A 130,340-nucleotide genomic window follows, 5' to 3' on the forward strand; every position below is an offset into this window, starting at 1 on the left:
GAGAGTTAACCGTGACTCCGTATATGCGTATAGGTGATCGTCAAGGTAGTAAATCAATAAAAACAATAGAGTCGAAGAGGTGTAAATACGTCAACATGAAAAGGCTAGAGGAGGGCAAGGAGTAACAACAGATTAGCCAGGTGGCTATTACTAGCCTTGTAGCCGTGATATTGCTGTTGCGACCAGTTGCCTGATCTGGAGCCATCTGTCTGTGAGGCATCCTCTCATTTCCTCCTCACCAGCGGAGCTACTGCTCAGCTGCTCCAGGGAGTTGGTGATGTCGTTATCATATTTAACGAGTGCTTTCAAGAGCGCAGCGTCTATGAGGTGACGATCCGCATCTTCATCTCTTACGCCGTCCAAGACAGCTTGCCATTGTCGAAGGGGCAGGCAGAGCATTCTCAGCGCAACGTGCGTACGATAGCATGCCGTCTGAGAGTCCAGCATATATTTCTCCCAAAAGCCCGCGTCTTCGAGATGTTCCCGCTGAGTGGCGTTTAGTAAGGGGCAGATGTAAGGATCAAGGCAAGTTTCGTCCCAAGAATTGATAGATGACGGTAGTGTGAAGCCATACTCCACAAGTAGCATGTCGTTGGCATGAGGCCCGTAGCGGATGAACACTTCCTCGCCAGGCTCGTGCGTACGAGTAGTAGTAAACGTGAAGAATTTATCGTTGAAGGCTGCCATACAATAGCCCTCGGGTGTGTGGTTGAAAAGATCTGCCACGGGCTGGAGTGCCATGTGATCCTCCTTTGGTAGCTTCTCTGTCTTTCGATTTGTGTGATAGAATGTTCGCGTGTTTACCAAGAGCCAGTTGTAGAGATACTCATCCTTCTGAAGCTGTGGATACGCTGCCGCCACAATAGCCCAGTCTTTGCTAAACTTTTCTTGCTGCGCTGCGAGCAAAGACTTGGATCCCGGAGGTAGTAACGCACGTAGCTTGGCTGGCCAGCAGATGGGCATACTGATGGCAATATCTCGCCGAGAAGGGAGGACAGGGCGCCATTTTTCCAAATCAGGGTTGGAATCAAGGCACAGTGAAGCAGCAAGAATGGCGTGAACAGTGGCACCGCGGAGAGTCTTGGAGATATCTTTGGGAGTGTTGCTGAGAGTACGCAAAGCAGATATAGGAACTTGAAGAATGACTTGGTTGGCCTAGTCATGGTGTCAGCATATAATATCGAACTTGACCCAAGCTTAGCGGCTCGAGGACTATGAAAAGAGAAGATTGAATTACAATACCTCTAGATGGCGGGATGCGACAATACCAATACCTCTTCCATGCAGAGCTTTTGGATGAATCCCATTTAATTTAACACCTATGGAGGTTGTCCATTCTAACAGCTGTTCGATGGCTGCTTCCATTGCTGCGACTTGTGCTATAATTGAGTTGATCAGATTGGAAAAAGTCGTCCATGGACGGTAAAATTATGCGATATGGCGATACTATGGGGCGAGATGGTGAGTCATTAGCTCTTAAGCTATGGCGAGGTAGCGCTGTTGCAGCGCCTACAGTGCCAAAGCACAGGCAGCTGGTCTACTGCGAAACGCCAGGTCAGTACACTATTGATTTCTTCCAGGCAATATTATCAAGCCGCTTATCCAGTTTTTGCCGTTATGCTGCATCATGGCCGTGGTATTCGGTGACGCGCGGTGGATACGATCTCCATTGTTGGCAAGTTTGTGTATGTGGCTATTGTTGGATGTCGATAACGGCCCTGTTTTCGAATCGACGGTGCCTTGCACGCTTGAACGAAAATGTCATGGGGTGGTAATGCCACCGCTATTGTAGGCCTTGGATGCAGTGGAATTGGCTATGAGTTGTTAGTAACTCTACCGAAGTATCGACAGTAATTCTTTCGTCTGCGTCAATAGCCCGAGCATCAGCATTGGCTGAAAGCTAAAAGAGCATAGTCGCAGTTCTGTGCTGAGATTCCTGTCAAGTGATATGATCAAGGCCGAGGTGGGTTGAACAATGGGTGGTTGGCTCAGGAGTAGAGAATCGATAAGATGTTTCTCAAAATGAATGGCACTCTATGCTCTTTGGGGTACAATATCTCAACTATATGAGAAAGCTGATGAGTAGGCCATTCCTAGAATCGAGTTAGAACTTCTCGGGATTGCTTCAAAGAAAGCACTGAAAGCAATGTTAGATGTCTATCAAGCGGCTATCCTCGAGAGAAATATAGTACCAGTCTGGGAACCTGTGACAACGGACCAACCAGTTGGTCTTTTGTCATGCTGTACGTTAGTGGATTATAGAAAACGCCCAGGGTCAATTACCTTAAGAAATACCTACGTGTAGATACTCAAGATAATTCCACAAAACCCGCACGAGACATATTCTCGTGATGAGGACACACTTCTATTTGGCAAAACAGGCGGAGATCTGGGAAATTGATGTCTCAGTTTGCCATAAGAGAGCTAGATATTGTATCTGCAACATTCGAGATATCTGGCTGGATGCTCGAGAATATGTTCGTCACGGTTCTTCTAAACTGCGCTGTGGCATCTTCACGTCTCGAATACCAGCGGCTGCGTGTTCATGGCAAGCAACATCGTGTCTGACGATACATATCTTCGCTGATCTATTCGAGACTCAAGATTTTGATTATTAGAACTCAGTAGAGAAATGCGTTAAACAGAAGATTAGACCGAGGAACACTTGGTTGAACGAACCAGAGGTGCTGTTGGCCCAGTATTTCTCCATCCAGTGGCTAGAGACAGCACTGTGAAGCGCACTATTGAAGCTCTTAGCTCTAAGAGTAGCTTAGATAGCAAAAGCGTTATGGATTATTGCTCTGCAATCGTCGGCTTCTCAATAAGGAAAAAGGAGCGTATTTGAGCCACTGGTAAAAGAATATGATCGAAAGAAAAAGGAAGAAGTGTCTTCTGTCCACGCGGGGAGGAAGCAGCACCTTCCCTGAATGATTTTACGAATGGGCAATCACACATCTTATCGATTCACTTATCTATGATGATACAAACCACGTGCAGCATTGTCAATGAGAAATAACGTGACAACAAACCACTTACGTTTCTGATAATGATACATACTCTCTGCTCTTCTACACCATCAAGACAACGATGATGCATTCATACTATCCATCTTCTCCAAAGTGGATCGTATTCCTATTCCACGGGCAAGTGACGCGCAATTGGAGTACAGACTCATAAGTTGGAAGAATGTTTCTTCGACCAATTCCTGTATTCAGACACAAAAGAAACAGCGAGATCATCCCAACAGCTTTCAACAACAGCGCCAGCACGCAAAGAGCGCACGAGACACAATCGTGGTATCTTTACGTGTCCCCGAGAACGCTTTCATCTGAGTTTATTTGTATGTATCCCTGTTCTATACATTGATATTCTATGTACTGATCGCTGAGAGCTCATAATAGGAAGAACGCAAAACTCCTTACACTCCTCACGATGACGACGGCGGCGGCGACGATAAACCAATATGACTATAGTCATCATGCATATCAGCCCTGGCGTTAGTAAAACCGCTTGGAGATTTTGCTGCTGGGTTCTCTAATAAACGGCTTTGGAGAAAAGATCTTTTTCGAGTCAAGCAGGCATGTATACCCATCTACCATGGTGATGAAACGGTAGCTAATGCAGTCTTCGCCAGTATGACGGCAGCCGTTGGGAAACTGACAGTTGGTTTGCACAAGCTGGTAGCCAGTCCTACTGTATTGATCAAATCCTGCCTTATTCAAGCTTCTAGAAAGCCAACCAAAGGCTCTGCCTCGCGCCTTCATCAAGCTCAATGACATACTTTTCGCCGCACACCCTTCTTGTTCACAATCCGGGCCGAGCCGTGACCCTTAGATCCGCAGGCCCACTAATCCGGCGCCGCTGATACAGGTACAGTTCGACGCCTGCTTTGATAAAACAAGTTGGCTCTGCTATTGCTCTAGTCTTCGGCACGAATGACTGTCCAGCACCGGCCTAACGACGCTGACCATCTTTACTGGTGCCACGCTGCAACTGAGATGTAGCTGTACCCAATCTAAGCTTGACATCTCACAGGCTTTTGCGCCCTGAAAGCGGGTCGTTTGGAAGCTTACACCTCTCTTCAGAGCCATCAGCCCGCCGTTTAGCGGCCGAAGCATCTCGACGGCGCAAGGCGGGGTCCACCCCTCCAACGGAAGAATGTATCGCTAGCTGGGCCATTAGAAGATTTTCTCCTTCTGAGATAGCACTAGCAGCTGGCGGAACAGGGAAAGGGAGCACCCCTGAACGGATGCCCAACGGCGATGAGCTCCATTTTGCGCACCCGCCACCTCGAGCCTTTTTCTTTCTTCCTCTTCTCTTCATTGTGAAGCTCTCAGCAGCCACAGGTATTCGATTCTTCTTTGCGAGAGCTCCCTACACGACAAGAGGGAGACGGGCGTCAAAATGGAGGCATACGGCCCAGGCAGTGGCCGCCCGGGAAACAATGTATGCGTTGTTGGTACTGGGGTAACCGGGCTGTTGGCGGTGAAAAACCTGGTCGAACAAGGCTTAAGCGTCAGAGCTCTGGAGCAAAGCGAAAATCTCGGCGGCAATTGGTACCATTCGATGGCTACGGAGCAGGTGTCGGCGTTGCCAGAGATGAAGGTGAACATGTCGAAAGAAACAGTGAGTGGCAGCGACCTAAGAACCAACATTGGTCATGTGGCACGTGAGACTTACCAGGAGATATAAACGACAGAACTGCTTTACAGATTTTCCAATGCCGGATGGTGAGTTTTGAACAAGATGAGCTCTATTAGCTACTGAGGTTGGCAAGCGTTCTTGAAGAAGTGTTGCTAACAGGTGTGTCGAATGTGTACAGACTATCCGTCATTTCCTTCCGCAAAACAGATCGGTGACTACTTGGAGGCCTACGCAGACAAATTCGAACTGATCAAACATATCGAACTGTCAACGACCGTGACAAGTATTCGACGAGACGAAGAGGACGGCGTCTGGATCGTATCCACGAGACACACAAGAACCGGCGAGGAAGATGAGCGAGAGTATGACAGAGTAGTGATGGCGACGGGAGGGCTGAATGTCAGAAACATGCCCGAAATCAAGGGCATTGAAAAATTCGCTGGCGATGCCATACACTCTCGCGATTTCAAAGATCCCACAAAATATGCCGGAAAGAATGTCCTGGTCGTGGGCCTAGGCTCTACGGGAGCCGATACATTGAGTTTTTTGAAGCAGGCCGGTGCAAATAAGTTATATCTCAGCAGTAGAAGCCGATGTTCGCTGGTGATTAATCCCAAACACGCCTTCTCGCCCACTATCGTCCAAGAACTCGCTGACAAGTACACCTTTAGATCCCTAGAACTATCAGAGGACGACCGTGGGACCACTATATGACCCGCCGTGCAGATTCAATGATTCGACGCTCAATGGCATGGTCCCCTCAAGCTTCGAACTATGTTGCCGGCAAAGCAATTGGCCTCATCCAAAGTTATGCGTTTCCGACTCTGAGGGGGCATCCTTGCTTCAGCGGCGCAGTCAGCGGTCCACTGTACCGCAGTCCGTTTGTCTGCGATGAACTGCCAAGTCTTCTAGACAGTGGTGATGTGAAAGTTTATGGTGGCATTATGGGAGTCGCCGGCCCCCGTACTGTGGTGTTCAAGGACGGCAGCGAGATTACAGATGTAGACGCAATCATTTTTTGCTGCGGCTATTATCACGATCTCTCTCTGATCAAAGGAGAAGGGAACCCTGCCGATGTTGAATACTCTACAGATTCATTTGAGCAGTTGAAGCAGGCGAAACACCACAACATCCATAGCGAATATCAAAGACTCTATCACGGAATTCTATCAGAACGATACCCGGAATCATTAGCCGTACTGGGCGGCCTCACAACAGTGCGACCTACTTTTGTGCTCTACGACCTTGCCACCATGGCGCTCGCTAGCCTTTGGTCTGGGAGCTATCCACTTCCCTCGCCGCGAGCAATGAAAAGAGAGATTGACTCTCATTACAACTCCGTGGTACGAGCGCTTGAAAATGGCCCGATGTCATTCCTTGGCCTCCGTATAGATGTGCGAGGGACCTACAAATGGCTGAATGCGACTGCCGGAACTGGAGTTATAGAACGGCTCGAAGGATGGGGCTGGGAGGCGTGGAAGTTTTGGTGGAAGAACAAGACACTGTTCAAGTACATCATGAATGGACCCAACGTTCCGGCCGTATACAGACTCTTCGATATGGGGAGAGGAAGAAGGTCATGGGATGGAGCCCGAGCAGCCATTGAAAAGGTCAATGAGAAGCCCATATTGATGGCTGCTGAACAGACCAAGCTATCGGCCAAGGACGAGACGGAAAACAAAAAGGAAGACGAAGCGAAGGTCGAAATGAAGGACGAAACAAAGGACGAGGCTCGATATGAAACTGGGAGCGAGACTGAAAGCGAGACTGAGCACGATACCGAAGAAGATGTCGAAAACGCCATTGGCGAGGCCACCGAGGAGGTTTACGCAGCAGATATGATGAAAGTGGAAGCAATGGACTATCTTGAAGCTGAAGACGAATCAAGCCTGTGATTCGTACTTCCGTATAAGACGGATGAGTGAGGAACAACAGAGAGCAACGGCCGCCACAACGGCAAAGGCCAAAGTTCAGATGCAGGCAACAAAGGGTACAAGGCAGAAAGTACAGAGCAGAGGTCAGAGGGCAGAGAGACCGAGGGAGCCCAAAAAGAAAATTGTCGGGGCATGGCGACAGGACACTAGAACGAACATCCCACAAAGCATCCCGCACAAGGCAAACGATGCATGATAATGATATAATGATAATGAGACATGAATGCAAACATGCATACAAATATTGAGTGCACGGTCGTTGGTGGCGTCTCATGCGGACTGCCTACAGCAATCTATCATGGTCCACGAGAAGGCTTTCACCCGCTGTCAGGAGTCGCAACTACGGCGGGAATTTGCTATCATCGGTCTTTACAACTCTCATCGCCGATTTTCTCGTACACAAGCTTTTCTTTTTCCAAGCCACAGGTCTAGCCCTTTCTCCCTCTCTCTCTTATCAATGGTTCAGGTTGCATTACGCCACCAATTTTGACTCTTCTTTTCTTTTTCTTCACCGGTCTTGATCCTTCGGTGAATGGTGAGCCATATAAGAGGAGAAGTATAGCACACCACCCACTGAGATAGTCTAACTTCATGGGGAGGCTGGGAGAGCTCCGCGGCGTACGCAGCCTGATTTTTTGTCATGTACTTGTACAGATACCATCATCCGAGCCTTACACCGGGCACATTTGAATGTTCGAAAAGCTGAAGAGGGTGTGAACAGGAGAAATTGGCTTGGCGTAGTGCCAGGGCCTCGAAAAAGTGACTAGACATCCTTGCAGTACAGGGGACGTACGGCTGATACCAAGGGGGGCGTGTGGCCGATGTACTCTTACTTGCGAGCAGTACAGTACATTGGAGAGTAATGGTCATGGCTGCTGGAGCAAGACAACCGCAGGGGCAATCACGTTGGAGAACCCTCGTTCTACTTAGCAAAAGGTCTATGTCAGAAAGTTTCAGCTTACTTACTACAAACAGACAGCTGGCATACGAACAGTGCATATAGTTTGGGCATCGAGCGAACAAAACAAAGCTATCGCATAAAACTCAGCGGAACAAAATTTCTCCCTCCTGTACAGGAGTTAACCTGGGAATAGCACTCCAATGAGGCAGCGAGCTCCCGAGGAAGGAAGCTTCGTAGTAACAGACGACCGAGTAATACAGCACTTGGCCGTAATAACGTAGTCAGGCAGGATGAGACATCGAGTCCAGGCGCTTCTCTCTGGATACCGGGTTACCGGTGCTGATCGCCGTCTCTCCCGTTGTCAGGCCGAGAAAGAAAATAATACATGGTTGCATAATTCAGAGACAATGAATGCAGGGGGGGGGGGCCTTTCACCCCACGAGAGCTGGTAGCTCTTGTTACTAGTAAAGAGAGTCACGATATTATCCCGCTGTAGCAAACAAACGGCTGATGGCAAACGCTGATGGGATGTGCTTGGATTGTTGTCGTTTAATTATATATATCTGGGCAAATGTTCCAGAGTCTCTCTTCTCGATATATTGTGTAGACTTCTTCCTTTGCGAATTTTGTAAAGGTCTTTCTTTACAGATTTGCAAGACTTCTTCATAGCTCTTGCGAGTTCTCCCACACACCCTCGCCTCACTCTTCTGCTTACAGCTATGCCTATTTGATCAAGAGTAGAGAAGCTCCCTGTTGTTAGTCTTCATATCACTATCTACTTTTGAGCATTTGGCTACCGAGAATGGACTGTCTAGACGAGCCACTTCTGGTCCTATCAGGGCCCACGTCCTCTGAAGATGTCACGCCGCTAAATGAAATGGCCTCGTGCGGATTCAGCACTGCTACTGATATTTCTCCACACCCGGTGGCAAAGGCACCTTGGAGGATCGTGGCGGCCTCTGACAAGGACAAATCCCCAGAGGCACCGGCAAACTTGTCCACACCTTCGTCTGCCTCCGAACCCAAGGTAAATTGTTGTTGCTTTCGACTTATAAATGCAGGGAACTAACTCATGAAGCAGGAAGCAAAGAGAGTATCATTTGTTCTCCCCGTCAAACCGACAGAGGAGCTTGCGGAGCCTGAATGTTGGCCTTTCGGTCGAAAATCCGGAGATGCAGAGCACCGTTCTCTCACTGAGGAGGAGCTCTGTCGCCTGCTGCCTTCCTCGTTTCGAAATGGCATAGCCTGGGTTGGGATTCCAGAAAAGCGTGTCGAGCACTTTTTGACGAACGATCTCAGCGTAAATCGCTTAATGGAAGTGTTCGATTGCTTTTTCATGCTTGGTAAGAATGCACCACCACGCGCTCTCAGCTACCAAAAGGCTCTTGGTCTCGAAATTACCGTCATTGAAAAAATGGATATGCATTTGCTCCGCTCAAAGGGACAGATTCTTATCAAGCCCCTCCCAAAGTATCTCTTTGAACCCAAGTTTTGGGAGGAATACCTTGAATGCCCGGAAGAATGCCCGTATAACGACATGTTCACGGCTTTTCGAAGAGGAGGGCAGTTGCATAACAGCCACAGACTCACCGAACTCAAACCTTGCAATCACAGCATCATTTGGATGCGCGCCTTGGGATTCGCTTTCTCCTACGTTGCCCTAGTGTGCACCAAGAGCGATTTTGAGATTGCAAAGGCGAAAAAATTGATCCCAGACGACGTCAATTTTGAAGGCTGGAAGTACTTTGTGTCTCGGATTCTCAGCGACAGCGCCGGCGGCAAGATCCTGAGGCAAATCGACAAGCGATTCACGTATGGCGAACTGGATCTGGCACGCCTCAACCAGGTTTTCATGATTCGCAGCCCTTTTAAGTGGCTCTTCCAAGGGAATGAACACCGAGAGTTGGTCCAGAGTCACTTCTTTCTGCCTCCCTTGTCCATCTATGTGGCTGTCGTTCTGGGATACAGGTTCGCCAGGATTGCCTACACAAAGATGAAGGAAAACCAGCCGTTGGCAGTAGTGGTGTAAGTAGCAGCTTTTCTCCCTTCTTTGCAATCTTCTCAAGGCTAATGTTTGTACAGTTTCATTACTTGCTTCTGGCTTGTCCTTTGCTTGCTCTCTTTGGTCAGGAGCGAGTCACCAATGCTTTGAGTTTAAGGGGCTGAAGAAGCGGCTAGAGACGAGCGGTCTCGAGTTCAGCCTGCGCGGCTAGAGGTGGAAAAAGTGTGTTTCTGGAATTCGGCTGGTTTTGGTAGAGATAGATGTTTATTGCATCGAGTGAGCAGATCGTAACATTGATTGATTTTAATGGATATTACCTATTTGGTAGATAGTTTTTGCACAAGCAGTTAGCTTTTACACAACACAGAAAGAAAGAAAAAGATTCATTCCCTTTTAATGGCAAGAAGAAATTTAATTGCGTGGTATCTTCTTAATTATTATCTAGTATATGAGTTAGCAGTCTTCGGGCAAGATCTGGGAGAAGAGTGGCTGGTCTGTGACGATGCTGAGGCGCGGCGTTACCCGGCGATGCAGATTTCCACCGAGCTGTCAACTTTCCGTCATCGTCATTATCGTAAGCGTAGAGTGTTGCAGCCTTCCTCAGGGTTGATCAAGTTTGTTATTTGTTCGCGGTAGGCCGTGCTGAATATACTCGTCGGACGTGCGCTCTTACACAGAGCATGGAGATTTTGGATAATGGCGGCGCAAGAGATTGACAGACGAATTAGCGAGTGGATCTAGGCTAAGATATTAGTTGTACTTACAGTATAGATTGAATGGCCATACATGGGTAAGGTATGTCAAATATTGGATCCATCAATCGAAAAAAGGCCAGATCGAGCTGCAGCTGCGTATTATTCGCAACATAGACGTGTGAGGGCTGATGGCTAAGTAACGTCACGCTACTCGAGGTTTGCCGGCTCGAAAAGGAAAAAATGACAACATGGGTAGGTTATGGTAGCTTTTTTTGTCAAATAAGGTGATTCATCATACTATATCATCTATTAGAGGAACATCCATGGATGGTGTTTCTTTCTGCCATTGGCGGTGTATTGGGATTAGAATCCGTAGTAGGCGCCACGGTGTATTATTGCTGCGTACTCCAGATTCAATGACTGCTTGTCTTGAATGCTGCCTCGCTATGCTCAGCTTCGCTATACTCAGCCTTGACTTGCATTACCTTCATCCTCTGTGTCGTGCATCTCTTTGTTTATTCTCTTTCGAAGCATTGAATCCAAACTCCCACCATATCCATGGAAGTTACAGATTAACTGATTCTACCAACATGCAGCCTGCAGTAGGATATGATGCCAACAGTTTTAACCGACTATCTCTCCAGCATGAATTAATACATGTTCTATATAACTTGATTGAATTTCTCCAGCTGTATTCGATAGTTTCCCAAGACTCATACTCGATACTAACGCTATTGGCTACTAGAGGGACCGCAACTCTATGGATCATACCGCGATCATCACACAATGTGCTTGGAGAAGACCGATGAACGAAACAATCCAAGATAATTTACACGTCGAAACAACCCAGAACCTCAAACAGACTGGATTGTTGAGATGTATCAGTTAGCGAAAGGCTTGGTAAATGGGATACCACCGCGGTTGATATCGACAACCATGACCCTTCTGCGAGAAAAGCGCACACAGCTACTAGCAAACGAGATTCTCTCCTCTACATTTGAGCCACTTATATTACTTTTACCTTCTGGTGAAGCCACGTTTACACAGAAGCTGCATGTTTCGTTGATGTGCGACAAACAACTTGTTTCCGTGGCTTTACAATGGCGGCTAATGCATTGTCCGCCAATGTCAACCGCCAATGCCTATAAGAATACCGAGACCTAGGAGCAGACCGTAAAGCCTCATGAAAGGAATGAAGTTGGATTAGAACTTTCTGCTTTTAGATAAAGAAATCTGGGGGGAACTAAGTAGATTTCCTGATGCAGATGCTCATATTACCAGAAAACCTCTAGCGGAGGATCGCGCATGGAATCGCGGCACGCGCATTCCGTGCGAGGGATTCCCATTTCGAAGAGAGAAATGAAAAGATGGCGGCTACTGGAGTGGAAACGTGCAGACTTGCCCCCCTTCCTGGCGTAACGCCAAGCTACGTCAAAGTTTGGTGGGATGCGGCGATTTGTTTCAGATGGCAACAAAGCCGTTACAGGTGATATCTAGAGCAGCGGATGTCGCGCGAGAGTCGAAAGCTTTGCACCATGCGCTTAGCACGCTGGTTAAGCGCACAGGACAAGCAAGGTAGATAGTGGTCTAGCATTAGAACTGAGCGAAAACATGTTGCTGTTGCTGCTCGTGCGCAAATGGTGTCAAGGTCTGGAAAACTTGCCGTCTCTCCCAAAGCGTTTACCTGTGGATGCCATCTTGTGACGACTCAGTAGACGCCTAGCACTTTTGCTAGTGACTGGAGATAATGTGGAAGCTTCCTCATTCCCAGGGCAACGTCGAACTTGGTGGTGGCAGCAGGTTGCCGCCTTCGAGAAGCACTGTCATCCCTAACAAGAAGAAAAGGAGGATAGAAGCAGCGGCAAGAGGCAGCGCTGCTGCTCTCCATCGCCATGGCGGTGTCGCTGCCTCGTGCACTCGCCCGCATGTCAGCAGCTACAGCACTTCGTATTGTCGGGAAGCTGCTGTTGCTAAACCCTACGGTGGGAGCTAGGACTGAATGCTACAGTAGCAAGCAACTCCATCTCCATCCGCCTATTCTTAGGCCCAGGACGTTGAATGAGTCGAGTTCAAGAGCCAGTTTTGGCACAGAGCGCCTTGACCGGTTTCGACACTAGGCAGACGCCGGGCTTTGTTCCAGATTGGACACCCGTTTGCAGAGGCCAGCCACCTCTAGTGTGGTATGTAGCAGGATCAATTGAATTTCAATCAGCAATATCGAGCTCGTGGCAGTCCTACTAGAGCTCTTCTGCTGCCACTGACATCCATGCGCAAGCAGAACAAAGCCTCACAGCCTGGCAGTCTCCATTTACACAAAAGAGCTGCAATACAGGCCCTTGCCTCTGCCCTTGCCAATGTGCATCTCGGGTCAGGCGACTTGACCTGGACTTTTGCCGTGAGCGAGAAGTGAGCAGGGTACGTACCGTGCATGGGGTGGTGCCTTTTTCGGCCCTCGCCTCCTCCCTCGCCTTTCTCTCCTCCCCCCACATCCAGCCACAGCACGCATGAACCTCATCTTTTGTCACCAAAACCGAGCCAGCAACAAGCAGTAAGCAGCCAGAGTCTGCCAGACGGAACTTTGCATCTTCCAGCTCAGTGCTGAATTCCCCAAAATCAACCAAAACCAAGTCTGGGCTCGACCAGCCCCAATTAGACGGTGAGCCCGCCTCCTCTCTCTCTCTTCTCTCTTTTCTGTCTCTCTATCAGCAATCAAATGAAATCACATCAAATCTCCTTTGACCACCCAAACAAGGCGCGGGCGGCTCCTTGCGCCTCGCCTCACAGCTACACGGCACAAGGAAGCCTTGATTCTGTTTCCCCTTCCCCTCTTCATTGCCGTCTTTTGCTTTCATCATCATCACCATCGTCTTCCTTATATCCATCCGAATCTGCATCTGCATCTGCATCTACAGCCTCTGATTCGTCTCCCGCCATCCACACTCTCTGGTCCGGTATCACAACGCCTTACGAGCCTTCCCTTGCATCTCGTGTAGGTGCCGCCATCTGATTTGTGCTGCTTAAAAGCCCCCCAAAATCCCTTGCAGACGAAACGCGTTCATCCATAGAGACGGGGCCTATCAAGTCGTCGCCTCCCCCTCGATTCTGTCTCCACCAGCTCCAGCGGCGCTAGCAGATACATCATCCAACAGGGTACGTGTAACGCAAGTGGCAGGTATCTTTCTATCTTTGCCTCCTAAGCCTCTCCTAGCAAGCTCCTACAGTAGCAAGCCCCGAGCCACGGACTAGCACAGGATCGAGTTAGCCGGCGGGTGTCTCTTTTGCCTGCTGCGAAGCTGCTTGATATCCATCGCCCTTTTGATTGCCCGGCCTCTTGCAGCTTCACCTCCTGCGGCTGAACCCCGTTTCCTCTGACGTTGATGCAGCCTTGAAACCCTCTCCAGACCGAGGCGCCGCCATCACCATCTCCCATCTCCGATTTCCGCTTCTCATCTGCAGCCATTCGTCCATCTCCCTTTTGTCGTCGTGATTCTCTCTCCTGTCTGTTTCTCCTCGCTATCTTCCAAGCGCAAAGCCCCTCGTTCGCTCCGTCCTCCACCGACTTGTCGCCTCTCGATTGCAACCAACCCCTCCGCCGCATCAGATATCATACCATTACCGCCGTCGCTAACCATTCAGGATTCATCACAGAACCGTTATCGAACATACTGCTTAATCTTTAGACGCAATGGCGCAAGCTGGAGTTCAGTCGTTGAAGGTAACCGCGCTTTCTCCTTTTCCCCTCCGCCGTTGGATTTTTTCTTCTTTTACTGACGTCTCCTATCTCCTTTAGTGTGTCGTGACTGGTGACGGTGCCGTTGGCAAGGTTTGTACCATCCTCAGATTTCCATTTCTTCAGCTGGATCTGTATCGGCTAACTTTCGACTTTTCAGACCTGTCTGCTCATCTCGTACACGACCAATGCCTTCCCCGGAGAGTATATCCCGACAGTGTCAGTCTCTCATTCCGCGTCGGAAAAGAAGGGGAGGAATCACTATGATTGGAATCAGCTGTTGACTTTTGTTTATTAGGTTTGACAACTACTCTGCTAGCGTCATTGTTGATGGCAAACCCATCAGTCTGGGTCTTTGGGATACGGCAGGCCAGGAAGATTATGACAGACTCCGGCCCTTGTCCTATCCCCAGACTGATGTCTTCCTCATCTGCTTCTCCGTCGTGAGCCCGCCATCGTACGACAACGTTGCCGCAAAGGTACGAGTCGCGCTCTCTCTTTTGAATCATCGCCGTTTAGATAAGAAACACGAAGCATCTGACCTTTTGAATAGTGGCTTCCTGAGATCACTCATCACTCTTCCGGAACTCCCATCATCCTGGTTGGCACCAAGATCGATCTTCGAGACGACCCTGGCACCCGCGCTGCCCTGACCAAGCAGCACATGGAGCCTGTCCGATACGAGAACGTGCTCAACTACGTCAAGGATGTCAACAAGGCGAACAAGATTATTTACAAATACATTGAGTGCTCTGCCCTGACGCAGCGAAATCTCAAGAGTGTCTTTGACGAGGCTATTCGGTAAGCATTGCCAGTCCTGCCTTAGCTTTTCACCATTCCTTCCCCCCCCCCCCCTCTATTGTTACTTTTAGCATCGGCCTGTCTCTTCTTATCTTCTACCGGCTGCTGACTTTTGATCTCTTCTCTCCTCCAGTGCGGTCCTGAACCCAACCCCTCAGGCCTCCAAGGCCAAGAAGTCCAAGTGTTCTATCCTTTAAATGAATCTACGATGTCAGTTCGTTTGCCATCTTTAGCATCTCGTGCAGCGAAGACGTCTTAGCATTTGTTTCCAACGAACGATTTACAATCTCGAGCCGCCGCCGCCTCACGAATCTTTTTCTTTTCCATTTTGAGTCACCTAGAATGGTGTGCATTACAGAAGCTTCCTCACTGGGCCATTTTTCGATGAATTTAGACCGAAAGTGCATTTAATGGAGGATGGAGGAGCAGATTACGAGGATGGAGAAGAGGACCGGGGCTCTAAAAAGGAGATTTCTTTTTCTTTGTTTTTGTGTTTTTTAATGAACATGGCTGTCCTGTGTCTTGAGATTCCCCCCATTTTCTCGGTACTGTTGATAGAGTTTGCAGCAAGCCAGAAAATGACATTTGTTAACAGGACGGCGACGATTCTGATGCCATCTTGATGGTTCTAGAAGCTGGAGGATGAAAAGCAGCAAGAGAGAAAAAAAGAGCAAAGAACAAAAAAACAGTACAAACCCCATGGCGTCTGGTAAATTCTTAACGATTGTTTCTGTCTGCATTGCTTCTGTCATTCCCTCCATAGACTTGAAAACGCAATCTTAAAAGCCTTTCTTTTCGCCCCTTTAAACTGTCTTGAATGTTCTTTACCATGTTGGCTTGCTCTAGCATGGGGTAGACGATATGTGCATAATATATTGTGCCGATACGTGTAATGCTGGTATATGAAGATGGCTTTGGCGAATTATACAAGTGTTTCAAAGAGTATGAGGAGCATTATGGATGTGAAGAACCAAGCTCCGTCCCATTCTATTGAGGGGTATCTCTCTTCTTGCTATTTTTGTTTTCTATCTCCTGTCCACGCTGCATACCATATCCCTATATCCAGCTGTTTTGTGGTTATGCATAACAATTCCCATCCCCCACCCCCCTCTCCAATGTGTTCAAAATCCAGCATATATCAATGACAGATTCTCCACAGATATGTTGTGTTTAGATTGCTTGCCGTCTGCCCGATTTCTTCTGCATGTGCGGGTAAAGGACAAACAGCCAAGTAAAGATATTATTGACAGAAAGACAAGTTTATATGATCAAATCCCAATATAAAAAAGGAACAAAGAAAAAGAAGAAGTAAACGCGCAAGAAAATCGCCTGGAGAATAAATGGCCGGGCTGAGGGTAATGTCCATAAATGATTTCAGCAAGAACGAATTCTTATTAACTTCGGAAACCAGGGAGACGGGCAAGACGGCTAGGATGGATGTCCATTCGGGCGTTTCCTCCATTGCCCTGGTTCTCTTCCTTGGCAACCTTTTCCTTCTCGATGCGCTTCGCTCGGTTCTCATCGAGTTTCTTGTTCTTCTCCATGATCTTGCCCTGACGGCCTTGGCTCTTTCCACCACCTCCGGCGCTGTAGGTGTGACTGTTAGCATTTATCCCTTTTCATACGCTTCGCAATTCATCTTTTTTTTTTTTCCGGTCAAGACTTACGTCAACTCGACATTGATTCTTCTCGGTTCAGACACGCCATCCTCAAACATGGAGTGGTGGAACTTGTCCAGGCAGGTCCTCTGATGCGCGGGCGATGAAAACTCGACAAAGGCAATGCCTCGGCACATCTTAGGATCTTCCTTCTTGGTCAAGCAGCGCACGGCAACCGGCTTCAGGGAGGCAAAATGCGCGGTGATGGTTGCGGCGGTGGCAGTGTAAGGCAGGTTGCCGACGAAGACAATGTTACGGCCCGGCTTGGTTGCTGTCGAGGCGTCGAGGTCGATGGCATCTTCGCCTTGTGGTACGTCTTTGGAAGCCGAGGTTTCGGGCTGAGGCTGGGCTTCTTTTTCAGCCTTCTTTTTCTCTTTCTTCTCTTTCTTCTCCTTCTTCTCCTTCTTCTCCTTCTTTGCATCGCCATTTGTCTTGGCTTCGGGCTGGGTCACAGTAGGCTCAGCAACCTGCGCACCACCCTCGCCGCTTTCATCGGTGTCCACGTCTTCAGGAAGATCCTGAATGTTCTTGCGCTCGTCCTTCTTCTCTTTTCGAGTCTTGTTGTTGTACTTTGACTTGTCCTTTTTGGGCTTCTTCGCCTCTCGCTCTTCCTTTGCCTCCTTCTTCTTCTCCTTCTTCTCCTTCTTTTCTCTCTTCTCCTTAACGTCCTCTTTATGCTTCTTCAAGCTGCTCGATGATGCGGCATCGTCGTCAGTGCGCTTGCGCTTCTTGTCGATAGACACGTCGACGGGATTGGAGTCCTCGGCTGAGGAGGCGGCGGTGGCTCGCTTGGACTTCATTGTGATGGAATTTTTCTTTTTCTTTTTCTTTTTCAAGTCAAAAGACTGAATGAAACTGCAGAAATAATTCGCTATTTGTGATTATGCGGAATGGACAAGAAAAAGCAGCCAGAAATCTGCGTAGTTTTGTTAGATTGCGACGCTCAAACTGCCACTGATAAGATTGGGAAAAAAAAAATCTCCAATGGCTCTTATCGCGCCTACTCAGGCCGCTCCCATTTTTTTCAGAGGTGGGGCAAGACACTTCGCGTTTGCATCGGCGCTAGTGCTAGCATCTTGTATTTTCCGCTTTGGTGCCGCCCGCCACAAACGTTATTGCAAGTTTAAAAGCAGTATTGGCTCCGTTGGCATTTGGCTGTTCGGTATAAGTGAGGATGAGACAATGGTGGTGAAGTTTGGATCGTATTAGTTTCTAGTCAAAGCGCCTTGGCATGAACTGAATGAAATACGTGATCAGAAAAAGAGTAAGCACTGGTTTGCTCTTTTTTTAGTTGCGTACTCTTAAGCGAGCAGCGCATTAGGTAATGGGCATGAGCCGCATAATGCTTTCTCACGTCCCTAGAATCATCTGCACCTTATGGAGGCTCATATTACCCAACATGCGCTGTAATTGGCCCTTGGCTTCGCTTCTCTGTTACACCGCATCGATCGACGCATCCCGCTTGCCCTGTTTGTCTCTCAGAAGCAGGAACAGCTTTACGCCATGCACGTAAGCCTACAATGGGCGGTTTAAGAGATCTTGCCCAAGAAGAGGGACGAAAATATCTTGGGGGAGAAAAATATCTTGTGGTGCCCCAACTACTGGATATTTTCTAGTTCAGTTACTCTCAAATGTACGGATATGGCTGTTTTGATTTTCTTGGGCTATTCATCCTGCTACTCGAGCCCAATTCCACAGCGAAGTGTGCAAATCAATGCAGGCATCTGCTAGAGGCATAGAATCGGAATGCTCTGGATCAACAGATAAGGTTTATCGATCTCCAGAAGTAGCCACATCGTAGTATCTACTACTACTACTAGTTATACGTGATAAAGGAAAAACGTAGGTACTACTGCAGCTGCTCTTGAGGCAAGATATACCCTACAAGTTGGCAACTGCCATCGGACGCTTCAATGTATACTCCCCTGCTCGGCAAACCGGTTGAACCATCTCCTGCATCGGAAGGAGCATCTCGAAAGAGACGGTCACGCAGATACAGCCCCTCACTGGCTCTATTGGCCGAATTGCCGAGCCTGGTCACGTCATCATCAGGCTGCCCATCACATCTTCCTCCACAGAAAGTGATGAGAACAAGACACGCTCGCTTCTTTCCGTGCCGGCATGCGGGGAAACTGTTATCTTTCCATTCTTGGAGCAACAAGCAGGAAGCAGCGCCGCAATCGCAGAGCCATAGCCGAGATCTGGACGGAACTTGCCATGTCAGTAGTGTTGAGAGGCTGCCTGTGGCTTCCTTAGCATCATCACCACAAGTAGGTAAGGCGCGTCCAGCTCTTACCCCGCAAATTACAGGGAGGGGCGCCAAAAAAGCCAATCCACTGCCCTGAATTGGGGGCGGCCTAGGCCCTAGATTGAATTTAGAACCAAGATCCTCTCTGCTCACGCCATGTGATGGGCCAGCTTTCGTGTGGAGAAGATGGGGAAAACGGGGAGATGGTTAATCGCATTGTCTCTTCCTCCCTCTCCCAGCCCACGGTTAATCTTGGGTGATTCTTATTCGTCATGCCATCGGGTCAATTCTCTGGCCATCGCTGGCATAACCTTCTGCGCGCCCAGTCTCTCTTTGGTTACGAGTCAGTTGCTGGGCTAGCTAGTCATTCCATCGGTAGTTTTTTTTGATATCACCTCTGGAGGCTGTCCTAACTAGCCTTATAGCTGCGAACCCCAAACTTGGAGAGATGATCGGCATCGTTTACGTACTGCCTAGTGGCACTGCAATTCCCGGTTGATAACCTATTCCCGGCTCTGGTCGGCTCCAAAATGCAAAAGCAAGAGAAAGAAGATGGTCGCTCCACCGAACAAAGATCGAGCAAGAAGCTTGACGCCAGCAGATTGCAAAATGTTGGGCAAATACCGAGACCAGGTGCCAGGCGAACCAGGATTGTCGCTCCACGCAAGGTCAAAAGTAATCATTCGGTTCATACCTACTTCTGCATCCGTACTAACCTGCCCATCTTGTGGAGAAGACTGTGAATAGAATGCATCATCGTGGGTCTTTCTCCAGAGTAGCGAGACCCTCCCCCAGCTTCCCCCAGCTTGCTAAGTATATGCCAGCCACAAGTATCGCCATTCATGACCATGGCAGAATGCAGCAAGGAGAGCCACGGCAACAACGCAGCACAAGGGTCAGCTCGAAAAGCATGGGCCCTTGACCGGAATCTTCTTTTTGGGGCCTTGTACAGGTGCTACTCTGGCCATTTATCTTCTAACTGTCCCCCCCTCATCTGAGACAAGGTCTCATTATCTTCCTTCGGATGTAACCTTCTTACCTACCACCAATTTTCGTCTTCTATTCTTCTTCTCCAACCTTTTTTTCTGCAAGAAAACGCAACATCTGCGTTCTTGACTACTAGGAGCCTTTGCATCCTTCCTTTCCCCTTATTTCCTTGGTTTAGTCTTCAGGGTTACACCTGGACGCGCGACGCGCAATGGAGGTCAACAACCCTACCTCTGAAAAAGTCGAGGTTGAGCAGCTTCAAGATGTGGCAAAGAATGATCTCGAGACCTCGGGGGTAGAGACGGGATCTGACCGTGCTGTTGGGTCTTTCGTTGATGTTGACGAGAAGAAAGTCTTGCGCAAGGTACCCATCTTCTAATCCCCGGCAGCAGACATCAAGCTAACTCAAAACTTTGTAGATGGACATGAGACTCATCCCCATGCTCGCGGCGTTGTATCTCCTTTCGTTCCTCGATCGTAAGTATCCATTCTCCAGTGCAGTTCACATTCTCTTCTACAATTGTAGTTCAATATGTCCCATCTAACTCGTTGTACCCAGGGGGAAATATTGGCAATGCCAAGATCGAAGGCCTTCAAGAAGACCTCAACATGACGCCGGGCCAATACAACTGGTGTCTCACTGTCTTCTTTTTCACCTACGCAGCCTTTGAGGTTCCTAGCAATCTGCTGCTAAAAAAGTTGCGCCCCAGCCGGTGGCTGCCATTAATAATGGTTTGCTGGGGGATTGTAATGACGCTCATGGGCCTTGTCCAGAGTTTCCAAGGCCTGGTAGTGGCTCGGTTATTTCTAGGAGTAACAGAAGCTGGTTTGTTTCCAGGAGTTGCTGTATGTCCTCTTGTCTTTAACCGTCTTCCCATTGCTTACAGTATAACCATGCCATTTTCTTCTTTCTGAGCTGACACACGCCCTCGTGTAGTACTATCTTACCTTGTGGTATTGCCGCCATGAGATCCAGTTTCGTCAAGCACTCTTCTTCTCTGCCGCATCTGTAGCCGGCGCCTTTAGCGGCCTTCTCGCCTTCGGTATCAGCAAAATGGACGGCGTTGGCGGCCTTGCTGGATGGCGTTGGATCTTCATCCTTGAAGGAATCGCAACCGTGCTTGTTGCCGCCTCGGCCTTTTTCTTGCTGTTCGATTTTCCCGAGACAGCCTCGTTTCTCACCGAAGAAGAACGTGCCTTTGTCATCCATCGGCTCAAGTACCAGGGCCAGGTCCAACTATTGGCTGATGGCACGGCGAATCAGGCCCAAGTTGCACAGGCTGAAGAGTTTCAATGGAAGTACGTTTGGCAGGCTTTTACAGATTGGCAAATCTGGGTCAACATTTTCGTCTACTGGAGCGTAAGTCTATCTCTGCTCGTATTTTTCCTCCGTGTCACCCCCTTGTGCGTATACCGTTGAATTTTTACTACGCTTTGCGCAATGCCAAGCTCTTCATTGAGTATATATGCTTGGTGCTAATACCTTCAATTGAACAATCTAGATCGTCTGTCCTCTCTACGGCATCTCTCTCTTCCTTCCCAGCATTATCAAATCTCTCCACTATACCTCAAGCACTGCCCAATTAATGACTGTGCCCATCTACGTCGTCGCCGCCATCCTCGCCGTCATCACCGCATGGTTCTCCGATAGAGTCGGCAAGCGCAGCCCCTTCATCATTGGCTTCTTGTTCATGATGATACTCGGCTACGGCATGTAAGTCTACGTCTCTCTAGCTTTCGCCCCCCATAACTATTGCCAAGAAAACATCAAGCTAATATCATCGAACTAGGTGTATCGGTTCATCCAATCCCAAAGTCGTCTACGGAGGCATCTTCCTTGTCGCCTGTGCTATTTACCCTTCATTCCCCGGTAACATCACCTGGTTGTGCAACAACTTGTCCGGATCCTACAAGCGCAGCGCCGGCATGGCCATTCAAATTGGAGTTGGAAACCTTGGAGGGGTAAGTCGGCACGCGAGAGATATTCTGTATACGCATTGCTAATTCTTCTTTCAACCAAGCCATGGCATCCAACTTCTACCGTCAAGTCGATAACCCTCGGTACATACTGGGGCATGGCTTGGAGCTGGGATTCATCTCCATAGGCATCGTCGCAAGCGTCATCTTGATCGTTAGCTACCACACCATCAACAAGAAGCGCGAACAGAAGCTTGCCAATGGAGAGGCGGCTCACTATACACCGCAAGAGCTATCAGAGATGGGAGACAGGGCTGTCACGTTCCGTTACATGTTTTAGGCTTCAACCATGATGAATCATATGCGAACAGTAGCTAGCTTAGACGCAAACAAGGGGATTGCAATAATCTAAATCAGCCTTGTATTTTCTATCATGACCCATTCGACGAGTCTTCCATGCATGAGGACTAGAATTATAAATGATGAACTAACAAACAAGATAATGACCACACTATTTCATCATGCCTGTAATAAAATAACAAATTAAGATGGTGGCTCCTGCAATGTACACCCACAGTCTTGTAAGCCGCCCAGTACCATGGCTAAATTCAACTCATCAGGGCCTAGCTGGTGAGAGCGACGAGCAAAGTCATCACACAAAGGTACGGTGTCAGCTTTGAATCACTGCTGACGAGTGCGACTCTAGGGGGCGATGGCTCCATTTCTGTACTATTGGGTTGCATAGAGGAGTGGTCTGGCTTGGGCCTCGAAGTGGTAAGCCCTGTATGTGTCACAGAGGTGCTTGATCCGACGTGGTGATGTCCTGCATTGGCCGTAGACTTCGCTGTCGAGTTGCTGCCAGCACTCGATTGAGTGGCGGAAGCATGACCGCTCTCTTTGCTCACCAAGCCCTCCGTGAGGATCCTAGACAGTGTGACAGCGGGCGGAGCATTTTCCCAGAGAGTTGTGAGTATCGTTTCCGCGCTCTGACCACCAGGGCGAATGATTTTGATCATGGCAGAACCCAGTGGCTCATTTTGTTGATTATCACCAATGGGCAACGCGTCTTTCACCATATTAAAAGGTATTGTCCTTGGAGGATGTACTGTGGTCCGCTTGCCATCAATTTTGCATGAGGTGGTCGGTGATCCATTCTCTTTCGCTGGACCAGTCGTACATGAAGTGTGGTTGCTTGTGGCAGTTGGCCAGAGGGTTATCTCAGAAGGCTCAGTCGTCTTGCCAGTGGGTTTGCCAGTGGGTTTCCCATCTGCATCTTGTACAGCTAGATCGTTTGCCTGGCTAACCGGTACTGGCACTGGTACCGGTGCTATCTGACTCTCTTGCCCGTATGATGATGGGTCGTCTACCTTTGTTCCCTGATTTTCCTGTGGAGGTGGCTCTGTATTTGATTCGGGCAGGCTGGCTTCAGAGCCGGAAGTTTCGCCGGCTGGAGACTGCCCACTTCCTCCCGATGATGCATACTTTGGAGGAGCACTACCCGAATCATCATTTAAATCATCACCCGATGCCTCGCCAGTTTGGTATGACGGAGGTGAAGGTGAGGGCAGAGGCAAGGGCTTATGGTGAATGGTGGATAGAGGCTCTGGCTCCATCAAACTGGTGGGTGTTGGGGAAGTTGAGCAAGACGGAGACGATGCCTGAGCAGCATGTGTAGGTCCCGTAGGCTGAGGTACTTGGGATCCTAGGATTGGATCGACTGACACATCAGCAACGTATGTGGTTGAGCAAGGGCTTGATGCGGGAGCTGGCGTTGGGGTTGCAGGCACGGGTGCAGGTGCAGGTATGCCATCAACATCGGAGGTAGCCGAGACATCAGGTTTGTCATCATCGTTTGGTTGACCGGAAGCCTCCTGAGTAGGGCTGGGAGATGGAAGAGGTTGGCTGTGATCTTCAGTGTCTTCGGGATCAGAGCCTCCAGCATCACCGGAAGCGGTGGAGCATGGGGTTTCAGACGACGGAGAGCTTGGGTCATCTCCATTTGGAGGTGTTGGTGAAGGCGCAGGATTTCCATGCTCCCCAAGTTCTGTTGATTGTGGAGGAGCGTGCTCATCGCCAGTGTGCTCATCGCCAGGAGCCTGAGCATCACCAGGAGCGTGGTCATCACCAGCAGCCTGGATGTTTGATGGAATCGAGCCAGGCGGACATGAAGATGTAGCACTTGGGTCAGCAGACGGAGAGTTCGGGTCGCCTCCGTTCAGAGGTGTTGCCGAAGGCGTAGAGGTTGCTGCAGGATCGCCATGCTCTCCAAATTCTGTTGATTGTGGAGGAGCGTGCTCATCACCAGTGTGTTCATCGCCAGGAGCTTGAACGTCTGATGGTGTTGAGTCAGGAGGACATGATGATGTAGCATTTGGATCAGCAGGCTCCGGCGTGGTCGGTGTCTGCTCAGCGGGAGAAGATGAAATAGTGGGTTTCTCATTGCCGTTGGCGCTGCCATTGCTACCGTCGCCTTCTCCTTCACCTTCTCCATTCTCAGGATCAGGGGTTGGTGGCGATGGCGATGGCGGAGTAGGAGACGGAGTATCAGGGGGAGATGAAGCAGGAGATGAAGAGGAAGAGAGAGATGGAGACGAGGTAGGCGGGGGAAGTGATACGGTGACGAGACCATCAGACCCAGAGTTGCATTTCAGGTCCAGGGAGATGTCAAAGGAGAGAGTCAAATGCTCAGTGTTTTTCAGAGAGGTGTCATCACTTGGCGTGCTGTATGCAGCAGGCAGTGACGGGGTAGGATGATATGGAGGCTTCTCCAGGTCAATGTGCTGGACTTCAACGGGAAACAATGGTCCAATGCCCAAGCCCAGGTTGGAACATGCCAGGACAACGTGGGATACGGCCGGACCGTAGGTATCTTGGGGGCATGAGCTGATGAGGCATTGGAAGAGAGACTGCAACAGATAGACGTTAGTGAATGCCGAGACAGATGTGCAGAGAGCTGGGATTTGGGATTGGGCAAACCGACATTGGTCCGGAGCTTGTCTGCACAAATGGTCTTAAGGTTGAGAGATCCGTTTGCGTTTCTGATGCTTGAAGCACAGTCGACGGCGCACTCTGTCCATAACTTCAGGTCAGTAACAAGGAGATGCCAGGAATCCCAAAGTACTGCAAGCATGAATCGTCACTTACGAGGTGCTGCATCCTCGGCCGCTGCGATGCCAATAGAGAGGCAAGCGATCGAGACAACGGCAACCGAAGAGGCTCGCATGTTGACAGATGAACAAACTGAGACGAAAGGCAGCGCGGAAGAGAGGAAAAAATGGTTTGTCGCAATTAACGATAGTCACCAAAAAGGGGGATCCAAAAAAGGGCTTGAGAATGCGTTCCAAAAAAGAGCGTTGTGGCGAGGCTTTGGTAGCAAACGATGGAAGATGAAGAGGAGAAAAGAAGAGAGAGGGGGGAGAGGAAAGAAAAGGAAAACAAGACTGGCAAATCGCTTGCCGAGAGACGAGCGGCGAAGGAAAGAAAGAGCGTCGCTTGTTAGTGTTTTGATGACGCAACAAGAGGAACTGGAGGAAGGAGCAGAGATGGGGGAACTTTTGGTATTAGCTGCTGATTACGGTCACGACCAAGATGAATGAGCGACGGGAATAATTAGCATCTCAGCGAAGAATCCAATTGGCGAATGCAAATCCATTTGTCTAGATGTCTAAGTAACTCCATTACACCTGGGTTGAAAAAAAAGGCAGCTATTAGGTAGGTAGAAATTAGGGCGTGATGCAAATGAAAGCGAGCTGAGCTAAAGGCAAGGATATCAGCGCGTCCCATTAGTAGAAGAGCAAGTCAAGCGGCTTCTTCTCGTCGCCATATCGGTCCTTGAACTCCTTCCTCGCAAGAAATCGTGCAAGAGGCATCACGGTGTCCTTCATGTCCATGACGCCCCTCTTCTTCTGGTCAATGTGCGAGGCATCGACGACCAGGCGCTGTAGTTTATCCAGCGATAATGAGCCTGCCCAACCCATTGATGTCAGCACATTTTGTTGAACAAGTTAAAGTGATTGTCATTGGCGTTGCATGCGCCATGGGCAGACGGGTAGAAAACTCACCATTGTCGATAAGCTCCATGAGACGCGCAGGTGTGCCGACGCCGACGCCAATCTTTTTGTTCTTGAGCAGAGTGACTTGTTCCTCGACTTTCATGTGTTTTGCAAACTGAGCGAAGGGAAAAAAAGGAGAATCAGTATATAAAAAGCATTAAAATAGATATTCAGAGAGATCCCAAATATACTCACCAGCTTCGCAACTAAACTGTCCTTGCCTGAAAATTTTCGTAGAGCTCTATAACATTCATGTTAGAAGAGATGATTCCATTGATGCAAAAGAGAGAGAAAAAGAAAGGCATAATCGGTTGACAAGATTATTGCCTCCTTACCTGGTAAGATCCGCGGCTCTCAGGCCGGCACCAGCAACAACGATGGTGTGAGGCATGCCATTCTTCTTCTGCGCCCTACTCAAGCTCTCAGGGTGCTCTGAAAATTCCTCCAGGAAAGCTGGCAAGTTGTCTAATGATCTGGTTTTCTGCCATGAGGTGGTGTCCTTGATAGAAGCGGCTACAGCCCATCTCAGTTAGCAGTCGAAAGAATAACATGTGAATGAAACGCCATTTCCCCTTCTTCTTTCAAGGTGAATATTTGTATGACGGGTGTGAATTACCTGACAAGGCCAAATCCGATAGCTCAACAGGGCTCAAATCAGTGCCGAATCTCGCCAATTTCTGCACGTGGTAGTCGGCCAGCAACTGGCTGTCCATCTTGGCGAAGAGAGTGTTGAGGCCAAGCTCAGCGTCAAGATTTTCATCTTCTACGGCGTGCTTGGATTTTCTCTTCTTGGTCTTTTTGGCTGGAGCCGGATCTTCCGCGGCTCTCTTCTTTGAAATCGACATTTTTGCTTTCTCCTCTGACATTTTGTAATAACAGCGGAGCGGATAGAGGTCTGCTTGTGATGTTTTTTTCTGGGCTTATAGTGGAACTTGGCCAAGGTGAGAATTTTTGCAGGACGGTTTGTACAGTATTTTAGATGTGGCTTGCACGGTAGATTCGCCGGCGAGGTTGCAGGAGACGTACTGTGCGCATACTGTATGTCACCGAGCGCCATCTGATGCATCCGACGCGCATTGCATTCATTTGGTATGCCGTTTTTGATAGGCAAAGTATTTCCTCCCCTTGAATAAACGAAGTCTTCTTGCATGCGCGTAAAGTAATTGACTGCATCACAAACAAGGCAATAATAATACATCTGCTTGTTTTAATCGCAATCGTTCAGTTTGGCAGGCAAAACATCTCAACAGTCAATTCAAGTCCATCGAGATAGTGTATAAAGATTTCATTCAGTCTTTTGGATATATGAACTAGATAAAAAGATGACCTATTGGCATTCTCTCACTAGGTATGGGCGAGAAATGATATTCCCCAGCTTCAAAGACAACGTATGTAAGTATAACCACAACCCCAACCCGAACGCCATACTCTACCGGTTGGATAAATGAAAGAAAAAAAAGTCATTTGAGAAATGAGAAATGGCAGAATGAAAAATCAATGATCAATGACACTTTATGTGTCCCTCGGATATAGGTAACCACATCCCTCTCCATTAGAAGATGCTGTTGACGATGTTGCTACCAATCGAAGCACCTGCACCAAAGATGGCAGCGTTACCCAGCTTCTTTCCAAACTTCTTTCCGTACTCTCCAACTTTGCCGCTGCCGTCGCCGCCTTGCTGCTGAGAAGGCTGGCCGCCCTCAGCTATAGCCATGGGTGGGACGTTGGCGTTGTATGGGTTCTGCTGCGCGGGCGGTCCTGAGGGAGCCGGGTAGCCGTAGACGGGCTGCTGAGGATAGGCTACGGGAGCGGGAGCTGGGGCCTTCTGCTCCTGTTCCACGAAGACATAGTTCTGGGGGAAGATGCCCTCCAGGCCAGTACGGTGGTTGCGGCCCATCCACCAGTCCTGGTTCATGTACTCGTACACGTCGATCTTGTCGTCCTTCTCCAGGCTCAGGTCGCGAGCGTCGCTGGCATCGTAGCGGTAAAGGGCCCTAGCATGGGCCAAGACGGGCCTGCCTGGAGCTGGCGAGCGCGTAGGGACACCAGGCGCGGGAGTGTCGTCGTATGATGGAGGCGCTGGGGAGGGACCCTTGACGTTGAGGTTCTGGAAGGCTTGGACGGGAGGCGTCACAACAGCCGCGGCCGGGGCGGGTGTCTGGCTGGCAGAATGGCCTGCACTTCCAGGAGCAGCGCCTCGAAGGGGGGTTTCGGCAGGGAGAACTGAGTGGATGGTGTCGAAGGCGGCTTCGTTGATGACACCTTTCTCGAGAAGGCTTTCGAGCTCCTGTGTCCTTGGGTTAGCGGATCAGCTCCGTTGGATAAGGAGAAGAGAAGGAGAAAGGCAGTATTTCGTCGCTGCGGGCGTGCTAACATTCTTGATGTTTCGAAGAGACCGATTGGTCTCCATGATGGTTTGGCGATCCATTGTACTGGTTTGTGGGAGAGATCGTCGCTAACAAAGATGTCCGATTCGCAGATTTCAACAGCCACTATCGTAGGTAGGCTTAGAAAGAAAAGAAAAAGACCCCTGCAGCCCTTTGTTTAAAGATCAAAGCTCTCAAAGAAAAAGAAAGCTTGAGTGTGAGTCTGGGAGAAAAGAAGAAATAAAGTGGCCTGAGGAGGACATGCAGATGCGAGATCTAGAACTCGCAGGGGAGTCGGAATGGCGTTCCTGGTAAAGGCCGCGAGTCTTGGGGGAGGTTAGTGGGCTATGCTGGCTCTTGGCCCCGCTACTTGGCGCGGATTCCAGAAGGCGAGCAAATGTCCGCATATGGATTTCGGAGTCTGGTGGCTGGCCGAAATGACGGGCTTATAGCATGTTGATTTACGAGCAGAGATGGAATCACTGGATTAAGCAGAATCTGTGTATTCAAAAGATGCAGATGATAATATTGATATTTATTTATTACTAGCTTTCCGAGGAAGACTGCTTCAGCGTATTCCATACTCCGAGTCGAGCTCCATGGAGGCCACCACATATCGCTCCGGTACCTGCAGCGTTCCAGTACTCGAGCTCCAGTAAAACCCGTGCTACGGATTGCGCGTCTAGCCGCTCGAGCCGCTGTGGCTGGCTCCTGGAAGTCTCCCAGAAGCCATTATAGGCTGCTCTTGGCGAGATCGCCCCCTAAACATCGCCACTGTCCGGAGGCAGCCCAGTGCCACGGGTTTCTCAGCCCAGTATCGATACGCTCTGGTACGTTGTTCAGGATCTCGATGAACGAGGTGCTATAGAGAAAGTGATATTGGTGATTACATACGCTGTTCCGCCAAGAGCAGTAGGAAATATCAACACTGTTATGCAAGACTTTTTTTACTCTTTGTTGTTTTGAATTGGTATCATTATTATTTTTTGCTAGTCTTTTGTTATATCTAGTTGGCCCTTGAAAGCCAATTCATCATTGTATCATTTATTTGTACCCCATTTTTTGACGCCACCCCCTCATGTCTAAACAACAAACTTGCTCTCCTTGACAGCATACTTGTCAACGTACTCATCCACAGTCATGGCCTCCAGCCTCTTGCTGTCCAAGCTCAGCTCGACAAGCTCGTTGACGGTGGCCTCGGGGAAGTGAGGGCCCAGGTGGCGCTTGTACTTGGCCAGGATGACGGGCTTGGCCTCCTCACGGCGGAGACGGTGGCCCAGAGGAGCCTCAACGGCAACCTCATCGAGGACGGTGCCGTCGTTGAGCTCGACAGTCAGGGCGTTGGAGATGGTTCGCTGGGCAGGGTCATGGTAGTCCTGAGTGTATTTGGGATCCTCGACACACTTGATCTTCTGGCGCAGAGACTCAACCAGCTCAGAAGTAGCAGCCTCAGAGCCGTCAACGTAGTCGGTGGCCTCGAGGCGGCCGAAGACGAGCATGACGGAGCACATGTACTGGATGCAGTGGTCACGGTCGGCGAAGTTGTCCATGGGCTTGAACTGCTTGTCAATGATGCGGATGCAGGCCTCGTGGGTTCGGCAGGTGATGTTCTTGATGTCAGCGGCGGTCTTGCCCATGGCCTTGAGCTGATGGTGGATCTTCTCAGAAGCCTCGACGGCGGTCTGGGAGTGGAACTCGGCTGAGATGCGTGTTAGTCGTCTGAAATACAACCATGATTCTCTTCATGGATATTCACGGAGGGGAGAGCTTCAACTTACCAGGGTAGGAGACCTTGAACAGAACATTCTCCATCACGTAGCTGCCGTAGGGGCGCTGGAACTCAAACTTCTTGCCCTTGAACAGGACATCGTAGAAACCCCAGGTGGGAGCAGACAGGACGGTGGGAATGCCGCTCTCGCCCTTCATGACCTTGAGGGCCAGGTTGACAGCGCGCTGGCAGGCATCACCAGCAGCCCAAGATTTGCGGGACATGGTGTTGGGGCTGTGGCGGTAGGTTCGCAGACTCTGGCCATCGACCCAGGCCTGGGTGACGGCGTCGGCGATCTGCTTCTCGCTGAGGCCGAGCATCTTGGAGACGACGGCGGTGGAGGCAACCTTGACCAGGACGACGTGGTCGAGGCCGACCTTGTTGTACGAGTTGAGCAGAGCCAGGCAGCCCTGGATCTCGTGGGCCTTGATCATGCCCTCGAGCACGTCGCGGATGGTGAAGATCTTGCCGCCAGCCAGGTTGCCGCCGGCCTTGTTGGTGCGGTTGATCCAGTCAGCGACGGCCAGGATAGCGCCCAGGTTGTCCGAGGGGTGGCCCCATTCAGCGGCCAGCCAGCAGTCGTTGAAGTCGAGCCATCGGATCATGGCACCAATGTTGAAGGCTCCGTTGATGGGGTCCAGCACAAAGGGAGTGCCGGGAACCTTGGTGCCGTTGGGCACGACGGTGCCGGGAACGGTAGGACCGAGCAGCTTGGCGCACTCCTTGAAGCGAAGGCCCTCAAGACCGCAGCCCAGAGTGTCGAGGAGAATCCATCGAGCGGTGTCAAACTACGCGGTAACGGACAGTTAGTGATTGACTCCTACTCAAAGGCTGGCGAATTGAATTGAATTCATCCCGTTCAGTGGTGATGGTGGGGTTGTTTGATTTTTGTGTTTCGGCAAATGAGGGGCATCAGCAGCCACGGGCACAAGAAACTCACAGCTAATTCGGAGTCAATTGCCTTGTTGGCGACATAGTCGGCAATGTCCTTGATCTCAGGATCGTACTCGCGCGAAGAAGAAGACATGGCGGGCGCTCCAGACAGTTTGAACGACGAGGTTGAGAAGTTGGTGCGCGCGGCAGGAGTGGCAGCTTTGGCAGCAGCAAAGCCGGACGAGGCAAGGCGACTGGCGCCGATGGAGGCCGAGCAGAGACCGCGGGACGACTGGACTCGCAGCTTGGATGCTGATCTGATGCTCCGTGAGATGGCGGACATTGTATAATTGCAAACACACACAGAGTAGCTATGGAGACAACTCTTCTGCAGCGGTGGAAAGAAGAGAAGAAGGAAGACAAAAAAGAAGACGGGGGACAGCCGAATAAAAAGAAAGCACGAAAAAAAGCTTCAATGCCGCTATCCCCCAGAATCCGCTCCCGAATCTTGGAGAGCCGAGCCAAATCTCTCCTCCCCCCTTGCTAAGCTCCGCCAATCTCTTCCTCGTTCAGCCGCGGCATGCCGCCCGCGCCATCTTCGGCTAAACCCAGTCCCCAGCAAAAGCTGCCAGAGTTGCTCGAGAAAATGATAGCGAGTTGCGAGTGTAAGAAATCAAGGCCCCGGCGCCGGAGCCATCGGCCGCTCTTCACCTCGGCCATGGCAGCCAGCAGCCTCCGTCAGACGGAGCGCGTGTAGCTCGGATGCGGCTATCACGACCTGCGGAGATCGGCCCTTGCATCCGTTTATCTCGGCCTGTGACAGGCGTTTGTAATACATTCAGTTCTTTGTATGCATGTGGCGATATATGAATTACTCGGTGCGCTGCAGGGGAGACGTTGTACAGAACATGATGCAGAGTCTTACCACCACTATGTTACTACAAGAGGAGAATTTGAAGATGCAGCAGGCACTAAATATGGGTGCACTAAGCATATTCGATCTGGAATCTAGTCAATGGATTTTCAAAATCCCATAATTTTCTTCTCCCTTCCTTTAGTTGTACGTATTTCATATTGATCAGCACGAAATGTAGGTGATTGGCGTCCTATCTTGCTGAGTATTCTCATCATCTCCTGTTAGATGACGTGAAAGCTATGTCTAAGAGTACTAGGCCAGCTATACATCATCAAGCAACGCCAGATTCTCTGTCTATCCAATTCCCCATAGCCAACAAATTTATTCTCCAACCCAATCATAGTATCTTTGATTCACAGGAATCGCCGCGCAGCCCATTCTACCCTATATTTACCACATCGCAGCAGCCGCTCCAGTGCAAGTACAAAGAGTGCGGTTCGTATGATAGCGATCGGTCCATCGAATGCTGCATTGCTTCATATAAACCAGTGGAACTCAGGCATTCTACGTAAAAGAGATAATCTTTATAACGAACGCAATCTTGTATTCACCAAGCCAGATCAAGCGACGCTGACTACCTACACGTAGATCTATGTATAAACTATGCCGGCCTCCGAGCGGACCACAGCCAAAACATATCGACTAGAAAACAGAAACCAAAGAACAATAGCTCAAATTATTTCCACCCCAGATTTAATCTCCATATCGCTCGCAATGCAGAGGAGATGCAGTCCCACTGTTTATTGCCCTATGCCCTCTACAACCCCCATCATACGTCTACCCAGTAAAGAAGCAAGTAGTATCTGCATCTCGTATCGCCAAAGACGTGCAGTAGAACTAACCATAACTGGTCAGCGTTATATGAACGGCATCATCAATATACCAGAAGGAGAGAGTGGCCTTACCATATGTTTAATTGTCCTCCTCAAAGTCAGTTTTCTCAGACGAAAAAGAACGCTCGCTCCTCGGAGAGTCCGGGAGCACAACATATCTACCACGAATGGCAATAGTGAACTTGGGGCAGATGGGGCATTTTCCGTCCTTGATGTGCTTCTTGAGAACGGCTCCGGGCTTTCTGACGGCTGGATGCGGACAGACATCTCTCGAATCCTCTTTGAGCAGGCATTTCTCAAAGATGATACATTTCACCATGTGCGACGGGTTAGGCACGCAATCTTCGTGGACTGCTTCGGCAAGTGTATAGTAACACATACTGGCGTTGGAGATGATCGGGGTTGGTGACAATGGAATATCAAGGTTGGTCTTGTTAAAGCGGTGGGATACTCGAGAAAGAAGAACGAGATGTGCAAAAAGAGAAATGAGAATTGTCGATGGTATTTGGACGTCTCCTGCTTTTAAATATGCAGATGAATAACAGATACTAGTAGCTCGGCTGCTATTTAAAAAGTGCGCAGGCAAAATGCTTGAGGTTGTATGCTATGTGCTACCTCAGGAAAAAGCAAAGACGCCAATTTCGGTACGTATTACCCCAGACCAGTGCTCCCTTTGGCTGACAGTCGTACCGTAATACTAGCAGTCATTGCACGAGTACGGATTCGTGATGGACTCCATCTCCCTGCATTCAGAGAGAGGGGAAACCCCCGGTAATAGTGGCTTGATCTGATTAGCAGTCGAATATTGTCTCATGAAAAATTATTCAGTACTACTACTAGCAGCATAAAGCAGCATGCAACATACTAGGAAATGACGAATCGGTTATTGTGATCTCAGCTTGGAATGGGCCTGTCCGTTACTTCCCTTTGATCTTCGGCATCCTAGCCTTAGCTGAAAGGCAGCAATCTGATCAGAATAGCGCAGAGTTTTCGCCTTATGAGGATCAATTCAACAGATGAACCTTCCACGACGGCATTGTGCCCCCTCCTACTGCTTCGCCTCTGAGCACAGACGAAGATCGTCGGGGTGTGTGTACAGTACGCATATCAGGATTCCAACGACCCGTAATCAGGCAGGAAACCGGGGAACAGGCATTCGCACCAATGGTCTTCTAGCACGCTCCGCGGGCTGTATCAGACGGGGCGTATGCTTAAGTAGTCGCCGACCAGGCTTTACTCCAGCCAGAGAGGTCTGTATTAAGGCCTGTTGTTGTCTTGAAAAGGTCGGTATTAGCTATTATACGAGTGGTAAAGAGCGTCTACCTGTAGGATACATTGGGTCAAAGTGAGTTTGGCAGGCTGGTCGAAGCGAAAATAGTCCACACTTGTTGCAGCCTTGAGATGTGAGATATCACCAGTTAGCACTAATACAATGGGGCGAAACGCTCTCAACCAGTCACCGCTGTGAGAGGCTGCCAAGGACAAGCCTCAGTGACTTGACTATTTGGAAACTGTCTGGTAGTTTTTGAGAAGATTTCGTGGACGCATAGATCACTTACTCTCTCTGGATGCTGCCCAATTATTGCGTCAATTATCAACTATTGCGTCCATTGTGATTCTGTCTTGTCAAATCTGCTGGTATATGCTGTGAAACAGCGCCACATACGAAATGAACTCGGCAATAAGGTGCTAGTAGATAAAGCAGGTCTCAGTTGAACTGAGTAAACCGAGAGGCGCGTGATGGCCAAGATGGTCAGTGCAGAGAGTGATGGCTCCGAATCAAAGAGCTTGAATACAGAAGCCTTGATAGCGGCAAATATGACCGGGAAACTTGTAGTTACTAGTCCTGTAGGGAGGAGAGGGTACAATATTCGCATTTGCGCCTCTCAGTTTGCTCTGGTGAAACTAGCGCAAGTGGTCAACCTGAAAGGCTGTGTGACGTAGAATCAAAACAACCCCTTTGACGAAGACAGGCGGCAGGCTTCTCCACACTAAGAGAGAGAGAGAGAGAGAGAGCATCTTTCTCTTTGTCCCGGTTTTCTTGCCAGGCCCTTCTCGTCACATCCCTCCATCTTTCTCCCGCAACAGCACCGAAGTGGCTTGAGAGATATTGGACTCCGAACAAATCGTAGCAATCTCACAAAGGAAGAAGCAATATAAGCTCTGATCACTCTTTTCAATACTAGTAGTAGCTTCTCCTAAATCTTTGCTGTGGTCTCAAAGGACAGCGTGCTCTTGTTACGTGTATGCTCGTACACTCAAGGAGCATGCTGTCCGTAGAAACTGGAACTATTTCGACTAGTATGCGGCGTGGCTTTTTGGCCTATCGCGGAAAGAGAGTTTGAATCCTCGAAGAAAGCTAGACAAACGAGAGCCAGCGGCTATGGCTGCGGTCAGGGTACGTAGATAAGGGCTGGCTCTTGTCCTTGGGCTACTTCAACTGCTAGCCATGAAATGGTCCTTGCAGCTCTGCACCAAACGGACCAGAGAGGAGTTGCCAGGACATGCATTTGGGACAAGTCTCATCGCCTGACGCTCGACCACAGGCGTACCACTAAGTGCTTGGCCGGCCCCACGACGGATCGCTCTGGAAGAAAAAAGAAATGCGCGGTCCAGGCCATCTGCGGCTGAAAAAAGCTGCCAGCGGAGAGACTTGCGGCATCTGCACATATGATGGATTGCGAAGAAGAGAAAAATCTCGGGTTGTGTCTGTTATCACGGTTCTTGGTAAATGGCATATACGCTTGTAGAAGAGCTCGGAGCAAACTGGAGCAAACTATTTGATAAGTTTGTAGTGGACTGTTGGTTCATTTCACCTAAACAAGACCTGCCTCGGTGAGTAATAACAGCGCACTTTGCCTTCAAGCTCACATATCTAGGTATGCTGTTCGGCTCGGTTCGATCTCCGCGTAGGTACCTAGCCTATGATATGACGAGAATAATGGGCAGCGAGCAGGAGAGTAACCAGAACAGCCAGATCAATTTCGGTGAGAAGGAGGGGCGAATGGTTGAAACATGGTGGAGTCTGGAAAGCTAGGCTGCCTTGCCAGCTACCCATCCAATGCACGGGAGATGAGCTATTGCTGCAAGCAGCAACACGAGCAGCAGCAGCTGGCATAGCTTCACACCCTTATCAGCCTCATGTGCCGGGGGAGGGTGCGAGGATGAAATCCCGAACGAGTTTCGGAGGTCGGCTGTCCGCATACTCGATCGGTCGGCTCGGATAGGACGAGAAAACAAAGCTTTTGTCTTTAGTCGACGTATTGGTCTAAAGGCTTGAAATGGAAGTAGTGTTAGCAATGCTGGATAGAGGAGAAGCGGAAGTCATAGGAAGAAAGCCGGTCTATGATGGGGCGGAAACAGGCTTGCAACTCCATATCCCTTGTCATTTCTTGTCCTCACTTGGCCGCTTGATCACCTCCCACAACTTCTCCCCTGCGAGGTCTTTGTCATGAAGAAAAGAGAGGTAAAGAAGAAAAGGCCACAAACGAGACACGCAGATCAAAGTTTGCCTTTTTCCCTTGGGAAAGGGTTTCCGAGTGGTCAAAGGGTGCCTAGAGAAAGAGATACGCCGTCTTCGTGTCTGACGTGGTGTTGAGAGCAAAACGAGTGAGTACTGTATGAGGAGAGAGGGTTGACGAAAAGGTATTAGACTGCATGTGAGAATAAGCAGAGCTGCAGCTTGTGGAAGGGTGCATCGGGGCGGCTCGAATTGGACTGCTAAAGCGATGCGGCCTGGCGTCAGGTACCGCTACAAGGCACTGCGGGGGCGCTGCGGGGGATGGGCGTGTGGTTTTTTGGCCCGGCTTGGCGCCGCTACCAGGTACCGGTACCTGTGCTGCGACCCGACTTGCAATCGCTACAGTACATGCATGTTGCTGTCTCGCCGGCTTCACTCTCTGTCCCTGTCCGGCTGCATCTGCCCGGCGGCTTTGCTCTGCGCCTGCGCTAAATCGGGGGTGTGTGCTTGACGTAGCAGCTCAATAGTGCTAAATTACGAAACGAATAAAGGCGTTGAAGTGTCGAGCAAGTACCAAATTGTGAAGCGGTGAAGTGGAGGGAGATGCTCTAGGCGTGGATAGGCGAGCTGTTGCAAGTACCCCGAGCCTGATTTACGGCACGCGTTGGACCCGGAAAGTACTTCTGGCCAATTCGTACTGGATGCAGCAAGCACACAGTGGAGATCGGAGTAGACTCTCCTGCCCCGTGGATGTATCTTCTTTTTCTCTCCTTTTTTTCCTATTGCCAATGGCACATACTAGTAGACCAGCAGTCTCGAGATATTACTCAGATATTTGGATTGCGTCAAGTAAAGCCCCGCTGCTATCTTGCGCTAATAGCGGCAAGTGGGCGCGCCAGAGATCTCTCGAGGTGGTGGATTTGCGGGCACTCCCGACCAGCAGCCAGCCTAGTACAAACCAAGATTATGGTTCTTACGACGGAACTCGGGTACCTTGCGCTTATGGCAAAAACCAGACGTTGGCCCTACAAGGCGCTACCTATACCAGCTTGCCGGGAGATCATTGTTAGGAGCAAGAGATCAATATGATATGATACAGCATCTAGTGGCAGGTGGCAGATGGCAGATGGCAGATGGCCGCGAAAAGCTACATGTAGCTGCTGACACAGTTCCGCTCTCCACCCATCGATATCTGACGATCATCTCTCGTTGAGCTCGACAGTGTTTCATTAGCTCGCACCTAAATATGGACTGCCCCATATCTACTATTCACGAAGCTCTTTCTTGGTTTCCTTTTTGCCGCTCCTATCACTACTAAAGCCTGCCTACGCTGACGTCTACGCCACCCAAACATTGAACTTACATGTACGCCATGAGCAACTAGTAGATTGTAGTGAAACAGAGTCCAAAGCTGCTGCCGGGCTAATCACTCTCAGGTGCGCGACGAGACATCCCCGCCCATTTCCCATTTCCCGGATTCCCCGCCTATGGGCATCTCTCGATCGAGATAGTCCTCACGGGGCTTTCAGGATCGGGACAAGGGGGAACTTTGGCAACTTCCTTCGAATGACAGATTGCTCGGCTGGGTGCTTACTCGCGCCATTCGCCTCATTCTCAGACCCCACGGCGCTTGGGCAGCCCATACCGCAGTGCTGTGCTCCTTTCTGCCTAGTCAAGAAGGCCAAAGCCCAGCTTTGATGCAAGGGGGAAGAGGTGGAAAACCAATGTCGCAAAATCAAGGGCACGCGGAGGGCATTTCACTCGGTGAAGGAAGCTTGGTGCAGTCAACCTGCCATCAGCTCCTCTACCAGGGGCCTCTACCCGGATACGACTAACAAACTCCGCGGATGGGCTAGTATTTGTCTCCGTTTACAATGATACCTAGAGTGAGGTAAGTGGACGTTATTCTGACTGTACGGTATATAGGCTTAGCGGATGTTCTTCTGGTTATTACGTACGCCGTTGTAAACGCGACGAGCTGATCGTTTTAGCTGCATGATAGCTTTCGCGTTTTTGGCGTCTCGTCTCAGCCAATGGCAGCTAATTTGGCAGTTGAGCGTGACTCTGGCAGGTAATAGCGTGAATAAGTGCACGAAGCAACGATACTATTGCCATTCTAAAGAAGAGACATGGGAATAGACGAGAAAGTGATAAAGGAAAGAAAGAAAGGAAAGGAAAGGAAGAAGAAGAGGAGAAAAATGGGTAGAGACAAAGTAGAAACAACTCGTGCGCACTACTCGTCTGCGTAAAAGTTGGGTATGAGTAAGTCTATCTCTACCTACCTTAGTACATACCTAGGTAGTACCTACGCATTGCACTGCATCTACCGCCTTGATGCATGCAGAAAGCATGTACCTGTCAGGTTCGGATACATTTTCGGGTACACAACAGCAAATATGCCTGGGCATGCTTGTAGCTCAACGAGATGATCATTATCACTCTCGCTTGACCTGGCTTGACCTGGCTTGATAGCAAACAATCAGAATCATATCAAGTATAGCTTCTTCAGAGCACTAAAGCCCTTGAGGCTCTGTAAATTAGCGCAGTATTTTCAAGAGACATCTCTTGTAATTTCTAATTTTGACTTATCTTATTCTTCAGTTCAAGTTCAATTTCAGAAGCCTTTATTGATTTTCGCTCAACTCGCTGTCTGCCTGCTTATCCCATCTTATCCAGGTTCAAAGCCAACAAAAAATAATTATTCACAAAGCAGCCATCTATTTCTGGTTTGATTCTGTTCCCATTGCATCTCTGGTAACTTGGCTGCTATTCACTTGGTTAGTCATGCTCATCGCTGTCTACTAGTGGTTTGTCTGGCTGCCGCACCTCTGCCTTCTTCACGACTACCACACTGCTCCGCAAGGCGTCTCTGCATTCAATTCAACAGCCGCCAGCACTAGCCATCTGCTGACTTATACCTATTTTTTTTTTTTTTCCAAGTAATGATACTATGCTGCTATGGCTTTGCTGTTCTTACAATTGATACTGACCTCAAATTTACTACAGACATCATTGACCAGACGAATTCGTCACCGAACCTTTTCTTTGGACCTCCCGAGTACTTCCTTCCAAGCTTGGAGATATTCGATCTTGACTGCATTTTTCTCCGCGAACCTAATCTCTTCATTATTTGAGCGCATTTCCCCCACTATGCCTGGCGGATCTATCTTGATTTATCTGATGAGGCGAGACCTCAGAACCGCCGACAACCCCATCTTGTACAAGTTATCCAGTACCGAGCATGGTTTCACCCACCTGCTGCCAGTTTATATCCTGCCGCCCGATCAGATTGAAGTTTCTGGTCTCGTCAAAGATGGCAAAATGAGCCCATACCCCCCCGCCAGGTATGATCTCTCGCAGCGTTGGAAGTGCGGCCATCTCCGCGCAAAATATATCGCAGAGTCCCTCTGGGACTTGAAGAGAAATCTGGAGAATCTGGGAAGCGGACTTGTCATCCGTGTTGGTAGTTTTGACGATATTCTAAACGGCATGATCCAGCACTACGCCGCCAATCAACATGGCCCCCAGGTTACGGCTGTGTGGATGACGGAGGACTATGCGCCCGACCAACGGAGGGAGGAGCAAGCTGTGTCTGCAATATGTGAGGCACGCGGTATCAGATTCGATCGCCTGTATGATGTAAAGTATTTCATGCACGAGTAAGTTTACCAAATTTGATTTACGATGGACTTTTCTAACTCGAGATGATGAATAGTCTCCAACTACCCGAGCCCAAGACTAGTATCGACTGCTTGCCTGATGCCTTTCATCTCTTCTGGCGAGCCCTGAATACCGAAGCTGAAAAACCTCTCGATCCTTTCCCTGTCCCTGCACGCTTTTCTCTGCCTTCTTTCCCGGATCACGCATCGCTTCCTCCCCAAGAATCCCCATTTGAGATTCCCGGTACACTCGAGGAACTCATTCAGAAGATGCAGAGTCCTGTGCACCTCCCGATGGTCCATCTGGATAGACCCGAGCTTCGTGATACTGCAATACCGCAAGCGTTACTCGGTGGGGAAACACGTGGCCAGCAGCGAGTTGGCTACATCATCAAGAAAGGGATTGTATCGTCTTATCATCTCTTGTCGGACGATGTCCATGTGGGCGATGCCTATCACGGCCTTCTCTCCTATCTAAGCCTTGGATGCATTACGGCGCGGCAAGTCCACCAAGAGCTTTTGAAGCTCGAATGCGGCACGGACCCTGGTTTGGCTCAAACTCTGGGTTTCGGTAGAGGCTGTAGCGCTGGAACAGAAAGCATCCGATACCATCTACTGGTGTTGAACTTTATTCGCCTTAGCATCGTCAAGCATGGCAGCGAGTTGTATAACCTCGAGGGTGCTGGGATGGGCAAAAACCCACTCAAGACGTGGAAGTCATCAGTCATCCGAGACCTTGATAGACCGGGTCAAGCTGTCGACAATGTCGTCAGCATGACCCAGTTCCTGATGGGACTCACGGGCTTTGGCCTCGTCGACGCCATTATGCGACAGCTTTACATTACAGGCCAAGTAACCGCTCGTGGTGAAGAGATTGCAATAGGTTTCTTCGCCTTGTATGCGGGCTTCGACTGGCGCTACGGCGCAGAGTACGTGTCGTCGCTGTCCACTGTCCACGATCCATTTTTTTACTTCTATAGCTCGCAAAACTATGCGGGTGTTGGCCCCAGCTGTGAGGCCAAAGATTCTAATATCTCTCTCGCCGAAATATCCCAGCAAGTCGACCCCGACGGCACCTTCATTCGGGTGTGGATGCCAGAGCTGCGAAACTTCCCGAGAACGAAGAACGTTTATCGAGTGAGCACCACCGCATCTTCGCTGTTGCAGCGGTATAGACTGGCATCCAGCATCATGGTAACTCATGAAGTGCCATCCGCTGCGGAAACTGGCCCTTTCACGGAGACCACCAATGCGAGGAGAGATCCGATAGAGAATATTGCGGCTTTAGCTCGAAGAGAGGATAGATCTATTCCAACGGAGTCTATCAGAGGGCCCGGCGGGCTCGAAGAACTTGGGCCCAGACTCGGGTTTGGAGATCGAATTCATCTTGAGGCGCCACTCGGGCTTGAAGAGCCAAACGAACTGCCTCAAGGACCACCTCCTAGCTCACGGGGCCCATCTTTACCTTCTCGTTCGGGCCGTGGCGCGGCTAAGGCCCAGGTGGCTTCGACGACGGGTACACCTGCGCCACCAGCAGAAGCAACTGTCCGTTGGAACAGCATGGCTCTTGAACAGATCAATCCGTTGGCCCTTCATCCAGTAACGGCGCCGCCTCCTCCAGTACGGCTTCCACAGATACTTCCAACTCAGTATTCATTTCGTCCAGTGCATATGTCGGTCTCCCAGCTAAGCAATCAAAGCTACTATACAACTTCGTTACCACCCCTACGTCCACAATCTCGACTTTCTCTTCTGCCAGCTCCTGTTGATGCATACTTTCCGCCATATCGGCAGCAGACCCTAAGTGGGCGTTCGAGTCCAGCTCGTCAATTGCCCTTTCTACCAGCAGCGCCATCGCCGCCGCCGCCGCCAACTCTATCTTCTGCAGTTCCCCACCTCTCCAATACACCTCAGGTTCCACTCCCACAAGAGGATACTCCGAGAGCTTCTATTGAAGATCATCTGCCCCCGGCGACTATGGTCCCACTTCGCCGAAGTCCTCGCAGGCTTCGACCAAGAATTGCTGTGATACCACATCCGGCACTTGCAGGGTTTCTACCCGTTGTTGCCGAGCCGGAAATTATACGGTATTATACAGGACAGTTGAGGCAAACCAGGTTTCGGGGGAGTTCGAATTATACGTTTATTGATCTCCCTTTCCTCGACAGCAACCGGATACATATTATACCTTGTCCTCGTGGAGTTGTGCCGCTCCGAGGCGATCCTGACCTTGGCATCTTCCGCGAACCACTTGCTTCTGTCCCGGAGGATGTTGATTTGGAAGCCCTCGATGAGCTCATAGACGAGGTAGATGACGATGAAGTTGCTGTTCACGGTCCTCGTATTTGGCATAGCCGTAGAGGCTCGCTAAATTTGCGCCCCTATCGTGGGCGGCGTCAACCTTCTCGGTTCAACTCTCGTTATCGTTGAATCTAGTTTGTAACTTAGTTTGTTTGACTGTAATAAGGTTGCTACAATTTATCCAATTTTAAAACTTTCGTTCTCTTCCGTTTCCAGCTCTTGTATCCCTCCCATCTCCTCTCAGACTTTTCAGCCTCTTCAGACTTCAATCTTGAGCTCTATCATGCACGCTTAGACCAGCTGATGTTTTACTACCCTCAAACGCGTTATCACAAAACTGTCTCAGACTATGCAATTCTCTCCTTCAGAATGGGTCCAAAGCCTTTATACAGCGAAATAGTTATTCGGGGACTATCCTCTCTGACTGCTAGCAGTTTTGAATCTGCCAGCTTTCCTAGCAATCCTAGATCCTCTAGATCTACTACTCCTGCAAGCATACCCGAGGCTCCTCTATCTACCCCAAAAAGGCCCAGCACTCCTCCAATCGACGTTGCAGCTACTTCTTCTCTATACTGGAAACTTTCAATTTCGCGTCCATTCTACGAACCCCGAATCGGTGAGCCACAACGAGAAGACGCTCTGAGCTGGGATACATATTCCGAAATATGCCACGATGGTCCTCTTCGGCTGACAGACGAGATGACGTACTACCGTGTGCTGCAACACTTCCACCAATGGCGCAACGCGGCAGATATATGTCCATGGACTCTTAGTCGTAACCCGTTTTCCCAAGAGGTCGTGAGGTACGGTCTCATGCACAGGTTCCTAAACAGCCTGGGCCCACCACCTCTAGATTGGGTTTGCCCGCCCTTGGTTGCAAACAGTCTTCGCCGTATCCGTCGCCGTCGCCGTCGCTGCCGCAAGAGACTTGAATGGTATAATTTCAAACCCGCTGATTCAGATTGAGAAATGGCCCAAGCGTGGGAGGTATTGTGGATAAAGACATGGTAGGAGGGGTGAAGCGGACAAGAGGTTTGAGGGAGGAACAGAGCCTGCGGTTGATAGATTTTGCGGCAGTTCTTGGCTGCTTTTAAAAAAGGGTGCTTTTGAAACTCGGTGGTTTGCCTCTATCAAGCTTGCTATAGATGAAGCCAGTTGGGATTTGTAGACGGTGGCATATGGAAAAGAAAGGAATAGAATGTCTGTTAATCATAAGCCGTATTCATCCTAAACAGATTCAGAATCTACATCTACTACGTCTACTACGTCTTTCCAATTAGGTTCAAGTGTCCAGTGGCATCCATGTTGGTTAAGCGATACCTGAAGTCTTTGAATTCGAATCGAGTTTTCCATCTAGCGAATCCATGAGTGGATAGATGGTTTGCATTGCTAAAGACCATCTAATTCCGTAATAGTATTTGCGTCGGCAACCATATACAGATCCTATCCCTTTGAATTTCTATTCTTCTTTCACCTCTCCAACATCCATAAAAAGCACAAAGCAGTTGGTTGAAAATCCCAAAAATTGGTCGCTACACCTGTGCAACCCATCGCTGTTCATGCATCTCTTGCGGATGCTCCCTCATGTCCACCTCCAAGTCATCGTTTATTCATCTGCAGCCAATTCCATTGAAGGGATATATTTGTCATCTTCCCAAAAGGACCTCCTCGTCTTATCGCATCGTATGCAATAAGCCTTTGGGTATTCGAGCTCTGGTGGTAGGTGGCTCCGCTGCATTCAGCTCCTTGCTCGTCTCGGGAATTGCTCTTCTGGCTCGACTGCCTCTATCGATTTGTGATGTTTCTCGCACGTCACTTGAGTTACTTACCATTTGCGAGCTGTGAAGTCGCCATTCTCGGCTTCACGTACTGCGGGTTTGGATTTGTCTACGGCGAGGCTGGTAATGTTGGATCTGACAGCGATGACGGGAGAGGTTCAAAGGTTCGAGTCGACTGCGAAAATGTAGGAGTAGAAAAAGACATGGTCGTTTGAGCAGCTGAGAGATTCGTTATGCCGTTGATGGAAGAAGATGCGACTTAGTAGTTAGTAGAGTTGATAAAGGTGTGCTACCTGGCAGTATCGACCAGCAAGCTATGGCCCTGGGCAGCCCCAGGAAACTTTGGCACCCACGTACCTTAGGTAATTACCCTCGCGAGAAAGTCAATAAAATCGATGGCTTCAAAGCGCGCCAGGCAATTTCCACAAAAGTCTTTGGTTAATGGACACCGAAACTGGGGAAAAGGCGTGCGATTTTTGGACAGCCTAAGGATGGCCTGCCTGGCAAGTGTGTCCAGGCATAACTCGGCTGGCCGTAGAACAGGGCAACTGGGGAACTTGATTTGCTGAAAATGTAGTCTCTCGGGTTTTGTCTTTGATATTCTTACGCAGAATTTTACAAACTCTGCTGAACTTACTGATAGAGACAGTGGAGATGTGAAAAGGTAACAGTGGGTGGACAAAAAGACGGGTCCATCCTGGGAGGGCGTCGCAATATTCGCATACTCAATACGGATGCCACTATATAGAATTCTGTGGTACGAAGCGAGAGAAACTACATATTACTTCCCAGGCAGTAGACAACTGCCCGATACTCTGTAAGTTTATACTTTTCTCTGTCAGCTGCGGCCGTGGTAGCGATGAAATTGTTCCAGGCACTACTATGAGCAATTCTGGCGATGGAGCAGAATGAAGATGCGCTTAGGATAGAGGAACCTGAACGGCGTAGCATGATGATGCAGAGTATTGCTTCTTCTGTAGATATCTCTGTTGTTTTTGACAAGGCTTCTTTCTATTGATTTTTTCAATGCTGTCTAGTGCCCATGACATCGCAAACGCGTAAAACATACACGCAGAAAGTACTGGATCACTCTCGTCCAGGCACTTATCGAACCGCCGCTCAATATTACTACTACCTGCCAAGTACACCATAATGGCCCAGAGAGCTCCCAAGGCTCTGGGACTTTTACCCAGCCACAGAATTTCCTATGCCCTCCGTCATCGTCTAATCGAGATGGCATCATGCCCCCATCCCGTATGCGACGGTATGCGCACTGACTGGATCCGCAGCCTGGTCGTCTCTGGCGGATGCTTACACCAGGCACATGTCCCTTATTAGCGGCGAGAGCTGAAACAAGCAAACAAATACTAAGCCAATAGATGGGCGCGGAAGCGGCTGAACCTAAGCTTATCACGGCGACGTTTTATCATTTTTATTTTTCCTTTTTTTCCTCGCAGAAAGGTATCTAATGTGATATGTTATCTGCACAAGCTGGGCGAGCTCTGGTACAAGTACTACTCTGGAGACCGGGAACTTTGGAGACACGCCCCCTCCTCTACGTGCCTCTTTCGGCTGCAGAGACATGTGCAAAGTATCGATACTTCCATCGGATGCGACTCAAAATTAACCAAGTCATGGATGTTGTCTGTCTCATGCCGGCCTTATCCATGTAAGTGCCCGTGTACAAGGCATGATTACCTTGCTTGTAGTGTTTTGCTGGCAGCTTTGCTGCGTGGCTACCTGCAAGAGCGAGCACCCGCAGCCGACAATTTGCCCAATAACGATCGATACCACCTGGGTAGTAAATTGATATATGCCGTGTTATTTTGTGTATAATAATACGTCTTGCGCGCCTTGTTAGAACATTGGGGAAGCGCTCCTGTATGCTACTGAGGCCAAGTACCTGGGATATCCCTGTATTAGCGAACCCCCTCCTCCAGCTCCTTCAGGTCGAATGCAAGGGAGCAGCTCTTGTACGCCGAAGCCGTGCTTGGTGAGCTTTCATTCGTGAGCTTTTCTTTTTCTTATACCACTAGACTCATGTACGGAGCAGCACATTGCCTGCTAGCACCTGTACTAGATGCATCCCCCCTCCACGGCAGCAAAGAGCGGTAGGGAGAGCTGGCACAGCGCCTGGGCAGCTTCAGCAGAGGGCAGGAGTGCTGCTGCATTACTTGTACGGTTGACCAAGTGGCAATGTAGGTCTCAGGTAGACGGAGAGGCTGACAAGTACTTGCAGCAGATGTCGCTGGGACCAGCTGGCACCTCTTCTGATCGTCAGCTGCTTTTCCAACGTCTTCCTGCTTCTTCTCCCCCTCACTTCTTCCCATGGATCAATGACTGGCTATTTAATGCATCATCATCCCCCGAAATCTGCTTCTGACAATTTCTTTCCTTAGAGAACTGTTTCTATATCTCGGCCTACATCTTTCTCGACCACCTTTCTCCCCTCTCTATTCTCTCTCTCTCTCTTCTTCTTCTTGTTCTTCTCTCTCTCTGCGTGATCCGATCTTCTCTCTCTATATCCTTCTTTCTTTGGGTGAGTTACTCTTTCATCTTTATATCATTCTCTTTGGCTAATTCTTCTCTGGTAGCATATATCGGCGGCGGCTCAGCATGTCTGGCAACATATCAGATGGGCCGGCCCTGCCCAACGCCAATGGCACTGCCCAAGCCCACGCAGATGGAAGTCAAGAAGCCCAGCGCGCGTTGCCTGGTGCGATGCAGTCCGAATTCAGGAGCCGACGGAACAATGACAATTACACCCCGACCCCCCAGAACCTAAAGAACTTTCTTGTAACCTGTCACACCCTGAATCAAGCCACTGTGGTTTTTCTCGACACTCCTCCCCAACAGCAAGATACATCCACTCCCGATCTTCAGGAGAAAGATGATGCTCGAAAAATCGTCAAATCGCCAGATTTCATGGGAAAGCAGAAAGAAGTCTGGCAGATTTTGTTAGAGAGCGAAGAATCTAGCTTTCATCAAACTGTTTTCCCGTCCGCGGATCAAGTCCACGATAAGTTCTTCGTCATTGAGAGAGTCGACGGCGAAACCAAGCTTTGCCCCTTTGATCGACTGGGTGTCTCGGCCACTGTTTTGGCTCTCGTGCGCCAGGTTCTGGGCGACCCAGCGCTTAGCCAGGCTGCTGGCATTAGAGGAAACATTCTCTATAGCTCTGCGGGAGGAAGCACTCAATTGGGGATTCCTGCTGAGCCACAGTTTCATGATAATGCCTTTGAAGACGGACAATATCGCGGGCTCAGCCTTTTCTTCAATATCAACAATAATCGCCCTCTTTGCCTTGTGACAATCGAGTATAGGCCAAAGCATTTTGCTCTGGATTCAAGCATGATTGCAGCTTTGGAGAGTGGAATTGTCTTGAACAGGGGTATCAATGGCGATGATTCTTCTCCGACGGGAATCATCACGAGCTTGATAACTCAGTTGCTCGACTTCATGGTCCAGTCAGGAGTGCGTTATGGCTATCTTTACTCGGTGGAAGGCATTGTTTTTCTGGAAATCCAAAATGACCCATCAGTCGTTCACTACTTTGTTAGCCTCCCCAAAGAGGAAGTGGACCACCACGTCGAATCGACAATGCCTTACTCGGCAGTTTCACAGATTTTTGCCTTTGTCATTCGGGCGATGCGGACATCGCTAAGCTCTATGCATTATTTGAATCAGCCTAATGAGCTTGCTCCTTGGAGCAACCAAGCCGATGAAAGTGCTATTCGGAATAAACAGGCCGATGAGCGTGCTGCATGGAACTACAAAGTCGACGAGCATGTTGCTTGGGGCGGGCCGGTCGTTGCTCAAGAGAACAACATCGAAGAGATAGCCATGCAACTGCAGCAATGGGGAAAAACAAAAGTCTCATCTGCCCAATGCGAAGAGGGCCAGGATATGGCCATGGATACCGACGCTGACAGCAGCGCAAATGAATTTGATGGCGAGCCATATGACAAGTGCGAAGTGGACATTGGCGAAGAGACCTCTGTGAGAATTGAAATCAAGATGGACTCTGATATTACCGCTGTTTCTACCCCGAGTGGTCAGATGCAATGCCTGACGCTACAACGCGAACAATCCGTTCAAAATGACGAGACGGCAAACAAAGAAACCCAAATGAAGAACCGCCAAGAGATTGCGCAGGCCAGTGATGACCATGATGATGAGATGCATGATGATGGCCTCTACATGAACGACTTTCAAAAGATCATAAGTCGCCCGGTCAAACTTCGTAAAGCAAAAGAGGTCGAGAACTCGTACTGCACACAGCAATGCCTCTTGGGGGTAGCACACAGTACGCCCCTGGACAAGGCATGTCCCAATGTCCATTTGCACGGAAACAAGCACATCAGCAAAAAGGAGTTTCTCGAGCGACTTAAAGACCAGCTTTCTCAGTCAGGAGAGTCAAACGATTATTGTACCCCTTTGGAACAATTCGGCGCTATCGGCAAGATGTTCAAGGTGGCTCTTGTCGGCCATGGCTATACTTTTGTAGCCAAAGCTACCTTGCGTGCGGACTGGGTCTTTCTGCACCGCGAAGGCGAAATGTACGAACTGCTCAAGGATCTTCAAGGCTCTGTCATACCAGTCTGTCTCGGCATTGTAAGAGTAGATCCCGAGTTCTACCATGAAGACAGACTTCTTAGCCAGTTTATGGTGCTTAGCTGGGCTGGGCTGCCATTCCAGGGAAACTTTGACGAAGGGGTTGAAAGTTTGCTCACCGACACCGTCATTGGAGCTTATAGACAACTACACATGGCAGGGATGCAGCATCGTGATCCCGATCTTTCGAACATGCTGTACAACCCTCTGACGAGCCAAGTCATGCTTGTCGATTTTCATGGGTCCCGCCTCCATCCTGATCGCGTCGCCGCTATTGAGGCTGCCGAAAAGGAGGCAAAGGAGGCAAGGAAAAATGATCCAGACTATGAATCTGAAGACGAAGGAATTCCATACGAGGCTGATGGCAGCCTCCGTACCACCCCCAAACCTCCCCCAACGGCTGAAGAACTTGAGGCCTTGCGCAGGAAGTTTGAAGAGGAGTGCAGGCAAGAACTTGAATACGCAGTCGAATCCATGAAGTGGTTCGTGTCGGGCCAGCATGACCGAAGAAACTAAACGATTGGCATTTGCATATGGCTTTTTCATGTAAACAGGATACCTACCTAGGGTACGAAAAAAAGCGTATTTGGGAGACGATGAATTTGGTAAAGTGACTTTGGGCGAAGGGCGAAGACAAAAGGAAAGGAGAATTAAAAAAAAAAAAAAAAAAAAAAGCTGAAAATTGAAGAAACTCTCGAGAAAAAAAAATTGAAAAGAAAAAGAAACAATGAAGAAAAAAAAAAAAATTGACTGAATTTGGGAAAAGATTGGGAAAGATTGGGAAAGATTGGGAAACTTAATGGGTCGCATGCACGTTACGGGGTGGAACTGGATAATTTGGCATATACATGCATAAAGGATATCTTGTTGTTTCTTTTCTATCATTCTTTTCTCATGAAGCTGTCTTTATTAGGTAGGCTTCTTTACCTTTGGATTGTTCTATGAGCCGATGGGCCTTGGGGTACTGCTAGCAGATAACGCATGAAAGCCATCATCGGCTCTTTTTATAAACTCTTTTTGGTGTTTTGACCAGCGCTGGCGGCCTCGTGACTGCCAGGAGATGCTAATATTCCATGTCGTGCTTCGTAAAATTTCGCAAATATCACTGCCTGCGCTCGTTGTATCTCCATTTTTTTCCTGCTTGTCCCTCTCATCCCACTCTTACGCAGTACCACTTGTCTCCGCACGTCCACTCTCTCGTTCAGCTGCGTGCCTCTCGTGGTTCTTAAAGACTGCCAGTATGCCCAGATCGTACCCAACCTTGAGACATCCGGCTGTGACGAACGCTACCCAGAACAAGCCGTGGTCGGCCAGTGTGCCTGTCAAAAAGGGACCCAAGCTGGTGCCAACCGTCTTGCACACATTGATGATGCCCATGATGGCCGTCCGTTCGCTTGGCTTGATGATAGCGGCCAGGAAAGCCGCCCGGGGAGCGACATCCATGCTGGCGGTGGAGGAACGAAGCCATAGGAAAAGCAGGGAGAGGCGCACGTCGGAAAAGGCGGGAATGAGACTAAGGAATATCGACGAAGGAAGGTGGGTGAAGACCATGGTCTTGGTTGGACACATTAGCGACTAGTCGGTGCAAGCAAGTAGGCATATTATAGCATAGAAGATCGGAATGCGTTCGTACCTTGATGTTGCCAAATCGCTTGGCTAAGGAAGAGGCGACCAGCATGGAACAAGCTGAAGTGAGGCTCGTCACGAAAAAGATGGATCCTAGGGTGCCCTCCTTGATGCCATAGCGCCAGCGGAAGAAGTACGTGATCCAAGACCTGCAAGTACGAAGATGTGTTAGTGCCTACCTAGTCATCGTAATACAGCCAGCGACGACAACGTCACACTGCCTTTTGAACGAGGGGGCGCTCACATGCTTATGATACCAGAAGCCAAACAATCTATGGCAAAGAAGAAACATAGACTCGTCATTATGGCATAACCTTCCTTGCTGATGTCGGGAAGAAGGCTCGAAAGCCGGCCGCGGCCGTTTTGTTGTTCGGTTGCTTGCAAGGATCCATTGGCATTGGCACTGCCCAAAAGGGGCGATGTTTCTGTCTCTGTGTCGCCAACCTGGTTGGATATAGCCGTCGTCTTAGCGGCAGACGCTTTCCCATCGGCCTCGACAGCGCTGCTCAGGAGCAGAGTCAGCGTCATCTTGAGGAGGCCAGTAGCAGCATAGCCGAGAAAAGCGAGTCGATAGGCGTCCACATGCTCCCACTGGAGGCTGGTGGAAACGTATTGAATAACCCATCCGCAAGTCATGAGCCCACAGGCTACTCCAGCCTGGCCAAGCAGGCTATACCATGCATAGACATCGCTTCTGGAAGCCGGCTCCGTCAGATGCGCAACCACGCTCTCTTCTATGGCTCGGAAGGGGCCAATCTCATTGCCACTACAGACCATGGATATGGTTAGCGACAAATATGCGATATATGGAGAATATAATGTCTCCAGTTACTTGTTTTGATCGGATACCAATCAGAAGAAATGATGCACATTCACATACCTCGGACTGATAACGCCAAAGATGGCTGCTGCAAGTAATATCCAATAGTTCTGGCAGAGGGCAAAGGCGATGCCGCTACCCACCATCATCAAAGCGCCCATGGACAAAACGGCTTTCCTGCCCAGTCCGTCTGCCACAATCGTGAGGATGAAGCTGATGCAGACATCGCCAACCAAGGTCAGGGTCATGAACAAGCCAATGTTGGTCTTGGAGATGCCCAGAGCCTGCAGGTACGGCACCAAGACGAGCGTAGATCCTCCATAGGCAAAAAGGCGCACAAAACGCTGCAGACAGAGCAGCTTGACGTCGACAGGGCTGTGGAAGAGAGACACGAGGCCCAATTCTGAGAGGATGCGGAATAGGATGCCAGGCCTGGCGAGCGGATCGAGAGACGAGCTCTCCATGGCGAATTTTCTCTCTCCGTGTCCTCTTCTTTTTTGCGTATCCTGTTTCTCGGCGTCCTCTGATCTTTATCCTCTTATCATTCTTCCTTCGTTTGCCAAATGTGCTTCCTATTTTGCTTTCCTTTTTCCGACAGAAAAGAATCTCTTTGAACGGGCCGATCTGTTCTACTTATAGCAATGCACGACGGCAGACCGAATCAACACCCCACTGAAGAAATGGTACCTCACCGACTCACCTAATCGCAGTGTCGATGGAAGTACCTCGGTGATAACGCCCCCTGCTCCGAGACCCATCCTCCTGCCAGTCCACAGCCACCAAGACATGCCCGGCTTAGTGATCACGAATGGGAGGGTTAGGATGAGGAAATTTTCTTGAAAGAGCAGCGGATGGTAATGCGTTTCGGAAATACAATCTTTCAAGTCTTGATGTTTCGTATTCGGCAGTTGGATCGAATGAGCTCTTTCCCGCGCGTATAATTGCGGTTTACGTAACCAAGGAAGATATCGATAAGATCTTTCACATCGAAACTCGAGAAAAGTTGAAAGCAGCGGCCGTCAGTAATACGAGTATCGAATTCTTTGAATGTGCGGTTAATTCTTCTTTTTTTTTCCCTTCAAAAGTGGCTGATGCCTTGACGGATGGTGCCACATAGGTGCCCGCCGCTAAACTCCCCAGCCACTTACTCTACTGCGGATGAATTCGCCGGGAGAACAAGTGGCTACCGAAAGAAGGCGGAGAGTTACGGTGCATGTGCGACCTTTCACTTGTTACCAACAGCAGCAGCAGCAGCAGCAGCGGCAGCAGCAGTTTGTTGCAACCATGAAACGAACCTGCCTTTTAGACTTGTATTAGAGTGCTGTCATTGGTCTCACATTGGCGGGGGCAAGTCGCCAAGCCGTTGGTCCTTGGTTCTTAGTTCGCATATATGACGTCTGTGTTATCTGTGCCGTGACGCCAATGTCCGGTTGCACGAACGCTGCCCTCGAACTTGATTTCAACCCGATTTTCCTCCAATATTTATTTATTTCACTCATCCTATCCGTTTCATTCTTCTAAAACCACCATCATACATCGTTCGGGCACTCTTCGTACCCTTCACTCTCATCACATTGACAAATTCTCTTCCATCATAAGAATCCATCCATCTGACGCGTCATCATGGACTTTGTGAACAAATTGACTGGGTCTGGGAATAACTCAGAAAATCGTGCTGGAGAGAACAGCTCGGAGCAGCAGAGCGGCGGCGGCGGCGGCGGCTTCATGGGCAAAATAAACAACATGGCCGGCGGAGGCGCTCAAGGCGAAAAGAATGAAGATTTTCTTGACAAAGGTCTCTTGAAACTAATGCAATGTCTGCTACTCTTTCCACACCAATACTAATACGCAATCTAGGTGTCGATTTTGTTCAAGAAAAATTCATGGGTCAAGGCGATCAGAGCAATGAATCAGCAGCTGAGCAACAAAAGGACGAGGTTATATCTGACATGATTCGTGACAAATACAAGGGTGTCACGGGGAGCGATTTTCCCATCAAAGATAAAGAAAAGAATTACGGAGCGTAAAAGGACAATGAGCATTCAGATTGTCTTTGTTGGTGCAAAGTATTCAAGTTGAAACACGATTCCATCAGAAGCAAAAGGGGGCTAAAAGACTGTGTTTTGTCGTCCACCATGATCAATAACCGAGTAGTCCGGCTTATGGGCCTCAAAAGAGAGTGAAATGGGAAGAATTTGTATCCATAGCATCCATCTCATATAACCTGGCAATTGCTTTTTTTCCCATCCAATTTGAACGGGATATCCAGAACGTAATGTAGCGATCTAATTCGTATCACCTCGACGCTAGAAGATGTCTTCTCTTTGAACGTCCTCATCAACACACCTTTTCACCCAGTCCCAGACAACATTGTACCACATCACTATATTCTCTGGTTTGGTTACAACACTTGCTTCGTCTGGAAACGTCAACAGGCGACTGGGAACACTCTGAGCTTGCAGACAGTTGAATGCAGTCAGCGCCTCTGTAATTGAACACTGTTTGTCCTTCTCGCCGTGGATAATGAGCGTCGGCGGCGCACTCTTCCAGCCGTAAAAGAAAGTCGACCTAGCCATGTCGTTCTCGTATATCGTCTTTGGCTCCGGGTAAAGGTAAGACATGTCGAGTTTATCGAAACTGTCAAAGACAGGCTCTTTCGGCGAAAAGGTGACAGGAGGGTCGATTGTTCCGCTTTGCCAGATTGCACAGCAAAACTAAATTTGTAAATCAGTTCCCGCCCGATCTGGTTATTTCAATAGCTTTTCCACTAACCTTTTTGGCAGCTTCATGCGCCAGTACCTTGTTCACAAGATATGCTGAACTGCTGCTTCCCACAATGGTTCCCTTTTCGTTGTCCAAGTATGGAATACTTTGTAGGTAATCAATAAGAGCGAGGAGGTCTTGGAAAGGCCTCTCTCCTCTCATGTTTTGAATTCCTATGGCTAGGTTAGCAAATGAACATTGGGCGAGCAACTTTGAAAGATAGACATCAGCCGACGTACGTCGTACGAAATCCAGCCCATATCCACCGCTGCCAGTACAATTTGGCAGCACAACAACGTAACCCTGCGTCGCCCAAGCAGCAAAATTGGTCTGTTATGTCAAAAAGTTAGTATACGCTCACGTATCAACATGCCTTTCCAGCTACACATACCAGCAGTGACCACTCGTTGCTCCAGGCCGTAGCTGGGCTTCCATGAGGCACCAGCACCCAAGGGTACTTTTGATTTTCCTCAAAGTCTTTCGGCAATATCAACCAACTGTGAATAAAGCATCCATTGGCCCCTTCATACCAAAAGTCTGTCACCATGCCGGAGGAAAGGTTGAATTTGGCCCCGTTCTTAGTTGCCGAGGACACGGTTCTTACGATGCTGGCATCCGAAACCCGAACAACCTGCCACAGGCTGCTATCGATGAAATTAGACGATGTCACCAGGAGGTTATCCCAGTCCCCATTTCTCAAAGGATAAAAAGCACTACAGCTGCTGCTAGCAAAGAAGACCTTGGGCTCAGCTCCGTCTTCAAGCATGAGATGGGAGAGCGCTTGGTGGCCCAAGTGATGGCTTCGTAGGATCACAGAGTCGGAACCGCCCACAAACTCAAAGGCGTTTGGCGGGTTCGGGTCATCGTCATCAACACAGGTAACGAGGCTGAAGACATCAAAGGCATCCAGAGACTCAACAGAACCCAAGTATAGCCGAGTATTGTAGGGGTCTTCATACGCCGTGTAGAGGAAACCAACAGCCGACTCATCTGGAGAAAACCTGACGTTTGTAATCGAAGCGGGCTCAAAGTTGGTGGGTATGAATATCTGCCTTGGCATCGCCTCCGCAGGCAGGGAGAAGGAATCAAGGCGGGCGAAGTAGATGGACGTGGCAGGATTTCCACCTGGCCCACGCTCTCTCAGATTTCTGGAAGAAAAGACAATGCCATCGCCATAAATGTCAAACTCGTTGCAGGGGTTGTCGGTATACACGCGGGACGGAGCCTCCAAATCTATATCGTCAATCAAGTTATATAGCTGGCCTTGGAGTGTCCAGCGGCCGTCGTGTAGCACAAGCTCGTTGTACCAAAGACTGCATCTGTTCGGTCTACGAGATGCGTTCCACTGCGCAGAGCGGTTAGAGTAAGAATAAACAAAGAAAGAAAGAGAACTGATATGGACGGGGCTGCAGGGGTAACTCAACTATAGGAATCTCCGTGTCATACAATCTTGCTGAAGACCCTTTCTGGGCGACTTCTTGATTATATAACCCAGTGTCGCCGACCAGGCCCGTAACTACAAAAGCAACGCTTCCACTACTCAGCTCTTTGAGCTTTAAATTCGACACAGGCGCATCGATTTCTGCCGCCACGTAGTGCTCTGCAGACACATCTCCGGCATATGCCACCACGACCTGTGTCCGACCTTGTTCGACAGATCGTAGGTAGATGACGTCGAGCTCTGTGGTCGGAATCCACAAGGCATCGTGGACTCCGGAGTCTTTGGAAATCTGCTTGGAATTTCCCGTCTGGAGGTTGAGAACACGCAGCTCTTGAGTAGTCTTGTCGCCGAGTATATGCGCCGAGACTGTATAGAGAGCATGCGTGCCATCTCTGCTGGGAACCGCCGGGCTGCGCCTCGGGTCGCTCAGCAGAGCTTCAGCAGTCAGCTTCTGAACTCGAACCATGGCGATCAGAGACAGGAGAAAATGCTCGAAAATTGCTAGGTGATGGACTGTCTTTGGTTTAACCCGCCTCTGCAAGTGCGAAAAAAAGAGCTGAGCTGGGCCAGCCAGGGAGTGCTCATTTCTCAAGACCACGCAGTAGCAGCAAGCCGGTGTTGCGTGCTTCGGCGAGGATTCTCTGGTTACGAGGGCACGAAACGAGGCGCTGGCCCAGGCAGCATTATTTTTCCCGGGTACATCCAATTCGCCGCGCAAGTGAGGGATGCAGCAAATAGAATCGAGATGACAGACCCCCGCTCTTGGACGCGTTGGCACACATGCGTGGCACGACAGAATGGACAGAGGCTTGTAGGGCATTCATGCATTTCCCCAAATGCGGACGCAGGATTGCATGCTTTCTGGCGGGGAGCGAAGCCTCGTTCACCTCCATTGGATATCGGCCATTATTCTTGTCTTCCTGTTGTTTTGTCGTCTTCTGGTGATCATCCGATGGCTTGTTGCGGTTAGCCATGGCCGAGCTGCTGCTCTTCCATCTTGGGTTGTTCGCAAGCACATCGGTTCTGGTGCCGTCAGCATCAAGGCAAGTCGGATGATTTGTAGGGCCGCGGATGGCTGGCAGTATTGTTGATCTGAAGCATCAGCAGCAAACTCGAAGCCTTGCGGTCTTGATGTCAGAGCATACTCCAGAAATTGGGCCATTGAAGCGCAGGTTGCTTTGTTTCGTAACAGTTGGTAAAGACGCCTCCATTGGTACAGTTGAAGGTGCACGGTACAGTACGAGGGTGTACAGGCGCTTCTACCCCACGCGTGGACAAGCACCTTTTGCAGAAAATGCTGCAAAGACTCGGGAAATTGTTATCAGATATGGTGGTACTTCCATACCTAAAAGAGGAACAATAAATCCACTTGCAGAACGTTGTATGTTTAACGCTGTGATCTTCAGCTTGGAAGCTTGGAAGCTTAATAGAAATCGGAGCCGATAACGACCATAGGTAGATAGGGAGCGTAGGTAGTTATAGTGAGAATCGTCAGCCGTTGCTGCCCGCTCGGACTTGGGGAATATGCTCAGCCTACACTTGATGAAACGAGATTGTAATTATTTTTTTCAATTACTGTATCAAATGCAATTTTTCCCCAAGACAATGTGGCATTTGGTTTATTATAGAGCCGCTAATAGGCATACCAATAAATATCAAAGTGTATCAATTTTGCCGGTAGCAAGCTCTACCACTCGCACACTGCTGCCACCATTTCAGCCACCATCCAAAACAGCCACGTCGCCCTCCCAACTAACACCAACGCAAGTGTCAAGTCGGCGGCCACTAATTTTCGAAATACAAAAGAACAAGATCAACAAAACCAGCAAAATCACCAGCTCATGCTCGCTGCTATGATAGACCGAGGCACGCAACTGCTACTACCGTAGGTACTCAGCCGGAAAGAAAAGCCCTGGTCTAGCCACGGCCTGCCACATGCAACATGCCCTAAATTTAAAGATGGCACGAACACCTCATTTTCATTGGGAATACTGTAGACAGACGGGGGGTGCTAACAAAGACGAAACGACGAAACAGGGGACCATCATGGCGTTACGCCCGCTCTGGCTTAGACCTCGGCGCCGTGGCGAGCTGAGAGTCGATCGCCGAGAAAGCACTTTTGCTTCAAGCCTCGCAACCAGTTGCCGCGATCGTGACAACCCGTCTACTTCTTTGAGTCTCCAAACTGCCACTACCGGTAAGGAGAGGTCATTGTATACAAACAAATATGCCACTCAAGGCTTGGTTCAGAGGTTGAAAGAGTCTGGCAATGCTACATCAATTTGATCAGAAAGATCTACCACTGGTTGGGAAAGCCAGCTAACCCGGTTCCTTCGCCGCAGTCGTCGGTGCAAAGTAAACCGATCTCCCCATCTATCCCCACGTCTATTTCCTCTTCCCCCCCTGAAGACAGCTCTATTAGGCGAGCGACGTCCTTAGCCAATGCCAATCCCAATCTTGTGATGCGAAAGCCTATTTCAGGTTTCGGAGATAAAAGCCCGCAACAACGGTAAAGCCACAGCCAATCATTTACTCCTGGCCCCCTTGTAGTCTATGCTACGGCCAGATACAGTACAGTACAGTAGATGATTAATATCTGATTGCCGCTTCTTTCCTCCTTCCCCTCCTCTTTCCACAAGCTTGTACTAGCAGCGGGCGATAGCAAGCGGGCGAAAACAGCGGACGAACATGAATCGCGTCAGCTGTCAGCTTAACCCTTTTACAGGTTTTGGAAACGGGCGAAAACAACACTACTGGCAGTCCATGTGGGTGGACGGTGGATTAAACGGAATGGGACGATGGGCGGGCCGTTCTAATAACGGATAGGTCCTTTTGAAAAAAATCCTAGTGGAGAAGCTCCAGGAGAAGAGAGAAGAAAAAAGCAGTTCATGCATGCAGGTACTGGGAAATCTACCTTAGCTACTAGTAGTGATAAATAATGCGTTTACTATTTGACATATTGCTCCGCTTGAGGCTCTACAAACGGCAGACAGGAGCTGAAGATGTAAAAAAAAAAATCTACGAACGGTCCGATTGTAAGACTGCTAGTAATCAGATGAGGAGTCATCTAATTCAGAGTTTCACTGTAAACTGAGCTGTTCGCTGAGAGAAGGGGTAAATGTGCCAATGTCTTTTTTATTAAGAGGATAAACTTATCAAAAGTCTCCTCGGCTGTGTCAAAAAAATCGCTATGATGATGCAGATATACGAATGTAGAGATCCCAACCCCCCCCAACGACTTGTAGTATTACATTTCTCATCAAAGTTGCGCGGATGCCGAGGCTCCGTGCAAAACTCATAACCCACCAAAAGCCCCAATGACCATAGGAAACTCTAAGAAATAAGGGAAGAAAAAGAAACAAACTTTTGTCTTTTAGATGGCTCTTCTCGTGCTAACGGCGTCCCTTTCCGTGCTGTTGACCGAAGGACTGCCGCTTGCTACTGGGTCGGGGAATCTGATGTCTCGCTCCTTGCCTTCTTCCACTTCCACCACCACAGTGGTAACCAGGTCCATTTGAATTCCAGGTCCTCGTAGGGACTCCTGGCTAGAACCTCGAGGTATTCTCCTCTTCTCTTGCCTTCGGATACTGGAAGAATGTTCAGTCAGGCGCTGCCATGACCACCATCCACCAGTAGTCTTGGGCTCCATCTTCCTCCTTCTTCTGCCTTCACCACCCTGAACCCAGACCATGTTGCCATAACGTCGAGCCTTGGGTGTTTGCAGAAAGGCAATCGTCCCAACGCCTGTATCGGCGGCATCCAATTCATATTTCGACGCAAAGATGATGGAATGGCGAGTTGTTCCGAACAAAAGGCAGTCGAAAAAGCCGTTGAGGGAGATGAGCGCTCCCGCAAAACAAAAGTATCCCAGCGGGATGTCGGCTCCAGCCATGGATGCCACACGCTCTGTGGCCAATGGCAGCGTACACGTAACGTAGATTACTGGATAGATTAGGAATGCTGGATTGTGATCCGACTGGTGCCCAAGATCTGTGCTGCCGTCTGGGTTGGCGGCACGGCGACGGCGGGCTTGTTTGCGAAGAGAAAACCAAATGGCAATGTAAAGCCCACTGGTCACGCCGAGAGAGATAAAGATCCACAGGTAGTGGGTGAGCAGACGAAGGCGTTCGTAATCGGAGTTGATCCAGCACTGAATGGATTATCAGCACGTTAGCAAACCACGTAGATACAAGAGGAAGAAGAAAGAAGTGTAGTGTAAAGCATAGCGTTGGCAACATACCCAAGCACCAGCGCGGACAAATAGTCCACCGTGATCACGTCCGTTGTTTGTAATTGCGATGGGCAGCGTCGAGATGAAATAGACAAACAACCACACAAGGACGATAGTCAAGTACAGCAACCTCTGTGACGGTCGATATCCCTTGACCACGGAACAGAATGTGTGTATGGCGATGAGGGTGATAAACAGGCTTGATGACAAGTCTCCGGTCGATACGAAGAAACCTTGAGCCCAGCATGTCTTCGAGCCAACCAAGATGGCATTCCGGTTGATCCACGTCGAGTTGAGGGCAAAGGCAATCGATTGATGCAAGTCGGCAATGAGTAGGTTATAAATGAGAATGAGAAACTGGTTCGGCGCGCCTTTGAGTGGCCGGATAGGTGGGCCTGGATCCTGGGGGATATTCGCTTCACCTTTTACAGAAGCATCGTGAGATTCCCTTGAAGGCGAAGTAAAAACGCCGTCAATGCCGAGGGTGAAATCTGCGGCATGTTGAGAAGCCGATGCCTCATGGCCTGGTTGCTGGGCGTCTGGTTGAGTCCGGTTTTCTTGTTCATCCTCGCCTCGGTGTGCGTATCGGAATCGGTCCTCATTTTCTTCCCGCACGAATAACTGCCAAGCAACAATCTTGTAGGTGAGATATATGAAAAGGGTAGCTGCGGAAACGAAAGATACGCAAGAGAGCACAGTGATGGCAGTAAGACCGCTGCGGAGTGACGAGGGTAGAGGGCTGAGCGATCGCCCACCCATAGACAGGTCCCCTTCCAGCATGGTTTGAGTAAATGAATGAATTATATTCGAGACCCTCTGATAGCAATTAGAAAAGGAGGAGTCTATAGTCTTGATGTGTTGGCGGAAATCGTCGTCGCATGTCGATCAGCCAGGAGGAATTGATAGCATAAATCGATCAAGAAGCAGCCGGCTTGCAAAATCTAGGAGCATAAAATCACTGTCTAGAAACAAAAGGGAAAGAGGAAGGGAGAGCAACGAATGGAAGAGAAACAGGATAGGGAATAAACAGCTTCAGATCTTCACGGGGGAGAAGGGGTATAACAGATCTCTCTCCCGTTCTGCCGGTAAGTAAATACCGGAGAATGAGTTGTAAAGTAACCAGGTGGGTACTGGGGGATTATTATATCGAAGGTAAGGATGGAGGAACGGATGATGGACAATAACTAGGAGATCTCCATAAATGCTAAATAAGCACCGGTAGGGGGGAGAAAAATTGATATACCTAGTGCCTGTAATATTGAACGGGCAAGAGCGTATAATCTGTTGGCGGACTTCCCACTCGCATTCCCGTCGAATGCCCATGTTATTCCCATCATCCAATATCGGGACAAGTCTCTAGAGGTGGAGATGGCATGCTCAGGCTAAGCCTTGCGAAGCATGGTCTTGCGTATAGACTTGAATCATGAAGCCTGCAGAGCTAATCTGGCGTCTTCGGCTTGAAACAGAAGCGTCCAGGGGCGCCGAGACCGTCGGCCGTCTGTCTGGCATCCACATCGCCAGCAGTAGTCTAAGCCGGGCCCAGGGTCCGACGTGTGCAACCACATGAAGCGTTTGCTTTGCTCGGATCAAGTCTTGACAGCCCCGTACTCGCACAATGATAAGGCTCGGCTGGATTGTAACATTGTTGGGCCAGCAGAAGGAGTCTGTCTCTCTTTTGTGAGAGTTCACATTCACGGCCCCATGGTCCAACAGACGGGCGGACACCCAAGCCAACCCAGCTTCCCGCCACACCTCATAGTTTCTGGTGGCGCTTCGAGGGCCCCAGCAGGACCTTTGCCTCACGCCGCGGCAGCCAGCGTCAAGCACATGATTTGCTGGATATTGGGGAATGCTGGTACAACTATTTGTTTCCCCTGTTGCTGTTTTGCACGTGTAACATTACTCTTGGGTAACGTACCTAGTATGGTACAGTATGCATGCGATTCCGCTAATACAAGGTGTATGAGCGCTCGTCGTGCCTTTTGCTGTTGGCAGACGTCCAGTGCTAAAATTCTTCGCCATGGATGGTCCCAGCGCAGCCAATCCAAGCCTGTTCTGGAATTCTGTGCAGCCCAAAGCAGAGTTAGACACCTTCTCGGCGTTGATTTGCCAAGGCCCCGCGGCGCTGTCATTGGCCTTGGAGCAGGGGTCGCAGCCAAGCCAAGCCATGCATGAGACTGGTTCTCAGCGCCAGGGAAGAGGCTGCTCTCGCTCACGTGGGAAGTAGGAGGAGGCGGCTATCGCTGTGACCCACGCCACGGAGACATGGCTGCGGAGTCGATGCCAGCGGCGCCCTTTGCTCCTCGGTGGACGGCTCGCTTTGCTGGTCGGGAACCTGTAACCCGCAATCCGTAACTTGGCTCACCGTGGGAACAGCAACTGGGTTGGCCTTTTCGTCTAACATGCGCCGTATGATCGCAGCGTCTAACACAATGTGCAGTTTCATGCCATGCCTAGTACCTAGTCGCCGCTGTAGTACAAAACTAACATTGACGTGTTGCTTGCAGTCCCGAGTTGGTTAGGAGTTGATGCTAGAACATGCAGTTGGCTAGTTGCAGGTTGCAGGATCGAAGCTCGGCCGCACCGCTGACCGTGGCCCTTATTTCGTTAACATGCATCGTCCCGGAATGAATGACGAGGTTTGAGCAAGGACTGACTGTGTCCGCCATTTCCTCCCCTTGACAATACCTGGTACTGCTAGTACTTCTCTGTAACAGCATTTGTATATCGAGCAGCATGCAGATACAGGCGGTTACCGGTGTATGCGTCTCGATAAGCGCATTGCGGCGCCCGTAGGTCATAGAAGTGGTGGTTAGCACAGTGAAACAGCCAGAAGCCTAACGCCTTCCGGGAAATCCGCACGACTGACGGCAAGACGAGAAGAGAATTCGAGCAGGGGGGGCCGGGTAAGCAGTTGTGCATTTGGAGGGCAGCTAATCATGGCTGCGTTCCGAGCCTGTAATTTTATGAAGGGATTCAGAAATTAGGTTGGGCGGAGGATGACTGAGACTGGATCACGAGATTGTGCGTGTTGCCTCAGGAAACAACCTTGTAATATCGAGTTGGCTACCCCAGATAAAATAACACGCAGTACCAAGTCCGCAGGTACCAGCAACTGCCATCACTTCAATATCGTCAACGACAATGCAGACAAGGTTCCATTCAAAGGACATCAGCCTCCAGCCAATCAAACGTCAACGTCTCGCGCTCGCGCTCGTCCCGCTCTCATGGCTTATGGGTGTGGCTTGAGATCAAAACCCTGAGGCGCTTGAAAGCAGCTATGGTAACAATACTACTACTACTGCTAGCATCGCTACAACAGTAGGTTACAGTGTCGATACCATCTGGTCAAGTCTCGTCAACTTCGTCCCATGATTCCAGCTACAGGGCCGCCATGCATATATCCAAGCTTCGTGCCTCGTATCGTCACCTCCTCGATTTAGCCTACCGGAGGGATTCAGGGAACCTAGCGCGGCGCCTTGTGCTGATGATGCAAAACCAGCAGTGCCTGAATGCTACGCAATTTACGCCCGTATTCAATAGCCCAGGATGCTTCCACCCTATCATGAATCGGGAGAGACAAGATCTCCCTAGTCTGTGCGCTCAACGGTCGTTTCGTTAGGGGGATCGACCAAGCTATGGTCTAGCTGGAATACTACGGCAGGCGTTTTCGCTTCGAGCTAACACAATTTTTCTTTTCTTTTTTTTTTTCCACGGAAAAGGCTGCAAGAGCGTATTAGAGTAAGATGCGATGCCCTACACGTCTAGCCTTGTCCTCACATTTCTTTCAACCAGACGAGAAACATCTTTCAAAGGGCCGATGTATAGAGGACCCTGCATTTGCGGCTGAATGCGGAGCACCAGGCTATCGATGAAGGATGAAGGGGCCATGAAGCTCACCGTGCATGGCAAACCCAGTCTACCTTATCTTGCTCGCAGATATAGACCTGCTACGTACGGATTAGCAGCCTCGTAGCCTCGGCTCCAGCTTGTGTCGAGTTGGTTAGCAGTGCGACACTCCGTCCATCCGATGGGTAGTTGCATCGGCTGTCACAGCCATCGGCGCGAAAACAATACAAAGGAGGAATGCATGCTGCTGCAGCCCCCCCTTATTTCTTTTTTTGCAGCCTGCATTGATCAGCCGCAATGCAACGGCACCGGGGGTCTTGTTTTGTCCCCGCAGTCCAGATCTAGGCTCGACTGGGTCAAGCTGACTGCTTTCGATGCAGCTGGCTGTGGAGTTTCGAATGGGCCAAAGGAGGACAGGGCTCAAAATTGAGAGCCGAAGACCCTGTCATTTGTGTCAGCGGTATCCATGGCGTGAAGAGAGAGTCAATATGGTTATACCTAGGTACTCCGCACTCAGCCTGATGACGATGATTGAGGGGACAAGCCCTGACGAAGCATCACCGAAGCTCCAACAGAAAAGTTGGACGGACGGAGCAATTCGATCAAAGAGGGCATAATAGCCAGCCAAGGGTTAATTAGTGTTCAAGCACCGGGCCGTTGGATGACGCCGATATGGCCCCATGAGCAAAGTGCACAACGTTGCGGGTCATTGTGATGGCCGTGCTCGCAAGCCTTCCCTGAACTCGAGAGTATTCTATGTATGTACCAACAACATCGTCAATAACAGATCGGAAGGTTTTCATCTGCCTGTGGAATCGTGCACCAACATGAGCGCAACATGAGCACAACATGAGCATTGACCCTTCATGCAGCCAGTCGCACAAATCACCAACTGTACGATGTTTATGCTGTTGGGGTTTGGTGGCATAGTTGCATGGACAAAGCTTCCAACTGAAGATTACGACACCGCACAGGCTTCCCCACGTCCAAAGTGTGCGACCTGAACGTGCCTCTTGTTGACGTATATAACAGTACCTGTAGTTGTTGTTACAACAACTAACACTTAGCCATGAAAACCATTATCCCGCATTTTCTTTCCTTTTTATTCCCCCTTGGCCTCAAGACGACCCCCACGATCACTTCAGAACGCAAATCCTGGGACTAGACTAAGCTCTGTAAACCTTGTGATATTCGGATGGCTAACATGAGGCGGGATAGTCTTGGCCGTTGGTAGAGTATTAGAATGTCCTGCTGGATCGAACAGTAAATCATCCCGCTAGAACTAGATATTTAGACTCGTCCTCAAGAGCAACAGACTTGACGTTGGTTCAACGAATTCCCGATCTGACTGCTAGTAATATCTTCCTTCAGCTGGAGGCGGGAAGAGCGGTCACGCGTAATCCATGCGAAATTAGGACAAGATAGATCAAGTCAACATTCAACTCCATCCATCTACTCCTTTTAGAGATGCCTATGCAGAATGATAGTACTACCAGTGCCACGGCACGGGAGGCAGAGTGTTCAATCTCGGATGCAGGGGTACAGAGACGACTATCCGATACGATTAGCGTCGACGTTGGAATCGAACGTATACCATCTTTGGACAAGGAAGCGAGAAGGCAAAGCTCTCCACCTGGCTAGAGCGATAATTATGCTGCCGTCATAGGAATGAAGACAGTTGGTTGTCCGTTGAGAGGCGCCGTACCATAGAGATAGGGGGAACCGGTTGAAGAAAAAGGAACGAGATTCAGTATGTGTATTCGTTTGTTGGAAACATGCTTGAGTGTTTTGAGTAATCCAGCACTCCCAATGGTCGCTCCTTTGCATATTCGTATGAACCTGAATTCTGGCTGTAAACCAGACTGGGTCGCTTTTTCAACTTAGCATGTTGAAGATATAGAATATCCTGCCCTTCATAAATTATAAAGCATGAAACTCCGTCCATCTACCTGGTAATCTATCCCAATAATCCAAATGCTTTCAACAATTCATTTCACTTTCGTGCAAATACCACCTTTCTAATTACCACTCTGTAGCCTCTTCATCCTCTCTTCCGCTGCACGCGCCCTCCTCTCTCTCTCCAGCCGCATCTTCATCTCAGGCGTCAACCCCCTAGCTTCCTCTTCTCTACGCTCCTGAGGTGTCTTTGCAATCATAGAAGCCACTACACTAGCATTCTTGTTTCTCGCCTTCGTATCAGAGACCTTTGGCCCCTCAACGCGAAGCCTCTCCTCCTCAGCTTTCCGCCTGTCTGATTCCTTCTTGTCTGCTTCTTGCTTCTCTCGCTCGTCGCGTTGATCGGCCTCGCTCTTTGTCATAGCCGGAGGCACCTTGGCACTGTCCCAATCCCACTTAGCCTCGCTCAGCTCGGATCGAGCCACTCTAAAGGCATCGCGCGTAGGCCGGTCTCCGGCAAGTTCAAAGGCTGTCTTTCCATCTGTGTTCTTGAGCAGCGGGTTCGCTCCAGCTCGTGTGAGAATGCCCAGGACTAATGGCGCAGAGTTCTGTGAGGCTGCGTAGTGTAAGACACGTGGGGTGTGGTAGTTTTGCTCGGGAGGATAGAATTCAAAGTCTGGGCTAAGCTCATTCTTTGTGAGATATGATAGGAGTGCCGGCAACTTGGAACGCCGTACAAAAGCTTGCAGCTGAGACGTGTGGAGAAGTGCTGTTTCTTCCTCCTCTGACAGAGCTGGTTTCACTGGCTTAGGCGAGGCCTTGCTTTGTGCCGCTTTATCTGAATCTTTCGGTTCAGCCTTTGCTGGCACGATTTCGCGTACTTTTAGTCGAGTCAGCTCGATAAAGGATCGCATAAGCTCGTTCTGAGTAGCCCTCCTGGTGCTAAACGGGAATCCTCGTATTCTAGCGTCGTTTGCCTGGAGAGCCTGCCCTTCGTAAGGGCCAAACAATGTTCTTCTGTTCGTCGTTCCCGTTGCTCGGATGAATAATAGCTCTGAAGTGTCCAAAAGCCCCTTCCAGTCGTGTAAAAGAGCGCGGATATCCTCAACTAAAGCAGTTTCGTTATATCGACGCAGAGATGAGCCCACAGAGTGCGCCTTTCCCTTGGCATTGTCATTGGCCGACTGAGAGCCACCCTGTTTCCGTCGTGTTGTATATCTGTGAAAGGTCTTGTGGGCGAGGACTGTGGCTTCTCTGTTCATCGTCGTGCTGCCAGCCTTTCCAGCTCGTGGGGCCAGCGAGACAACCATGGCTGCAAAATGTCCACCTCCAATCATGCAGAGGAAGAAGTGAGGCCCCTTGTACGCGACTGGCGGCAGCGTTCCATCTTTGGCAGGCCTTGGCATTGCTATGGGCTCGAGCTGCTTCTTCCTGATAACGTCGACCAAATCTGACTGCCTCTGCTCTTCATCGGAGAATATGGCTCGATATATGCCGAAATATGAGTTCTCCGGCAGCAAGGGCGAGCTGAACCATATCAGCGGCGGTTTGCCCTTGCCGGGCCGGCCTGCAATTTCGTCGTCATCGCCGTCTTCGGTATTATTATTATTATTTCGCTTCTCTGTTAGCCTTGCTTGTTTCTTGAGCAACGCCGTCAGCGTCGACTCTTGGCGACCTTCATCCTCGTCATCCTCCGTATCTTCCGAGTCGGAGCCAGAGAGCGACTCATCCAGAGTCTCTATCAGCTTCTCGAATTCGGCTTCTGTCACGACGCTCTGCCCTCGCAGCTTCTGCTTCAGGTTGTAGTGGTGCAAATCGGACTTGATGTGGCTGCGCTGGTCGAGCACCGTAACGAAGGATAGCTTGCACAGCGAACAAGTTTGCGAACCGGCGATTCCATCAGGCGATGCTTCTGAGGTCTGTTTATGAGGCGTCGTGGCTTCGGCATCGGCATCGGCAACGGCATCTGCGTCTGGCTTGAGAGTCAAGCCTCCGAGGCTTTCGGGCGGTAGATCATAAACTAAACACGAGCCATAGCGTTTAGCATGTATATAAGAGAGGCGCAGCAATGGGCATCGCGCGACGCATCACGAGCTGATTAACAGCTAAAGAAAAGCAGTGATGCAACTGGACTGACTGATGCTTACCATATAGCGGCCGTCGCAAGAGCTCGTCTGTCGGGTTTTGCGCCATTGTACGGTGCCCAGCCCTAGGGTTTAGCTTTGCCTGTAGGTATGTAGAGATGCTACTTGCGAATCTCAAAGCCAAAGATCAACGCGAGCGCAAAGAATGTGGTGACGTGCGGTTAAGTATCGAGCATCATGACGCAGAAAGTGTTGGAAGAGTTGCCCCTCCATGACAAACACGGCTGAGTCAACCGGCGACACACAACCCCACTGTTGAAAATGCGCCTCGCTCTTCTCCATATTATAAAGGCGGCAGCCTTTTTTGCGGTGCCTGGCTGGATCCAGGGTAGTAGTGCTGGCAGTTTAGCAAACGATTCTTGGGTATGTTTGTTAGTGATGCATACGAAATGCGCCTAGCCTATGCGAATCTTGGTTTTCCACCAAGTCTATTTCATTAACTATTGTTTTTGTTTCCTCCTTGAGCTTTGTCAAGCTAAGAATGATGAGAGGCACTAATGCTCTAGGCAAATCGCACGAAAAAGGAAATATCCGCCGGTTCGCGATGGTTGAAGTTGTTTTACCTAATACATACACAGATAAATGAGGCTGCAAATTCTATTAGCTAATAGTTGCTTGGGGTTCCGGAGCACGTTGCCGTATTGTCGGGAATGCTAAAAACCAATAGACTTATATCATGGATATATAATGTCCATTACTGCTTACATGGCCCCATTCAATCCACAACCTGGAGTACTGGTACTAGTATACAGGTATGCCGCTGCCAAACAAATACGATGATAGACCTTGTAAAGCTCTCACTCTAGAACGCACGTGCGTAACGATTCTTCGGCCTTACACCGAATCTTTGGTTCTTCTAATCTAGATATTCTGCCAATTTTTGAAACAGCACCCTCTTAGTCTGTAGATCGGCATCTGATACCCGGATTCTGCTCCACCTCGGCGGCACATGCACAAACAGATGCGCGGTATTGGCTCTTCTTTGAACGCGGGGAGCAACAAAACAAAAGTTCATGGTTCGTTTCGATCAGAAGAAGCTAGGACAGATTCCGAGAACGGCAATGAAAAGTGAATAACCCTGCTAGCAACACTGCCATTACCACGCTGTGTTGCCTCACCGTTGGACGAAAATGGGAGGTGGGAGATTGACGCGGTACTGCATTTGCTGCATGTATATATTTGTCTCGGAGCCGTCCGCGGCACAGAAGAATGCCACCTCGTGTGCCGCCATTAGGATCATCGCGTCAATAAGCTTGCTGCATGCACAATATGACCGCCGAGCCTGGCCAAGCAGAAAAGTCGCCCGTTGCGGTGCTAACGCAGGGAGGTAGCAACAGCCTCAAGGGTGGAGATGGAGATGGAGATGGAGATGCTGCTGCTGTTGTCCCCGTTGGTGTTGCCGATGAAAGGATCAAGAAGCGCCAGTCGCTGTCCGATGTCTTTACCATTGTAGGTTACCTCCACTGCGGTGTTGGCCCTTTGTCAATATTGTCAATTCCCAAGATGAACGAATATTGCGTCGCACTCTCAAAAGAAAGAAAGAAAAAAAAAAAAAGGGCCTAGTAGTGGTAATGCTGACATTGAACGTCATGACCAATAGATCGCAGCCGGTGCTGCTCTCATTTCAGATGGATGTAAGTATACACTTCACGGGGATGCTTCTCGTGCTAACGGAGAAGCCAGATCAAAACAACCTCATGACAATGAGCAACGTACTCTTTAAAAAAGAGTATCCTGCGCAGTATACATCTGTCGTCAGCACTCGCGTATCCAATTCTTTGCTCGTTGGGGCTATTCTGGGGCAAGTGACCATCGGCCTGACGTGCGACTATCTTGGGCGAAAGACGGCAATCATACTCACCACGATGTTGATCGTCGTTGGCGGTATCTTGGCAACTGCTGCTCACGGAACTACCATTGACGGCATGTTTTGGATGCTCTTGGTGGCACGAGGCATTGTTGGGTTTGGCGTTGGTAAGATATCCACCTTCATGTTATTTTTTTGTCAGATATTTGAAGTCGTGCAGTCTATATGCATGCAGGACACCATGACTAACGCGGAGTTGCAAACATCAAGGCGGCGAGTATCCGGCTGCAAGCACATCGGCCTCCGAAGCCGCCAACGAAAGAGTCCTGGACAAACGCGGCCCAATCTTCATCCTTGTCACGAACCTACCTCTCAGCTTCGGAGGTCCCCTGGCCGTATCCATCTTTCTGATTGTTCTCTCAGCCGCAGGAGAAAATCATCTGTCGACAGTATGGCGAGTGTGCTTCGGTATTGGTATCCTGCTTCCGCTGTCTGTCTTCTACTTCCGAATCAAGATGCTCACGTCCAAGCTATACCGCAAGAGTGCTATCCGGCGCCATGTACCCTACGGCCTTGCTCTCCGTTACTACTGGAAGACGCTGATTGGTACTTGTGGCGCCTGGTTCCTGTATGATTTTGTCACTTTCCCCAATGGAGTCTTCTCTGGCACCATCATCTCGTCCGTGGTGGACACGCATGGAGACACGCTACGAAGCACGGCAGAGTGGCAGCTCTTGCTGGGGGCCATTGCTCTGCCCGGTGTCTTTTTCGGGGCCATTTTGTGTGACCGAGTAGGAAGGAAGAACATCATGATGCTTGGCTTCTCTGGCTATCTCGTCTTTGGCCTCATCATCGGCTGTGCCTACGATAAAATCACTAAAATCATTCCTCTCTTTGTGGTTTTTTACGGCCTAATGCAGAGCTCGGGTAACTTCGGTCCTGGCGATATGCTCGGGCTTTTGTCATCGGAATCGTACGCAACAAGCGTAAGAGGAACGTTTTATGGCCTCAGTGCGGCTTTGGGCAAGACTGGTGCCGCCGTGGGAACACAGGCCTTTACTCCTATCCAAAACAACTTGGGCAAGCGGTGGACCTTTATCATCGCCGCCATCTGTGGCGTGGTGGGGGTCTTGGTCACCTACTTCTTTGTGCCTAATGTCACTGGCGAAGATCTTGCCGTTCAAGACGAAAAGTTCAAGGCTTATCTGCTTGAGCATGGGTGGGATGGCGAGATGGGCATGAATGACGAGAAACATGTAGCGGCTGTGGAGGAAGACGAGGAAGTGGCCTCTTCCTCACTCCACGTCGGCGAAAAAGGCGTCAGGGTATAGTAGAGTATAGCAGACTAGACGGAAAAGGAAGGATGTGAAAGAGGCGGGGGTCTCAGACTACCTGATTTTTGCTGGCTGTCAGTAAAAGTGAATACTGCATGCTCTGTCTCAGCTGTTGTCTGAGGGCCACAACTCATGCCGTAATTTTCGCAATTTGCTTGTTGTTTGCCAATATCCCGAGGTAGTACGGATGGAGCAACGACGCTAGAACGAGTATGAGACGGTCAGTCATCTCGTACAGCATAAAGTAGATAATATACTCATGAAACTGTCACTGCCTAGTTCTGATTGATTGCCCAGCGAGTAGCTGCCGGCATGGTCCCGCCAAGACGGATGCTACGAGTAATACATCCTCACTCTTGTATGATATCAGAACAAGAACAAGGAAAGATGGAGATTCTGGGATATAGATCCTTTCAACGGTACTGGTTATGGCGGCTGAATACAAGTAAGCATCTTACCACGGTCTTAATGCCGGGGAGGCATTGTTCGGCCCGAGAAAACGAGACCAAATATCTGCTGGGAATGTGTGACATAGAATCTGCTTACTTGTACGAAGCTCGATTTGGCTGCAAGCGTATTTGCAAGCGTGTTTGCAAGCGTATGCTTTGCTTCGCCGGTACGAAGCCGTTATATTTCATATATACATGTACTGACGGGAACATACTTACTTGTACTTGTGTGACCGATCTATACTCACATGCAGCAGTTGTGATCTTGCGAATATAATGAAGCTTCTAAAATATGCCTTTTGAACTGAGCTTCGGCGTCATATCAGATGTCGCTTCGCCCGTGCCGCCTGAGCGGAGCAAAAGTTGCTCGGTCCAAGATGTCAGGGTGGGGATGGCCACCACCATTGCTGTTGTACTCCGTTTAATCCAAGTACGTTGCAACTTCAGCTAGTCAAATGGGCCGTTGCATTGCATCAGTAGCGACACAGTTACTATCCACTGCTGGTAGTAATGCTAGTAATAGCATGTGGTATCACAAATAGCTGTGTAAATTGCATGACCTCATAGCATGCCCATAGCCAGCCCTTCTCGCTCTCTTAGATGTGACGCCTTTACCCAGGGCCGGGTTGAAGGCTCGCTGGTCTAAGATCTTCATGCATGAGCACAGACACAGATGGGCGCTTACATCTGTGCACTATTGGCGCAAAATTGATATAGCCAGCATCAAATGTCAGCATCTGCGTCCCAGAACTTGGTCCGATGCTTAGCTCGCGCCGATGTGATCGATCAAGACCCGCTTCGAGGTCCCCGCATCGAGGGTCTTGCCGCTCTTGGTGATGTTGGTCAGTCGGTGCTGGTTGCGTGATGGCATGCAGTAGTTCATATCTACGTCCGTATGTATGCATTTTGCGGATCGATCGCTGCTTGTATGTGCTAACGGATAACATTAGAAACGAGTAGGACGAGATAGCATTGCTAGAAGATGACCTGTAAAGCAGTTTCCTAATGATGATATAGACGGCTTACCCAGATGTTGCTGACAATGCGTGCTGCCTTTGGCGAGCTATGGCATCCAGGCAAGGATCAGCAAAGCGTGGGCTTTTTAGGGCAACTACTTCCTCTTTCTATTTGCCGAACGACAGGGGTATTTCGGTAGGCAAAGATGCTGAGCGGGAGAGGGCAGTTGACAGCGAGAACGGCAATCGACTACGAGGGAGATCAGTTGACAGCAACAGAGGGTAATCGACAGCGAGGTACGGATATTAAAAGCCAGACGAAGCACTCAATAGCGACAGAAGTTAGTTGACAACAAGAGAAAGCATTTGACAGGGAGAAACGGCAATCGATAGCGAGAGACGGCAAATGACTATTTGTCCGAGTCGCTATCGGAGTCTCATCATGTTGTGTTGTGGTGTTCGGTGTGGAGCGGCACACGATATGCGAGAAGACAAACTGGTCACAACGCATGCTAGGAGGCGCAATCCGCTTCGCCCTTGCCTCTCGCTGTGGCTATACCCAAAGGAGAGAATTGTTGAGGACACGCACATATATCGAAGAGCTGGGACGGTATCGCGTTGCGTACCCGGAGACGTCCTCCAAGGCCACGCTCAGATGTGAGTGGAGGCAAAATATAGACCGAGACATGGTTGAAAAGACCCAGACTGGTGCGTTGGAATTCGGGGCGGGACAAATGAGAAAAAAAGAAAGATTGGCACGATGGATTCTCTTCTATTCGGCTCTACCGCATGAGCAAGGGGTATGGCATGTCGTTGATAGGTAGGGAGAGAGAGAGAGACATACTAAGGAGGGCAGATGTTTTGGTGCTCCGTTACTGCCCGGGCGCGTATTTATGGCTGTGTGTGTGCCCTTTTATTGCTCTTTCAGCGGATTGAGTTGTTGTCGTTGTTGAAGTCTGGAAAAAATAAGATAAGAGAGGTCGTTGCTGTCTGGCAGTGCCTTCCCCCTAGAATATATAAGGCGGCCAGCTGTCTACCAGTATTAGTACATGTACCTTCCCCTAATACTCAGGACATTGAACTGCACTCTTCATCTAGCAACTTGAAATGGCAGAAAAGATCACATACAGCCAGTTTGCGTGTATAGGCAGTGGATTCTCTGGTATAGCTCTGGGGTGCACTATCAAGCGGTGGTATGGAATCACCGACATTCGCCTCTTTGAACAGAGTAGCGATCTGGGAGGCACATGGTTTGCCAACCAGTATCCAGGTATGTTCTCCTTGGCTATATTCCATAGATCCACCTCATCGATATGTGCTGACGCCAACTCTTTGTTCCCTATAACTAGGATGTGCGTGCGATGTTCCCAGCTTGCTCTACAGCTTCTCCTTTGCTCCAAACCCCAAGTGGACCAAAATCCTGCCATCCCACCAAGAAGTCTGGCAGTATCTCGATGATGTGGCGAGACAATATGGCCTCCGCGAGAAGATGAGCTTCAACTCCCGTGTCGAGAGATGCGAATGGATCGAGCAGTCTGGTCGCTGGCGTATCACGGTCCGAAACACCACATCCGACACTATCCATGTCCACGAGTGCCAATTTCTCTTCAGCGGTTCGGGCGTCTTGGTATATCCTCGCAAGCCAGATATCCCAAACATTGAAAGCTTTGAAGGCCCCGTGTTCCACGCTGCCAAATGGCGACACGATGTTGACCTGACCAACAAAAATGTCGCCCTCGTCGGCAATGGCTGCTCGGCCGCACAGATTGTCCCAGCCATCAAGGACCAGGCAAAGCATGTGACGCAGTTTGTGCGCACCAAACACTGGATCATTCCTCCCGTGCAAGTGCCCAACCTGAAGCTATTCCAGTGGTTGTTCATTCATGTACCCGGATTCCTCAAACTCTCTCGCTTCCTCTTCATGATGATCATGGAAACCGAGATGAGAGCCTTTTACATGACCGAGACGGCTGCTGCGATTCGTCGCTCCAAAACAGCCGAAGCCGTGCGGTACATCAAGGAAAAGGCTCCCAAAAAATACCACGATAAGCTGATTCCCGACTTTGAGATGGGCTGTAAGAGGCGCATCTACGATCCGAATTATCTGACCAGTTTGCACTCGGAGAATGTCACCCTTCGAGACGATGCAATTGAGGAAGTGACGCCAAAGGGAATTCGCTCCAAGGACGGCCATACCGATGCTGACGTTATTGTGTTCGCAACTGGCTATGAAACAAACAGCTTCTGCACAAACATCGACATTATCGGTCGTCAAGGTGTGACAGCAGAGGAGCATTGGAAAGCTCTAGGAGGCCCAGGGGCGTACAACACTACGTCTATCAGTGGCTTCCCAAATCTATTTTTGATAGTCGGTGAGGTCTACCTTTTCTTCTCTTTGCTCATTTAATTTTTTTCCCCTCTACGATTGGTCATCGAGCTAATCTGTCATCTTTCTTTATCTGTAGGACCAAACAGCGCTACCGGTCACACGTCGACAATCATGGCTGTGGAAAACTCCATAAACTTTGCTCTCCGGCTAATCAAGCCCGTCCTTCAAGGCAAAGCGATGGCTGTGGATGTCAACCCTGATGCGGAGAAACAGTACATTGATCAGATTCAGACAGACCTCCAACAAACCGTGTGGCTTTCCGGCGGATGTTCCAACTGGTATAACAGGGCTCAGGATGGATCAATATATAATGGCATGTCGTATCCCTACTCACAGCCCTACTTCTGGTACCAATGCTTGTTTCCAGTATATAAGGACTTTAAATACGATGTAAGTTTACACCCTTTGCTTTTTTTTTTTTTTTTCCTTTGTCCGCTCAATATAGCCTGCTTTGCCCAGCAGGGATCCACAGAGCCAAGAGATGATCTTCTAACAAGCTGTGGCAGCCTCCGAAGAGCAAGAGGCCATCCCGCGGAAAGGGTTGGGGGGAAGTGATCCGATATTCGGTCTTGGTTGCTGCCTCCCTATCGGGGTTGAGTTTGGTGGTGTCTGGGACGAAGAGTGGCTGGGACTTGACAAGATCTGTGGAATTTCTGAAAGCCCAGGCGAGCGTGCTACAAAATGGTCTCGTGGAGTACATCAGACTATGACTTTAGAAACAACAAGGAAAAAGGAAGAAGAAGCACACTTGGTATACGTACCTAGGTGCTGCTTGCCTGGGAAACTACTTACCTACTCGAGATTGAACCAAGTACTGCACAATATCATCAAATTAAACAAAGACCTCTCTACGCTGCTTGTGCAACCACTCTGTATTGGCCGTCGCATCGCCACACGGGCTCACATTACTGTCAGCTTGTAATACCATCATCAAGGTAGGTGTCACAAATACCATCTCGGACAAGGCTCGCGGCGGCTATCTGTACGTACCCGCTTAATCCTTCGCGCCTCACATAATATCGGCTCGAGAATTACGAGAATTACGTACTCCATGGCCTTGTGCTGCTGAAAGCATTAGACGCGCCGCCAAATATTACTGTTTACTCGAATATCCGCTCGGCATCTTGTGCGCGCTTGCACTTTGCCGTGAAACAATACTCGCCGGTGCCTGGCGAGTATTGAGTCGGCCGACGATTAGGGGAGAATCGTGAGTGGCCTCGTGGATGCGGTGACTCGACCATCATTGGACACCGCCTTGGGTTCTTATCAGCTGTTTGCCTTTCATTTCTTTTTTTTTCCCTGGGTGAAACCTGGATATGACTAAACATACAGGTATTGAGAAGAGAACAGGATATTGAACTGCGATGATCCCTACCAGTCGGCTGCCTTAGCCACACTAAGCATGCATGTCTTGCTGTTATTGAGCAGCCTTGGCCGGCTGAGCTCATGTTTGCTATTGTTTGCTTTGCGATTCGCGCCAATATTCAGCTTCAGCTCTCGGCCCAGAGCACCACAACAGCAGATCCCCTGACCGATAGTGGTAATTAGCTTTCAAGCCTCTTTTTTTTGCTCTCGTCCCCTCTGGTTTGATTACATCAATCAGCCATGTGCGTGACAAGAGCCAGGGGGACGGAGCCGCGAGATCCAATCACCACAACACCCAGCTCCAGTCTGCGTAACAATGGCTGGGGACGATGGAGCTCACGAGGACGGCTACATGATGCGGTGGCCGTCTTGAGCCACCGAAAACCTCTGAGCGTTTCTGAGACACTGCCTTGCCTTCTCCTTCCCTCCTCCGCGATTAGCTGGCTGGGCCTGTCAATGCTCCACTGTCTGTGTGTTGAGGCGTTGCTAGATCTTGCAGAGAGGGGAAGGTGAGGTGAGGCTGGGCGATCGAAGAGGGAGATGGGATACTCATTCTCGCCGGTGCTTTCTCTCTCTTTGCTCGTCTTTCTTTGCCCTTTACCCCAGGTGCTTTTCAGGTATAAATAGCAGAGATCTACTTGCCATGTTCGTCGCTCTCAACTTTGACTTCTATCCATCTCGACTTTGCAACCTTTATTCTCGTCCTACTACCTAGTCGTATTTTCCCATCACTTCATTCTTCAGATTCTTCACAACTGTCAAAAGCTGCATTACAGGCCACCCTTCTCTCTCTCTCTCTATCTATCTCTCTGTGTCCCTCCCTCTCTAACCCAGATCGTCTTGTTGTGTGAGTCCAATCCAATGGCTTTGTGCGTCACAATAAACGCAGAGGTACTGGCACTAACGCAAACACTAGCCGAACAGACACCGCAAGATAGATTCTCTCAGTAGTGTCTGCCTCGCAGTAGTGGCTGATACACCTTCTGGAGGCATGGTATCACATAGGAAGAGGCCAAAAGCTGGTGGCCGTCAGAATCCCAACGCCGCTCGTAAAACTCCGCAAAAGCCCGAGGTGCAGCGGCAGTCCAAGCCTCCCCGTCTCGTCTGTGTAAGTTGTCGCAGTATAGGAGCGCGGTGCAACGGCGACAGGCCATGCTCACATTGCGAGGGATGGTTGAAGTCGGACTGTGTCTATGAAGACCCGGACTCTTGTTACCCAATCATATACAAGTAAGTTTTGATCTGTCCCCATCTATCAATGAGAAGAGGGAGAAGAGTAACAGAGAAGCTGACACATTCCGTTTTACAAACCTCAGAGTGAAGAAGAAAGACGTGCCTCAACAGGCTAATCAACCAAAGGCACATGACAACAACGACACCCACAAAGCCACCGATCGAGCTTTCGGCTCAAATACAACACAAGGAGTTAGAGAGATCGATGAACCAGGTTTCAGGACACAGCTGGATGAATTGAGTGTAGCATACTTTCTCCGTTCAAAGGTAGCAAATTTTGGAGAGTCATCTTTGGGCTCTGCCAGCCAGAATGCTCCTCCTCTGCCCCCAGATGGGGATGCCTGGGCATCTACCAGCACTATTATCCAACCACCACCTGGGGCGAGTGTCTCAGTATCCTTGAATCCTCCTTTTTCGATAACTGGAGATACTTTGGAGCTGACAGCTCCTTCAGTTACCAATGCGCAACCGCCAGCTGCTGTTCCCATGAGAAATGATGCTCCTCTTTCTCGAGACGCTGAGCCTCTGTCCGCTTCTCTACCTCCTCTCCTGCCTCCTCTCCTACCTCCTCTCCTACCTCCTCCTCCTCCTCCTCCTCTTTCACTTCCACTTCCTCCTACTATTCAAAGTAGCATCCCACCTCCTATAAACATTGGCTCCCAGCAACAATCTTCGCTTAAAAATGGATACCAAGGCGGTTCTCACCCGTCGTCTATCGAAAGAGGGGAGGGGCACACTTCCAATGTGCCAAATTACGCTTGCCACTTGGTTGATAAGAACACTGGATCTCTCAGACACGATCAAAAAGTTGCAGTCGTCGACATGTTGAAACAGTTTCGTTCAGCCTTCAATGATCCCAAGCCGGTGGGCAAAGAAGCGCACAAACCCATCATGCCCCCTTACGAGCTAAGTCTCTATCTCCTGCGCGTCTACCATAAAGAGGTCTGCTATTTGTTTCCCTTCATCTGCTTCTCAACATTTATGCGCGCCTATCGCGGTCTAAATGGCGATTATGGCGCCGCCACTGGCCTCTCTCCGTCTGCCTCGTATGGCCTCGGAGGCTCAGGAGAGGAGGCAAGAACTCATTTGCTCATGTTTCGCTGCGCCCTCTTCACGATGTTGTCCCACGCGTCCAAGTTCGCCAAGATGAAGGAGAGAGACAAAACATTCCTTTCGCGGGCGTTTTGGGAATGCGCGTGTGCACATCTCACGCCGGCTCTTGTAAAGGAAAACAGCCTGGCTGCCGTGCAGACTTTTCTCATTGTCGCCGTGTCCTTTAACAGCACTCGTTTCTCAGGAGATGAGCGCGGGATTCCCATTGAGATTGCATATCGTCTTGCACAGCACATGAGGCTGGATGATGACGGCGACGGGGTCATGAGGTCTCCCGAGGAAAAGGAGGTGCGCATGAAGGCATGGTACGGATGTGTTATGATGACTTCGTAAGAAAAGCCCTACTTCCTTTCTCTCTCTTCTTCCTTCTTTTTCTAGTTCTTTGCTAACAACCAACCTTTTCCAGGTTCATTCAATCTGGTGTAAACTTTCACTTTCCGTTAGCTTCTGGTGTTGGTACCGAGGCCCTCGTATCCGCTGATCAGCCCCCATCTGGCGGCATCCCTTTCAGCTTCTTCACCGGTTGTGTCGCCCACTGTGAAGAGCTAGAAAAGATTCTCCAGAATATGCCTAAAATGCGCAGCCATATCCTCTCCAAAGATCCTGTCAGCCCCTACGCACATGATCTCGCCGAGTTGCTCGGGATGCTCGCCAAGTTCCAGTCGGTGCTGCCGGCATCCCTCGATTGGACTACTATAGGCATACCCGTGTTAGAAGTTGACACCTCCAAGTCTGTCGACACCCAAAAAATAGATTCGGAAACTGTAGAGCCGCAAACGGAGGACTCGCAAGCATCAGATTCTCACGCTATCAATCAAACTACCGGGTCGGAAACAGAAACTTCGCAAGCTGCAGTCTGCAATACCAGGTATACCTGTCTCTTTTCTGCTCTTCTTTTCCCCTCAAGAGAATGAAGTTCCACGACAGCAGTACTAATGGTTCCATTCCAAACAGCTTCATGCTTATTCGTTCTATGCTCTTTGGCCCAATCTTCATGGAAGCATGTATACAAGAATGTCTTGCATCTGGTGGAGACATATCCACGCTGAACACTGCAAGAGAGCAAAAAGCCAGATTCTGTGCTTTGCAGTGCCTCAAGAATGCCGTTCATTTAATCAATTACATGCACAAAAGAAGCACGCCCGGGGCAAAGATTCGGGAATTGTGGTGGTGGGATCCATACCGTGAGCTATTAACCTCTTTTACCTTTCTTTCATGCCCTTCTTTATCTTTCTTTTGATAATGTTACTTTGTTTCTCGCTCTTGGTTTTTGAGGATATTGGCTGACCAAAAAAAAAAAAATATTCACAGATGTTGGCACCGCGGGTCTCGTCATCATCATGGCCCAAACGTCCGAATCACTGTGGGCTTCCTTTGACCAGACGCTTCTTCAGCAAGCTTGGAAGTCCTGCCAAGAGCTGCTTGTTTCTGACAGATTCGAGAGCAGCTTCAAGCGACACGTTGCTGAGTTTCTGTGGAAGGTCAATGGCGGCATTACACAAGGCCGCGTCTTGGCCAACAAATGTTTCACTATGCCGGAGCCTCCATCCGCGATAGAAAAGGGCAAATTCAAGACGTGGACTTTCGGCATCGATCCTCCGCGCCCGGAGGCTGATGGCATCACTAGAGTGCCCTATTGCATGGCTCAGATCCCCAGCGGATTGCCGTACGAAGACTACCTGGACTTTGAGATAAGTCCGCGCACCAGGATTGGAAACGTTCTTGCAGAGACGGCGGCGATGAGTGTCCCCAACGCTCTCAACGGTCGTCCGTCACTGACCCCCAGCGTGGACACGGATCTCGCTTTCACCCCAAGCACGGACTTGGACTTTACCTTTACTTCAAGCATGATGGAAATGGAGTTTTCCGTGGATCCAAACTCGGACGGGAATCCTCCTCAGCCGACTTCGTCTTCCAAAACGTCCTTTAGCCCGTCAGGATGGGATGTAGGTAGGATCTATCATGGGCCAGCCTCGATATCCATCCCAAACTCCTTCATGCCCTTCACCCAACGACCTCTGTGGACTGCAGATATGGTGGCTTGCTATGATCCGGCGCCGGCATCTGGCTCAAGCATGTTTTTCAACCAGCTGCCATTGACTGCTCGTATGGCATACAACCAACCAGTGCCGGGTCCTACTGCGTCGGAAACTGATGCGCCTCCTTTGCGGGTTATGCATTTCAATCCTAGCCTATCCACTGACCATGGGCAGTCGGCGTTTAGCAAGGATACTCCCAGCCAACCACATGCGGGCTACATTTCTCCTGCTGGAGCTGCTGCTTTCAACGGTGCGAACATATTCTTGAATGGACTCAAGAGGAAGCACGGGACTTGACGGTGGACGGATATGGAATAATGTCAACTACATGTGTATTTATGTTTGAATTGGTATATGTTTATAAGTCTATGTTACCTCCTGTTATTGTACATTTTCTATCTTTAGCATGATTGATGCAACCATTGCATCTTTCCGAGTCGTCTAGTATAGTTGTATTCTCGTTTAGTGCCATGCCGTGTCATACCATGCATTGTCATACCATCCCATGTGTTTATTTACCCCCCCCCTTTTTCTTTATGTGCAGCTCTCTCTCTCTCTCTCTCTCTCTCTCCCCCTCTCCCCACTTTGTCTCGTTAGTAGGGCTGCTTGCCCGTGCCCGAAACGAGGAGCACTACGCTGCCCAACTGCCGAATCACGTCCTCTTGGTTCACATCGTGCGTGTCTTCCACCTCTCCCCACTGCTCGGCCTGCCAGGCCACCTCCAGGCCCGTAGCCTCGGAGGCGTCCTCGGCTCCAAAGTGTCCTGCCTGCACAACGCGGCCTGTGCCAACGGGGCCCTCGCTCCACTCGGCGACGACCCTCGCGGCGGCAACAAAGCTCTTGCCCGCAAGCACGGCCCTCTCCAGGCCGGCAATCTCCCAGGCATCGAGCCCCATGACCCAGCCCTGCACCACCTCGCGAACGCCCTCGGCCTGCTGCTTGGGCATGATGGAGTGGCCGTCCAGCACGGGCTCGATGGTGATGCCCGGCCACACGTGCGTCGTCAGGAAGCTGACCGTCTCCTGGGCGGCCTTTTTCTGCACGTGCCGCAGGTCCTCGCCGGCATCGTTTCTCCTATCGTGGGGGCCGGCGGGAGGGGCCCAGCACAGCAGCGAGTCGGTGTCGAGATAGCGCAGGACCGTCTGCGCGATGCCGGAGCGGATCTTTGCAGACTCAGGGATGCTCGGCGCGGCGTCGTCGTCGATGATGTCGAGGGCGCGGCAGACGAGGCTGGTGAGGGGGATGAGGTGTTGCTTCGTGGCTTGCTGGGCGGATGTCAGGATGTCCCATTCGAGGGCCAGCGCAGAGGCGAGGTTTGGCTTGGAGAGCGGGACTCGGATGATCTCCTTTGTGTGAGGGTGTCGCAGGGGGCGAGCGTCGAGATGGACTTGCAGGGCGCCTGGTTGTGGGAGGAGTGAGGAGTTAGCGATCAAGATTATTTAAGAATAAGGGAACAAGCAAGATATTACTAACCGTCGACTTCTCGCACGCTGACTTCCTTCCAGAATCTTCTCGCGGCTCCCGGGTTCGCCTTGCCCTCCTGCGCACTTCGAATCTCCTTGGCCGTCTTCAGCAGCTCGGCGTGCTTCCGGCGGCGCTCCAGGCGCTCTGTCGCATTTCGCACAGCCGGCGTTGGCGGCTCTGGAGGCGGCCCCGTGCCGACAATGGGAGCGACGTTTGCGGTCCTGGGGATGCTCTGGTGAAAGGGCCTGATTTGCTGCGGCTGCGGACGAGGCAGCGCCCGCGGGACGGAGAGCGATATTCGCGAGGGGACTTTCATGGTCATGGATGTGAAGTCGAGTTCGGGTTCAGTCGGATTGAGGCTGAGGAAGCTGGAACAGATTAAAGACGAGGGCGGGATTAGACAACGGGTTTGATAGTTAATTTTCAATGGGATTGAATGCTTGAAAGGAGAGACGAAAAAACGGTAGTGCAGGTCATTGCATCATACGCATCGGCACAAATTCGGAACGGGGCTCTTTTCGCTGTGTTTTTGCCCGCACGGAGCAGTGCCCCCTGCAAGAGACAGCGCCATCCTGCCTTGGCAGAATAGAAAGAATTGTTCAAAAATCCATATATGCAAGAGTGATATGGGATAAAGAGGTTCTAATATCAAGACTTTTTCCTATTTTTATTTGCTCGGTGAGGGTTCAATCAAATAACTTCATGCGGGCGGCTTATACTGTAAGGTACAAAAGATTTTAGTGGCTGGGCCATTTGGATGCTGCTCGGTGACGTAGAAGCGTTGAATGGGGCACTAATGCAGTAAATGATCGCTGCTTTCTGTCTAATTAGATGCCTTGATAATGAATGCATCAAGCTGCCAATGCTCTTGAGGTTGTGCTCTGCGGGTGCATTCAACGGCAGCTATTGACACTCAATGGCATTATCAAGGCTCCTATGGGCACGTGCTGGAATCTCCGATAGAGATCGATAGCAATGTCTACAATTCTATCTTGCCCTCAGGCACCGTTTCTTGTCCTGTCAACTTCTCTCTCCCATATTGTCTGCGGCGGAGACTCGCAAACTGCTACTCATCAAAGTCTGGGCACATCGCTCTATGCCATCGCTGCTTGGGAAATGCCCTCTTGGGAGACTTGCTACGCAAGGTAATTTGGTCCAGACGTTCTACAGACGAGTAACTTGTTGGGCAGATACATTGGAGCATGACGCCCACTTCGAAAAAGAATACGCGTAGTCGGCTCGGCAGTTGAACGAAATGATCGATCATCTATTTTACTGCCCTCAGCGGCAATAGCCGCACCCCCTGGACTATGTCGAAACATGGACATAGGGTTTCTGAAAGATACAGGAATTCTGAAAGACACCAAAGACACATGAGCATCAGTTCGCCTTCTTCAATGCAGACTTGAACCACTGCTTCATCTTGATAGTCTCCTCTCCAATATGCCCAAACAGTCCCTCGACGACCAAGAAATCATGGGCTGCCTTGGGGTTGCTCTCGAGAGTCACCTCCACTCCTGTTTGCATGGCAGTCACTGTCTTTGCCATCAGCTTGCCCTGATCAGCCAAGATTTCCCGATCACCGACCGTGATGTAAATTTTCCCGACAGCGCTGCCCAGCTTGTTTAGCCACGGTCCTTTGCATTCCAAAGGCTCCGCCCAGCTGTCTGGGCCCTTTTCATCTATGCTCGTCCCATCTCCACCGGGCGGAATAACGATAGCAAGAGAGCGCAGGATATCCATTGAAATCATGTCATAAAGATCATTTTCTCGAAAGGAGGCAGCAGAGGTGTCCATACCGAGCCACGGCGATATCAGAAAGGCAGCTGACAGAGGCTCCTGTAATACGATGCGGGCAACCTCAGCATGGGGCTCGATTAGGTGATGGAGCAGCTGCACCGTCAAATTTCCACCGGCAGAATCGCCGCCTACGACGATATCCTTGGCGCCGAAGCCTGCATCGAGAATCTCGGACAGAGCGGCGGCTGCCTGGCGGAGCTGCACGGGAGCTCTCCATATGGGAGCGAGCGAATACTGCAAAAAGGCAACGGCGACTTCAGTCTCTGATTCTACCCCCGAGAGCACGTATGAGTTCCAGACGCATTCAAAGTGACCGGCTATGCTCGGCATCTGAAAGCCTCCTCCGTGGAGATACAGCACTATCTTGCGGGCCTTGTGGCGATTTCCTACCCACAGGATGCTCGAAAGGCCGTCGTCGAGAGGCTGTACATCGCACTGGAGCCGCTCCTTGAGGGCAGGGTCCTTGACAAGCCTCTCTTTTTGCCGGATCCATGCCCTATAGGCCTTTTCCGTAGATGGAAAAATTGTTTGGGCATAAAAGCCCCCAAGGGTACTAAACGCGGTCCTGAAGACGGCGCATACTGCATAGTATCGAAGATCCAGCTCATTCTGGAAGGCGTATAATAGCAAGCGAGCGAGCGCAAGCGCGAACGAATAGGGGGCTGTCAGCGCGGGGAGAGTATTAGCACTAGCACTAGTGATTGTCGGTAGTTGTGGTGGTGATGAATCGCGGATCTAGTTTCTATTCATCGGCATTTGCAGCCCCTCCACCCCTATTTCAGAAATGGACCGACTCACTGACAAATAGCACAATGCCTATCAACTTTATCTTGTCGCCAATTAAGAGGCGAGGTCTGACGGAGGTCGCCTTGCATCCAATTAGCTTACGAGCGATATCAAGTACCTAATAAGGTGATAGGTAGATATTGTGCGTCTAAGTTTCCTCTTACCATCTAACACGAGTGGGTGGTGTGGACCGATGGATTCTTCAAAAATTTCAAGCCTTTAAGTCCAAAGAATTTCAACACCGGCCGTATGGGTGGTGATGTCAACTTCGAGGGGATAGTTTAATACACGAAATCGGACAGTGAGTCGTAAGTCGGCCATCTTATACTCTTCACATGTCTTGCTTTTATTCCCGCCGCTGTCGCAAGTCTCTGTATTCGGCTTCAGAATCTCTTTGTCTCACCGTGCTCACAGCATTTCCAAGCAAACACTCTGCTCTACTAGCCAATGTTCTACGAAAATGCTGAGCTCTCATCTCCACTTCTCCATTTAGGCTTCCTTGCATACAAACAAGACCTTTCAACTCGAAAGATAATTCCGCACATTCCAGTTGGACACCGCATGTCTCTCACCTACGTAGTGTTCTCCGTCTGTGAACCCTCGCATCTCTGGGCAGAAGACACAACTCTGATAGAGGTAACACAAGTTGCAACAGCCCTGCCGCATCAAGGGTTCAACGTTGCGAGCAGGGCGGGCCCTCCGGCCTTTTCTGGCGGCCAGCATGAGCATCCTTGATGCATAAATCCCCTAGCGCACACCTGTACTGCACTGTGGATTGCATCTCGAGCAGGGGTTTCCTTCTGACAAGTCGCAGATCCAACGCTTTTGGTACAAGCTTTTACAAAGTTGCTCAACGTACATCGCTACCCCCCTTCCGACTTCAAGATGGTATTCATCTCTGATCCCGGCATAACATGGTCCGTGTCAGACTCCCTGCTTGATCATATCGTACGATCAACAAAAGGCTACGAGCCATAAAAGTAGTATAAATACTCCACCACTGGTGTGGCATTCAACGCGAGGAAAGAAGATGCAATGCTGCGCCGAGACAGTCGTATTCCCCCTGGCATATGAAGCTGCTACCTACCAGTACTACCACGACAACGAAGAGATACGGAATTATGTTCTCGTCAAGGGAGGGAGTGACACTCGACTCCATAGCCGCTCCTCTGAGCCGTTTGCTACTCAATCCTCTCCTCACAGTGCCCGCAGCCCTGGCCTTGTCCTTATCGAACTCAAGCATCCACGCTTGGGTGTCGTCCAACGCTAGTGGGACTCGGATTCAGACACTGTCTTCTCTCTTGGCAGTAGCAAGCGTAGTGCTGTCTCTCAACTCATATCTGGATAGGCAGTTTGCCAACAACTGGGTATCAGACAAGACATGGAACTGGGACGAGGAAATTGTTCTTGTCACGGGAGGCAGCGGCGGTATTGGCGCAAACATTTGTAAGCACTTCCTTGCACGAAATCCTCGCACCCGAATCGTGGTCGTCGACTACGCTCCACTCGGCTGGAAGCCTGAGCAGGAGGGCGTCCGTCTGTCGTACTACCAGTGCGACTTGAGTGACACGAACGCCTTGAAGGTGACATGTGAGCGCATCCGGAACGAGGTCGGCCATCCGACGGTGTTATTCAACAACGCCGGCCTGGTCCGCGGCGCGAGCGTCATGGAAGGGTCGTACGGCGACATCGAGGCAACAGTGAGGACGAATCTGATTGCGCCGATGCTGCTTGTCAAGGAGTTTATCCCAGAGATGGTCAAGCGTGACCATGGCCATATTCTGCACACAGGGAGTCTGAGCTGCATCACACCTCCGGCCATGGTGGCGGACTATTCAGCTACAAAGGCCGGATTGGTGGCCATGCATGAGGTGAGTGGGCTTTGTTACCATCCCAATCCCAAACAAACGAGAAGCACATGGGAGCTAACGTTGGGCCTCTTCAATCCTCGCCATGAGCGTATTAGTCTCTGCAACTGGAACTCAAAACCGTCTACAACGCTCCACGTGTGCGCCTTACAATGGGAATCTTCTGCTTTGTCAAAACGCCGCTCATCGGCGGAGAGATGAACGTTCCAAACTTTTTGTTGCCACTGCTCGATGTTGACAGCGTCGGCGAGTCATTGGCAAATGCCGCGTACAGCGGCTATGGATCCACCATCTACATGCCCAGCCTTTTCAACAGGCTTGCGATAACACTGGTCAGTAACTTCAGAGAGTCCCGCTGCTAAGTCTAGGCAGGGCTTGATAACGACGACAGAGAGGCTAATCAATCTTGTTTCTTCCAATTTTAGAGGGGTGGTCCGGAATGGATCTTCCGGCTTGTGCGAGAAGGGACGACTGCGTTCCGAATTGATTTTCGAGGCCGGCAACAACTCGATGCAGTAACTGGCAAGCTCCAAAAAGCGTAAAACAGACCGAGTAGCCTCTGTGTATCGACTTCAAGAAGACAGTCTCTTTTTCTGCCGCAAGGCCAGTTGTAAAAGGTTATCGAAGATTCTCCATAGTTGGAATAAGCAAAACGGGGGAGTTTATGCAGCCTAATATCATCAATGTCATTACTAGTGGAATCGCAAGCCCTCATTGGATCCTCTTATTCCTACCGAGATCCCGCCTAGATCTATTAAATCAAGATCCCATCTAGGCAGTCCCACAGTATCTAGCTAAGGTACTAGTTGGTACCTACTTTTTGAGTAATATTACCTACCTAAGGTGGGTAGCTGAAAAAGGAACAAGGTACTGACCGAGGTAGCTGCCGGTCATTCCGAACCATGGCGTTTGGATCGAGTCTCTCAGAAAATCCGTCTATTGCCATGCAGCCTGTCCCGAGTGGCTTCAGTGGAGTGCAAATATTGAAGAAAACGTGTCTTCTCAGCGTAATTCTAGGAGGAAAACTTGCTTGGCATTTGCGTCAGAGGTGTAGTCTCCCGATTGTCTTGCCAACGCATCATCTCCTGTTGGAGTTCTGACGAGCAGCATGAGTTTACAAGAGTGTGTAAGGGAATTATTTACTACTCGAGAAAGAGGTCATAATATCCCCATCAAGGAGTGTCGCAGTAGCTACTCCTGAGATTGCAGCCACATAGGGTATTTGGTGTTTTTGTTTTCAGCCGTCAAAGGGTTTCAACACGCCTCCAAGGGCGGGTTCATTCGCCTAGAACGAAAAGCTGTAAGACTGAAGACGATAGATCGTCAATGAAACACCGGACAGAGCTTGGCATGAGGCCGTCAGATCTCAATGGCGTGCCTATTCTATCTAAATCAAAAGTCATCAGCAGCAAACTCGTTTGCGTTTCGCTCGGCAGCTTTGCTCATATAGACTGCATTTCGTAAGCGGGAACACATCCCGAGTGGATGAACTAGGGATTCACTGCTCACCGATGAGGAACAATGCTAACATGCCAAAGATAAGAATCATAATGTCAACTCAAAAGGAAGAACAAATCCCTCCTGTAGTCGTGTCATGTGTCAGTATGATTATGATTATGGTTCGTCAATTGTCGGCTCGGCTTGCGCGTCGTGGTCGCTTCTTGGTTAATACGAACTGTCCTGTTGTTTCAGTATCTGCTTGGAAAAGGGTATTCGCATATTCGCAAACAAACAGCCTGCCGCTCAGCATTCCCTAGACCCGTGCGGCGCAAGAGTAAGCCGACCATGTCGTCGGCATTGTGAACGCGATTCAATCAAACGTGACATATACAGAGCAGCTTGTTCTGACTGGCGGGCGCTCATTTATCTATTTATAGGGCGAGGAACAGCAATGGCAATACTAGCATTGTTATTATTAGTAGTAAATGGAATATTCGCCCGGCTGAACGGCAGCAGCCGAATGGTCTCAAGATTGACAATTGGCGTCCGTCTTCGGATATCAATTGACCCTCGGCTGGTAAACAAGCGTTCAAGTGGAGCACGTCTTGTGGAACCAATATTGCGGGAAGCCTTTGCAGATCGGCCACAGCTATGACAGCTTTGATAGCCCTTGCGGGTAGCTGTGTTTGCCATTGCCATTGATAGTTTACGCCGACTCCATGCATAAAGAAAAATAGCCGTCTTAGCATGGCTGCTCAAATCTCGCACCAATCACCTGCGTAACTCCAAGAGGAAAGGCTGAAGTTCAACCACCGCCGCCGAGCTTTTTGGTTTGGTTGAAAAGGTGCTGGCAGCATGTCAAGATGACGCGGGAGGCTTCCCAGAAGCAAGCAGAGTGGACAACGCCGCCCCATCTCAGAGATCCGAAAACCCCGCCAAACCAAGACAGCTGATGCTTACTTACTAGGTAGTAGTTTGTGAGCCCCATAATATAGTGATACTACCAGCTCAAAGCTCTGATGCTCTGCTGCTGGCAAGTATTGCTGGAGAACTCGGACATAAGGTGAAATCCCTCCCTTGGCTTTCACAATGGTGGTGCTTGTACCGGCAGAAAAGGAGAGTGGCCACCGCCGCTTGATCCGTCTGGCACTGGCAATTGGCTGATCCATGAGGCAGCCAAGCGCACCGGAGCAATAATGAGCAGAACTAGTGGTCATCCGAGTCTAGCGCTGAAGCCGCAAGCTGCGCCGCGTGGCTCCATCTCAGCTTGGCCATCAGCTCCTCCGGGAGCTTTTCTGTATTCTGTAATTTTTTCCTTGGTATGGAGCAAACCATGACAAGATGGCTTTCGCCGATAATGGCTAGGAGAAGGCAGACGTGGATGAGGCGAAAAACTTATACAAGAAGCTGTCCGAGCCTCTCTCATCCTCGTCCTTGTCCTCGTCGTCCACCCCGGTCGCCTCTCCCCCGCTAGTAGTGAGATCGCCCCCAGATCTCTATCAATCACTGTTTATAACCGACTTGCCTTCTTTGCCGGGACCTTAGCCTCTACCGTTGCTCTTCTCCTCGCATATTTTTCTTCTTTTCCCACTGTCTGTCGAGGCCGATATATTCCAAGGAGAGAGAGAGAGAGAGAGACAGAGAGGAGACGGGAGACGACAGCAAAGCGCGCGTTGTATCATGAGGTCGACGACGATGCGCACAACTCTTGCGCTGCTGGTCGCGGCCCAGTATGCCGAAGCAGCCGATGCAATCTTCCCACGGGCAGAGTCTGGAGATGGCTACTTATCGATTCCCGTGGGAACAATCCAGAGGCCACACAAGGTCGGCAAAAGAAGCGCTATTGATGCGGTGCTAGAGAACATGGATTTTTTTTATGCCATAGAAAGTGAGTTCTGCTGCGGCAAAGAGAGAAGGAAACAATCGTCTTGGACACAGCCGAGAAGCTGTTATCACTGCAGCTCGGGCGGGTAGTTTTTGCTTACTTGAGCGGCGTCGACTCCGTCCTGAATACCGCTTTTCTTCTTACTTATGCTTGCCATCTTCGCTCCATCTCCCCAAGTTAGAATACGGATTGTGAATGTCCGATATACTAACCTGCAATTTTTAAACATCAGTCGGCCTGGGAACTCCTCCTCAGAACGTAACCGTCCTCGTCGATACAGGATCCAGCGAGCTCTGGGTCAACCCAGACTGCTCAAGCGCACCGTCCCAGCAGCAAGAGCAGCAGTGTCGGACTCTGGGTCAATACAACCCTAGAAGATCGAGAACACCGCCCGTGGGTCCGTTTGGGCGCGAGGAAATCAACTACGGCGATCCATCTGACTCTTCCACCCAGACCTCTGTCGACATCACGTATTATGCCGACGTCTTGAGCTTTGGTAGAACCCAGGTTAAAAATCAAACCTTTGGCGTTGTCACGTCCAGTGAGGGTCAGTCGCAGGGCATCATGGGCCTGGCCCCAGACGTTCGACGAGGATTCCCTGGAGACGAGCCGTATAGTCTGTTGCTCAACACGATGGCTGACCAGGGCGTCATCTCAAGCCGCGTCTTTTCCCTCGATCTGCGACACGCGAGCTCTCAGACGGGAGCCATCATTTACGGCGGCCTGGATCGCAGCAAGTTTATTGGCTCTCTGGAGGCACGACCCATTGTGCCTGGCATTCAAGGCGAGACTCGCCTAGCCGTCAATCTCACCACGCTGGGCCTTACCCTTGATCAGCCACAGAGCTTCAAGCTAGGGTCGGCCGACACGAACGTGATGTTAGACTCGGGAACGTCGCTCACCCGCATGCACTCGGCAGCAGCTTTACCCATCCTCGAAGCACTGGGCGCTCAAGATGATGGAGAGGGTTACTTTTATGTGCCGTGCTCGACTCGCAATGCAGCCGGCAGCGTTGACTTCGGATTTGGCAGCAAGACGGTTCGCGTGGCCTTTAGCGATTTCATCCTCTCCGCGGGTGACAGCTCGGGCGACAGCTCAGGCGATGGCTCGGGTGACGATGACAACTCCCTGTGCTATGTCGGCCTTGTCCTTACTACTGACCAGCAGATTCTGGGAGACACCGTGCTGAGGGCGGGATACTTTGTTTTTGACTGGGACAACCAACAAGTCCACATTGCCCAAGCGGCTGACTGTGGCAGCAGCGACATTGTCGCTGTTAGTAACGGGACTGATGCTGTGCCCAACGTCCAGGGCAACTGTAATGCCAACGCCGCCACTGCTACAGGCACAGGCGGTCCTACGGTGAGTAAAAGCCATTTCCCCCTCAGTCTCAGCCTGAGAGCATCTGGCTAACGATGATATTTTGCTACTCCAGGCCACAAGAGCGACCTCCAATAATGGCCCAACCGGAACAACCACGACTGTATTCACTGTGACCTCATGTCCAGTCTTCGACATCGGATGCAAAACCGGCGTCGTCACAACCCAGACCATTGGGCAGGCCGAGGCCACGGCCTCACCCTCACCCAGTGCCACCGGTACGGGGGGTGGCTCCGGCAGTGGTGGAGGCGATGAAGACGGTGGTGTGCGGCCTCAAGCTTTGACATGGGTTTTTGTCGTGCTCGCAACTTTAGCTTTGGTTATCAACATTGCATAGGAAGCCTTCCGTGGAGTCTTGGTCTTTTCCCTCTTCCCCTCTCTTGCTGCTTGTTTATATACCCTCTGCTTCGCATTTAGCTGTATATACGGATGGGCTGTGCGGCCGTTGGTTTTTGTTAGTATTGGGATAGATGACTTGCATACATTGTGTATACCATGCTCCATGTGCAAACCAGACGAATTCTACTGTGTACACTGCGAAGGAGCAGTATTGGTAGAAGGAGCAGTATTGGTAACAACAGCACTACCGCTTGCGCCTTTCCGCAGCTGCCTAGCCATATGAATTGCTAGAAGGCATTGGATTGGCCCAACCACCAGCATCCTCCTCAATGCCATTGTGTAATATAAGACATGATGTGCCACTGTCGCTCTGGAAACTCTTGAGTGAAGCGGGGCCACAGAGATTAAGCCCAGGCTCGAGGGGAACAGTCCCGCAGAAATAGCTGTCAGGCAGACCGAAAATAACTTTGCCATACTGGAGCAGCTCAGCGTCAGTGGAGATATATTTATGCTTGTCGGCACCAAGTATAAGCTTGAGCAACAGTCGTATCTGTAGGAAAGGTTGCGAAACGCTCAACATTCCGAGTAGGGTCGCCTTCTGTCCTCGGCTAAATCGCCTAGTTGTGAGCGCCTGTCAAAGTGATTGTCGTCAAGAATCCGAACGTCCGAGTGGAACTGCTTCGTCTCGGAGACTCGGACTACGGAGAGGCGAGAAGGCAAGTTTGAGAGGTCGGTAAACTTCGTGGTGGAAAGGCTCCGTCGGCACTCCGCGGAGTAGTCTGGGGTAACCTGGAGAATGCCGTTGGTCCAAAGTCCAGTTGCTGAACGCTACTCCGCACCGTAGGGCATAAATGTTGGAGCAGTGGGGCTCTAACGTTGCGGAGAAGCTCCGAAAACTGAATCGTGCTGCCTGGAAGAGGCGCTTGGGTTTTCTTGTTCCTGATCAACTGCGGAGAGGTGGTTTTTGACAAGAAGCAGCAGAAGAAGAAGAAATTCAAAATGGTACATGTAAAAGAGGCAATTCCGAGTTGAAGTCCTTCAATTGTTGTAATAGTCTGAGATCTTTTTCTTTCGTATCGCCTGAGTTGGAGAGAGAGGGGGGGGGGGGGGAGAGAGAGAGAGGAAGAAGCCCGGATAGTAGCTGATCCTTGCCCAACTGCCCGCAGATTCAGTGGAGGGAGCGCTACAATTACAGCGCAAATTACAGCATTTGGGAGCGGCGCAGGAACCGCAATAGCCGAATTCGACTCCCGAGTGGAGGTGCCGTAGATATGACAGACCTCGGATCTGCGAGGTTAAAACAACAGCTTACGGCTTACCCAAGCGCGTTGGCGATGTCGCTTTTTTTATCTTTTTATCCTGATCCATTCATGAGCGAGCCGACCCATTTCCACTTCCCCATTTCTCCTATATACTCACCTCGTTCATGTCTTTCGGCCTTTCTGTCTTTCTTCCTCCTTTCCTTCTTTTTTTTTTTTGTTCATGCGCCTTCTTCCCCTCCAATCTCACCGGCTAATTTTGGTTTATACCCCTCCTCCTCAATTGAGGCCTCTACAGGAACAGCTCTAGATAAGAAAGAAAAGAAAGACAAAATAAGACGAGAAAGAAAACACCATGGTCTTCACGCCGCCCTCATACATTCCTCAATTGCCAGGTTTGTCTCTTTAGCCTCCACACGCACCAATGCAGAAACTGCGCTTCTACAGACCTCGACCTTCAGAGACAAGCTAACTCGGCGAGGGCAGAATGTCCGGACTCCATCACCATTGAAGAATTCCTACGTGATGAAAAGTACGGCAGACGCCCGCTGGCCAAGTCCAAGAACCCGTACACATGCGGCCTCACGGGCAAAACCTACACCGCCGCTGAAGTAGCTGAGCGGACAGACCTGCTGGCGCGCGCAATTGGCAAGCGATTGGGCTTCAACCCTCACGAAGATACCGAGTGGGAGAGAGTTGTCGCGGTATACTCAGGTAACGCGGTATGTTAACAAAAAAAGGAGAGAGAGAAAAGAGCCCGCAATCCTCAGCACTCACAACCCATCTCATATCTCCTGTCTCCTGTCTCCTGTCTCCTGTCTCCTGTCTCCTGTCTCCTGTCTCATGCCACCCGCATCGCATCCCCGAACCAAAGCCGAAGCTGTTAGTCTTCAAGCTACGTGTCTAACGAGACAATTCCCCCAGATCGACTATCTTCCCCTTACGCACGCCATCCATCGTCTCTCCGGCATCGTCACGCCAGCCAGCGCCGCATACTCGACGCAAGAGCTCGAGCATCAGCTCCGTACCTCGGGATCCAAGGCCGTCTTCACCTGTGCTCCTCTGCTTGACAATGCACTCCAAGCTGCCGACGCCGTGGGTATACCCCGAGATCGCATCTTCATAGTGCCTATTTCGGGTGCCGACAATCCCGCGTCATATGTGACCATCGACGACTTGGTCGCTGAGGGCAAGAAACTGCCGCCGCTGAAGCCTCTCCAATGGGTCAAGGGGCAGGGAGCCAGGCAAGCTGCCTATCTGTGCTATTCTAGTGGCACTTCTGGCATGCCGGTAAGTAAGATGATTGGTGTTTTGTTATCAAAGTCCTACAAGAGACATTGTTGGATTTCAGGCTGAGAAGGAATCCATCTTGAAATTGCTTTCTGTGTTTGAGGCTAATAAAAGTCCCCTCGTCAAGAAAGCCGTCATGGTCTCCCATGCCAACGTAATCGCCAATGTCCTCCAGGTTGTCGTCTTTGAGAACGTTCCTCGCAACCAGATCAACATTGAAACGCAGAATTACCTTGCGGTATTACCGTTTTCTCACATATACGCACTTGTTCTAGTCTGCACCGTCGGACAGTATCGCGGCGACCAAGGCATTGTGCTGCCAAAGTACAACTTTGACGATCTACTGGGTGCCACTCAGCGCTTCAGCATTCAGCAAATATTCGTCGTCCCGCCGATGCTCATCCACATCATCGGCAACCCCGACAAGGTCGCCAAATACGATCTCAGCAGCGTGCGCTTCGTCTACTGCGGCGCGGCCCCGTTGGGCCCCGAAATTGTCGACTCACTGCTGAAGATGTTCCCGAAATGGCGTGTTGGTCAAGGCTATGGCATGACAGAATGCTCACCCACCGTCTGCACGACAAACGAACTGGACGTGCTTTCGGGTTCATCTGGCTCCCTGTTACCTGGAAAGCGGGCCAAACTCATTGATCTTGAGGGAAAGGAGGTTACCAAGTACGATACGCCAGGAGAGCTGTTGATTCAATCTCCAGCCGTCGTTCTGGGATACCTGAACAACGAAAAAGCCAATGCCGAGACATTTGTCCACCACGAAGATGGCCGCTGGCTGCGAACAGGCGACGAGGTTATTGTGCGAAAGTCGGCACAGGGCCACGAGCACATCATTGTCGTCGACCGCATCAAGGAGCTAATCAAGACAAAGGTACGTCAAGGTACGCCTAACAAGGCGTATTATATGCTCAAATCCTCCCCTCCAGGCTTAACTAACATGATTCCAGGGTCATCAAGTTGCTCCAGCAGAATTGGAAGCCCACCTCCTTACCCACCCCTACGTCTCCGACTGTGCCATCATCCCCGTTCCGGACACTTATGCCGGCGAGGTGCCCAAGGCCTACGTCGTCAAATCCGACGCCGAATGCACTGGCAAGTCCGACAAGGCCATCGATGCTGCCATCCAACAGCATGTAAAGGAGCACAAGGCCAAACACAAGTGGCTCGTTGGCGGCATCGAGTTCATCGATGCCATTCCCAAGAGCCCCAGCGGTAAAATTCTACGACGTCTGTTGCGAGACAAGGAGAAGAAGGCAAGGCAGGCCAATGGGGCGAAACTTTGATGGAAATTTTGGCTGGCAAAAAAAAAAAAAAAAAAAAAAAAATTATGATTTTGAGAACTGCAGCTGCCCATTCTGCGCTACGTGTTGGCCTATGTTGGTGGCATTAGCGGTGTTGGTTGATTGATTGATTGATGATTGTTTTGGACTTCTACGCACTTGATTTTGAGAGGTAGAATACCAGATAGATGGCATGTACTCGTCATTAACAGGATTTTGGATACCCATTGACAAGATACACAGAAGGAATACTTACAAAGGGATACTGTTGCTATTGTTTCTAATGCTTTCAAATTCTTGTTACTATGTGAAGCAGGTTCTAGCTCACTATAATACACTCGATTGCACACACTAGAGAGAGTTTAATCACACAAGAGACACAAGGACACAGTTTAGTGTTTTCAAAATGTTCATGGCCTTGGCAACAGCCAAACGGCACATGAATCTCATATCGATATTAATATTAAGTTGCCACAAACAGCCAGTCCAGCCAAGGTGTACCAAATGTTTCTCCATGCATTGCCTTTTTTCCATTGCATTGCGCGCGACCCAAGTACCCCTGGCTGTCCTGCCCGTATTGTGTTCGTAAGGATCGTAAGAATGATATTGCCCTACCGTATGAGGGTCTTTTTTTAAACCGCTATAATCGAAAAGTCCAGTTCCGTATACACATACACATTCCCCCATTCTACCACTTCAAGTGAAGATTAATACATAGTGCATGCGCCCTCCCAGAGGCACTTGGAAAACAAAAGCAAAAGCCCCAAACAATTCCAAAAGAAAAAAAAAAGGTTTTTTATTTAAGGAAATAGAGAGATCCTCTACCTTTACACTGTTTTACAAAGCAGCAACAGCGGCCATGATGGCGAGACCCAAGCTCATACCAGCGCCAAGGCGGCCAGCTCCGTTGACAATGGGGATACCAGTGTTAACGGGAGGAATGGGAATGCCGGTGCCGGTACCGGTGGGAGCAGCAACACCACCAGCAGGAGGAGCACCAGCAGGAGGAGGAGCAACCAGAGTTGGGGCAGCGCCAGGGGCGGTCTCAACAGGAGCAGTCTCGACAGGGGCAGCAGGGGCGCTCTCGACAGGAGCACTCTCGGCGGGAGCAGTGACAGCGGGGGCAGACTGCACAGGAGCAACACCGCTGGGCGCAGGAGGAGCGGCAGTGATGCTGACCTGGGGGACAGTGATGGCAGTCGAAACGTAGACAGTGGTGCTGCTGCCGGTGATGGTGCTGCCAGCAGAGACGCAAGGCTCGGTGACAGTGGTGGCGACGGTAATAGTCGTGTAGTCGGTAGGGGCAGCGACAGGGGTGCCAGTCACGGTGATGATGGAGGTGATGGTCTCAGCACCAGTAGCAACGGCAGGGTTGGAACCGGCGTAGCCAGCGCAGATGCCCTGGAAGAAGGTAATGGCGGCGGAGACGTCATCGTCGTTCTGGCCATTGGCATAGAGGCAGTCGAAGACCTTGGTGACGAGGTCCTTGCTGGGGCAGAAGCAAGAAGCATCGGCGTTGCTCTTACAGTGGGGGACAAGAGGCAGCCAGGTGTTGATGCAGCTGGGCAGGACAGGAGGGCAAGGAAGACCAGAGTCGGCAGGGCTGGAGCCAGAGTCAGTGCCAGAGGGAGCGCCAGAGGCAGGCTGAGTAGCGGCAGGCTGAGTAACGGCGGCGGCCTCGGAGGTCTGCTGAGGAGGAGCGCCACCAGTGATGGTAGCGGTGACGGGGCAGATGGTGGTGCTGACAGCAACAGTCACGGTGGTGACGACAGGCTTGTCGGTTCTGGCCGGGCAGTTGGTGACCTCAGGAGCACAGCTGGTGATGGTGTGGACGCTGGTGGTGAAGACGGTAGAGGTGCTCTGGAAGACGGTGGTGTAGACAGACTGGGAAGCAGGGCCAGTGGTGACAGCAGCAACGGTGGTATCGACAGCAGCAGTGGTAGTCTCAGCACCGGCGGGAGCAGTGGTGGTCTCAGCACCGGCGGGAGCAGTGGTGGTCTCAGCACCGGCGGGAGCAGTGGTGGTCTCGGCGCCAGCAGGAGCAGTGGTGGTCTCGGCGCCAGCAGGAGCAGTGGTGGTCTCGGCGCCAGCAGGAGCAGTGGTGGTCTCGGCGCCAGCAGGAGCAGTGGTGGTTCCGCCGGGGATGATGGAGGTGCTCACAACAACGTCGGTGGTTCCAACAGTAGGAGTGTTGTCATAGGGAGTTGTAGCGGGAGCAGTCTCGGTCTGGCCAGCAGGAGCAGTGGTAGTCTCGGCGCCAGCAGGGCCGGTGGTGGTTCCAGCGGGAGCCGTGGCGGTGTCGACAGGAGCAGTGGTCGTCTGGGCACCAGCGGGAGCAGAGGTAGTCGTCTGGCCAGCGGGAGGCAGAGTGTAGGCGGGCTTGGAGTGCGAGTGGTGGCCGTTTCCTCCAGAGGGGGGAGTGTAGACGGGCTGCGAGTGAGGGGGCTTGGAGTGCTGGGAGGGAGGAGTATAGGCAGGCTGAGTATAAGCAGGCTGCGAGTGGGATGGCGGAGGAGCATTGCTGCCGCAGTCCCAGCCGATGTGGTGCACCTTGGTCCTACAAGATGACTTTCCGCTGTTGGGGTAGACAATGGTCACGGACTTGGCACCACCGCACTGGGAGTTCTTGACGGTGGTTCCCTGGGACGAGCACTGAGCAGAGTGCTTGCAGGTAGAGCCATCTGGCATGCCGTAGTGGAACTCGAGGCGGCAGTCAAACTCGGGGGAGATGGAGAAGGTGTCGACAGAGAAGTGACCGGTGCTCTCGTCAGCAGTGATGCAAGGAGAGGTCTCCTTCTCGGAAGTACAGGAGCCGACAATGGAGCGGCCGGTAGAGCCAAAGGAGCGAGCACCTAGGAGGCTATCACGCTTGCTGAAGTCGTTCTCGCAGGACCAGCCGCTGAAACCGAATCCACCAAACTGTCCGAGTTGGCCGGTAGGGAACTGGCTAAAGTCCCAGCCGCTCTGCATGCTGGGGTTGCACTGGTTGTTGGTGTTTCCGGGGCAGCTGAAAGGCTTGGCCTGGGTCCAAGAAGGTCCAAGGTGGAACTAGATGGAGAGGGATGAAGGTCAGTCATCTGCGTATACAGGAAACAGAAGAAGACTGCGAAGAGGCCGGTAGATGTCTTACAGTGGCAGCAACTTGCTCCACGCCGGCCGCAGCCAGGAGAGCAAAGGCGACAGTCTTCATGGTGAAGGTAGTAAACGATAGGAGATCGCGATCAAGCGTCTGGAAACTGGACAAAAAAATATGGATGAAGTATAAAAATATCGATATGAAATACTCTTGTTGAGTGGTTGTAGTTGTTGTTGCGAGGAGCAGTAGTTTGAGGGATGCAAAGATAACGAATGACTTTGACCCGAAAAGAGAGACTGGTTAGATTAGGAAAAGAAAAAAGAGATGAATAGAAGAAAGAAAAATAACGACACAAAGGACTGATGAAACTTCAAAAAGACTGCAGATGGGCTGAGGGCATACCCATCTATATAGCCATATCCAACGAGGACAGAGCCCTTTGTCGGAGACGCTTTCATGCTGGGCGCTTGAGCAGGTGCAAAGCCTCACCCCCCTGCAGCCTGGGAAAGGTCGAGGCAAGAAAGCAGATCCCTGTCGGGCCCCATCGTGAAGCGCCGGGAAGCAGGTTGAGGCAATCTCGAGTCAGCGTGCGAGAAGCGGCTTCAGGCACGGCGTGCTGTTTCTGGCGGGACGACGGCCAGAGCATTGGATGGAGTTGAAGTTGCTGGACGGCGGGACTTTTTTGGGTGGTGGTGGTGGCGTTTGTGGTAGGCGGGACCTGGGCGGCGGGTACAGCGCAGGTACTGGCGCGGCCAGCACACCCCGATTGGGTACTGGGCAGCTACGCGGAGGCGAGTGTCGCCCTAAAAGCCGTCAACGGTGCCAAGACGTCCAGGGGCGCATGGATGGCTCGCTGCCGAAACGGCTCCATGGCTCCAGGGGCTGCGCTACAGCGTTCCTGGCAGGCACGCGGCGCTTCTAGTGGTCGCTGAAGCAGCCCCTAGAAGGAGCCTTTTCAGGTACGAGTGGATGGACTGGTGGCGGAGGTTACAGGTTGCTGGAAGCACGCCGCGCAGCGCTGGCTGAGCGATGGAGAGCACCGGCATTGAAGCAGCACCTGAGCAGTAGCAGTGCTAGCAATTTAGTGGACGTGCAGCTTGCAATCCACTCACACGCTGGATTTGATCTCAATCAGTCCACCTATGGGCTCACATGCCTGGCCATAACATGAGGATGCCGGACTTGGCAAATTAACAAAGAGCCAATGCCAAGGTGAACAAGCAAAAGATTCCGCAAGACCTGCATGGGAACGAATGAGCATAGAGCAGCTGGAGGCGCAAGAAATTGATTGATTGATAGGTCATTAATGCAGCATCTTTCCATCCCCTCTCTCTCTGTCTTTGTCGCATTAGTCTAGTATACAGTCTGGCGTTGGCCTTCGCATTGCCGTTTACGTGTGCGAGAGCCAATCAAACCAGGCCTCACTCCGCGAGCCGCCATGGCCCAATCTCCCCTAAAATAGCCAATATTCATGCACGGGCTTCAAGCCTCACCTGCATGGCCGGCCGCATCTGGGGCCACCGCATGGAAACACAGCGCCTACCTAAGCTTGCAGACAAGTTTATCCCGCGAGCCTAAAGCCCAGCCAGGTTAAGGCGGTTGAGCCCACAGAAAGCAGCGTGGGGCCCCCTGGATGCACTTACGCTGCGGCACCTGATGCGTGGGACAAGAAGCGTCAAAGAACTCAACTGAGATGAGAGATGCAGGTGTTGACACGGAATTGCGCCACCTTTACAACCTTTACAGAGTGCTTAAGCAACAAAATAAGCAAGAAAAGAAACTGTCACACATTGGCGAATCCGCACGTAGAGATTGATGAGATGAAACACATTCGGCTGACAGAATTAGTAGGTACTGGGCATATTCAAACACTGCTGCCAGGTAGTATCAGCGCAGTTATAGCAGCCTTCTTCCGTCTCTCACGGCTCCTGCTTCAGGTTGCCCGGCGCTTTTTCCCGCGCTAACCCCAATCAATGTCTCGCTACCGCCCTGTTCCCTGTTTCTGCTGCCATATGCGTGTCTTCCCCGTGAAACTCCCACCGGCCTTTTCTCTGCTCTTCAACTTTGGCGTCGTTTCTTTGCTGGTAGCCCTCCGTTTTATTTTTATTTTTGTCCATCTCCATCGTCCGTTCGTGAGACACACCCAGACCGGCAACGATCGTCGAGCCCGCACAGGCACGATCTCTACTCTAAAACGCTACCCTTGTCGATGCTACCCATCTATGTACAGTATGCATGGGCTCAACTCTGTGATAGCCAGCCAAGGACTCTGCTCAGATTGAACCGGCAAAAGACAAGCCGCCAACACCGACGGCGGCGCTTGGCAGGTCTGCAATATTATCCGAGAGTGCATACAGGTAGATAGATGCAATCAATCGGTCTCCTCTTTCACCACCGCTGGCTAACAAACAGAGGTGCCAGTTCCACGCTATCCACCAACCGCTATCCCAAACCTAGACACCGTCCTATCTGCCTGTCCCCGTTCTGTCCAAAGCCGTCGCCTAAAGCGTGCTTGTGCCTGGTCCTATCAACCAATCCATCCCGTGCCATGCTCCTCCTGGCCTCGCTTCGCGCCGGCTTCTCATCAATCTCATCCAGCCCAGCTAGTCTCGCTGTTTGTTGATAGCGGATGCCTCCATCGACACTGCCTCCGCCACTGGATCCCTGCCGTCGAATTGGGCCAGACCACGGGGAAAAGCATTTCGCCCCTGTTTGTTAGCGGATGAAAATCTCCAAGCGATGTTTGGCGGCCCCGTTTGCACACGGCAGGCCTGTCTTCTTGCGAGCAATTCAACTTACTTTTACAACGTAGATATCCTTACCAGATATCCCGACCCGGCACGTCGGACTTCGGATAGTACTAGGTACACAACAACACCTGGGAGCAGAACCACGGGATTCGCGAATATCCCGCTAGTTCTCGTCTACGCCAACTAGGTAGATCGGGTGATGCTACTAGTAGTTCTACCTACTAGAAGCACCAAAAAGTGCGAAGCTTGGAGAATGGAGAGTTCCCTACCCAGCTTCTGCAGCTCGGCAGTATTCTTTCGTAAGTGCTACCACTCTATACTACTTTGGTCGTCTTTCTCTGCCCTAATTGGGTTCCTCCTGAATCCCTGAAGCCACAATTCTCCTTCTCCTTACCTTTCTTGGCCAACATAATGCGTGCTACGCTGGGACAAGCGTGTATAATCTCCGTACAGTGCTCCGAACCTAGCACGAATGACAGATGATAAGAGCATTCACCCGAGCTTTGAGAGTACTACTCCGTACAAGCCACAAAATGCCAAAAGCACGGCACAATCACCTAGTTTCTTAAAAGAGCAAGTTCAAAAAGAAAAAGGGGAACCCATCACCTGAAGCTCCCTCTATCTACCGCAATCAGGCCGATAGAATAATTTCCCTTTATCCTTGCTATGTCTTGCTAGATCCTAGACAAGCTGAAAGTGCTCAACTTCTACACAAAGAATCCCGTATACGGTAGGCCAGCTGTCTTCAGAGTGCTCCAGTAAGTTTCAGCTTCCGGCGAGTATACACTGTCCAGTCTGGATATCCTAGCCAGACGCGATGACTGCTGCTTCTGAGCAACTTTGACAGGAAGAAGGTTGGCTCCAATCTTTGGCCCCACGGGTTTGCCCAGTTGTCAATCTCCAAGTCATGGGACAAGAGATACTCGTAAAGATGCTGTCAACATCGATCAGTTCTAGCTCGTTGAAAGCTAACAGTTCTTCGCCACTGCGGGTTATGGAGAAGCATTCGATCAATTTACACCAACTGGCCGTCTAGGATACACTCTCAGTCTTGTAGAGCCTTCCAATCTTCAACGTCCTCCAGTAGTCTTCCGCTACAGCTATTGCGTTGATGCTCTCTACTTCATAATCATCACAGTTCCTCGCTTTTGCAGTATTATTCAAGTTATGGATCGACAGTTGCACATCGTCGGCTCTCTCCGAGATAGTCGTTTGCGAATCCACAACAGAGGTCCGCACCCATGGTAGGGCTACTGATGATCTTCCACGACAATGCCGTATACGGAGTAGCTATGGTAGCATCCGTTACTAACAACGGGTACGTCGTGTTAACATGAAATTATGTCCAATTCTTGTTATATACAGCAACTTGTGTAAATTCTATCGTTTACTTTGCTTAATCTTGAGGATTCCCGCAACATGGCTTGCCAAGGTCATGTCGGTCTGCCCACGGCAGAAGAATATCCGCGACAACCCCGAACATCATGGATCCCGGTTGGGTCGCCCAACCAGAAGCTCATTTTTGACTGTGCCGTCTGCTAGTACCTACTAGCAAGCTCGCTATCAACCGGCTATCGATTAACAGTGGAGAATATACCGGGGTGCCATGTTGCTCTTATGGCTTCCAGCCTATTCCTCATACACAGGGCTGCTCTTACAGGTAGGTGCTCCGTATGCTATATACTTACACTCAACTGGCAGGACGACAACAACCTCTCGTGCTCATTGAATCAAAATGAAGCGTTGCAAATGCCGCAACGATCAAAACCAAGCTCTGTCTGGTTAAACGATAGCAATTTCCACTCCTCAACCAATAACCGAAATCTCGTTTCTTTGCAATCCAACGGATGCTGAAGAAACTCATACACTGATGTAATGATCTTAACCTTGTATCATTCAAAGAATAATGCGCATGCTGTGATGTCCGAATCATACGGCTCACTAACAGAGAACGACTCCATACTACACATGCACACAGCCTGCAGTCTGAATACTTTTCTTCAAGTGTCTGGCCGACGGGCGAGGTGACCCGGCAGAAAAAAGGAATGGTGTTTCAAATACGAGCATAACCTGAAGCAGCCATCCGATCGAACGGAGGTGGCGAAGCTCGACCCCGTCCATGCGTCGCTGAGCGGGCCCACAGGGTTGTCTGCCGTTCAACTGGGGCTACTTGGCTCGCGTGGCGTCGGATCGCCCAATAAGCGTCGCTCGCTACGGTGCAAGTCAGGCACAAGTTGCGATCCGGGCTTGACAGATGAACTTGGTTGCTTGGTTAAGCGTTACTAATGCCAGGGCCCGTCAGAATCTACTTGGCTGCCGTTAAAATTGTTCACAGTCTCGGCTAGAGCAACGCCGTTGCTGTTACGAGAGAAAACTAGGAGAAAAGCGAGAGATGGAGAGCAAGAGTTTGAATACAATGGACAGCCAATTACCCGCCTGGAGCCACACCGCTGCGTGGACTCTATGAATGGCAAGGTAACTTGCTAGCATTACCAAGGTTTGGCTCCATTCTGCATTGCTCTCATCCAAATCGCAAATGAATAGTTACATATCATTATGTTTATTTTAGACTCACTGTCTGTTTCTCCAAAAGCCGCAAGCGAAAAATCGACCAAGAATAGATATGCTTGCTCTAGGGTGGACAAAACCACCTATAGTATTGGCATCTTGCAAAAGGGGGCATACGAAAAGTGCCCTTCCAATTCTGACGGTGAATAACATGCGCATGCTTTTGCGAAATAACTCTTCATGCTTAAATCTTGGCATTGCTCTCTGGAGGGATGCCTCTTGCAGTTAGAAAAACGCTCGGGTATTCTCCCTGAGTTTATTACCCTTTCAAACACCGCCAAAGAAAGGCCAAACCGCGGTATCCCACGAGACTGACTGATCAGTATCAGAGAGGGGAGCACAAAGAAGTTCTTACAGCAAACGTTGCCCCCCTCGATTATACTAACCTTCCTACAGGTGTAGTTCTGCTTCAAAACTCTTTTGCCACCCGATGCCCATCGTCATCGTGGTCTTGCAGCAATCTGTCAAGAAATCGCGACTTTTTACTAGGAGACGAAACCAAACGACTCTTACAAATGCTGTCTCCCTGGCAAAATCTATCCCACAAGGAGAGCACGATTCCAGCATGCCTCCTATAACATATTATTTTCTTTTGCTGTACACATTATTAGCCGAGTTACCGCATCGCACCCGAGGGACTCCGACGTTGCACACGCGACAACCTGCCATGTGCCGCAATAAACAGAGTTTGGTCAATGGCTATGCACATCTTTCAATGTAGGGCAAGTTGCTGCGCTGAGCTGCAAGTCAGTGAACATCTTTTTCCTGTTATTGTAGCTCAAATGTGCTCGGTAACAAACCACAAATGATAGATGTACAAGGGTATGTTTCGAGACTCGCTGTGTGATGCTCATTGATCTCGGATTGGTGGTTCGTCCTAAACATTCGTGACGCTCGTGATGCACTCGATTCGGCGACTAAGGAGCAAGCTTGCAGGGTTGCATAGCTATCTATCTGAGTCGTAGGCGTGGTACTCGCCAACGCATCTTTCATTCATTAGTAGTGGGTTTGAGATTCTTATAAGTGTATTAACGCTATTGGCTCCTGTTAGATGAAGGTGGCCGTTGCTCCCATTCTCTCAATCCATAATGCAAAGCATTACAAAGGTGGTTTACATGTTTAGATGGGTCGCAGCTTGAACAATTTCTCGTGGGCCATCTGGATAGCTCACTCAATCGAGATTCAATGCCTTGTTTCAAAGCATAGAGGCCCTTGACAGCCCTCGAACACAACAATAACAACACGCTAATCACATCAACATTGTAAAGGCAAAGGCAATAATATGCTATGTTGCTCCACTGAGTTGTACAAGCAAGTCATGGCCCGGCTATGATTGTCGAGATGACTGACTTTCCTCGAATGCAAGTTGATCATACTGCTTTACGAGATTTTCAAGCCGCGCACCATCGGGATCTGCTTCTTTGCTTCCCATTGTCAAGGGGTAATGAGACTGGGCGTATTGTATCAGCAGAGGCTCTTCGGGAGCAAGCGGGTCCCAATCTACATGATTTTGCAGAAGCTCTAAGTCTTTGGGCTCAAGTCGATCCCGCAACAGTCGGTAGATGACAGAGGTAAGGTGGATGTGCTGGCCCTGCTCATACAGCCCTTTGAGGCTCAAGATAATTGTCGACTTTAGGGACCTGGCAGTGCTCGCTTCATGAGCAGGAGTTACTTTCAGCGCGTCCATGGCGGCGCCAGCTACGAATGATAGGTGGATCGTCAAAAAGGAGTCGCAGTATTCGAAGCTGTGGCGGATGAAGTAGAGCCGCGTGACGGTCTCGAGACGAGAGGCTGCATGAGAAGCAGTACTAAACGCCGTTTCTTTCTTGATGATCGAAGACTCCGAGATACCAGTTTGCTTCGAAGAAAACAGGATAGTGGCTAAGTACATCTCCATACTTGATAAATTCCCCTGTCAGCATCCAATCAAACTCATCGGCTTGGAGTAATAAGCAAAGGGGGAAGATAGGGAATGGAAGAGGTATAGAAGCATATGATGGAAGTGTAGAACAAGAAAAGCTTACTGCAATTTGAGCTGCCATGGAAAGACAATATTTTGAGGAGATAGCGCGGTAGGTAATTCCGAAAACCACTTCTCCAGTCTCGAAAATATAGACAAAACGGGTTCTGAAGAGTCTTCGGGATATGGAGTCTCATCATAGCCACATGCGGCCATGTCGTGGATGATTGCACGCAAACCAGATACTGCCTTGAAGTGTTGTCCGCATTGCGCCGGGATGAGCGTCGGACTTAGTGGGTATTTGAGCATGAAATCTCCATACCAAAACGGATGCTTCTCTGGATCAGGTAATGGTATGGCTGGCGGATCTGTGATCAAGGGAGGCCGATAGTAGTAATACGATTGTACACTACCGTTGAGATTGGAGCAGCGTATTAGTGGGTGGCTGAGTAGGCATGATCAAAGAGAGGGATGTGACGAGACAAACATACCACTGCCAGTTGAAGAGAGCCCATGCAGAGAAAACTCGGGCGTGGAACATTCTTTCGTTGTCTATTGTTGCATGATCACCGAAAAGATCCATTTGCCGAGCCTTATTGAGAGCATGGTTAAGATATATTTCGCCGATTTTATCCATCCCGTTGTGGCTATAGACGAGATTCAAGAGAGTGGCAGCCTGTACGGTAACCAGGTCTACTCTGGTCCTTTCCAGCTCCCACAGGCGTATAGCTTCTGCGAGGAATTTATATTTTAGGCTCTGAGGGTTCCAAAACTGCTCACGTTTAGGTATGCCCATGTGGCAGTGCTACAGATCAATCAGCTCATCTGCCCCTTAGCTCTATCAATCTCTCAGAGTTGGTGTCCCGTTTACTTACACAAGCCTCTGCTAACAGGACATTGACGAGTAATGATGAGCAAAACCGTCTGTCATTGTTGATCATTGCCTGGAAAAAAATGTCTTTGTGAAATACTGGAAAGGTCGGATACTCGTGTAGAAGATAGGCCCGCAACAGTGCTCGCATCAGGCGGTCGTCAGCAATTACCGCGGTCCATTTGGAGGGCTTGACGAGATCGATCAGAGGATCGAGTACTTCAGCGGCATGGTATGGTCGCATGTACACATTGTGATATCGGCCCAGCTGCGTGTCTGCCGAAGAGGAGTCGGATTCTTCATCGCTGCCGTCATCATCAGGCTGGAGGAACACAGTCTCGTATAGCACCGACTTGAGATACGGATTGTCTGGTGTTTGAAGACGAATTGGCATGGTGGGGAGGTAGGGAAACTGATAGCGTCTCCTGGTCTCTGGAACAACGGCGAGCTGAAATACGAAATCACACTCCTTCATCTGCTTCAAGAGGTATTTGGGATCTACACCTTGGCGTACGAGGTTGAACATGGTCATCGCATCTTTGTCCGAGCAGTTTTGAAGGGTGGAAAAGATCTCTTGAAAGGACGTGGATTTTTCATTTTCCTCCAAACATCTGCGCTTTAAGGCGGCCGTGAAGTTTTCTCCGCGATACGCAGAAGGGTACTGGCAAAGTATCTCGCGGCTTTCGCAGCTTGAACACCGCGGTCGAATTCCATCGCACTTTTTGAAAGAATTAGCATCGTGAACAGAACACCAAAAAAAACCTGCAGCATGTGGCCACAGCAAATCTCGCAGAGCGTGTTTGGCTGCATACCTTGATTTTCCGCTTACGGCAAGACTCGCAGGCAACGTTGATAGTCTTTCTCATGGGCCGGATCACCGCAGCTGGTGGCTTAGAGCTGGGGGCGGGTGTGGTCCCCGTCCCCGTCTCTGCCAGGAATGTGATTTCGTTGACGATGGGCAGAGGCTTTGCAGCAAGCCGACGATATTTGTTTGGCGGCGAACTGCGGCCCGACATTGTCAAGGGTAAGACAGTTCCAATGTTACGGTACGGACTCCGCTGACACAATGGCTATGATTATATTTGGACAGCGGAGCAGAAGAGGGCGAAGAAGGACAAGCAGGACAAGCAGGACAAACAGGAGGCAGCGGCGGAGAAGAGCATCGTCTTGTGAATGAATTATATAGGTCAAAGATGCTCCATGCTAGGCTTTGCCAGGACTCGGGGTCTTTCGCCGCTCTCTCCCTGATTTTGCGGCAGCGATTATCTGAGTGGGCTAGTCTGGAGGACGGAACCGTATCCGCCCGCGGCCCCTCTTGGACGATGTCCCTTATTGGCTCTTGTGCAAGGAAAATCTTAAGGTGTCTTAAACTATCTCATATGGATTTGTTGAGATATGACAGTTATGCTTTGCCCGCAGCCATCAGGCGAAATTTTTGATACCAGTACTAGACAAAGGAGGAAAAGAGCCAATCATGCTCATTGGAGCACGGGACGAAGACCGAGCGTCTGGGATAGCACCAATCAGAGGCAGTCTCCGCGTTCGGGGTAGATGGTCGTCCAGTATGTACGATGTAGCGGCTGACTCCATATCGATGATATGATACGATTTGATATGTAGACAGGTGCTGGCTAGCTTCTCCGCCTTGCCTTCTTGCCATGCGAGACAATTTTTACATCTGAGCCCGGTTGCTGGTCGCCTCGGCTAGTGAGCTCCATCTATGCCGTGTTGCTAGCATCATGAGCCGTGTGGGCCGCAGCGCTTTGACAGCCTTACTAGTGGATGGTCGCCCATGGGGCTGGAATTGGTGTGCCGGAGACGAGATTTGATGCGGCGACAAGGCGACAAGGAGAAAAAAGAAACGAGACGAGACAAAAAGAAACGAAGACTATTGATCACGTTGACGCGTTCGGGCCACACTTTCCAGATGATGTACCTATTCTGCTTAGGTCTAGTTGACACTAGAAAAGGATCCCAAGGCCAACAGGTCTAGAACTTGCCCACGTAGGCGTTGAAGTTGTACGTCTGGCACGAGTTGGTGATCTCCTTGGCACTCTGGCCGCCCAGGATCTGTTTGCCGCCGCGACTGACACTGAATGATTGTTTTCCAATACCCATGGTGAAGTTGAAAACATGAACCCCGGCATCAGCATTGACGGTGATGGGTGCCACATTTCCGCTTGTGACAGTTAGCTGTGCGGGCTGCGTGAGCAATGTGCTGACAAAAACAAGATCGTGCATCAGCTCTGCTCCTCGAGGAATGCCCAACGGGTCGTTGCTGCATTGGGTGCCGTGCGGAATCGTACGGTACCAGTATACAATTTCATCCGCGTTCACTGTTGGAGAAGATGCACCAGCTTTGTACGCAGCAATGTATGGCTTGTAGATATCGCGCCAGGCGTCATGAGGGAACCCACTCGCCCATTGGGAGGACCCGTCATCGCTATGATTAGGCTCGGAGCCGCTGTATAGCAGATTGCAATGCGTCAGTAACCCTCATCGTGTACTAGAAAAACAAGGAAGTTAAAGACGCAAAGAGAGTGGCTGGCACTGGCTTACGAAATGTAATGGCTTTCGCCAAAGTCTGTAACAACAGCGCTTGTTAGCGGATCTTGATAGAAAATCATGTTTATTCTGAGCAGATGCGCGTATACTTACCATTCCAAGTAATAATTTCGACAAGAGCAGGCTTCATGTCGAGAATCTGTTGCCATCGGCGGACTGGCTGCTCTTCGCATATGAAGACCCAGTTCTTAGTATTGAAGTGAGTCGAGAACCACGGCGAGACAGCTAGCAAAGGTGAAATCAGCTCATGATCCAGGGCTGAGGCCTTTCTCTGCAACTTACGTGCCATGTAAGGTCGACCATTCAGACCCTGTATATACCTCTCGTCCCAGACAGTTGTCATTGGCCCGTCGATGACGCTGTTCCCGCCATCTGTAGGCCAAGCATACCACGAAAAAGCGCCGTCAACGCCATACTGGGAACTAGCACTCCCACTTGCAGTAGGGTCCTGCAAATTAGGGATCACCGTGAGCTTCTGGCTGCCCAAAGCACTCTTTACGGCGTTCCAATTGAAGGAATCGCCCACAAAAGTGCTAACGAGAGCACCCCCGTTGAATACAGCCTGAGCTGGATTCGAGGCGTATTTTCCGACAAAGCTAGTGATGTTTCCTGTGTCGCCATTAGACCAATACGCAAAGTCGAACGAAATGAACATTTTGAAATTGAGTTGCTGCGCCGCTGTGTATGCATTGTCCAACTGCTTTGGCGTGTAACTATCAACCCAAGGAGGGGCGCAGTTCAGAGCAAAGCCATCAATACCGATAGCTTGGGCTTGTTGGATCTCGTTCACCCAATCTTGAACAGTGAAGTTCTCGACAATTCCAACCTTTGCATCCCAGAGTCAGCTTGAGTATCACCAAGAAAAAAAAAAATGGAGAGAGAATTGTACCATGAAATGAGCAAAGACTGGCTTAGAGCTCTGTGCGTCGGCGAAAGTCAGAGTATTCGCCAATATTGCCGAAACAGTTGCAAGCCAACTAGCAAACTTCTTTGATGCCATTGCGAATACGAGTTCCTCAGGAAGGTTTTTATATATATCAGAATTGATACCAAATCAAAATATTCTTACCGGTTTAATAAGCCTTTTCAGTTTCCTGCAACTGTGATAGGCATTACAACTATATATATTTCTAATGTTAGTCTCGTCTGCATTGTTCCCAACCTCAGAGACCGGCATTTGGCGGCGGGGGCGCGCCCGAGTTTGTGGCAAATCGAAAATACCACATACCTATATAGGATAGACTCATCATAGAAGCCGACCTTAGTTCTGCGGGGTTATGAACAACGATGGCATCCAGATGATTGCTCAGGGTGTATACACCCCCGGCGATTTCTCGGACTGGATACGAGTTGCTGCATTGCCTTAGGTGCAATGCGCGCCGCGCTCATCAAAATAAGCTTGATCAAAACCTTTGAAGGGTTAAGCCTATCTCAAAAGCCTATTCTCGATAATTGGAGCCAGCATACTCATCTCGCATCAGACATCGAGCTTCCTTTCCCGAACGAAGTTGGCAGCCATCCGTCTGCTAATGTAACACCGCTCCTTGGCCATCGGCCCGAAGAACTGCATACTTCGGCGCATGTATTACATTAGAACTCGGGTTTGGCCTTCGGGTTTGACTGCAACACCAAGCGATACGAAAAATCCGACATATAATGTAGAGTGAGTAGGGTATAGGTAGACCCTAGATGCTTCTCCCAGCAGGAAAAAACAAGGACACCTGGAGGAATGCCGCCTCATAAATCCTTTTTCCAGATGGATCATCAGCGGGGTTGTAGCCAATCGGAGAACTCGGTTATGCAAGATTGCTAGTTGTTGCCGCATAATCAGTGTTACGCTGAGTGAAGTCACACAGGACAAAATGCGTTTAGCTTACGCCTGTGGTCGACGATTCGCTCGAGATCACTCTAAGAAAGCATACCGAGGAGCACAATAGACCAGCCACACAGCGATGAGCTTGGTACTGACAAAAACGAGCCGTTGCTCTGGCATTAGCATCTAGGCTTTGCAGCAGAATGTGTTCATCGAGCTCGGCATGATGGCGTTGGGGGGTGAGGAGTTAGACGAACGCCGCGCTAGTCTCTTAACATGCCCGGGGTTTAGTTCAGCTCATCTGCGAAAGCAGCGAGGCAGTTGCTTACGACGTCAATCGGAAAAAAGATAAGGCTGATAGCCCTCTTATAAACCCCTTTTTCGCCAGTAGCAAAGAACATTGGGGTGACAAGGGCATTACAAAGTGCGTGTGTTCACTTCGAATTTCCAGTTCACTTTGCGAGCATGTAAGCATAGAGCTTAGATCCAGATATCATGGTACTGTAATGTAATGTGTTGTGATGTGTACATAGGTAATTTGAGCAAGGTTATCGCTTGGAGAGATGTGCTTTGTATGGCGGCCCAGAATGATGACATCAAAGTCGTTCCTGGAAGAGAAATAGTCGTCCTTTTATTCCTGGAGCCGCGTCCTTTCCATGTAGTGTTGTTGCTTTACATGTACAAGTTAGCTCATACTCATATATCGTTCAAGCGACTTAACAGTGCTTGAACTTCTTGGCATAAGCAAAACTTACCTACCATGGCTGGAGTCCATCCCCATCTCTTCATATGTTATATATCATTCTTATTATTCGCTCGGCCGTTCGATTCGATGATATTCGGTCGATGAGGCTTCCCTTGCAATGGGAAAGACTGGGCCACGCTTATATTAGTTGACGAATTCTAAGAGCATAGAGAGGATGAATTGGGCACAGTAGATGGGAAAAGAGTCGAGACAGCACAAACAGAGCATACGGTGGGAACAAGTAAGCGAAGTAGCAATGAAGACGAGCGTCGAGAAGAAAACTGCAGGAATTGGATGCCATGCGAAGTTGACAAGAACTTGGAGTTGATGCAGATTGCAAAAGAAAGGAGAAAGAAAAAAAAAAGGTGAAGACAGCGAAAAGATCAGTGGTGGAGGAACAAATGGCGAAGTTGCTCCTTCCGACTTTGCACATTAGGTAGTCAATGTCGCTCTTTACTGTCGCGCTAACAAAAGAAAGTTCTTCTTCTTCATATTTCATTTCACAGTCTGACATGAAATGCAATTCAAAGCCCGGTTCAATGGCCATCTCCAATGAGCACAAAACCCGGTGTGAAGAACCTAAGCCAGAGGATCCGATTAGACAGCTCCCACCCATCCTCAAAATTTTTGAACCTCGGCGGGCATTTTTACTAAATCGTCTAATTTAGTGTTAGGCCTTAGGACCTTTCCAGAATCGGCGGATCGAAGTCCTTGAAGTCTCCTTGAACTTGTGCTTGGCCAGTATGTTGAGAAATCGAAGAGATGAACAAACGCCGTGAGAAAGCAGCTTTCTGTTATAAGAGACATTTTCACGATTTTCGATCGCTTACGGCGCATCTTCAGACCCAAATACACCGAGTAACTTGAATAACTTTTCATGCTTACGAATGCATTATTCTAATGACTTAAAAGTGGTTCATCATGCTGCTTCTGAGTCTCAATACCAAGAACACCGAGCTATTACGCAGCCAACGCCCTCAACGACTTCAGTACCCGCATCTTCTCCATTTCCCCAAACAATCTACCAGACGAAGAAAGAAACAAGGTCTCAACGGCATATGTACTTCAAGGGATTAGCTATTCCACAAGCCTAACGGGCTCAACATTTCCAAAGTGGAGAGAAATTGAGCTTCAAAGTGAAGATATGGAGATGAGGCTAGTAGTGGTATTTCGTGATGGATCTCGGGAGGCGCCGAGATAGCGCTTGGCCCTGAGGGTCTGGATGGCGGTTGCTATGTAGCAGCGCGGGAAATGATTCGCTGGCTGGGACGGCTGACTTGTCTTAAACCCACAGAATCATAGGTCTGAGCCATTCACTACCCAGTATTACGACTATATATACTGCGTCTTCCAAAGTATAGCAGCACTGAAAAACTAATCCAATACACATTCTACTAGCTCCTATCTAGAAAGTTTTTTCAACAGCCATTATCAAATTACTCCCTTGTATCATTGCTCTTACTACACCTGTCCTTGCGTTCCTGAAGTCACTTTGGCGTCTAAGCTACCAGCTCAGCATAAAGCAAAGAAATTCTCATAAAGGTTTTTCTATTTGACCACTCTTTCCACGTAGCTTCCGTGTGCTCGGAGATGAGGAGCTTTCACGTCTCCCATCTTGGATCGATCCGTAGCGGAGATTTAGTGAGGAGGGGCATTTAGCAGGGGATAATGAAGCTCAGGTAAGCCAATATCGACCGACGCTGAATGCTCCTTTATCTCCAAGCCCGCCACCAATCCTCTTGAAAAGCTACAGTAGTTGATAGTGTCTCCGGCCATGACTCAAAAAGTCAAGACATATCTACGCAATAAATACCAATTGAAAGTCAATTCGAAGCAATACCTTAGTATCTGGCATCAACAATCGAAGGCTGGCGGGCCATCTTCGGCAAATCCGTTCCATCACGTGACCGCATACAATGACCTCCGCTATCCCTGAGCCTAACGTGTCTACGTGGTGGTTCTGAGAGGGATCTCGGCCAAACCGCCACGAGTCCAATCACAAACATCCTTCAGACCAAATCTCGCCCAGCATGAGTTACGGCAAAAAAGACGAGGATGCCGACCTGGGCCTGGTCAAGGTGGACCGCACACAGGTCTTCCAAGAAGGTACCAATTCGCCCGCAAATGCAGCTTCATCCCCATTCTCCTCACCCCACCGAGCAAAGGTGGCCAGACGGATGCTAACTCGGAGGCGCAACAGCTCGATTGTTCAACAGCTCGCCAATTCAGCCACGACGATGCCGCATTCTGTTAACCAAGATTGCGCTGCTCCTCTACCGAGGGGAGACGTTCCCCACGAAGGAGGCCACCACGCTCTTCTTCGGCATCTCGAAGCTCTTCCAGAACAAAGATGCTAGTCTGCGACAGATGGTGCTCCTGATCATCAAGGAGCTGGCCAATTCGGCCGAGGATATTATCATGGTTACCAGCACCGTGATGAAGGACACCGGAGGCGGCAGCGACGCAATCTACAGACCCAATGCCATCCGAGCTCTGTGCCGTATTATCGACGTAGGTGGACATGTTGCGCCCCATTGAAGCTCCTGACCGCGAGTTGCTAACGACGAGGGAATGGGATTGGTGAATACAGGCTACGACGGTCCAAGCTATCGAACGTGTTATGAAGACGGCCATTGTCGACAAGAATCCTTCCGTATCCTCAGCGGCGCTCGTTTCGTCCTACCACCTGCTACCGATTGCTAGGGATGTCGTCCGACGATGGCAGAGCGAGACCCAGGAGGCGGCCGCCTCTTCCAAGTCCTCGGGTGGATTCTCCTTAGGCTTCTCTACATCCAGCAGCTCCATGCCCATGAACAGCTCGACGATGGCACAGTACCATGCCATTGGCCTCTTGTACCAGATGCGCTCGCACGATCGCATGGCCCTGGTCAAGATGGTCCAGCAGTTTGGCGCTGCCGGGGCCGTCAAGAGCCCCGCCGCCACCGTGATGCTCGTCCGACTGGCTGCGCAGCTTGCAGAGGAAGACCCCTCTCTCCGACGGCCCATGATGCAGCTTCTCGACGGCTGGTTGCGACACAAGAGCGAAATGGTCAATTTTGAGGCTGCCAAGGCCATTTGTGACATGCGCGATGTCACCGACGCCGAGGTCAACCAGGCTGTTCACGTCTTGCAGCTGTTCCTTACCTCGCCCCGCGCAGTCACCAAGTTTGCTGCGCTCCGAATCCTACACAGCTTTGCCTCTTTCAACCCCACCGCTGTCAGCGTCTGCAACACCGACATTGAGCTCCTAATCTCCAACTCCAACCGGTCCATTGCTACCTTTGCCATCACTACACTGCTCAAGACCGGCAATGAGGCCAGCGTGGACAGGCTTATGAAGCAAATTTCGGGCTTCATGTCTGAGATTACTGACGAGTTCAAGATCACCATTGTCGAAGCCATCCGTACCTTGTGCTTGAAATTCCCCAGCAAGCAGGCCGGTATGCTGACCTTCCTCAGCGGCATTCTCCGTGACGAAGGCGGCTTCGAGTTCAAGCGCGCGGTTGTGGAAAGCATGTTTGATCTGATCAAGTTCGTCCCTGATTCCAAGGAGGATGCACTTGCTCACTTGTGTGAATTCATTGAAGACTGCGAGTTTACTAAGCTGGCCGTCCGTATCCTGCACCTCATCGGTCTCGAGGGCCCCAAGACGGCCCAGCCTACCAAGTACATTCGCTACATCTACAACCGTGTTGTGCTTGAGAATGCTATTGTCCGCGCTGCCGCTGTCACAGCCCTTGCCAAGTTTGGCGTTGGCCAAAAGGACCCAGACGTCAAGAGCAGCGTCAAGGTGCTGCTCACGCGCTGCCTGGACGATGTTGATGACGAGGTTCGAGATCGAGCTGCCTTGAATCTGAAGCTAATGGCTGAAGAGGATGACGAGATGGCTCGAAACTTTGTCAAGAATGGTCAGTTTTCCTTCTTTTCTCTTGTTAATTGATTGATTCGTAGTGCATGGATACTAACGCTGTAACGCCGCTAGACAACATGTTCTCGCTCCCCTTCTTCGAGCACCAGCTGGTCATGTACGTCACGTCTGATGACAAGTCGGCATTTGATGTACCATTCGACATCTCCAAGATCCCTGTGGTGACGCGAGAGCAGGCGGATGCCGAAGACAGGACCAAGAAGCTTACTGCCACGGCTCCCACACTAAAGGCGCCAAAGGCTGGCCCGACCAAGACTTCAACAAGCGGTGCAGAGGCAGCGGCTACTGCCAGCGCCCAGGCACAGCGATACGCCCAAGAGCTGATGCAGATTCCCGAGATGAAAGAGTTTGGCAGCGTGCTCAAGTCGTCGCCCGTTGTCGAGCTCACCGAGGCTGAAACTGAATACGTCGTTAGCGTTGTTAAGCACATTTTCAAGGAGCACATCGTCTTGCAATACGAGGTCAAGAATACTCTTCCTGATACCGTTCTAGAAAATGTATCGGTCGTAGCATCACCTTCAGACGAGGAGGAGCTGGAAGAAGTATTCATCATTCAGTCCGAGAAGCTGGCCACAAATGAGCCCGGCAAGGTCTACGTGGCATTCAAGAAGCTGAATGGGGAGGCGTCGTTACCCATCTCAACCTTTTCCAACGTGCTCAAGTTTACAAGCAAGGAAATTGATCCTTCAACAGGCGAACCCGAAGATACGGGCTATGATGACGAATATGAGGTGTCGGAATTCGAACTCAGCGGCAGCGACTATGTCATTCCTACTTATGCTGGCAACTTTAGCCATCTCTGGGAACAGGTCGGTGCCGCTGGAGAAGAGGCAGAAGAGACGCTGCAGCTGAGCAGCATGAAGAGCATAGCCGGTAAGAAAGCTCCCTTTGGACTCTCCCCATTATCTTTTGTCATAACAGTGCTAACGGAAGCAAAAAATAGAGGCAACCGAGCAGCTGGCCAAGATACTATCCCTGCAGCCGCTCGAAGGAACCGACGTCCCCGTCAACCAGAGCACACACACTCTCAAGCTTCTGGGCAAGACAGTCAACGGCGGCAGAGTGGTGGCGAATATTCGCATGGCATTCTCGTCAAAATCTGGAGTTACAACAAAGATCACGGTCCGAGGCGAGGAAGAGGGCGTGGCGGCTCTTGTGGTTGCATCTGTGGCATAAATGTAGGGAAGCAGGCGTTGAGGGTCATAATGTGTATCGGTGGTTAGACAAACATCCTCTGTCAAAGTCTTATTAGTATTTGTTTTCGTTTCTCTTTTTTTACTCGCTCTCGAGTGGCAGACGGCAAGCAAAAAATTATATATTTGATATACACTGATATATATATATACTGGGTACGTGTTTAAGAAACAAATGTGTTATGTGCAGCATCTCGTCTCCAGGTACCTTAGTATTGTACTCACGCATCTAGTACCTATGATGTAAAGTCTGAACTGCTGAACGCTTGTTTTGAGTAGAATCTGTTAGTCATCGAGACTCATTTTCTTGCTGTTATTGAATCACAGTTTTATGATCTTGAACAGGTACACATTGATAGACTGGCCATTTGTACTGTTCTTGTTATGCTACGTAGACTACATAATAAGCAGCGGTGCTGAGGATGACAAGATGACTGTGTCGTTTTGTCTATTTCAAATGGTTCTTGTGTGGTGGCAATCTCACTCAGCTTGCTGCAGCTATAGCCCCCTAGCTCAGAATGGCACTCTATAAATTCTAAAGTTGTCGATCGCGATATATTGACTGGTAGATCTCCAAAGCTATGATGCAGTGTTTGAAACAAGCACGAAAAGAGAGCTTGCTTTTCTTTTTGTTGGGACTCTACGACGCGACATGATTACGTCACATGATGGCATCCTCAACCTTTTCACTCCCAACCGCTGTTTTGAGGCATCACACGGGAGCTTATAGGGTAAGTGAAGTGAGCTGAAGGCGCATGACCCCGCGTTATACTGTGTTGTGCAAGGGGGAAAACATCAAGGAGTCCGGCGGATATCTGGCGATCTAGACGGAGCCAGTACTGTTCATATGAATAACAGGAACTACCTCTTGATAATTGCCACTATTCTTTTGTCTTGTCAGCTTATTCCAATTCGCAGAATGTAGCTAATACTGGTGGAGGTATGGGCAGTGGAAAAATATAAAAATACGCGGTACTACTAGCAATTAGACTGAGGGTCCGGTACTAATGGAATGGCGCTTGAAGAGGCGTCCCCAGCAGTCAGCAGATTAGCGACGGATGCTGTGAGACAGCCTATGCTCCAGCACCGATAGCGCCAGAAGCACTAGCGATGGCTTGCTGCTGCGAATCCACCAGCCCTGCTTAAAAGACGCCACCGACGATGGCGGCGTCATCTTCGCGCTCCCCCAATGAATGTCTCAGCCAGCATGTGCTAAACCCGTGGGGGGGGGGAACGAAAACAGGCTGCAAACAAGAAAATTCAGGAGAAACGGCAATAAAGAAGTGACAAAGAAAACAAAGAGACGTGAATTTGTAACACACCTCACTACCACGAGATGCATTGGGGCTATGATGAAGTGAAACACAAGGACAAGAGTACGCGTAAGGCGTCCGCATGAAGACTTTCACGTGCTGATGCCTTTAATTGTCAATCAACAATCAAGCCATGGATTCCTCTTTCGCTCTGCAGGTGGGGCTCGACAGCAGCTTTAGCGGCTCCCTCTAGCGGCCTTGGGCAGGGTCACAGTGATCCTGGGGGCTGACTGAACTGTTTGGGCTCCAGCGCTGTGATGAGATTGTCCAGAAGGGGGGCAGCCCCAAGGAATTCAGGTACAGCGGGCTGGACGGGGCTGCATTCGGCCTCGTGTACTCCCTACTGCGCAGTACTTGGAGCGACGTACATCCGCAGCACCCTGCTATTAGGAACTTGGCAGCGACGTAGACTCTCCAAGTGTTTTGCAAGTAGCAGTACCAGCCCTCCAGCGGTGCACTGCTGTATCCTCGTACCCTTTCGGAGTACGGAGCGCGGCTAGGCGGCGAGGCCAATCTCCCATTTTCCTCCTATCGTGTCTTTTCCTGCTCTGCCAGTGTTTTTGTCAGCTTTGAACCGCAACGATTACAACAACGATAATCTCGCCCTTTCTTTCTAAAATCACCTCCCTACGGCCGTTCGTCTCGCCTCGCTCTTCCGTGAGCAGAGTGAGCAACGCAACGACTCGACAAAGCCGCTGGCGTGATGAACGCCATACAGCAGAAATGCCGCCCGAAGCATCAGGTCCTGGTGCTCAAGTGCTATCCGCGAACCACAAAGGGAGCTGTTGATGTCAAGCCCAACAGCAGCGAGCTGAGCTATCTCCTCTACTACGCGACCAGCCGACGGTCCAAGATCCAGAAGATTGGCGCTTTTCTGGAGAAGAAGACGGCCAGCGATGTCTGGCGAATGCGCATCGGGTACGTGCCTTGCTTTTGCCTGTCTGTGTTGTTTAGTCCGGGGCATCCGCCCTGGTGGCGATGACGATATCGATCCTCGACATCGATGCTGGTGACCCGTGATGATGGTGACGATGGTGGTGAAGCGCGGAAAGCTGACTGCTCTGGCATTGCTTCGTGTGTGTAGCAATGTGCAGGTAACTCTCGGAATCCTCGCTGCGCTGGTCGAGAAGTCGCCCAAGGATGCCGTCCTCATCGCGCCGTGCATCCTCAAGATCCTCGACCTGATCCTGCGATCCAACGACATCACAATGATCGAATCCTCTCTCCCTACGTGGGAGGCCTTTTGTGAGCACCACGATGCGTCCTCCCTCTTCGCCGACCAGGCATACCTCAGCCACTACGTGTCTGTTGTACGATCCTACGCGCAGCTTGCCTCAACGCAACATATAACAAAGCAGGGCGCCGCGAGCCGGCCAGTCCAGATGCGATGGAGGAACGCTGGATTGGGCGCCATCAAGTGCATAGCGATCAGCGATGCCCTGTCTTCCGTGAGCGGACGCCAGATCGACGTCATTGTGCCCATGATATTGGAGAACCTGTGGACCCAGGACGAGACGCTACTCGATATACTGCTGGACCGGGTAGAAGTGGAGGAAAAGGTTGACACGGAGAAGCTTCTGCGGCGCAGGACGAGCGTCGCCACGGTTCAAGCCCCGGATTCAGGCGGCGATGCAAACCCACTTGCTATTTCAGGAACCGCCAATGATGTCGACAAGATGGCCGAGGAAGACACTGGCGTCTTGGCCATGCAGTGCCTCAAGAGCATATTTGTCGTGCCGTCTAGGCTGCAGATCCATTCGGGTACGGCCGCCCTGCTTAGATTCATCATGGAGCGCGTAAAGCAGGGAGAAAAAGTCATGACCAGCTCAGACGCCGAGAATGGATACGACCAGGGCTGGGCAATCAACATCTTCAGCATCATTGCCCGCTGGGCTCCCGTACAGGACCGATATGTCATTCTAGTGATGGCACTTGACATGCTCACCCACACCCCCATGCGGGACGACAACCTGGACCAGCATATAGCCCTGACGGCCATGATTGAGTCATTGCTGAGGTCCGACATCAATCTTATCGGCCTGAGCGTCATGGACGTTCTTTTTGGTCTCATCAAGCAAATTAAGAAGCTCTTCGCGCTGTCAAATATTGGAAGCCGAGCAGAAACTCCTAGCGAAAAGGTGGCGACCGACAGCGATGCTGACCAGAGCCCCCAACAAGTGCAGCGCAGGGCGCTTCTGGGACGGCTGGAGCAGTGCATTGGAGACCTTGCTAGTCACATATACTACGCCGACCAGGTTTCGGACATGATTGCTGCCATGGTTGGCCGACTAAAGCCCAACCGGTCAACGAGCGCTCCGTCAACGCCACAGGGCGAGAAGACGGAGGGCAACGAGCAGAGCAGCAACGCGTCACCTCCCTCAGCTACCGCCACTGCGGATCTGGCCGAGGGCCAGGCGTCTAACCCCGCGGATGTCTACTTCTCCTACACATCAGGGCGCATCTCAGCGCTCCGTATTGTCAAAATCATTCTTCATGTCGCAAACCCCAATGTTAGGATCAGCACCAACGCCGATTTGGGCCGGAGCCGAGTGCCAGCTCAGGTCTGGGAAGGCACTCAATGGCTTCTTCGCGATCCTTCGGGTCTGGTACGGAGGGCCTATGTCAATGCCTTGCTCACCTGGCTGGATCTAGAGACCACTCCCGCGGACCTGCTAGCCAGAGACGAGGCGCTTGAACCTCACAAGTCTACAGCTGCGGGCATTCTCGCCGCTGCAAAAAATGCCCGCGATCTCCCCAATAGTGCCCGGCGCGTCGTATCCAATGCCTCGAACAAGGACCGCCAGCCCCGGACCCGGCGTTCGCAGTTCCTCGCGCAGCTTCACTTGGCCATCTACGACAACGCCCTTCATTTCGTCGAGTTTGACAACGACCTTGGCTTGCTTCACACGCTGCTGTCCAGGCTTGTGCTACGTCTTGGTGTCAATGCCGTTAGATACGGCGTGCCCATGATTTACCGCCTGCAAGAAGAAATCTTGGCAGTCGAACAGCCCATCCACAAAGTGCGAATCGCTGCCGTGTGCCACGGCTATTTCTGGATTCTGACCGATAAATTTGAGTTTGAAGGGTCTGCAGTAGGACGAGCGATCGGAAACGAAGTTGCCCGACGCAAGAACAAAGGCTTTTGGGTACCAGGCATTCAAGTCCCGGCGCTGCCCATTGACCAGATTGGCCCGCTGGGACAGGCGGCGCCTCCCCCTGAATGGGACCTCAGCCTTCTCGAGACGGAAGAGCTCTTGCCCTTTGATGACAGAGCTTCGCTCATCCAGTGCATCGCTGTGGGCTATGAAGAAAACACGTCATGGCCGCCAAACAGTCCGTCCGCTTCTCCCGGCCGAATGCTTTCCGGTCCTATTCTCAACATCCCAATGAGTCCCGGAACCTCGTCCACCCCGTTAGCCCCCGAGAGATCGCTGGAACTCCCAGATACGTACCGCGAACAGATGATGACGGAGTGGTCAAGAGAACAAGTGGCTGCCGCCTTGGCTGCCGAGGGCAAGACGGAATCGATCAATGGCTCTCGTACGGGAACTGTGGCCACCACTGGTCTCAGGAACCTGACCATCAGCACCGCTGGTGGCAACAATGGCTATCTGCCGTACTCGCCTTACGGTAGCCAGCACAACCTGCGACCGCATTCATCTCAGGCTCACATGATGCCGGATCAAAACCATCTCGGGGCGTCTCCCAGGTTCCGGCAAGCCAGCATCCGAAGCGGCATCTCACAGACGGTATCGTCGTCGAGCAAGGCTGGTGTTGCATCTGTAGAACAGCTCAAGCGCGTGCTCTCTGGCAACGCTTCTCCTCATGCCTTTGGGTCTGAAGATGATAGCGCCGAGAGCATGGTGAGCTATGACTACAGCCCGTCGGAAAAGAGCTTCAGCCCGACAGGCACGGACTCAGATCGGCCAACCACTTCGGCAGACGGCTTCAGCAAGAGATCGAGATCTGGCAGCTCTGGTGCCCCTCTTAGCTCTGGTTCAAGGCGTGAGAGTGTACCGAAACTTCATGTAAACGGTGAGCGAGAGGAAAATGGAGAAGTTGGAGCTGCAGTTCCCCCAGTGCCGCCGCTTCCCAATCTCAGTTCCCTTTCTGAAAAGGGAGGGATCATGAACGGAGGAGGTGTTGCAGTACAAGACTACGGGGCGAAGGCTTACAGCAAACGTAACATCAGTAGCCGCGGTGGAGATAGCATTACCAGCCGGTCTATTCTGGGTGGCCACGAAGATGGCGGCAGATCAATGGACTTGCAAGAGCTTCTGAGAGGCATTGACAGTCGCCCTGGTGAAGGCAGCTTAGGCAACTTGACCCGGCCTCCATACTAGGTTCGCGGCGATCTGTCCGGGGCATACGTCAATCAGTCAGCCTGGAAGCGGAGGCAATTACAACAAAATCACTCTTTTGTGATGGGGAAAGCTGACATAATATCTAATGGGAACGGTCTATTAGGTGCATCTCGGTCTCTACTCTTCTCACATCTCTCTCTCTCTCCCCTTCTTTATCTCTCTCCAACTCTCACATACGCACGCACCTCCCCTCCCTCTATATCTCTCGCATATCTCACTCACATATACATACGACCATATATATACCAAAAGGGGCGTAAACCCTCTGGACTTTTCCTTTGTATCTGTTTTACGTGGAAAGAGCATTCTGCAGCTGGAAGAGCGAATGCAGCGGTAGAGTTTGCTGGCGGATGATTGGATGGAGCAACGGTCCTATCGCATTAATTTTGTCATATTATAAAGGCAAAACCCACCCGCGCGGACATACAGGAAAGCATACGACGGTGGACAGACTTGCATCAACGGAGTAAAGAAGTTGACGGAATACGGATTTCTTCCTTTCTCTTTGTACCTTATCCTTTGCCTCTCGCCCCCATTTTGTGTCCAGGCTCTGTTTCGATCGCTATTCTCGCCTTCATATCTTGCTGTCTTTTTCTGTTTACAATCCGTTCTATTCCCCTACTTGCCAGCAGCGGGTTTGCGTCTCGGAAACCTTCATTTTCCTTTTTTATATGTCTTTTCTGTCTTTGTTTTTGTTGCCTGCTTAATATTACAATGTGTACCTACATACTAGAGAGGCGGATAAGCCGGTGTTTTAATTTAGAATAACGGGATTGAGCCTGGAAAAAAAAGTAATCGAGCCCTTTTTTTTTGGGCTGTGTTTCTGCATATGAGTCAATTTTGTTCTTTTTTTTAGTTTCATATTGCTTATTGATGGACTGTATGAGTATATATGAAGCTTATTCAAGGGAATTGAAGGGTATTCTGTGTGTTGATGGATATAAGCGGCGCTCAAGACTGGCATCATCTGACACTCAGCAGCGTTTGTGAAGATTTGATGTCTGTACTACCTAGGGTGCTTGGAAGCATTGTTCTTGTGGTATTATTTCCTGCATTCTTCTATACTGCCGTTTACTTCTTCTCGAATGTTTCTACATTGTTTTTTTATTCGAGAGCGGTCTTTGCCGAGTAGGGCTTTATCGATTCCGTATGAGAGGTGCGTGGAGTTTTCAAATGCCTGTACCTATATATATTCAATGAATGGGTATATCTAGGAGATATCGCGCTATCCTACTTATTATACTTTTACTTCAACCCCCCAAAAATTTGTTCATGCGAAAATGCGCGTTTTTTTCTTTACCACTTACAAGACTGGAATCTTGACCCAAACCACTTCCTCAGGCAGCCACCATTGCCTGCGCCAGGCAGGTACCGATGTACTTCTTACCCTCTGCGCTTTTCCTCTTCTCTCAACTCCAATTGTACCGATCAACTCTCGAAAACAAACACCAGTTTGTTTCGGCTCCCGTACGGCTTGGTTCTTCGGCAAACAGCAGCTTTTGCTTCTTCATTGCTGCATACTTGTAGAAATGTCTGGATGGGTTGGCCAGTTTCACCTCCTGCGTTGGCGCGGAAACTAATCCCGTTACAGATTGCAATTTCTTTCATCCTCTGACGACCCCTTGCCCTGGTCTCCTCATTGGCTTGGAAGCGTGGCCGACCATACCCTGGCTCGTTGAGTTCCGGGGCCTCTTTCGCTCTTTCGCCCTCTCTCGCCCTCACTGTCATCCAACAAGCAATCAAGTGCGCTGCAGCAGCAGCTGAGGCCAACCCCCTGACGGCCTAGAATTGATCACCGCCAGCACTAAGCGGGGGCAGAGAGCCATCAGGCACGGCATGATGCAGCAGTGGACGCACAGCGTAGAGCACATGCAGCACATACTTGGTGAGCCAATCCTAGCAAACCTCTGGCGGTGTTTCCACCACACGGCTGCTTGCCGCGGTGCTGCCTTGATGGCACCACCAACAGCTGGGCCCCGTTGGAGCTGAAGTGGACGCGGGCCATGGCAGCTTGCTTGCCTGCTTGGGGCGTTGGGTAGGGACAGAAACGCTGGCTGGAGACCTACTTGTAGGCGCTGGACCCGCGCCGTGTCGATCCGCTACCCCCGAGCACAGCCTCAGTCCTTTGCTTTGGAACAGCAGCGCTCGCTGGCAGCCCGCTGTTTTTCCCATCTGCAAACACCTCTCTCACGCCGGCCCCCTCGCTGGGCACCCATCCCACACCAGACATACTCGCAGCACCACGGTTCTCCAGTCGGTTTTCTTCCGTCCCGACATTCGTTTACACCGCTGGACTGCCGCTGCGAGATTCTGGCTTCGGTGAAAGTTTGCTGCGAGCTTATCGACGGGCCCTTGGCGACTGTGCCTGTTGGTTTGCGATCCGCCCCTTCTTTTTTGGATATACCCTTTCTTACTCACACTCCTTCAAGTACGGCACTGCGTGCTCAGTATACAACGGGACACTTGCCTACGCATTTCCATCACGTAGCCGCGCCAGTCTTTACGCATACCTGCCTATGTTACACTATACCCACTACTGCGATTAATTAACGGTACGAATAGTAGACCGTCTGGCCTGCATACCTGATATGTACGCTTTGCATTCAGAGCCCCCGGCAGCTACCGCTTACCTGTATACTGATCAAAACCCGCAGTGTCGTGTGGGTAGTGTTGGTGGAGACCTCCAAGGCTTGCTTGCTTGCCTGATTTGACTTCTATTTTCTGTTCTGCTTGCGATTTCGGTTTCGGGCTTGTTCTCCCTATTCAGAGGGAAGAACACACGTTGCTAGGCTGAATCATATCTCTGCCTCGACTGCCTTGTGCATCGCACGACTCGGCTCGGGCCATGGCTTCATACGATAACGAAATCCATCGGCAGCAATATCATCCCTCAAACTCGATTCCAGATGCTGCCTATCCAGATGACTCGCCATTCCGTCTCCAGCTCCAATCAAACTATGCCGGCAGGGGGTTGCCGACTGGCCCTTCGCATCCCATGCCCGGATTTACGCCTCTAGGTCCTCATGCAGGGAACCAGCCTGGATATCAGTCTCAGCATCAAATCCAGCCTCAGCAACAGGGAGCTTGGCAACCCTATGACATTCCCAGCAGCCCTCCTCCTCCATATGACCCGAGTCAAGCCCCAAGCGCATACTCGTATCCACAAAACGATGCAACAACTACTGCTGCTCAGACTACGAATTCACACGCCCAAGCTGGAGGAATCGAGATGATGCCCTTGCAAACCATACCGACGTCGACGTCGCCAGCTCACTTGGCGCCTCTGGCACCCGGGGCGTCAACTTCGGCGTTGACCCAGGCAAGCCATACTGTTGAAGATCCCTATAAGCTAGACGCCGCGACCATGGAGCGTAGACGCAAGCAAAGACGCCTCAAAGTATGCATCATTGTCATGGCTGTCGTGTTCTTCTTCTGCGGCGCGTTGATCATAGGCATAGCCTTGGGAGTTGTCAAAGGAGCACTCAACAACCACCAACCGCCTGACCATGACGACCATGGCTTCTAAGGACAAAGAAACAAGCGCTGGATTTTCTTCTTTGAGTTGCTGCTGGGGCCAGGCAAAGTTGATCATACATCTTTATGATTGCTACTATCTTTTTTTCCCTATCCCACTTTTTTCTCTCCTCCTTCTCCTTCCCTTCTTTTTCTCCTCCTCCTCCTCCTCCTCACCTTTTTTTCCACTTTGAAGCTTTGAAGCTTTCTTTTATTCTTTCTCTTTTTATTTATTCACCGGTGCGAAGGAATTGTATCATCCAGGAACAGGAAAGGATGGGCAATGGTTAAGTATTTAGGCATGCTACCCACATTACGCGATGTGCGAGCGCGGTGTCTTGGCGTCTGTCTGCTTTGGTTTATCTGGCATCGAGTGCCTTGAGCGCATTAGTTTGGTTTTTCACGAAGAAGGCTGAGGTTTTCAGCATATACATGTGTGTTTAGATATATGTTTTTATTTTCGGCTTGGTTGGTTGGGCGTATGGAAAGTGAGACCGGATACATATGATCTGAAGAATATGGCTGGGCGGGAGGGAGATAGCCAACCATGTTTGCTGCTTCTGTCTGCCGGGCCTAGGGAAGGGAAGTTGGATCATCATAGCCTGCGAGCAATCTAATAGAGAGGGGATTATGGCTGTTTTGCCAGTTTGTATGATCAATTTCTTGTGCTCCCTTATCTCTCTGTTTTTGAACGACTGATGAGATACTGCCTGATGTGGCTCCTTCATGTCGAGACGGAAGGATTTAAGCATTGTCGTGCTGATTATCTGACCGTTGACGCGTTTGAAGAATGCGAAGAGTAATGGTGACTGGTCGTGCGGTTCATCTATTTATCTATCACCTGGAGCTGCCTGGTAATAGCCATTTGTTCATACTAAATTCCACAATTTAACTCGGATTTCCTTTTCTTAATAAGAACAAGGTATTCATGTATCCTTTCCGGTCGTAACCGTTGCATACCTAGGCATACAACAGATTTTCTCTATAGATAGTCGGTCAATGTTCTACAGTCGAATGAGGACACATAAAAATCTCCATGTCGTAGACTATGCGACTCTATAATTACCAAAGGGAGAGAAGAAGAAAATAATTCGACAAAGATTAGGTGCCAGAGCCGACGCTGGTAGGCTCCACCTTTGAATGCTCTTCTCTATGCGAGATGCAACAAGAGATGCAGGACGTTATGGCCCAACTCCGTCAAGTACCGTTTGCCTGGATAGGCAGCTACCTATATACCAAGAGAATATTTAAAGATAGTTCCTACAGCAATAGCGTGTATCGATCGATAGCGGCAACGCCTCGAGGCGAGCCGCTTATGTGGATTAGCGGAATCGCCGTTGACGTGCCGCGGCATTGGGTAAGCTGCTAAGGCAAGCTGACAAGAGTAATAAGTGCTAGTACGACTCGTAAGGCTTCCCTTCTTGCCGGGGTGTGCGCAACTGGATTTAAAGATATTACGCGCGGGTAGCCCGCATGTTGTTCAAGACGATTTGTAGCTGCAGTTTCTCCAAATAGCAGCATTACCGGCAATGCACAGGTACAGTGCATGCATGCATGAAGCAACACAACCATGGAGCTGGGTACATGTACCCTTCGGGTCCCTGGTCTGGCTCCTCGATGTAGTAAGCAGCTTCGCCCACGGACTCTCACTCTCGATTATGTGCATGTAGTCGCGGCTTCTTGTAGAAAAACGACCGATTGGGCCAGAATATGGGTATTCTAAGCTCGGTGCCAGAAATGGATGCCTCGGAGCTGTAGTACTGCATCTGGACTTAGTAGGTTCCATCTAGATTACGAACCTCGCGTGTGAAGACTCTTTGGAGAGGCCGACCAAAAACAGAACGACGAACTCTGCATGTGATTGACGGGATGGCCTGGCAACTTACACGTCCACACACCCACAAATACAAATTCTGTTTTCGTCCCACCGCTCTTGTAAATAGCATGCTTTGGCGTTTTGTGGCAGCAAAGAAAGAAGCATATGTCAGGGGAAAGAAGCTCCATTAGGAAGTTCAAAGACTGAGGAGCTTCGGAGAGATCGACAACCCAGCGGGAACTTTCGGCGGATTCATGTGATTCCATCAATTGCTTGATTTGCGGTGTCACGGAGGTTATAAGCAAAGTTGGATGCTCCTGAGAGAGAAAGCAGCTGCAGAGAGGAAAAAAAAAAGTTGCCATATGCTTGTTTCGGTCTCCAGAAAATAAAAAGAAATAATATTAATAGTAAAGACAGCGAGATAAGAGCCCCTCCTTCTGAGTTGCCAAGGTCTTGACAGAGTCGGCTCCGAAGCGAACAGGGGACATCCGGGGATGCAATGTGGTATCGAGAAAAGACCAGGGTTCCAGACCGACTCTGTGGGAATTTCCCAGATTGGATGAAACAGCCGCGAGTGGAGGGGCGGGTGCAAGCTGTCCAACATGGCCCTTTCCCTCTTTCTTTCTCCTTCTCTCTCTTCTCTCTTCTCTCTTTCGGTGATGTTTCTCCTTTGTGAGCTATCATAGAGCTTGCTCGGATAGTCCGCATGGCCTAATCAAGACTGATAATTCAGCTCTGGGCCTGAAATTGACGTCAGTGGGCAAATCCGAGCTCGAGGTTGGCATCGCGTATGCAAGCTCTAGTATTGTTCCTCTTGTCCCTTGGTTTCTCGCTCTCTCTTGAGCTCCACACGGCTCTCGCGGCTTTGATCCGTGCGCAGATCGCAATCATTAGAAATAGGTTGTCCCTGATGGCCTCGTGACACAAAGTTGGTGAAATTGCTAAAGAGTGGATTCGACCTCGGTATCCCGTAGTAGGTTAATGTCGTCTGAGCTACTCTGAGACATAACCAGGGAGAGATGAGTTGGCCGACGACGCGTGTGAAGAATGGGCAAGTCACTGTTGCTGCTGATGGTGGCAACATTCAATCATCTGGGTGTGCTTCGCATGTACAAAGTAGGCAGGGACTTTCTTTTTATGCGCATGGGGGGTGATGGAGTGCCATAAAGGGAGAGAAGAAGAGCAACATACAAAATACCTACCTAGTGCACGTAACGTATCATATACAAGGGGTCGATTAGCCGTCATATGCCTCGATGGAGGGATGAGAGAGACACGATTGAAACAGCAGCTGGCAAAAGACAACAGGCAAGACAGGATAGCAGTCGTGCCACCAGAAGAGAGGGTGGATGTCATGAGTTGGCGTAGCATCAGGAAAGGCCTCTAGCGGTAAGCATGTGATGATGATGGAGAAAGATCCTGGCAGAGCTGAGCCCAGAGCAAGCAGAGCTTGGCTATACTCGAAGTGGCTGTTTGAATGAGAGACATTTTGTGTTTAAAAAAAAGAAAGAAAGAAAGAAACAGAAAATGACAGAAGAAAAGCTGCGGCTGCAATCTGGCAGCTGCTTCTACAACCAGGCGGCAACAGCCTAGGCCCCGAGAGTAGTACCTACTTAGCCATCGCGTTATCACTGCCTCCTCTCTTTTCATCGACTTCATTCTCTTTCTTGTTGGGTACCTCAGCTATGAAATAGGATCGACCATACCTGGCAAATCAAGCAGCTATATGGAAAAATCGCTTGGATTGAGACGTTTTGGTAGCGTCTTGGCGTGCCTTGTATCCTCCGTATAAGCTACAGTAGCAACAAGGATCTTTATCTTCGTAGTGCTACCTACAGTACCTACCTTGAGGTAATAACACCAAGCAAGAGATACTAGTACCCAAGCGAGCTCGAATATTGATATCGATTCAGTCAATGAACGGCAAGAGAGGACAGGGCCTTCTATCATTGCCACTGCAAATATAATTTGACGGTCCCTGGTACAGGTAGACTCGACGCGGCAGCAAGCATGTTCATACCAGCGATGTACTGCCCACCATCGACGATTCCTAGTGCTCCCAACCTGAGGCTCATATTTTTCTTCCAGCTTTGCCCCTTCCTTTTTCAAATCAGCCTCTCTTTCTTCACTGCTGATGGATTTTGACATCTATCTTGCTTTCTCACCTAAAACTTTCGCTCTGGTGCTCTTCTGTCCACCCAATTCAGCATTTCCTTTAGCTGCACCTCTATCTCTGTCTTTCTTTCTTTCTTTCTCTCTCTCTCTCTCTCTCTCTCTTTCTCGTGCGTCCCATACCTTCCCTCGCTATCTAGCAACTTCCTATTGACCACCAACAAAGACATGCCTAGGTAGGTAGCTGACGCTCATGTGATACCAGAACGAACCCAGCATTCAGTTCAGTGTGAGTGGTCCACGGCTGACAGGTACAGGGCTCTTGACGAGGAGCTGAACGCAGACTAGCTGGCCCGCCACGCGCGAGGTAATAAGCCGGTCCTGTTTTGACAGCTTGGAGGGGACCCCGGCAACCTGCTAAGCCAGCCTTGGCCTGGAGCTTCTTGTTTCGTGCCCGAGCCACTAAAACACGGCGGGGGAGAAGCCTCATCAGAGCTGCTGGCGAGATGAGAGAACAAAAGCACCGCCAAAGGTTCGCAGACTCGGCCCCTGCCAGACTTGCCAGGCCATTGCATGAGCCGGGCTGTCTCTCTCCACTCTGCATGCCTACTGTACTCCATGTACTCAAGCTCGCCTCACCATCAAATCGTTATGCTAGCAGTGGTGCTATGGAGCTCTTCCTACCCAATGGACGGGTAGGTGCGCCCCTTGGGCAGATTGGGCCATCATTTACAGGCATTACAGTAGCAGTAAGAGTTACAGGTACGTCTGCTCAAATTGAGGCGCCTAGAAGAAGCTTGTTTCTATACTAACATCAACTCTCTTTGCACTAGTACAAGTACGAGTGTTTTCGATTTCCGGCTCGGTTCCCAGGGACTAACATCAACATCATCGCAAACTCGCTGCAGACCAAATCTTGCAGTTATATTAGCGCTCGTCTGCTCTCCACGATGCTGGGGAGCCTTGACAGGTTTACGCGAGCTCCATCAGGTCCTTTAGCGCTTCCTTGAGCATGCGACTGACTTTGGCTTTACTCGTCTCGTACAGGCCAGGCATGTCTCGATTCCAGCCCCGTGGCACACAATCTGGAGCTAGTTGAGCTGTCTTTATGCCGTGCCGTGGTGGGAGGCGCATGCTCATGCTCCCAGTTTTCTGGGTCTTCAATCTCAAGCTCGCCTTCCCTCCCTTCCTAATCGTACCACTCTGAGACAAACTCCAATACGTCTGATTCGAACTGAGGTCCAGGCCGGCTTCTTCGACTTCATCGGGGAGGATCTCGCGGGAGCAGCGGACGGTGAAGTGTGCCGGGTTTGGCGACTTTTGCGGGCGGTAGAAGAGGTCGCAGTACAGGACGGCGA

General features: G+C 50.3%; 34 protein-coding genes across 34 annotated transcripts; 20 read left to right on the forward strand and 14 right to left on the reverse strand.

The window, feature by feature from the left end:
• Positions 1 to 150: 150 nt before the first annotated feature.
• Positions 151 to 1,365, reverse strand: TGAM01_v208428 (SET domain-containing protein; the record flags this gene model as incomplete). The annotated part of the gene is made up of 2 exons (XM_018810200.1): positions 151 to 1,155; positions 1,243 to 1,365. The coding sequence occupies 2 exons, from the start codon at positions 1,363 to 1,365 to the stop codon at positions 151 to 153; spliced, it is 1,128 nt and encodes a 375-aa protein (XP_018656577.1).
• A 6,916-nt stretch (positions 1,366 to 8,281) lies between these two features.
• TGAM01_v208429 (hypothetical protein) lies at positions 8,282 to 9,631 on the forward strand (the record flags this gene model as incomplete). The annotated part of the gene is made up of 3 exons (XM_018810202.1): positions 8,282 to 8,506; positions 8,561 to 9,504; positions 9,562 to 9,631. The coding sequence occupies 3 exons, from the start codon at positions 8,282 to 8,284 to the stop codon at positions 9,629 to 9,631; spliced, it is 1,239 nt and encodes a 412-aa protein (XP_018656579.1).
• A 4,230-nt stretch (positions 9,632 to 13,861) lies between these two features.
• On the forward strand, positions 13,862 to 14,904 carry TGAM01_v208430 (Ras-like C3 botulinum toxin substrate 1; the record flags this gene model as incomplete). The annotated part of the gene is made up of 6 exons (XM_024550326.1): positions 13,862 to 13,891; positions 13,967 to 13,999; positions 14,067 to 14,125; positions 14,205 to 14,385; positions 14,460 to 14,707; positions 14,841 to 14,904. The coding sequence occupies 6 exons, from the start codon at positions 13,862 to 13,864 to the stop codon at positions 14,902 to 14,904; spliced, it is 615 nt and encodes a 204-aa protein (XP_024404934.1).
• Positions 14,905 to 16,101: 1,197 nt separating this feature from the next.
• On the reverse strand, positions 16,102 to 17,165 carry TGAM01_v208431 (hypothetical protein; the record flags this gene model as incomplete). The annotated part of the gene is made up of 2 exons (XM_018810204.1): positions 16,102 to 16,306; positions 16,375 to 17,165. The coding sequence occupies 2 exons, from the start codon at positions 17,163 to 17,165 to the stop codon at positions 16,102 to 16,104; spliced, it is 996 nt and encodes a 331-aa protein (XP_018656581.1).
• A 2,646-nt stretch (positions 17,166 to 19,811) lies between these two features.
• TGAM01_v208432 (major facilitator superfamily transporter) lies at positions 19,812 to 21,705 on the forward strand (the record flags this gene model as incomplete). The annotated part of the gene is made up of 7 exons (XM_024550327.1): positions 19,812 to 19,964; positions 20,020 to 20,077; positions 20,160 to 20,446; positions 20,538 to 20,960; positions 21,103 to 21,314; positions 21,391 to 21,562; positions 21,622 to 21,705. 7 exons carry the CDS (start codon positions 19,812 to 19,814, stop codon positions 21,703 to 21,705), a joined length of 1,389 nt encoding a protein of 462 aa, XP_024404935.1.
• A 435-nt stretch (positions 21,706 to 22,140) lies between these two features.
• On the reverse strand, positions 22,141 to 24,740 carry TGAM01_v208433 (hypothetical protein; the record flags this gene model as incomplete). The annotated part of the gene is made up of 3 exons (XM_018810206.1): positions 22,141 to 24,423; positions 24,498 to 24,586; positions 24,662 to 24,740. The coding sequence occupies 3 exons, from the start codon at positions 24,738 to 24,740 to the stop codon at positions 22,141 to 22,143; spliced, it is 2,451 nt and encodes an 816-aa protein (XP_018656583.1).
• Positions 24,741 to 25,299: 559 nt separating this feature from the next.
• TGAM01_v208434 (hypothetical protein) lies at positions 25,300 to 26,435 on the reverse strand (the record flags this gene model as incomplete). The annotated part of the gene is made up of 5 exons (XM_018810207.2): positions 25,300 to 25,481; positions 25,579 to 25,684; positions 25,765 to 25,810; positions 25,905 to 26,082; positions 26,186 to 26,435. The coding sequence occupies 5 exons, from the start codon at positions 26,433 to 26,435 to the stop codon at positions 25,300 to 25,302; spliced, it is 762 nt and encodes a 253-aa protein (XP_018656584.2).
• Positions 26,436 to 27,121: 686 nt separating this feature from the next.
• TGAM01_v208435 (hypothetical protein) lies at positions 27,122 to 27,997 on the reverse strand (the record flags this gene model as incomplete). Its single annotated transcript, XM_018810208.2, has 2 exons — positions 27,122 to 27,856; positions 27,944 to 27,997. 2 exons carry the CDS (start codon positions 27,995 to 27,997, stop codon positions 27,122 to 27,124), a joined length of 789 nt encoding a protein of 262 aa, XP_018656585.2.
• Positions 27,998 to 29,017: 1,020 nt separating this feature from the next.
• TGAM01_v208436 (2-methylcitrate dehydratase) lies at positions 29,018 to 30,919 on the reverse strand (the record flags this gene model as incomplete). The annotated part of the gene is made up of 3 exons (XM_018810209.1): positions 29,018 to 29,634; positions 29,714 to 30,491; positions 30,644 to 30,919. The coding sequence occupies 3 exons, from the start codon at positions 30,917 to 30,919 to the stop codon at positions 29,018 to 29,020; spliced, it is 1,671 nt and encodes a 556-aa protein (XP_018656586.1).
• An 8,016-nt stretch (positions 30,920 to 38,935) lies between these two features.
• TGAM01_v208437 (hypothetical protein) lies at positions 38,936 to 41,874 on the forward strand (the record flags this gene model as incomplete). Its single annotated transcript, XM_018810210.1, has 2 exons — positions 38,936 to 39,417; positions 39,501 to 41,874. 2 exons carry the CDS (start codon positions 38,936 to 38,938, stop codon positions 41,872 to 41,874), a joined length of 2,856 nt encoding a protein of 951 aa, XP_018656587.1.
• Positions 41,875 to 46,139: 4,265 nt separating this feature from the next.
• TGAM01_v208439 (hypothetical protein) lies at positions 46,140 to 48,653 on the forward strand (the record flags this gene model as incomplete). The annotated part of the gene is made up of 1 exon (XM_018810211.2): positions 46,140 to 48,653. The coding sequence occupies one exon, from the start codon at positions 46,140 to 46,142 to the stop codon at positions 48,651 to 48,653; it is 2,514 nt and encodes an 837-aa protein (XP_018656588.2).
• Positions 48,654 to 49,298: 645 nt separating this feature from the next.
• TGAM01_v208438 (hypothetical protein) lies at positions 49,299 to 51,047 on the reverse strand (the record flags this gene model as incomplete). The annotated part of the gene is made up of 4 exons (XM_024550328.1): positions 49,299 to 49,691; positions 49,771 to 49,912; positions 50,008 to 50,529; positions 50,644 to 51,047. 4 exons carry the CDS (start codon positions 51,045 to 51,047, stop codon positions 49,299 to 49,301), a joined length of 1,461 nt encoding a protein of 486 aa, XP_024404936.1.
• Positions 51,048 to 52,206: 1,159 nt separating this feature from the next.
• Positions 52,207 to 52,610, forward strand: TGAM01_v208440 (hypothetical protein; the record flags this gene model as incomplete). The annotated part of the gene is made up of 2 exons (XM_018810213.1): positions 52,207 to 52,399; positions 52,441 to 52,610. The coding sequence occupies 2 exons, from the start codon at positions 52,207 to 52,209 to the stop codon at positions 52,608 to 52,610; spliced, it is 363 nt and encodes a 120-aa protein (XP_018656590.1).
• A 4,223-nt stretch (positions 52,611 to 56,833) lies between these two features.
• TGAM01_v208441 (hypothetical protein) lies at positions 56,834 to 57,073 on the forward strand (the record flags this gene model as incomplete). The annotated part of the gene is made up of 1 exon (XM_024550329.1): positions 56,834 to 57,073. One exon carries the CDS (start codon positions 56,834 to 56,836, stop codon positions 57,071 to 57,073), a length of 240 nt encoding a protein of 79 aa, XP_024404937.1.
• Positions 57,074 to 58,160: 1,087 nt separating this feature from the next.
• On the reverse strand, positions 58,161 to 59,798 carry TGAM01_v208442 (hypothetical protein; the record flags this gene model as incomplete). The annotated part of the gene is made up of 2 exons (XM_018810215.1): positions 58,161 to 58,937; positions 59,028 to 59,798. The coding sequence occupies 2 exons, from the start codon at positions 59,796 to 59,798 to the stop codon at positions 58,161 to 58,163; spliced, it is 1,548 nt and encodes a 515-aa protein (XP_018656592.1).
• A 3,223-nt stretch (positions 59,799 to 63,021) lies between these two features.
• TGAM01_v208443 (hypothetical protein) lies at positions 63,022 to 63,276 on the reverse strand (the record flags this gene model as incomplete). Its single annotated transcript, XM_024550330.1, has 1 exon — positions 63,022 to 63,276. A coding segment is annotated over one exon (255 nt), but the record flags the coding sequence as incomplete, so codon positions are not given.
• Positions 63,277 to 64,885: 1,609 nt separating this feature from the next.
• On the reverse strand, positions 64,886 to 66,956 carry TGAM01_v208444 (hypothetical protein; the record flags this gene model as incomplete). Its single annotated transcript, XM_018810216.1, has 2 exons — positions 64,886 to 66,783; positions 66,911 to 66,956. 2 exons carry the CDS (start codon positions 66,954 to 66,956, stop codon positions 64,886 to 64,888), a joined length of 1,944 nt encoding a protein of 647 aa, XP_018656593.1.
• A 1,220-nt stretch (positions 66,957 to 68,176) lies between these two features.
• On the forward strand, positions 68,177 to 70,045 carry TGAM01_v208445 (hypothetical protein; the record flags this gene model as incomplete). Its single annotated transcript, XM_018810217.1, has 4 exons — positions 68,177 to 68,356; positions 68,508 to 68,541; positions 68,591 to 68,881; positions 68,985 to 70,045. 4 exons carry the CDS (start codon positions 68,177 to 68,179, stop codon positions 70,043 to 70,045), a joined length of 1,566 nt encoding a protein of 521 aa, XP_018656594.1.
• Positions 70,046 to 71,562: 1,517 nt separating this feature from the next.
• Positions 71,563 to 71,739, forward strand: TGAM01_v208446 (hypothetical protein; the record flags this gene model as incomplete). Its single annotated transcript, XM_024550331.1, has 1 exon — positions 71,563 to 71,739. One exon carries the CDS (start codon positions 71,563 to 71,565, stop codon positions 71,737 to 71,739), a length of 177 nt encoding a protein of 58 aa, XP_024404939.1.
• A 2,214-nt stretch (positions 71,740 to 73,953) lies between these two features.
• TGAM01_v208447 (hypothetical protein) lies at positions 73,954 to 74,764 on the forward strand (the record flags this gene model as incomplete). Its single annotated transcript, XM_024550332.1, has 2 exons — positions 73,954 to 74,236; positions 74,349 to 74,764. The coding sequence occupies 2 exons, from the start codon at positions 73,954 to 73,956 to the stop codon at positions 74,762 to 74,764; spliced, it is 699 nt and encodes a 232-aa protein (XP_024404940.1).
• A 4,129-nt stretch (positions 74,765 to 78,893) lies between these two features.
• Positions 78,894 to 79,889, forward strand: TGAM01_v208448 (hypothetical protein; the record flags this gene model as incomplete). Its single annotated transcript, XM_018810219.1, has 1 exon — positions 78,894 to 79,889. One exon carries the CDS (start codon positions 78,894 to 78,896, stop codon positions 79,887 to 79,889), a length of 996 nt encoding a protein of 331 aa, XP_018656596.1.
• A 296-nt stretch (positions 79,890 to 80,185) lies between these two features.
• TGAM01_v208449 (hypothetical protein) lies at positions 80,186 to 81,378 on the reverse strand (the record flags this gene model as incomplete). Its single annotated transcript, XM_018811034.2, has 2 exons — positions 80,186 to 80,991; positions 81,066 to 81,378. 2 exons carry the CDS (start codon positions 81,376 to 81,378, stop codon positions 80,186 to 80,188), a joined length of 1,119 nt encoding a protein of 372 aa, XP_018655758.2.
• A 1,058-nt stretch (positions 81,379 to 82,436) lies between these two features.
• On the reverse strand, positions 82,437 to 83,464 carry TGAM01_v208450 (hypothetical protein; the record flags this gene model as incomplete). The annotated part of the gene is made up of 2 exons (XM_018811033.1): positions 82,437 to 83,352; positions 83,439 to 83,464. The coding sequence occupies 2 exons, from the start codon at positions 83,462 to 83,464 to the stop codon at positions 82,437 to 82,439; spliced, it is 942 nt and encodes a 313-aa protein (XP_018655757.1).
• A 1,299-nt stretch (positions 83,465 to 84,763) lies between these two features.
• On the forward strand, positions 84,764 to 85,872 carry TGAM01_v208451 (short-chain dehydrogenase; the record flags this gene model as incomplete). Its single annotated transcript, XM_018811032.2, has 2 exons — positions 84,764 to 85,513; positions 85,609 to 85,872. The coding sequence occupies 2 exons, from the start codon at positions 84,764 to 84,766 to the stop codon at positions 85,870 to 85,872; spliced, it is 1,014 nt and encodes a 337-aa protein (XP_018655756.2).
• Positions 85,873 to 88,630: 2,758 nt separating this feature from the next.
• TGAM01_v208452 (hypothetical protein) lies at positions 88,631 to 90,552 on the forward strand (the record flags this gene model as incomplete). Its single annotated transcript, XM_018811031.2, has 3 exons — positions 88,631 to 88,838; positions 89,068 to 90,197; positions 90,271 to 90,552. 3 exons carry the CDS (start codon positions 88,631 to 88,633, stop codon positions 90,550 to 90,552), a joined length of 1,620 nt encoding a protein of 539 aa, XP_018655755.2.
• A 1,616-nt stretch (positions 90,553 to 92,168) lies between these two features.
• On the forward strand, positions 92,169 to 94,398 carry TGAM01_v208453 (AMP-binding enzyme; the record flags this gene model as incomplete). The annotated part of the gene is made up of 5 exons (XM_018811030.1): positions 92,169 to 92,208; positions 92,261 to 92,535; positions 92,738 to 93,103; positions 93,165 to 93,986; positions 94,063 to 94,398. 5 exons carry the CDS (start codon positions 92,169 to 92,171, stop codon positions 94,396 to 94,398), a joined length of 1,839 nt encoding a protein of 612 aa, XP_018655754.1.
• A 704-nt stretch (positions 94,399 to 95,102) lies between these two features.
• Positions 95,103 to 97,585, reverse strand: TGAM01_v208454 (adhesin protein Mad1; the record flags this gene model as incomplete). Its single annotated transcript, XM_024550333.1, has 4 exons — positions 95,103 to 95,135; positions 95,575 to 96,039; positions 96,823 to 97,416; positions 97,526 to 97,585. 4 exons carry the CDS (start codon positions 97,583 to 97,585, stop codon positions 95,103 to 95,105), a joined length of 1,152 nt encoding a protein of 383 aa, XP_024404941.1.
• Positions 97,586 to 99,680: 2,095 nt separating this feature from the next.
• On the forward strand, positions 99,681 to 100,197 carry TGAM01_v208455 (hypothetical protein; the record flags this gene model as incomplete). The annotated part of the gene is made up of 2 exons (XM_024550334.1): positions 99,681 to 99,828; positions 99,893 to 100,197. The coding sequence occupies 2 exons, from the start codon at positions 99,681 to 99,683 to the stop codon at positions 100,195 to 100,197; spliced, it is 453 nt and encodes a 150-aa protein (XP_024404942.1).
• A 3,919-nt stretch (positions 100,198 to 104,116) lies between these two features.
• Positions 104,117 to 106,636, reverse strand: TGAM01_v208456 (hypothetical protein; the record flags this gene model as incomplete). The annotated part of the gene is made up of 5 exons (XM_024550335.1): positions 104,117 to 104,687; positions 104,814 to 105,158; positions 105,241 to 105,554; positions 105,625 to 106,338; positions 106,433 to 106,636. The coding sequence occupies 5 exons, from the start codon at positions 106,634 to 106,636 to the stop codon at positions 104,117 to 104,119; spliced, it is 2,148 nt and encodes a 715-aa protein (XP_024404943.1).
• A 6,137-nt stretch (positions 106,637 to 112,773) lies between these two features.
• On the forward strand, positions 112,774 to 115,847 carry TGAM01_v208457 (hypothetical protein; the record flags this gene model as incomplete). Its single annotated transcript, XM_018810926.1, has 5 exons — positions 112,774 to 112,849; positions 112,944 to 113,254; positions 113,334 to 114,651; positions 114,726 to 115,544; positions 115,615 to 115,847. The coding sequence occupies 5 exons, from the start codon at positions 112,774 to 112,776 to the stop codon at positions 115,845 to 115,847; spliced, it is 2,757 nt and encodes a 918-aa protein (XP_018655862.1).
• A 2,033-nt stretch (positions 115,848 to 117,880) lies between these two features.
• TGAM01_v208458 (hypothetical protein) lies at positions 117,881 to 121,520 on the forward strand (the record flags this gene model as incomplete). The annotated part of the gene is made up of 2 exons (XM_018810927.1): positions 117,881 to 118,095; positions 118,262 to 121,520. The coding sequence occupies 2 exons, from the start codon at positions 117,881 to 117,883 to the stop codon at positions 121,518 to 121,520; spliced, it is 3,474 nt and encodes a 1,157-aa protein (XP_018655863.1).
• A 2,866-nt stretch (positions 121,521 to 124,386) lies between these two features.
• TGAM01_v208459 (hypothetical protein) lies at positions 124,387 to 125,067 on the forward strand (the record flags this gene model as incomplete). The annotated part of the gene is made up of 1 exon (XM_018810928.1): positions 124,387 to 125,067. One exon carries the CDS (start codon positions 124,387 to 124,389, stop codon positions 125,065 to 125,067), a length of 681 nt encoding a protein of 226 aa, XP_018655864.1.
• A 4,002-nt stretch (positions 125,068 to 129,069) lies between these two features.
• TGAM01_v208460 (hypothetical protein) lies at positions 129,070 to 129,330 on the forward strand (the record flags this gene model as incomplete). Its single annotated transcript, XM_024550336.1, has 2 exons — positions 129,070 to 129,218; positions 129,300 to 129,330. Coding segments are annotated over 2 exons (180 nt in total), but the record flags the coding sequence as incomplete, so codon positions are not given.
• Positions 129,331 to 129,676: 346 nt separating this feature from the next.
• TGAM01_v208461 (hypothetical protein) lies at positions 129,677 to 129,981 on the forward strand (the record flags this gene model as incomplete). The annotated part of the gene is made up of 2 exons (XM_024550337.1): positions 129,677 to 129,744; positions 129,816 to 129,981. Coding segments are annotated over 2 exons (234 nt in total), but the record flags the coding sequence as incomplete, so codon positions are not given.
• Between the last annotated feature and the right edge of the window lie 359 nt (positions 129,982 to 130,340).

This window comes from Trichoderma gamsii, assembly GCF_001481775.2.
Source record: "Trichoderma gamsii strain T6085 chromosome Unknown Scaffold_35.2, whole genome shotgun sequence".
Classification (NCBI taxonomy): Eukaryota; Fungi; Ascomycota; class Sordariomycetes; order Hypocreales; family Hypocreaceae; genus Trichoderma; species Trichoderma gamsii.